This window comes from Rhinatrema bivittatum, unplaced genomic scaffold, assembly GCF_901001135.1.
Source record: "Rhinatrema bivittatum unplaced genomic scaffold, aRhiBiv1.1, whole genome shotgun sequence".
Lineage (NCBI taxonomy): Eukaryota > Metazoa > Chordata > Amphibia > Gymnophiona > Rhinatrematidae > Rhinatrema > Rhinatrema bivittatum.
Genome location: NW_021820378.1, coordinates 1 through 106,129, shown reverse-complemented (window position 1 = coordinate 106,129; position 106,129 = coordinate 1). Strand labels below are relative to the sequence as shown.

General features: G+C 45.9%; 2 protein-coding genes across 2 annotated transcripts; both read right to left on the bottom strand.

Moving 5' to 3' along the window:
* Positions 1-21,138: 21,138 nt before the first annotated feature.
* Positions 21,139-41,205, bottom strand: LOC115081581 (zinc finger protein 665-like). Its single transcript, XM_029586006.1, is given in 3 exon segments — positions 21,139-22,070; positions 22,073-24,984; positions 41,151-41,205. Coding segments are annotated over 3 exon segments (3,000 nt in total). The 5' UTR covers positions 41,185-41,205; the 3' UTR covers positions 21,139-22,016.
* Positions 41,206-58,541: 17,336 nt separating this feature from the next.
* Positions 58,542-69,437, bottom strand: LOC115081585 (oocyte zinc finger protein XlCOF6-like). Its single transcript, XM_029586008.1, has 2 exons — positions 68,969-69,437; positions 58,542-61,550 (listed from the first exon to the last, which is right to left on the bottom strand). The coding sequence occupies exons 1-2, from the start codon at positions 69,000-69,002 to the stop codon at positions 58,969-58,971; spliced, it is 2,616 nt and encodes an 871-aa protein (XP_029441868.1). The 5' UTR covers positions 69,003-69,437; the 3' UTR covers positions 58,542-58,968.
* Positions 69,438-106,129: the final 36,692 nt, after the last annotated feature.

The window sequence follows — 106,129 nt, the reverse complement described above, 5'->3', positions numbered from 1 at the left end:
ATCATATTGTTGTATTCGTGGTGTTGCCTTTTCGTAGGTAGTATGGTAACTGTTTGAGTCCTGGCAGTTAGTGCTGTTTTGGTATGGGAGGTCTACTATATTGTAATTCCATTTGTTTATTTATTTATTTACTTATTTATACACAGACTTTTATTCTGCTCCTTCCACTTGAAAAGTGTTCAGTGCGGATTACAACATTTATAACAAATTATTTAAAAATATATTAAAAACAATTTAACATACATCTTCATGTTAACATAAAAAACACATTGCCATCACTCAAAAGCTTCACTAAACAAGATTGATTTTAGCTGTCTACGAAAGTCCTTAACATTGGTTGGAGAGCTACGTTGATCAGCAAGAGAATTCCACATTTTAAAAGATCCTCACCCTCGTTAGATGCAAATGGACCACATTGGTAGATGGTACTTTTAACAATGCTTTATTTGCGGACCACAAAGTGCAACTAGATATGCACCATTCCAACTTTTCCTGTAAAATACATTTACAATCTGACATTGTGAGTTTATGCACCAAAGTGATCAATTTAAATTCAGATTCTCTGCTTCACTGGCAACCAGTGCAGCTCTCTTTAATGTAGGCTGAATGCGATCACCGCATCAAGACACGTGCGGCAGCTCGCTGAGTCAGCTGCAACACATGCAACAACTTGCTAGGCAAACTGACATACAAAGAGTTGCAATAGTCCAATTGGCCCAAGACTAAGGCGACAATGTGTGATGGTAAATGGAATTTACTCTGAAGACAGAGCGGTGTTAAGTGGAGTGCTGCAAGGATCGGTGTCAGGACCAGTCCTGTTCAATATCTTTGTGAGCGACATAGCGGACGAGATAGAAGGTAAAGCTTGTCTGTTTGCGGATGACACTAAGATCTGCAACAGAGTGGACACGCCGGAAGGAGTAGAGAGAATGAAACGGGATTTAAGGAAGCTGGAAGAGTGGTCGAAGATATGGCAGCTGAGATTCAATGCCAAGAAGTGCAGAGTCATGCACATGGGGTGTGGAAATCCGAAAGAACTGTATTCAATGGGAGGTGAAGGGCTGATGTGCACGGGGCAGGAGAGAGACCTTGGGGTGATAGTGTCTAACAATCTGAAGTCGGCAAAACAATGTGACAAGGCGATAGCTAAAGCCAGAAGAATGCTGGGCTGCATAGAGAGAGGAATCTCGAGTAAGAAAATGGAAGTGATTATCCCTTGTACAGGTCCTTGGTGAGGCCTCACCTGGAGTACTATGTTCAGTTCTGGAGTCCGTATCTATGAAGGGACAGAGACAAGATGGAGGCAGTCCAGACAAGGGCGACCAAAAATGTAGACGGTCTTCATCGAATGACTTATGAGGAGAGACTGAAGAATCTAAATATGTACACCCTGGAGGAAAGGAGGAGCAGGGGTGATATGGTACAGACCTTCAGATACTTGAAAGGTTTTAATGATCCAAAGATAACGACAAACCTTTTCCATCGGAAAAAATCAGCAGAACCAGGGGTCACAATTTAAAACTCCAGGGAGGAAGATTCAGAGCCAATATCAGGAAGTATTTCTTCATGGAGAGGGTGGTGGATGCCTGGAATGCCCTTCTGGAGGAAGTGGTGAAGATCAGAACTGTGAAGGACTTCAAAGGGGCGTGGGATAAACACTGTGGATCCATAAAGTCTAGAGGATTTGTATGAAGAGTGGGTGGAGCACAGGAATAACGGCTACTACCAGAGATAATATCCTTATTCAATAAACATATACAGTTAATGCGACTCCAACATTGCTCTAAGCTTCAACGACAAGAGGTAATGTGGGAAAAAAAAGGATTTCCATTCACAAAAAAGCAGGGAGTAGCTTGCTTGTTACAGCGGATACTACTCCAAAACAAATAAGCCTGATACTTCACTTTCAATGCAAATCCAGCATAGCTCTCTGCTTCAATGGCAAGGGAGAAAGACTGATACTTCATGCACATCCAGCACAGCTCTCTGCTTCAATGGAAGGGGAGTAAGTCTGATACTTCTCTTTCAATGCATATTATCTCTGCTTCAATGGCAAGAGAGAAAGTCTGATACTTCACTTTTAATGCATATCCAGCATAGCTTTCTGCTTCAATGGCAGGGGGGAATGGAGAAAAGTGGATCTATATGCAGACAACAACCAACAAGGACTGAATTACATAGTCAGGGTAAACAAGCATGGGTGTAGCTTGCTTATTGTGGCGGTTACTACCCCTAATTAAGCTAGATATTTCACTTAGTTGCAGTTCTATCACTGCTCTCTACATTAATGGAGGGGGGAAGGGAAATAGAACCAAAAGGTTACTAAGGGCCAAGAGTAACAGATAAGTATGAGAAAAAAAAAAAGGGTGCGAAAGCTTGCTGGGCAGACTGGATGCTCCGTTGGTCTTCTTCTGCCGTCATTTCTATGTTTCTAGAGCAGCCCTAAACATATCCCTTGGTGATACCTTTTTTAAGATTGAGCCACCCGTTGAAATTGTGAATGAAGGGTAAGCTCAGAATCCAAAAGGACACCCCAATTCCTTACCTCAGTTAATATGGGCATTACAATATTCTCAATTATAATAGAGGGTGCTGCTGACATTAAAGCCGATGGACCCACCCATGGCAATTTAGTTTTATCCAGAGTTATCACTAATCCATTATTTTGCTAACCAGTACTTTATTCTCATAATACTTTCTTGGAAAAAAACACACAGGGAACCTTGCATCCCTAATGTATGGTATATAAAACTGCACACAATCTGCATAAATAAAATATAACACCTAGCTCTTTAAGCAAGTTCCCCTATTAAAAAGAGTAGAGGTCAAGGCAGAGCCTTGTAGTACTCCCGAATCAACATCACACCAGCTTGAGCTAAGCTCCCCAATTTGTACACTAAACTTTCTCCCATATAAATATGAGCTAAACCATGGTAGCACACTGCCAGAGAGCCCATAATCCTCTAATCTCGGCAACAAGATAGAATGATTCACAGTGTCAAAGGCAGCTGACACATCAAGTTGTGCCAGTATGCCCACCCTTCCTTGGTCTAGCTAACAACAATTCAGTGTTATGCCCACCTGTGGAAACTAAGTTGATATTCATCAAGAAGATTTTGATCCTCCACGTCATCGGCTAACTGCATCAATACGCCCTTTTCAATAATTTTTGCCAAAGCTAGCAAAACTGGGCGAAAATTTGAGAGCTCTTTAATGGCTTTACCCTTATCCTTTATTATTGGCCTGTCTATTACCATTTTTATTTATTTATTTGTTTGTTTTTTATATACCGACAATCAACTTAAGTCATCACATCGGTTTACATATAACAAATTAAAAAAGAAAAGTTACAGTGTGATAAATAGTAGAGAGTAGATAGATAAAAATAGAGGGAGAATTAATTAAAGAGGAGGGGAAATAAAATATGATTTGCAAACATTAAATAGAGTGGTGATGATGATGATCCTTCTTATTATGTTGGGTATGCTTTCTCAAAGAGCCATGTTTTTAATTTTTGTGATGATGGCTCAATTCTTAGTTCAGTGGGGAGGGTGTTCCATAAAAGAGGCCCAGTCAATGAGAAAGCGCGTTCTCTTGTTGAGTTGAGGCGGGTTCATTTTGGGGTGGGGTGATAGATGCAAGGAGTCCAGCATTAGTGGAGCGCAGATTTCTCTTTGGGACTTTGAAATGAAGTATCGTATCCATACATTTTGTCTCGTTGTTGTACAAGGCCTTATGAATAGGAGATAAAGTTTTATACTGAATTCTATATGTAATTGGGAGCCAATGCAGTTCTTCGAGAACTGGGGTGATATGATCCAATCTTTTGCTGTTGCTCAGTGATCTTGCCGCAGCATTTTGGAGGAAGTTGAAGATGTTTGATTGTGGAAGCGGGTAAGCTAATGAGAATTGCATTGCAATAATCTAGTTTGGAGAATAAGAGGGGTTGTAAGGCTGTACGATAATCTTGATGGTGAAGGAGAGGTTTGATCCTTGAAGTTTATAGAATCCCTCTTTTATTATGTTGTTAATGTGTTTCTTAAAGTTTAGTTCAGAGTCTAAATTAATTCCTAGGTCTCTTACATTGAGTATGATTTTTTTGTCAGTTATGTAATTGTTAAGCTGGAGGTCAAATACAGGTGAGGATTTGTTGCATATATAGAGAATTTCTATTTATTGTGGTTTAGAGTGAGAGCCATTTGTACTAATAAGTGTTGGATTGCAGTGGAGGTGAGTGTTCCAAAGGTTTAGTGTACTGGTTAATGGCTCAGGCATAACACCTTCAGCCAACGATTGATTCACAATGGATCCAATAGGTTCATAAGCAGACTCCCGCAAAGATTTCACAATAATGGAAAAGAATCAAGCCTAGAGGAGAGAGAGACTTCAAATCAGAAATTATAGACCTAATCTCTTTCAAAGATAATGGTCTAAACTCACTCCCAACCCTCTTACAATTTGTATGGAGGGGTCAACGACAACAACTGACACCAAACCAGAGACTTGACTTTGGGCATCTCTGACTTTGGTTTGAAAATAATGTGCCGATGTATTACAATCAGGGAAATCCAAATTTATCAAAGGGGCGTAAAAAATGAGCTATGAAACTTGACAACGGTTCCAGTAAAGAACCTCAAATAATTGGTTGCCAGAGTGGTTTGCCAAACTTTTATGTATTTTAGGTAATGTATATATAACTGGACAAATGGGAAATATGACCCTCAAACAAGACAACTACTTTGAAGTAATAAAACCTTTGGAAAAACCTTGAGAGTATGTCTCATCAATACATGATTTTAGCTCAGGTATTGAATGTTCTGTCAGTGACTTATTAAAGTGCGCATCGGTTAATTGTCTCTGTATTTCCATGACATATGCAACATGATCCCCGCCTTTATCAGCAGGTTTAATGATGATATCTGGGTCAGATTTCAAGGACTGCAAAGCATTTTTTTTCACCACATGTGAAATTACAAAAGTGATTCCTATGCTGTGCCAATGCAACTTCATCCATATCTTTTCTAACCATTTAAAAAAAAAAAAATAGAGATCAATGGATCCTGGGTGGGATCAAATGGACAGCACCAGAAACTATCAAATGATTGTCATCAGATTGAATATGACCCAAAAAAAATCAACTTGAACCACAGAATTCTCCGGAAGCGTTTTAAGGCTAGCTCCACTTGGAGCCGATCAAAAACAGTAGGAGCAAAGAAGAGGCCTTTGTTTAGCACAGACATTGAACAGATGACAAACCCTTACTGGTTAGATTGGTTACATTGGATTCAAAAGCTGCTGTGATTGGGTAAATGGCCACGGCATCTCTAGAAAGGATGGCTCCGGATGATTACCTCGCGTTCTGCCTGTACCGCTCCTCTATGTAGCACATCCTTGTTGTATTTTGGATTGTCCCGAGTGGGCTGCTACATCTAAAAAATCATTTGATCTGATGGTCAAGAAGATGTCATCACCCGGTGAGTTGACTCTGTAGAATCAATTTCAATTTTAATTTGCTCAGTCAAAGATTTGCCTTTCTCAATGATTAATACCATAAGATCTAGGGGAGCATTTGTTTAATGTTGTGTAGAGAAGACAAACAGGGAGGATCCAGTAGGTTTGTGATATTCCTGGAGAAGACAAACAGAGAGGATCCAGTAGGTTTGTGAAATTCCTGGTCCCATGAAGCGGATTCAGACGTTCACAACCAGGGTAGACACTCACTTAAGCTGCTCTTCCAAACAAACCCCTAAAAACCACGATGCCCAATCTTTCAATTAAATGGTCACAAAACAGAGCAAGAGGAAGCAACTTTGGAACTGGTATCATAAAGGTGTGTATCACAAAATTCAGCAGGCCGGATTATTCTAGGCCTGAAAAAGAATTCATATATCCCCTGTCCTTATGGAGCTTCATTGGCTTGCAATATCGCGACGTGTCTGACATAAAGTTTCTTTGCTCATCCACAAATTGCTTCATAAATACTTTCCACCTTGGGCCAACTCAATGCTGCCATGTACATAACCTCCTCAAGTTCTGAAGGCCTCTCACAGGGGTCTATTAGATTTCCTTCCTTGGATGAAACCTATGAGAGAACCTTTTCAGTCACTGGGCCAACACTGTGGAACTCTTTACCTGTTTCTCTGAGGCTCATAATTTGCACCAAGTAATTTAAGAAGATGCTTGGGACGGTTTTTTTTAAGCTTGCTTTTTTTTTTTTCTCCAAATCTTTCTAGTAGACTATGGGAAAGGATACAACCAACAGCGTACACAAAGTAAATATATACTAGGCCAATCAAACAAGTTAAACAATTGTACTAATGAATAAAACTACAATGAAGGAATATCAAATTTTTCTCCATGAAATTTTACCAAATGTATTTCTTCCCACATTAACGAAGAACCCTCCCGCTATACCCAACACCTCTCGACTCACTCATGCACCCAATCATCTGGCATTCAACCCTGCTAACATTAAGATGTTTTCTTTTCTTGATCATCAGGGCCTTGCTTTATGGAAGTCTAGCCCACTTTTGTAAAGTGGTCGGCAGGTCGCAAAAACATTTCCAAGCTGCTATATAGCCTTCAGGGACCTTTCTAGTCAACAGGCATACATCAAACGTCTCCATTTGCATGAGTGTATTCCCCCCATATAGTAAATGAAGTCACGTGGTCACTGATCCAGTCTTTCACTATACATTTACGTACTAATAACAAGGCTAATGCAATGAACAAACTATTACCTTTGAACAGATCATATCCCAGCTCCCCCAAAACGTTAATATCCTCTAATAATAAAAGGGCAGAGTTATTTTTGTGCATTTAACCAACCATGATATAACATCATGCCAAAATGTGTAATTGGTATGACATGTAAGAAAAGAATGTACATAAGTGCCTTTTTCAATGTTACATGTATGTTTATTTATTTATTTATTATTTAGCATTTTTATATACCAAAAATTCTAATTCGGTTTTCATTTTAACATTAACAGGCATGTAAGAATGTGGTTACATAGAACAAGGAAAATTAACTAGGATCAGCAAACGAGAGGTATTACCATAAACAAAATAGTATGATATTTATGTGTAACAAGCTCAAAAATAGCTAAACAAGTATGTTGTGTCTGTCTCCACCAAACTCATCTTAAACAAGCGTACTCTATCTACTCGATAGCGATGCAGTATTTTAGACTGCATTTTTTGTAGTGCACTGCTACAGGCAGCTTAAATGTAGCTTAGAACAGATCCCCTGTTTGGGCGGATGTATAAGATGCTTCTATTTCTCTGGTCTAAATGCTCCGCCACATCGTCTTAAGGCGTTGTAGCTCATAATTCCTCTACAAAACCCATACCACCGAGATATGGAGGTTTTCCCCCTTGCTATTTGCCAGCGTATATTGAGAAGGATCTCAATTGCTCATGTTTAATGCAAATGCCCTTCTTAGTACTTGCTTTGCATCAAGGAGTGCCACCTCCTGGAGTTCATAAGGGGTAATCAGTATGGGCAACATATATATGTGCGCATGGAAATCCTTCTTAATCAGACCTCTGGCACCCAATATGATTGGGACTATTTCTGTATCTTTCTGCCACATTTTCTTGGTCTCTGATTGCATCTCTTGATACTTAAGGATCTTTGCTTTTTCGATAGGATCCACCCGAGTAGCCTCTGAGTACTGAGATCTCTATCAGTAATGCCATTCTTGTGTTTCTCTCCTTCACCACAATATCTGGCTCTCTAGCATTGATATTCCTATCGGTTGGAGTGGGAATGTCCCAGGTGATCACAACTTCTTCATTCTCTTCCATTCTGTTAGGTCCCTGCTCCCATTGCTTTTTTTGGTACATCAATGTTATAATGTTTACACATGTTCCAATGAATAAGCTATGCCACACTGCTGTGCCTTTCTCTATATACAGGTCTTGTGACATTAGCCCATTATATCCAGTGATGAGATGTGTAACCATTTTCAGTTCTGTCTTACATGTTGCGGTCTCGGTCGCAAGACTTGCGATCGAGACTTTGCCGTTGTCTCTGGGGTGCCGACGTCGGGCTATGGGGCTCGGATCTGCTCCTCCTGCCCCGCTGCAGCAACGAGGAGACCCGCTGCTGGTCGGGCCTGCTTGGGCTGCCTCGTGGCGGCGTCTCCGTGAGAGAGACGCTGCCGAGTCTTGAGGCTTGGCCCCTCCCCTTTTGGACGCGTGTGTGCATGGGGAAGGGTGTTTTGAACAGCCTTTTTATTTGAATGTGGGCCATCCTTGAGAGTGATGTCAGACGCCGGTAATGTTTTAACCTGGCGTCTGACTGAGTCTTGTTGCTTGGCAACAAGGTTTCTGCCAGTACAGGCTGCAGCTTTTTGACTCTGCTTGTCAGGATCTTCAGTTAGATTTTTTTCCTTGTTCTTGCTCCATTCCAGTTTGGATTTTTTACTTCAGTTTCAGCTCAGGGTCTTCAGCTTGTTTTTTTGGGTACTGATGCTGGCCTATTTTGTTTCTTCACACTTGCTGCTTGTCTCGACCAAGGTTAGTCACATTCTTCAATCTTCCTCTCTTTGATCTCCTAAGTCCCAGCGGTCCGGGATCCCACGGGCCCCTCCCGGGGGGTCCTCGGACTTCCAGGATGAAGACGTCTCTTCAGTTCCCTTGATCACCTAAGTCCCAGCGGTCCGGGACCTCAAGGGCTCCTCCCGGGGGGTCCTCAGACTTCCAGGGTGAAGTCTTCAGTTCTACGTTCAACTTGGCACCGCCTCCCAGCCTACATCTCTTCAGCGGAGTGTACTTCTTCTCACACCATTTCACTCCGTTAGGCCGGCCCAAGGGTCCACCGCTACACTCGCAACATTACAAAATCTGTTTTTGTCTACCCTCAGCTCTAGGATATTCATCCAGAAAACACACTAGTTGTTATAAATCACCTCAGGGGCATGAAGCAACTTTATTGATTTTATATCCAATTTTTCAAGATATCTATGGGTCCAGTTTAGTAGTGCAGGGATTGCAAGTTGGTTATTAACTTGTATTTTATTCCATGCAGATAAAGCACTTTTCAATACCAATTTCAACTTTCCATTTCTCTCTCTCAGAAGCAGTTTCTCCAAATGGGTTTGTTTTGTGCATACTTTGACGGAAATGAACCTCACTCATAAGCCATTGCATACTGGGGTTGATCTCAATCTCTCAAATTTACTGCTAATGTCCTTCTTAGTACTTACATTGTACCAAAGAGAGCCTCCTTCTGGTGTTCATAATGTGTAATCTTAACAGGCAACATATCAAGATGCGCTTGGAAATTCTTCTTAATCAGACCAGTGGCACCCACTATGAATGGAGCTATTTTGGTATCTTTCTGCCACATTTTCTTGGTCACTGATTGCATCTCTGGGTATTTAAGGATCTTTGTTATCTCCATACAATCCACAGATTAATCACTGAGTAGTGGCACATTTATCAACAATGCCATTCTTGTGTTCTTTACCAAAACAGTTGGTTTTGGTGCATAGATCTTCCTGTTGGTAGAAATAGGAATGTCCCAGGTGATCACAATTTTGTCGTTCTCTTCTATCCTATTAGGATTGTGCTCCCAGTGTTGGTCTGGTACATCGATGCTAGAATGTTTACTCAGCTTCCAATGAATAAACCAGGCTACCTTGTTGTGCCTCTCTGTATACAGGCCTTCGGACATCAATCAAAACATCACATCCTGCAACAAGATGTGTAACCTTGTCCGCAATTACCAGTCTCTCATCCATAGGTCTGAATTCACCTCTCCTTAACATTGCTGTGTCAAATATTAATCCACGTGGGGTAGCTCTCTCTACTTCCCACTGTACTTGTGCTTCTGCCAATTATCCTTCCTTGTTTGCTGGTCTGATTCTTTAAGGAGTTATTTTTCTCTTGTTTTGCTAATTCTGTAGCTTCTTTACCTTCATGCACCGACAGATTTGTGGTTATTCCCTCTGTTCGTCAGAACGATTGACCTAGTCAAGGTCTGAGACTGAATATGCTTGATCACATTCATACTTCTGCACCTTTGAGGCCATTGTTTATTTACTTTATAAATGTTTATAGTCTGCTTTTCAGTACTTCAAATCTGCAACCTCCAAAAAGTCAAGGAAACCCCTTGATATGTGGTTTGTGTGCGGTTGCTATCAATGGATAGCCACTCATTTTAGCTGGCCCATTAGGATAGTTCCAGAGTTTTATTCTTTAGTTTTCTTAACAAACAACTTAATTTTTTAATTTTTGCAAATCTTCTTTAAAACTGCGTGCTTCTGTTCTCCCGATGCGCGGTAACGACCCACCATTCTCTTATTAGTGTCTTTTATAAGAATTACACTTATCTTTTAGTTGCTAAATTGCTGCCGCTATTATGGGTCCGACTCTGCTTGCCCGACATTGGCCATGTTTCCGGCAGCAATCTGCCTGCTTCAGGGGCCACGGGAAAAATCTGTTATCTCCGTGCCTCGGATTCTCCGTCAGAAAGCACTTGAATACTTCTAGAATATTTAAAAAGCTGTTAAGTCCAATCCTCATCATATATGGCAATCGATATCCCCACTACCCAAGTTTTAAAGGTCTTACTATATTCGCGTATCAAATCCTCAACGTGCGCGGCACCTTCATGTTTGAATCCGGCGTCTCTCTCTCTAGTCCTCCTCCATTTATATAGCTCTTCTAAACCACTTGCTGGAAACCAATCACATTGTCTCCCTGCTAGCACCCTAGGGTGCCCTGCAATCATGCTGAATAGTGACTCACCAATTGTTTTCTTCTCTTCCTTTTTATTTTTCCTTCTTTTTTATTTGATGTATACTGCATATGAACCTCTCTGCGTATATGTTTTTTTCTGTGCTCTAAAGTGTTTCCAGACTTAAATGAATGTATTCGATATATGTAAATGTACTTTTTTTATTTTAAGGCTCGATCATTCCAATCAGGGAAAATTTTCTTTTCGTCGGACCTGATGGGGACCTACTAGATGGGGACCTGATGGGGACCTACTAGAAACCATCGACAATCACAGCCTTGTACACTAGCATTCCTCAAGAGGAAGCATTAGCCATGATTACAGAAGTTCTAACAACGGAGCAAATACAACAAAGAATACCGAATGCATTCATTATTGAATTGGCCGGACTAGCATTAAAACAGAACTATTTCATGTTTTTTGGGGCAGTATTGCCAGCAAATTAAAGGAACAGCCATGGGAGCCACCATGGCTCCCGACCTTCCCAATTTATATGTAGCAGCATTTGGAGAGAAATGGATTCAGAACAATCAATTCAGCATACATATAAGCTTATGGAAAAGATTTATAGATGATATCGTTATGATTTGGCAAGGAGAAGAGGATCAACTAATGCAATTCATACAATGGCTGAATACATGCAATCCCCATCTACAATTCACAAGTCAATATCATAAGCAAAGTGTATCATTTTTGGATATTCAGATCAAGGCAGATTTGGGAGTGTTCAGTTTTTCAATGTATCGTAAACCTACGGTTAGAAAACATGTTATTGCATTATTCGTCATATCATCCTGATCATTTAAGAGATAATTTTACCGTGGGCCAATTCCTTCGGTTACGGAGCCTGTGTTCCACAGTTCAGGAATACACGTACAAGCAGAGGCTATGAAAAATAGGTTTCTTCTCCAAAGGGGGTACCCCAGTTTCTGTTATAAAAAGGGCTTACAAGAGAGCAAACAGAGATTTGCTTTTACAGTCAAAACCAGCACAGACCAACCAAGATTGCGTGTGTATTACCGTTTAAACCACAGACACAAAACATAAAAAAGAGCATCCTGAAACATTGGCCTCTGCTCCAGATGCACTCAGTGTTTCAAAGAAAAACCAATGTTTGCGTTGACTAGGGGCCAAGAGCATAAAAGATCTCGTGATGCATTCTAATCTGCAATGGGAAGAAGAACATACAGAGACATACGCAGTGGGGTCAAAGCCCATGTACACATGTAATGTATGCATCCATATGTATGCAGTTCACATTAGAGATCCCAAGCCGTAGGACCATTTCATTTTAAAAGACCACTTCACATGCGAATCCACCAATGTGGGTGTATGCCCTGTGGTGTCCCGTGCAATATGGTGTACATAGGAAAGACAACACGTAAATAAAAATAAGGATCCAGGGGCATTTGAGTCGCTTACGAAACCACACGGAAGGAGCAGCGCTAGTGGATCATTGGCAGGAGGTGGGACATCAAATACAGGAATTTACGGTAGCAGCGATATTCCAGGTGAAGAAACATCCCAGGGGAGGGTGATTTTGAACCTCAAGTTAATGCAGATGGAACAACGATTTATCTATACATGGGACAACAGGTGCCCTGAAGGGTTTGAATCGAGAGATAAATTGGTCTATTTTCGGTTGATAGAAGGTACATGTAATTTTGCACTGGAAAGATATATTTTTCCAACTTGGAACCTTAGGACAAGGGACCATATCAGCTTTTACATATAACAATGGCACATATATAAGTAAGAAGACAAGAGTGAAAATCGGGTGTGTCATGCAGACATAGGGGATTTAGAAAACATTGGGAAAATAGAAAATCCATAGGTATTAATAGAAAATTGAAGGTGGAATCAATGAAAGGATAGGTGACACTACTTGAAATAAGTAATATCGGCCTCCTTGAGGTATCAAGAAATGGAGCCCAACATGTATAGAATAAGGGTTTGTTCCTGTTGTTCCCATAATTCGTTAATTAAAAATGAATGTAGGTAACATCTATATTTAAGGCAAAATAAAAATACAAAAAGATCGGGGTGAAATGAAGGCATCTGATGGAGAACAGGGTGTGGATAAAATACAAGATCGTATAGTGCAGGCACACCGCGGTGCCAAAACACCAGCACGGGGTTCACTATCTAATGGAGGAACTAACTTATTAATTAATGTATGAAATCTGTTTTAGTAGGTCAACAGCTGTAGCATAAAGGTAGAAAGCAAAAAGAAATGCAGACAAGCCATAAATGAATCATGGAGATATTTTATTGAAATCAGATCGAGTGACATATTAATTGGCAAAAAGCAGAAGTAGGTCAGTTCACTATTACGGTCCGTTTAACAAGGGAGAGAGATGGCATCTTGCAAAAGCAGGTTTCTAGTAGGTCCCCATCAGGTCCGACGGAAAGAACATTTTCCCCCGATTGGAACGATTGAGCCTTAAAAATAAATAAAGTACATTTCACATATATCGAATACATTCATTTAAGTCTGGAAACACTTTAGGAGCACAGAAAAAAACATACACGCAGAGAGGTTCATATGCAGTGTACATCAAATAAAAAAGAAGGAAAATAAAAAGGAAGAAACAATTGGTGACGTCACTATTCAGCATGATTGCAGGGCACCCTAGGGTGCTAGCAGCTAGGACCCAAGGGAGACAATGTGATTGGTCCAGCAAGTGGTTTAGAAGAGCTATATAAATGGAGGAATAGAGAGAGACGCCGATTCAAACATGAAGGCGCCGCGCACGTTGAGGATTTGATACGCGAATATAGTAAGACCTTTAAACTTGGGTAGTGGGATATTGATTGCCATATATGATGAGGATTGGACTTAACAGCTTTTTTAAATATTCTAGAAGTATTCAAGTGCTTTCTGACGGAGGATCCGCGGCACGGAGATAACAGATTTTTCCCGTGGCCCCTGAAGCAGGCAGATTGCTGCCGAAACATGGCCAATGTCGAGCAAGCAGAGTCGGACCATAAATAGCGGCAGCAATTTAGCAACTAAAAGATAAGTGAATTCTTATAAAAGACACTAATAAGAGAATGGTGGGTCGTACCGCACATCGGGAGAACAGAAGCACGCAGTTTTAAAGAAGATTCGCAGAAATTGAAAAAGCAAAAAGCAAAAGAAAAAGAACATTGTTTGTTAAGAAAACTAAAGAATAAAAACACGGGAGCTATCCTAATGGGCCAGCTAAAATGAGTGGCTGATCCATTGATAGCAACCGCACACAAACCACATATCAAGGGGTTTCCTTGACTTTTTGGAGGTTGCAGAATTGTTGCACTAAGGAAACGAGGTTGGTTGTTGAATAGTGGATACTCTTTCAATACTTCAAAGCAAATTACATTCAGGTACCGTGGGTATTTCCCTATCTCCAGCAGGCTTACAATCTATGTTTGTACCTGAGGCAACGGAGGGTGAAGTGACTTGTCCAAGGTCACAAGGAGCAACAAAAGAACTTGAACCTTGGTCTCCTGCATTCATAGCCTGTGGCTCTAACCACTAGGCTACTCCTACACTCTGTTAAGTGATCCTGAAGGCCTAAGACCCATATTTCCTTCAGCTCTAGGGATGTACAATCTCAGTATGCACTGGCTCTTATAAATAGTAAGAACCGCCTTCAGCTCTAGGGATGTGCAATCTCAGCACGCACTGGTTCTTATAAATAGTAAGAACCGCCTTCAAGCTCTTGGGATGTGCAATCTCAGCACACACTGGTTCCTATAAATAGTAAGAACCACCTTCAGCTCTAGAGATGTGCAATCTCAGCATGCACAGGTTCTTATAAATCACCTAATAGGTATGGAGGAGCTTTCTTGTTTTTACATCCAATTCTTCAAGATACTCATAAGGCCAGTCTTCTGTTCCAGAGCTGTATGATAATGCAGGGATTGCAAGCTGCTTAATAACGTACATCTTATTTTGTACTTTCAGGCACTTGTCAATATCATCTTCACCCTCCTATAGAATTCTTTACTGATCTTTTCTCGCAATACTTTATGCTGTATTTTTCCACCTTCCTCTAGTTATAGATATTTATATGTGGTCTCCTGCTCCAGTTCTCCTATATTGCAATCTGCAGTCAGGGAGATGTTTTCAGTTTTACTTAATTTTCCGGAGAAACTCTTCACCACATGGAATTGTTCTGCTAAATTAGCATCTCAAGAACTGTAGAGTTTAAATCGTAGACAAATAGTAAATGGGAAACCTTCTGTAGGGGATTGGTTGCTCTAGGATTAAATCAAATTCCATAACCCAAGGAGTTAATGAGAGCACTCAGTGGGGTTTAATGCCAGACAATACAAAAGCAGTAACTGGGAATCTGCCTGGAATATTCCTCTCTGCATCTTAATATTGGAAAGGACAGGTTGTCCATCCTCATAATTCAGGTGAAGTGTAGTCTGCCACATTTTCATGATGAACTTGATGTACTCATTGAGTACCAGATTCACTTTGCACATTTTCAAGTGTGTGGGACGCTATCAAAGGCCGCCTTATAGTCAATCCATGCTATACTGAGTTTTCAGTTATGGCTTTATTCAGCATCAGCTGGTCTCTGCTTTCATAGGCTCCTCTCTTATTACTTTTCTGTTCTGTTGCCAAGATGTTATTAGAATCAATGTGGTGATATATTCTATCTGCATCGAGTGCAGTGAACAGTTTATATATTGTGGGCAAGCAGGTTATTGGTGGATAGTTTTGGGGGGCATTGTTTGGCTCTTCCATTATTGTGGAGTTAATTCCGGTTTTCTGATCGATTGGTTTTTGCAGAAAGCCAGATCTTGCTGGAGAGATGTGAAATATATGAGCCAGAAGTTGGGCTCTCCATGGAATGAACGTAAGAACATGCCATACTGGGTCAGACCAAGGATCCATCAAGCCCAGCATCCTGTTTCCAACAGTGGCCAATCCAGGATACAAGGACCTGGCAAGTACCCAAAAACTAAGAAGATCCCATGCTACTGATACAATTAATAGCAGTGGCCATTTACTAAGTCAAATTGATTAATAGCAGGTAATGGACTTCTCCTCCAAGAACTTATCCAATCCTTTTTTAAACACAGCTACACTAACTGCACTAATCACATCTTCTGGCAACAAATTCCAGAGCTTAATTGTGCGTTGAGTGAAAAAGAACTTTCTCCGATTAGTTTTAAATGTGCCACATGCTAACTTCAAGGAATGCCCCCTAGTCTATCTATTATTTGAAAGAGTAAATAACAGAGTCACATCTACTCGTTCAAGACCTCTATCATATCCGCCCTCAGCCATCTCTTCTCCAAGCTGAAAAGTCCTAACCTCTTCAGCCTTTCCTTGTAGGGGAGCTGTTCCATCCCCTTTATCATTTTGGTAGCCCTTCTCTATACCTTCTCCATTGCAACTATATCATTTTTGAGATGCGGCGACCAGAATTGTACACAGTATTCAAGGTGTGGTCTCACCATGGAGCGATACAGATGCATTATAACATTTTCCGTTTTATTCACCATTCCCTTTCTAATAATTCCCAACATTCTGTTTGCTTTTTTGACTGGAAAATTGGGCATCCAAATGGCAGATGAAATTTAATGAGGATAAGTGCAAGGTGATGCATATAGGCTCAGTGTGCTGCACACTGAGCCGACGATTTCAATGTGTTATCCACTATGACACCTAGATCTCTTTTTTGGGTGATAGCTCCTAATGTGGAAACCTAACAGTGTAACTATAGCATGGGTTATTTTTCCCTATATGCATCACCTTGCACTTATCCACATTAAATTTCATCTGCCATTTGGATGCCCAATTTTCCAGTTTCACAAGGTCTTCCTACAATTTATCACAATCCGCTTGTGATTTAACTACTCTGGATAATTTTGTATCATCTGTAAATTTGATTACCTCATTCATCGTATTCCTTTCCAGATCATTTATAAATATATTGAAAAGAACGTGTTACGCCCGTCGGTCACAGACGGCTGCGACCGCAATTGCTCACCTCCTTCTTCCCATCCTCGACTCCTGCCTACCACTCCCAGGCCTCCCGGGGTGGGCTGACCGCCATCTCGCTGTTGGAATCCCTTAGGCGCGCGCGCATGGGTCAGTCTTAAGCACTTCATGGTGGGAACCTCGGGGGCGTCCCCTCTGGATGACGTCATTCCTCCAGGTCATTTAAGCCGGCTGGCCCTGCCTACTGACGACTTGGCAACGAGATCTCTCTTTGTCAAATCCATCTCGCTCACAGAGGTCCCTTCGAACCAGCTCCTGCTTTCTTGGTGTGAGATGTTCCGGGTACCTGCTCCTCGGAGGCCCTCTCCTCATCTCTGGCTATCCGCTCCTCGGAGGACCTAATGCTCAGGACTTCTGCCTACCCCGTTCCCCGGGGTTTCCCTGGAACCATCACTACTCTTGCCGTGAATACCCCGCTCTGTGGACTACTTCCTATTCTACCATCTCTATTGAGGACCCTCTCTGGTCTACCCCACTCTGCGGACCATTACCATCTCTACGGAGGACCTCCTCGGTGTACCCCACTCTGCGGACCACTACCGTCTCTACTAAAGACCCTCTTTGGTGTACCCCACTCTGTGGACCATTTCCATCTCTACTGAAGACCTCTTCGGTGTACCCTGCTCCACGGACCTCTACCATCACTCCTAAAGACCTCATTGGTGTACCCCGCTCTGCGGACCATTACCAACTATATTGAGGTATTCTCCCTGGGCTTCCCCCAGTCCACAGATCCGTGACTCCTCTGGATCTGTGCCACTTTACTCTGGCACCCCCCGCTCCGTGGGTAGTGCTGCTCTACCTCTTTAATAAAGACTCTAGACTTTCTCTGTGTCTGACGTCAGCTGAGACCTCGTCTCCTGACAGTGAGGCTCACAGGGCTTCTCCCTGTGGGCGGTACCATCTTTCACCTTGGCCCAGGGCCCACATACTAACTAATCCTAACAGAACGGGTCCCAGTAGAGATCCCTGAAGCACTCCACTGTTTACCCTTTTACACTGAGAAAATTGTCCATTTAATCCTACTCTCTGTTCCTGTCTTTTAGCCAGTTTGTAATCCTCGAAAGGACATCGCCACCTATCCCATGAGCTTTTACTTTTCCTAGAAGCTTCTCATTAGGAACTTTTTCAAATACCTTCTGAAAATCCAAATACACTACATCTACCGGTTCACTTTATCCACGTTTATTTACCCCTTCAAAAAAATGAAGCAGATTTGTTAGGCAAGACTTGCCTTGGGTAAAGCCATGCTGACTTTGTTCATTAAACCATGTCTTTCTATATGTTCTGTGATTTTGATATTTAGAACACTTTCCACTATTTTTTCCTGGCACTGAAGTCAGGCTCACTGGTCTGTAGTTTCCTGGATCGCCCCTGGAAGCCTTTTTAAATATTGGGGTTACATTAGCCACCCTCCAGTCTTCAGGTACAATGGATGATTTTAATGATAGGTTACAAATTTGTATTAACAGATCTGAAATTTCATTTTTTAGTTCCTTCAGAACCCTGGGGTGTTTACCATCTGGTCCAGGTGATTTACTACTCTTCACTTTGTCAATCAGGCCTACCATATCTTCTAGATTCCCTGTGATTTGGTTCAGTCCATCTGAATCATTACCCATGAAAACTTTCTCCGGAACGGGTATCTCTCCAACATCCTCTTCAGTAAACACTGAAGCAAAGAAATTGTTTAATCTTTACACAATGGCCTTATCTTCTCTAAGTGCCCCTTTAACTCCCAATAATCTAAATCTAATGGTCCAACTGACTCCCTCGCAGACTTTCTGTTTCGGATATATTTAAAAATGTTTTTACTGTGAGTTTTTGCCTCTATGGCCAACTTCTTTTCAAATTCTCTCTTAGTCTGTCTTATCAATGTCTTACATTTAACTTGCCAATGCTTATGTTTTATCCTATTTTCTTCTGTTGGATCCTTCTTCCAATCTTTGATTAAAGACCTTTTGGCTAAAATAGCCTCTCTTACCTCATCTTTTAACCATGCCGGTGATCATTTTACCTTCTTTCCACCTTTCTTAATGTGTGGAATACATCTGGACTGTGCTTCTAGGATGGTATTTTTTAACAATGGCCATGCCTCTTGCACACTTTTTACCTTTGTAGCTGCTCCTTTCAGTTTTTTTCTAACTATTTCTCTCAATTTATCAAAGTTTCCCTTTTGAAAGTTTAGCACAAGAGACATGGATTTGCTTACTGTCCCCCTTCCAGTCATTAATTCAAATTTGATCATATTATGATCATTATTGCCAAGCGGCCCCCACCACCGTTACCTCTCTCACCAAATCCTGTGCTCCACTGAGAATTAGATCTAAAATTGCTCCCTCTCGTTGGTTCCTGAACCAATTGCTCCATAAAAATGTCATTTATTCCATCCAGGAACTTTATATCTCTAGCATGTACTGATGATACATTTACCCAGTCAATATTGGGGTAATTGAAGTCTCACTAGAAAGACGTCATGTAACTATGATTTTTCTTAGTCAATGTGCTATTATTTATAGAGCCATCATAACACCTGCGGGCATACCAGCATATTTTAGCTTAAGGTCTTGCCACTTCAGGTCGTATTTAATCATTGGCCCAAGTCCTTTATTCTTTTTTGCATATTTTTTAGTAGTAATTTTGAAATTTTTTTATAAAATTCTGTATCGGGGTAATACCTTCCTTGGTGTGGCTCAAACTTTCAAAGAAACGTGATTATTTACAGAATTTTATAAAAACATTTTAAAAAAATTTCAAAAATACTACTAAAAAATATGCAAAAAAGAATAAAGGACTTGGGCCAATGATTAAATACGACCTGAAGTGGCAAGACCTTAAGCTAAAATATGCTGGTATGCCCGCAGGTGTTATGATGGCTCTATAAATAATAGCACATTGACTAAGAAAAATCATAGTTACATGACGTCTTTCTAGTGAGAATTGTGCTCGTTGTGTCCTAATACATAACTGTTTACATTGTGTGGTAATTGAAGTCTCCCATTATTACCGCACTACCAATTTGGTTAGCTTCCCTAATTTCTCTTAGCATTTCACTGTCTGTCTCACCATCTTGGCCAGATGGATGGTAGTATACTCCTATCACTATTCTCTTCCCCAACACACAAGGGATTTCTACCCATAAAGATTTGATTGTCCTTTGGTAGCTCATTTGTAAGCTATGGCATGGTGGGGATGACGTCAATCTCTCAGATTTAGTGCTAATGCCCTTCTTAGTACTTGCATTGTACCAAAGAGATCCACCTTCTAGAATTCTGACAAAAACATTTATCTCATTCAGAACATTGAAATGGTTTCTCATCCATGTAAATTCTATCATGCGTTGTAAAATCAAGTTTCAAATAAAACAGTTATCACATTGAAAACATTGAAATTATTTCTCACCAGTATTAGATTTTTCCTGTTGTATTAATTGGGAATTCTAACTGAAACATTTATCACATTCAGAACATTAAAATAATTTTCCTTTCCTGTGAGTCATTTTATGCAATCGCAAATGGATTTTCTGATTAAAATATTTATCACATTCAGAACATTTAAATGACTTTTGATCAGTGTGAATTCTTTCATGATTGATAATAGTAGATTTCAAATGGAAACTATCACATTCAGAATTTTAAAATCAATTTTCTTTCCTGTGGATCATTTCAGGCAATAGCAGATTTACTTGCTGACAGAATAATCACATTGAGAACATTTAAATGGTTTCTCTTTCAAATTGGTCATTTTATGCAATCAGAAGTGGATTTTCTGAGTGAAACATTTATCACATTCAGAACATTTAAAGGGATTTTCATCAGTTTGAATTCTTTCATCTTGTACTAAATGGAAATTTCTACTGAAACATTTATCATATCGAAAATATTTAAATGAATTTGCTCCAGTGTGGATTCTTTGCTGTATTGTTAGTGTAGCTTTTCACTTAAAACTGCTATCATATTCAGAACATTAAAATGGTTTCTTCCTAGTGTGGATAGTTTTATGTATTCCTAGAATATATTTAATCTTTAAGCTTTAATAACATTCAGAACATTTATGCTTTTTCTTTTTTTTTACCAGAGTGAAGAAGTTCAATGCAATATCAGTGTGGGGAAAATGGGCACTCATGACTGAGCGCTTGCTTTCCCAACACCCGCCAATTGATCTCTCTGGGGAACCCAATTTAATATTTAAATCAGTTGCCACAGTAAAAAGGAGGTGCTAGAAATTGTATGCCCCCTAGCGCCTCCTCAGCAGCAGATGCCCAGGAGAGGTCAGCTGTAAGCCAATTAGGAAAACAGATGCTCAATTTTATAAGCATCCTTTTTCCTAACCTGTGCACAGCCACAAGTTAGGAAAATGGACGCTCATTAATTGAGTGTTCCTTTTCCTAACCTGACTGCTGGCAATTTTTATTTAAAAAAAATTTTAAAACCTTTTTCTCCTTTTTGTCCCTCTGACATAATTTTGCCATGATTAAGTCAGAGGAAGTTCAAAAAAAGTATTTATTTTCTGCTTTTCTGTGCCCTTTTTGGGCTACTCAGAAATTAACACTTGCTCCGGGCAGGCATTCATTTCTGAAGGTAAAAATGTGTGCGATGGGTGCGTTTTTTTTAAATTGGGGAGAATTGCTAATAGTCTCATCAACAAGCATTTGCATGTGATGAGCGCTATTAGGTTCGTAGTGGATTGGATGTAAGTTTTGGATGCACTAATCCCCTTATAGCAATAGGGGTTGTGGACGCACATCCAAAATGGTTATCCAACCATGGGTTAACCAGTGTGCTTGGGGAAGCGCACTGCATTTCATCAGTCTGCTTGTAATAGTGGATTTCTGATTGAAATATTTATCACAATGAAAACATTTAAATGATTTATCACCAGTATGAAGTCTGTCATGCCTTGTAAGAACAGATTTCAGATTGAAACATTTCTTACAATGAGAACATTTAAATTATTTCTCACAGTGCAGTTTCTCCAGATGGGTTTATTTTGGACATATCTTCACAGGAATGAACTACATTCATAAGCTATGGCATGATGGGGATGATTTCAATCTCTCAAATTTACTGCTAATGTACATCTTAGTACTTGCATTGTACCAAAGAAACCCTCCTTTTCAAGTTCATAAAATGTAACTTAAACAGTCAACGCATCAATATGCATTTGAAAATTCTTTTTCAGACCAGTGGCACCCAATATGCTTGGGACTATTTCAGTAACTTTCTGCCACATTTTCGGCACCAGTGTGAATTCCTACATGTTGCATTAACTGGAAATTCTGAACAAAACATTTATCACATTCAGAACATTTAAAAGGTTTTTTCCCCAGAGTGAATTTTTTCATGCCTTGTAAGAATAGATTTCTGATTGAAGCATTTATCACAATGAGAACATTTAAATGGTTTCTCACCAGTATGAATTCTTACATGTTGTATGAAATGGAAATTATGAGCAAAACTTTTAAAACATTCAGAACATTGAAATGGTTTCTCACCCTTGTGGATTCTTTCATGCTGTAATAAAAGGTAATTATGCCTGTAACTTTTATCACATTTAGAACATGTAAATGGCTTCACTCTGGTGTGAATTATTTTGTGATGTATTAAAGAGGAAGTTCGACTGAAACATTTATCACATTCAGAACATTTAAATGGTTTCTCACCAGTGTGTTTTCTTTCATGTATTCCTAGAAAATATTTATACTTGAAGCTTTTATCACATTCAGAACATTTAAATGGTTTATCGCCCATGTGGATTTGTTCATGTTTTTTAAGATAAGATTTCAGATTGAAACATTTTTCACAATGAGAACATTGAAATGGTTTCTCATCAGAGTGAATTCTTAAATGTTGTATTAACTGGAAATTCCGACCGAAATATTTATCACATTCAGAACATTGAAATGGCTTCTCTCCCTTGTAGGTTCTTTCATGCCGTGTAAGAACAGATTTCTGCTTGAAACATTTGTCACAATGAGAACATTTAAATGGTTTCTCACCAGTGTGAATTCTTTCATGCATTGTAAGAACAGATTTTTGGTTGAAACATTTATCACAATGAGAGCATTTAAATGGTTTCTCACCAGTGTGAACTCTTTCATGTCTTGTAAACACATATTTCTGACTGAAACATTTATTACAATGTGGACACTTAAATTTTTTCTCAGTAGTGTGAATTCTCTTGTGTTCCCTAAGATCAGAATTCTGATGGAAGCATTTGTCACAGACAGAACATTTAAAATGTTTTTCTTTCCTATGGACCATTTTGTGGTATAGTAGAGCTCTTTTCTGATGAAACATTTTATCACATTCAGAACATTTAAATCGTTTCTCTCCCATGTGGATTTGTTCATGTCTTTTAAGATAAGATTTCAGATTAAAACATTTTTTACAATGAGAACATTGAAATGGTTTAGCAACAGAGTGAATTCTTAAATGCCGTTTTAATTGGAAATTCTGTCTGAAACATTTATCACATTCAGAACACTGAAATGGTTTTTCCCCCTTATGGATTCTTTCATGCCTTGTAAGATCAGATTTCTGATTGAAACATTTATCGCAATGAGAGCATTTAAATGGTTTCTCACCGGTGTGAGTTCTTTCATGCATTGTAAGAACAGATTTTTGATTGAAACATTTATCACAATGAGAGCATTTAAATGGTTTCTCACCAGTGTGAATTCTTTCATGCATTGTAAGAACAGATTTTTGATTGAAACATTTATCACAATGAGAGCATTTAAATGGTTTCTCACCAGTGTGAATTCTTACATGTCTTGTAAACACATATTTCTGATTGAAACATTTATCACAATGTGAGCATTTAAATTGTTTCTCAATAGTATGAATTATTTTGTGCTCCCTAAGATCAGAATTCTGATTGAAACATTTATCACAGATAGAACATTTAAATGGCTTTTCTTTCCTGTGGATCATTTTGTGGAATAGTAGTTCTCTTTTCTGATGGAAATTTTTATCACATTCTGAACATTTAAATAGCTTCTCTCCCATGTGGATTTGTTCATGTCTTTTAAGATAGGATTTCAGATTGAAACATTTTTTACAATGAGAACATTGAAATGGTTTCTCACCAGAGTGAATTCTTAAATGTTGTCTTAACCGGAAATTCTGACCAAAACTTTTATCACATTCAGAACAGTGAAATGGCTTCTCTCCCTTGTGGATTCTTTCATGCCTTGTAAGAACAGATTTCTGATTGAAACATTTGTCACACTGAGAGCATTTAAATGGTTTCTCACCGGTGTGAATTCTTTCATGCATTGTAAGAACAGACTTTTGATTGAAACATTTATCACAATGAGAGCATTTAAATGGTTTTTCACCAGTGTGAATCTGTTCATGCCTTGTAAGCACATATTTCTGATTAAAACATTTATCACAATGAGAACATTTAAATCGCTTCTCAGTAGTGTGAATTCTTTTGTGTTCCCTAAGATCGGATTTGTGTTGGAAACATTTATCACAGACAGAACATTTAAATGGTTTCTCTTTCCCATGGATCATTTTATCCAATCGCACATGGCTTTTCTTATTTAAATATTTATCATCTTGGTGGATTATCTGGTGAGATATTAACATATCCTTCCTTATAAAGCTTTCACCACATTTAGTACATGAAAATGGTCTCTCAACAGTGTGTATTTTTTGGTTTTGTCTTAGAACATCTTTGCATATTATATTTGTGCTACGTTCAGTGCATGAAAATGCTCTCTCGCTCGTGTGTTTTCCTAAGTGGATATTTAGATTGTTTCTTTGACCAAAACTTTCCCCACCTTTACTACATGGAAATGGTGTTTTTAGTGGGTGGGATTTCTGGTGGAATATTAAATGTGATTTCTTAACAAAGCTTTTTCCACAGGCATCACACAGAAAGGATTTCTTCCCTTTCCCTTCTCTCTGTTGAACATCAGAAGTCATTTGAGCACTGTTATTGTTTTGGAAGGAACTCTCGGCTCTCAGCTGTCTCTGCTGCTCAGGGCTGTCTCTGAGCTCCCTGTCATTTCTCTCACACTGAGCGACTCCATCCAGTGAGTCTCCTGCAGGGTCTCTCGGCTTCTTCTCTGATTCCTGCTGACTATTCCTTGAGTTCCTCCTCTCCGTCCCCTGGGAACGATTCTCACCGACATTTTCTGATTCTCTTGGGATCAGTCCTACTTCCATAGGATATTCTTCACGATTCCCCTCCTTTATATTCTGGGTGATATCATCGCTTGCTGGTGATAAACGAAGGCATTAATCAAGCATTAGTGACCACACAAATGTTTCTCGGATTCGTATCCTATAATCACTGCTCTGGAGTTGTCACACAGTGGTACAGTTGCACATTTCTGAGCAATCACTGGTAACCATAGACAGCTACCAGTGATATGCAGCCTGCACCAAAAGCTCTGTGAGATGAGACTTGATGACCTAAATATATTCACTCGGGGGGAACAATGCAATAACATGGGGGCTAGAACTGTGAGCTGAAACTCAATGCACAGTTTCTTAAGGCTCGTGTTAATATGTATTTTACATAGAAACATAGAAACATAGAAACATAGAAATGACGGCAGAAGAAGACCAACCGGTCCATCCAGTCTGCCCAGCAAGCTTCACACATTTGTTCTCATACTTAACTGTTTCTCTTGGCTCTTAGTAACCTTATGTTCTAATTCCCTTTTCACCCCCACCATTAATGTAGAGAGCAGTGCTGGAGCTGCTTCCAAGTGAAATATTAAGTTTGATTAGTTGGGTAAGCGGCAGCATAGCTCTCTGCCATGAAGCAGAGGGCAATGCTGGAAATGTGTGAAGTATCAGTTTTTCTTTTCCCCTGTCATTGAAGCAAGGAGTCATGCCGGACATGCACCGAAAGTGAAGAATGCCTTGAAAGTCACATTAACTATCATCAAATATTGAAAAGCCTAATAATTGGTAATACCTATAAGCCCATGAACCCATCCCTGTTTTTTTTTCTTTTTTTCTTTTCTTTTTTTAATTGGGAGATGGATGCCCTTCATCCTTCTACTCTGTGAAGGTGGACACCTACCACCGGCCACTGGCATCCCGCTCCGTTAATGCCTCTGTGGCTACTGCCGCTCCATGCAGTGTTTTACTACCTGCTCTTTATATGCGTCCTCTAGAACTGATGGATCCCATCCCTGGGTTTTTTTATTATTTATTTAATTGGGAGATGACAGCCCTCCATCCTTCCGCTCCGTGAAGGTGGACACCTACCACTAGCCACTGGCATCCCGCTCCGTGAATGCCTCTGTGGCTACTGCCGCTCTGTGCAGTATTTTACTACCTGCTCTTTATATGGACACCTACCACTGGCCACTGGCATCCCGCTCCGTGAATGCCTCTGTGGCTACTGCCGCTCCGTGCAGTATTTTACTACCTGCTCTTTATATGTGTCCTCTAGACCTGATGGATCCCATCCCTGTTTTGTTTTTTGTTTTTGTTTTTTATTTAATTGGGAGATGACAGCCCTACATCCTTCCGCTCCATGAAGGTGGACACCTACCACTGGCCACTGGCATCCCGCTCCGTGAATGCCTCTGTGGCTACTGCCGCTCCGTGCAGTATTTTACTACCTGCTCTTTATATGCGTCCTCTGGACCTGATGGATCCACAATATTTATCCCATGCCCCTTTGAAGTGCTTCACAGTTTTGGACTTCACCACTTCCTCCGGAAGGGCATTCCAGGCATCCACCACTCTCTCCGTGAAGAAATTCTTCCTGACATTGGTTCTTAGTCTTCCTCCTTGGAGCCTCAGCTCGTGACCTCTGGTTCTGCTGATTTTTTTCTGTTGGAAAAGGTTTTGTCATTGTCTTTGGATCGTTAAAGTTTTTCAAGTATCTGAAAGTTTGAATCATATCACCCCTGCTCCTCCTTTCCTCCAGGGTGTACATATTTAGATTCTTCAATCTCTCCTCGTATGTCAACCGATGAAGACCCTCCACCTTCCTGGTCGCCCTTCTCTGTACCGCCTCCAACTTGTCCTTGTCTCTTTGTAGATACGGTCTCCAGAACTGAACACAGTACTCCAGGTGAGGCCTCACCAAGGACCTGTACAAGGGGATTATCACTTCCCTTTTCTTACTCGATATTCCTCTCTCTATGCATCCCAGCATTCTTCTGGCTTTTGCAATTGCCTTGTCGCATTGTTTCGCCGACTTCATATCATTAGACACTATCACCCCAAGGTCTCTCTCCTGCTCCGTGCACATCAGCCTTTCCCCCCCCATCGAATACAGTTCATTCGGATTTCCACTCCCCAAATGCATGACTTTGCACTTCTTGGCATTGAATTTCAGCTGCCATATCTTCGACCACTCTTCCAGCTTCCTTAAATCCCGTCTCATTCTCTCCACTCCTTCCGGCGTGTCCACTCTGTTGCAGATCTTAGTGTCGTCCGCAAAAAGACAAACCTTACCTTCTATCCCGTCCGCAATGTCGCTCACAAAGATATTGAACAGGACCGGTCCCAACACCGATCCTTGCGGTACACCACTTAAAACCGCTCTCTCTTCAGAGAAAGTTCCATTTACCATCACGCATTGTCTTCTGTCCGTCAACCAGTTTGCAATCCAGGTCACCACTTCGGCACTCACTCCCAAGCTTTTTGTTTTATTCACCAGTCTCCTGTGCGGAACCGTATCAAAAGCTTTGCTGAAATCCAAGTAGATGACATCTAGCGCTCTTCCTTGATCCAATTCCTTGGTTACCCAGTCGAAAAAGTCAATCAGATTTGTCTGACAGGATCTTCCCCTGGTGAATCCATGCTGCCTCTGGTCCATCAATTCTCCGGACTGTAGATATTTCACTATTCTCTCTTTCAACAGTGACTCCATTACTTTTCCCACCACCGAAGTGAGGCTAACCGGTCTGTAGTTACCAGCCTCTTCTCTGTTCCCACTCTTGTGAAGCGGGACCACCACCGCTCTTCTCCAATCACTCGGCACCACTCCCGTTTCTAGGGATCTATTGAACAGGTCACACAGCGGACCCGCCAGCACATCTCTGAGCTCCCTCAGAATCCTTGGATGAATCCCATCAGGCCCCATGGCTTTGTCCACTTTCAGATTCTTTAGCTCTTCCCATACATTTTCTACTGTAAAATGATTTTCATCTATTCCACTACCCTCCAGCTTCTTGTGTAGAAATGGTCCTTCTCCAGGGTCTTCTTTAGTGAATACAGAGCTGAAGTATTCATTTAATATTTCTGCCATTTCTTCGTCTCTCTCCACACATTGATCATTTCCACCTTTCAATTTCACTATACCACTATGGACTTTTCTCTTTTCGCTGATGTATCTGAAAAATGTTTTGTCACCATTTTTTATCTCCTTGGCAATCCTCTCTTCCGCTTGACTTTTTGCCAACTTGATTAATTTCTTCGTCTCCCTCAGTTGAATCAAATATTCTTCTTTGTGCTCCTCCCTTTGGGATCTTTTATATTTTTTGAATGCTGTTCTTTTAGCTTTAATTTTGTCAGCCACCTCGTTTGAGAACCAGATAGGTTTCATTTTCCTTTTGCTTTTCTTTACATTTCTAACATAAAGAGTAGTTGCCTTGGTGATTGCTCCTTTTAGATTGATCCACTGCTGATCCACATCTCTCTCATTCTCCCATCCATTTAGTTCTTCCTCTAGGTACTTCCCCATTTCCTCAAAGTCTGTGTTTTTGAATTGTAAAACTCGGGTCTTTGTGGTTCTTTTCCCTATTCTTTTAGTGATATTAAACCATATTGTTTGATGATCACTGGTGCTGAGGTGGGTGCCCACCTCGACATCAGAGACATTATCTGCATTAGTGAGCACTAAGTCGAGTATATTTCCTTCTCTCGTGGGTTCTAATACCATTTGTTTGAACAAAGCTACTTGCATGGCATCCACTATTGCTCTACTATTTTTAGATTCTGCAGATGGGATTTTCCAGTCTACATCTGGCATATTAAAGTCACCCACGATCACCACTTCTCCCTTCTTACCTATCTTATGGATGTCTTCAACCAGGTCTCTGTCCAGCTCTTCCTTTTGGTTCGGGGGCCTGTAAACCACTCCAATATAAATTGATGCTCCATCATCTGTTTTTAGGTCTACCCATAGTGCTTCTTCCTTGCCCCAACTTCCTTGTAGCTCAGATGCTTGGATATTGTTTCTGACATAAAGAGCCACACCTCCCCCTTTTCTATCCACTCTGTCCTTCCTTAACAAGTTATAGCCTGGTATTGCCGTATCCCAATCATGAGATTCTGTGAACCATGTCTCTGTGATAGCAACAATGTCCACTTCTGCCTCTATCATTAGGGCCTGCAGATCTGGTATTTTATTTCCCAAACTATGAGCATTTGTGGTCATAGCTTTCCAGGTACTCTCTTTAAGATTATTGCTTTTCCTGTACTCCTTATGAGACTTTAGTTGAGATTTGTTATTCACTTCACTCTTTCCTTTTGCAGTTGTGCCACTGATGCCAGAGTTATCCATCTCAATTTGCTTTTTCTTTTGGTTATGTATCTTGAAATTCTGCATGCATTGGTTTTCTCTCTTTTCTGGTAACACTTCAATGTTTTTCTCTAGGACTTCAGTTTTTAATATAGGGAAGGCTTTTTGTTCTTGTTGCATTTGATACTGTGTGTGTCTCCTAGTAACTGGTCCAATTCTACCAGAGCCCACTGTAATCCTGGTTTTTAATGATTTACTTAATGACCTGCTTGAGTGGGGGGGTATACTTGTTGGCTGCAAATCTGTCACGAATGGGTGACTATGGGACACATGTGTAATCCTACCTGAGCCTACTGTATTTCTTTTTCTTGACTCCTGGTTATTCTTTGGTATTGGGGAATTATTTTCTGAGTAATGCAATGTGGGTGTATTTTTTGTAATTAAAGCTAATTGAGCTTTAACCTCAGTCAGCTCCTTTTTCATAGAAGAGAGTTGTGCACAGATTGGGCAAGTTCTACGTTTCCAGATGTTTTCCCTCAGAATAAAGGCTCCACAACAGTTGCAAAGGATAGTTCTCATATTGGTAAAGTTTTGGGTTGGTGATTCTTAGATGGTAACAATTTACTAATTTATCTTGTTGCTAATGCTAATTTAGTCAGTCTATATTAGAATCTAAGGCCAGGGGTGGGAGGGAAACAAACAGTTGAACCTGGGACAAGCTGAGTAGAGCAGGACACTTTCTGGAACTTTATTCGTCCTTAAGCTATTAAAGATCCCTCAGCACTTCTGTGCCAATATTAAGCAGATTATTAAAGAACAGCTATACAAAATAGAAATGCAGTTATACTGGATCTTAAAAAACAGACAGTTTGCAAGGAACCAATTATAATTATTATATAATAACAGACCTAGAGAAAGGTATAAACTGAGCAGTTCTACTTCACAGAGAACTCAGATATTAATGGAGCACAGAGCAATGATCAGAAGGAAAAGTGAAAGTAAACCAGCAGGGTTTTGGGGTTTTTTTTTTGTTTTTGTGGTTTGTTTTTTTCCCCCAGAAAGACCACCACCAAAATTAAGAGTAAGAGCACTTGAAAGAAGGGAGATTGAGAGACTTTTTCCCCAGAAAGAGCACCACAGAAATTAAGAGTAAGAGCACTTGAAAGAAGGGAAATTGAGAGACTTTCCTATTACACAGCGCTCAGAGGCTAGTAAATCAAATCACCAGTAGAGGAATATTAAGAAACACTGATATCTATTATGCACAGATTCTCTACTATATATTAATTCAAATTTTAAGACAGCCTTATCTGCACCGGGAACAGAAGATTCCTCTTTTGGTCTTCCACTAAGCAGTCTGCAATGCTCTAGCCAGGTCACTAATTAGCTTCTCTGCCACACCCAGTCTGGTTTTAACCGGACACCTTTAGGAACCTTCCAGTTCTTAGATATTAAAGATCCCTCAGCACTTCTGTGCCAATATTAAGCAGATTATTAAAGAACAGCTATACAAAATAGAAATGCAGTTATACTGGATCTTAAAAAACAGACAGTTTGCAAGGAACCAATTATAATTATTATATAATAACAGACCTAGAGAAAGGTATAAACTGAGCAGTTCTACTTCACAGAGAACTCAGATATTAATGGAGCACAGAGCAATGATCAGAAGGAAAAGTGAAAGTAAACCAGCAGGGTTTTGGGGGTTTTTTTTTGTTTTTGTGGTTTGTTTTTTTCCCCCAGAAAGACCACCACCAAAATTAAGAGTAAGAGCACTTGAAAGAAGGGAGATTGAGAGACTTTTTCCCCAGAAAGAGCACCACAGAAATTAAGAGTAAGAGCACTTGAAAGAAGGGAAATTGAGAGACTTTCCTATTACACAGCGCTCAGAGGCTAGTAAATCAAATCACCAGTAGAGGAATATTAAGAAACACTGATATCTATTATGCACAGATTCTCTACTATATATTAATTCAAATTTTAAGACAGCCTTATCTGCACCGGGAACAGAAGATTCCTCTTTTGGTCTTCCACTAAGAAGTCTGCAATGCTCTAGCCAGGTCACTAATTAGCTTCTCTGCCACACCCAGTCTGGTTTTAACCGGACACCTTTAGGAACCTTCCAGTTCTTAGATATTAAAGATCCCTCAGCACTTCTGTGCCACTACAGTAAGCTAATGATATGGTATTTTATTTATTTATTTAAAAACTTTTCTATACCGTCGCTAAGTTATGTACCATCGCAACAGTTTACAAATAGGCACATAGACTAAAGGTAAGTAAATGTAGAATATCGTACATTCTAACAGGTGCCAATAAAGTTCGGTTACAACTCAAAAGTAAAAAAATGAGTGCTGACTGGAAACTGTACACACAAATCAGATTTAAAAGGTGTCATTAGCACAGAATGAACGTCCAATTCAAACTTGGGGAAACAGGGGTCTTTCAGCTGTTATTTATTTAGCATTTCTTATATTCCACAGAGTACAATGCATACTCTTAAAACACATAGAACAGAACAGAAAGTGCACAATACAATACAAATAAAAACTCTTAGATAAAACTTGAGCCCACCTATTCAGTGCAGGGCTATCTAACTAAAAGCTTCATGGAGACAGAATGCCTTCATCTGCTTGCCGAAGGCCTTCACATCTGTCTCAGCACGCACTTCTGCCGGCAAACTATTCCGCAAGAGAAAAGGCTCTGCCCCATGTAGTTTTTATCTATGATAAGGTCTGCAGGGGGAATTGCCAAAAGACTGGCCTTAGATGATCTAAAAACACAACTGAAGGAATATTTTGTCAATAAGGCCTCTAGCGACCCTGCATAATCACGATGTAATAATTTGACAAGAATCGCAGTCATTTTAAAAAGCGCTCATTATGTTTCATACTAGAGAGGATCCTCACTGCGGCACTCTGTAACAGCTGTACAGCTCTGACGGAAGTATTAAGAAGACCGAAATACAATCCATTGCAATAATCTATTTATCCAAAAATGACCGATTGCAGTACAGACCTTAATAATTCCTTAATGAGCAAATATCTCAGGTGCGTTAATGCCTTGATCCAAGCGAGGAATGGGTACAGTGTGAAAGGTGTCTGTCAATTGACTCCCTCCGAAAAGATGTGGCAGAACTCAAAGCTGAGGAGGCGAGACTGAGAAGCAACTGAGAGAATGAGGTTACATCAGTAATCGGCTTGTCATCTGCATTATCTAAGATGGAGAGAGCTCGTGCAGAGTGGAAGGTGAAACTGCTCCGCGAGGGCTAGCTGGACCCAGACTACTACAGCTACCGGACCCTACACCATGGCTCCGATTTCTCTTGCACTGAGGAATCGGAAGAGGATGAGGAGATGTCATCTCGGGACGGGGAAGGAACCAATACATGCAAACCCCCAAAGCTGCAGGCACAGCAACCACCTCACCTAGGAGGCAGAGGGTAGTGGGGACTCACTTCTGAGGGGCCCAGAGGCATCCATCGAGGATGGGCGCTGTCTGCCAGGTGCCAAAATCCAAGAGAGAGATTGCCAAAAATCCTCCAGCCTACCGACCACTACCCGATGCTGCTCATCCATGTCGACCGCGTAGATGGCGTCGACGAGAGCATTTTGGCTTCCTGGATCATGACGTTTCAAGGTTTGCTGAGCAGAGATGGAAGCCACTGGTTATAAAAACGGTGCAGCCTCTTTCAACACTGAATAGCACATCTGCCGAGGAGGGCTTTAAACTAGAATAGGCGGGGGATGGGTGAACAAAACCCCAGGGTAAGTAAAACTTGACATACTCGCATGGAAATGGGAAAAGTGGGCAATATCAGGAAAGCCATGTACACGACTGCTCACCGTATGAGGAATAAAATCCCGGCTCTAGAGGCGGTTATGGAAGAAGCTGATTGAGATGTAAAAGCTGTCACGGAGACCTGGTATGCGGAAAGCCGTGACTGAGATATAGTTATACTGGGCTACAGTCTGCTCGGGAAGGGGGAGAGGCCTGGCATTATTATATAAAGAACAATATTAAGGCAACAGAATTGCTGGGCTTACGAGGTAAGGGGAAGGCATTGTGGGATAATCTGTGAAGAAGGACTGGAACGTCTGTTTATACACTGGTGTAATACAGACTGAGGAGATTTCATGGAGGAGACGCACAGGAGTGCTGCTGTGAAAGGGGAGGCGCCACTGCCAGGGGATTTCAATCTGCCGGATGGGGATTGGCACATCCCGGCTGCGGTGTCTTCCGGAAGGAGGGAGATCCTGAATTATCTGGCAAGGAGAACTGTTCTGCCAGCCGGTGACAGAGCCCACAAGGGCCAGGGCAATGCCGGACCTGGTGCTTCCCAACGGGGACAGTATTTCTGAGCATCGTAGTGGGAACCAGCGGCCATCGTATGGCGGGGTTCAATATTAGGACGCAAGAGATGAAGGGTTCATTCTGAGGCGAGGGTCCTAGACATCAGGACAACGAACTTTCTCAACATGGGTGGGGGGTGGACCTCAAGGAGTCGTCAGCTGGACGGGAAAATCGAGGGGAAGTGGGCAAAAACCAAAAGGAGATCTCGTAAGGGCAAGGGGCAACGAATCTTTTTGTTAGGGAAGAGGAAAAGGTGAGGGAGAAAAGGTTAAGCCTTCATAAACTACGAGAGACCACAGAAAGAGGGAAACCCCGGAAAAATTAAGAGAAGCTGGGAAAGTAATCAGGAGCACAAAACTTCAAATGGAAGATAAAATAGCACATTCGGTAAAACGGGGGGGACAAGACTTTGTTTTAGATCTGTTAGTGACAGAAGGAAGTGCAAACGTGGCACTGTGAGACTCAGAGGTGACGAGGAGGAATACGTGGAGGCCGATGAGGGAAAAGCAAAGCTACTTAACACACATTTCTATTCAGTGTTCACTGTGGAAGGGCCTGGAGCAGGACCACATAAAGCAAACACAAATAAGATTGGAAGTGAGATAAACCTCAATTGATTTTCAGAACCGTGAGTTCGTCAGGAGCTAACTAAACTTCAAGTAGATAAGGCGATGGGGCCGGATGGGATACATCTGAGGGTACTAAAGGGAACTTACAGGCCGATACAGTACAGTGCGCTCCGGCTGAGCGCACTGTTAACTTGCGTTTGGACACGCGTTTTTGACGCGCTAGCTTAACCCCTTATTCAGTAAGGGGTAATAGCGCGTCGAAAACGCGAGTCCAACCCCGCCCCCCCCCCCGAAACTAATAGCGCCCGCAACGTGCAAATGGATGTTGATGGCCCTATTAGTTATTCCCGCGCGATACAGAAAGCAAAATGTGCAGCCAAGCCGCACATTTTACTTTCAGAAATTAGCGCCTACCCAAAGGTCGGCGCTAATTTCTCCGGGCACCGGGAAAGTGCACAGAAAAGCAGTAAAAACTACTTTTCTGTGCACCCTCCGACTTAATATCCTGGCGATATTAAATCGGAGGACCCGAAAAAGTAAAAAAATTTTAAAAAAATTTTTAAATGGGCTCGCAGCTGATGGGTTGAAAACAGGACGCTCAATTTTGCCGGCGTCCGGTTTCCGAGCCCATGGCTATCAGCGGGTTTGAGAACCGACGCCGGCACAATTGAGCGTTGGCTGTCAAACTCGCTGACAGCCGCCGCTCCTGTCAAAAAAGAGGCACTAGGGATGCGCTAGAGTCCCTAGCGCCTCTTTTTACCGCCGGCCCTAATTTGAATAATTTCTTTTTCTGAATCACGTGCACAGGAGAGTGGCCTGTGCGCGCGCCGGGAGAGCGGGCGCTCTCCCGCGATTTTTACTGTATCGGCCCGTTAGAGATGTCCTGGCAGCAACCCTGGCTGACCTTTTCCATGCTTCCTTAGAGTCTGGAGTAGCTCTAGAGGACTCGAAAAGGGCAGATGTGGTTCCTGTTTATAAAAGTGAACGTAAGGAGGAGGCTGGGAACTACAGGCCGGTGAGTCCGACCTCTGTGGTGAGCAAAGTAATGGAATCTCTGCTAAAACAGGGGAGAGAGCAGTTTCGGGAATCCAATGGACGGCAAGATGCGAGGCAGCAGGGATTTACCAGAGGTAGAGGCTCTGTCAGACGAGTCTGATCGGTTTCTTTGATTGGGCGACCAGAGGGTTGGATCAGGGGAGAGCGCTGGGCATCGTGCGCTTGGGATTTCGGCGGGGCCTTTGGCCCGGTTCCGCGCAGGAGACGTATATAAAGTGAGTGCCCTTGGCGTGGACCCCAGCGTGAGTGACTGGGTCAGAAACGGGCTGAGTGGGAGGCGAGAAAGGGGAGTGGTAAATGGAGATTTCTCGGAGGAGGGGGGGGGGGGGCGGGTGCCTCGGGGATCGGTTCTTGTACCAGTACTTTTCGACTTTTTTTGTGAGCCACATAAGCGAAGGATTATTGGGGATGTTTGTCTTCTTGCTTATGACACTAAAACCTGTAGCAGAGTGGAGAGCCGGGAAGGTGTGGAAACGGTGGGAAGGGATCTAGCGAAGCGCAAGGAATAGTTTAAGGTCTGGCAGCTATGATTTAATGCTAATAAATGCAGAGTAATATATTTAGGGTGCAAAACCTCAGGGGGAGAGGTGAAATCCTTCTAAGCACACAGGAAGAGCGGGATCTGGGGCTGATGGTATCTGATGATCTTAAGACAGCCAAACAGGTGGGTAAAGTGACGGTAAAAGCCAGAAAGCTGCTCGAATGCACGGGGAGAGGAAGGGTCAGCAGAGAAAGGGAGGTGATATTGCCCTGGTGAGACCTCACTTGGATTCCTGTGTACAATTCTGGAGACCGCACCTTCAAAGGATATAAACAGGATGGAGTCGGCCCAGAGGGAGGCGGCTACAATGGTCAGTGGTCTTCCTTCTCAAGTATATAGGGATAGACTTAAAGATCTAAACATGAATACCCTAGAGCAGGGGTGGGCAATTCCAGTCCTCGAGGGCCACAAACCTGTCGAGGTTTTAGGATATCCTAATGAATATGCATGACATAGATTTGCATACAACTGAGGCAGAGTGCATGCAAATCTCTCTCATGCATATTCATTAGGGATATCCTGAAAACCAGACTGGTTTGTGGCCCTTGAGGACCGGAATTGCCCACCCCTGCCCTAGAGGAAAGGCGAGACAGGGGAGATACGAGAGAGGCATTTAAATACCTGCAAGGTTTCCATACACAGGAGGTGAGCCTCGTTCAAAGGAGAGGAGGCTCCAGAACAAGGGCTCATGGGATGAGGGTGAAAGGGGGCAGACTCAGGAGTAAACTTAGGAAATATTTCTTTACAGAGAGGGTGGTGGATGCCTGGAGCAGCCTCCCTGTGGAAGTGATGGAGGGAAAAACATGATCTTAATTCAAGAAATCATGGAATAAGCACACGGGATCTCTGAGGGAGTGATGGGAATTGAAAAGCTAAGTTATATGGGTGGGTGGGAAGACTAGAGAGTCCTGTCGGTCCTATTCTGCCATCATGTTTCTTAAAACCCATAATTCAGAGTTACTACTGGAACCTGAGGCTGAGCCTTTCCTATCCAACATATATTTGTGCAGAAGCCCATGATTTACTGCACATAAACCCCAGTTACAGCTCCTGGTGCAGGAAGGCCATCTTCTGCCCTGCCCATAGCCTGACCCTAGCACCAGAAACTTTACCCCACCTCTGACCAGGAGTCACATTTCCAGCAATAAGAGAACCAGAGTTAAGCCCGCGCCCCTCTCTGCACTGGTGGGGGTATGGGAACACGTGTCTAGAAGGAAAGGCTTCATGCATCTAGCTGGTCCACCTTAAGAGACCCTGGAGGAAGGACGGGTCCCTTCAGAGAGAGAGAGAGAGAAAGGCCAGGACTCCGAAGCAGTTAAGGAGAGAAGCCTGGGATGTGAGAAGGAACGCGAGGTGAACCTGAGCCCCTCTTGCTGTAGTGGAATTGATTCAACCTCGTGGGCAGAGCCCTAAGGTCTGAGCTGACTGTGGGCGATCGAGTCTTTGCCCAAGCCAGACTATGACAAGGCCCAGAAGGCTGTGATTACGGATAACGCCGAAGAGTCGGACAAGGCCGGAGACAAGCTGAAGCTGAGGACTTGACCGTGGCTGGAGCCGAAGATGGGGACGCGGGGCAGCGCTGAGGCGGAAGACAGACCTGGAGCGAGGCCGGAGACCGGAGCAGAACAAAGGCTCGACTGACGGGCGACCTCTGCCGAGACAGCGCTGGGTTACACAGCTGGAGTTCAAATACCCGGGGGGTGACTGAAAAGCAAGGATTCCCGCCACGGGCTCCTTATAGCCCGGCACGCACACCACAGGCGAACACACCCCTAAGAGAGCAGGGGCCGCTGCCATCGCCTCTCTGGTGCGGCCTGGAGGCCGTTGTCGCTGGACCCTCTTCGTGGTCAGGAGGCCACCGCTGAAGCTTCTCCCTGAGTGGCCTGGAGGCCGCCACCAGCAACTTTCCTTCCCGCGGCCCAGGAAGCCGCCACCGACATCCTCTTCCTGCGGCCACCTTTTCCACTGGTGGTGGTATGAATTGATTCCACTGTGATCGGAGTCCCCCCCGTTGGAGGTGTCTCTGCCTCATATGTAGACGGGTTAGAGGAACCGCATGGATGGCTGCAGCCAAGTGGACCTAAGAGGACGAGCACTTCTCGGCAGAGCCTCTCGAGGGGCACCGTCTCTCTCACGATTACGCTGGAGAGTTGCCTCCCCTCCACCTGACACACAGCAAGGACTGCTCTGCCTGCTTCGGAGTCCCTCCCGCAGTCGGGAGCAGAGGGCCAGACCGCTCCACGGAAGAAACACTGCCCGCCCTCTCCCCCCGGCCCCAGCAGTCAGCGGGTGCAGCCCGTGGAGTAGAGACAGACACTCTCTGCCCTAGCGGTAAGCAGGAGTGCGGCACACTGGCAGCAGCGACCTCCCACCCCAGCAGTCGAGAGGAGCGCGGCTCGCCAGGCGGAAAGAAACAGCATCAGACTTCCCCTCCCCGGCAGTCAGAAAGAGGGCGGCTGCGGAGCCAAAAGCAGCAGCACGGACCTGAGGCCTCCCGATCCCCCTCATCATAAGCAGGAGCAGCAGAGCCCGGAGTCTCGAAGCAAACAGGAAGAGTCTGGGGGCTGTCCAGGCTGAAGGAGGAGACTGCTGCCACCCCAGCTCTTCCAGAGAGGAAATAAGTGAAAGAGCATGAGAGACGGGGGGGGGGTGTGTGTATGCATGAGTGTGTACATGACTGAGCGTATGTGTGTGTGTGTGTGTGTATGCGTGTGTGCGTTTGTGTGTGCATGATTGTGTGTGTGCGTTTGTGTATGATTGTGTGTATACGTGTGCATGACTGTGTGTGTGTATGCGTGTGTATGATTGTGTGTGTGCATATGATTGTGAATGATTGTGTGTATGCGTGTGCATGCGTGTGTGTGTGCGTGCGTGTAATGATTGTGTGTGCATGTAATGATTGTGTGTGCGTTTGTGTGTGTATGATTGTGTGTGTGCATGCGTGTGTGTATGATTGTGTGTGTATGCGTGTGTGCATGATTGTGCGTATGACTGCGTATGTATATGAGTGTGCATTTGTGTATGCGTGTGCATGCGTGTGCATATGATTGTGTGTGTGTGTTTGTGTGTGCATGATTGTGTGTGTATGCGTGTGCATGATTGTGCGTGTGTGTGTGCATGCGACTGTGTGTGTGTGCATGCGTATGTATATGAGTGTGCATTTGTGTATATGATTGTGGGTGGTTGATAAAACAAGGAGGTAGGCGATCTAAAAAAGCCGTGGGGGCAACACAATCGATAGATGCCAAGTAATGTCCATTCAGAATCGTTATTTGGAGACTTGTTAATCCAATAAAAAAGCCCAACTCAGGCCGGGTTTCGCCCCCACACTGGGGCTGCCTCGGGGCAGTCTGAAATTTCTCTTATGTATGTGTTGTCTGGTAGCATTGAAGTTTTCAGAAAGTCTGGGGTGATATAACAGCAGCGTACCCGGTCTTCCTTTATACTTGAAAGGAGGTTTGATGCAAACAGAATTTTTTGAACGCTCCTTAGAAGGAGACCGGCGCGCTGCTTGCAAGCAACCCCGATTCCTACGCCCTCGGCCTAGAGTGACTGTAGTTTTGGCGCGCCTTGCAGCATTCAAAAAATTCTGTTTGTGTATGCGTGTGCATGACTGTGCGTGTGTGTGTGTATGTGTGCGCATATGACTGTGTGTATGAGCATGCATATGTATATGAGCGTGCGTTTGTGTATGTGTGTGCATGTGTAAATGACTGAGTGTGTGTGTGTGTGCATGCATGTGTATATGGTTAGGTGTGTGCGTGTGTGTGTGTGTGTGCATATGACTGTGTGTGTGAGCATGCGTATGTATATGAGCATGCGTTTGTGTATATGTGTGCATGTGTAAATGACTGAGTGTGTGTGTGCATATGACTGTGTATGTGCATATGACTGTGTGTGTGAGCATGCGTATGTATATGAGTGTGCGTTTGTGTATGTGTGTGCATGTGTAAATGACTGAGTGTGCATGTGCATATGACTGTGTGTGTGAGCATGCGTATGTATATGAGTGTGCGTTTGTGTATGTGTAAATGACTGAGTGTGTGTGTGTGTGTGCATGCATGTGTATATGGTTAGGAGTGTGTCTATGTGCATGTATGATTCAGCATTTGAGATAGAGTAGAAAGTTTGTGTTCAACAACCCCCACCCCCTTATAAATCCACAACAATTTCAGGGCATCTGGAAATCAAAAGTCCCAGGTATGGAGAATGGGGGATTTTTTTTTTTTTAATTCTCATTAGTTTGAATGTATTGTGTGTTATTTGAATTATCTGATGATTGGGAATATTTTATTGCTTCTGTAATATTTTTAGATGAGTTTCTAATTATTATTGGATGTTTTATTTGTCAGCTGTGTTGAAATATTTAGTCTTTGTATTGGTATAGTTACCTATGAAGACTGATGGATGGCTTATATTTCCCTGGCACTGCATACAGAGTTCAGTTTCTGTTTACACTTTTGGTCTCCTCATTCTGAATTCGGCGCAGGTCTGATTGCATTATTTACGTAGGACCACGGCGAGGCATTCTGCTAGCATGTAGCGTCTGAGGAGGGATCTATCGCGGCCTGACTTGTTCTGTTTTCCTAATAGGACCAAAGCAATTAGAAAAATACAGTGTCCAGCCAGCAAGGGTGGGAAAAGCTTTTTTATGCTCAGTTTCAGGAATGGAAGATGCCAACTTTGGGAATGTGTGGCTCACGATATTTTATTTTGCACAATGCAGGAGGAAATTCATTTCTCTGGTGTTACACCAGATGCAAGCTCTGGTTTCTCGGGGTTTCCAGTTCAGTTTTTGAATTAAGGCTTATGGTGGCCATGCCCCGCCCCCTGGCACGCCCCTTTTGTGTATGGAGCCTGCAGCTAGAAAGATTGTGGAGGTTGATATCCCAGGCATACACTTAGGAGCTTCTGAGGCAGAGGTGGCAGTGTTTGCAGAGGACCTTTCAGTCTGCTTCTCTCACCCCAGGCAAGCTCTGGGGACCTTCTTACACTCGCTAAGCGTTTTTTTGCTTCTTTTTCAGGTCTATGCATTGACCTAGAAAAAACCTTTGGCGTTGGACATCTCTGGGTCACCTCAGGCCTCCTGGGATGGTGATTTTTCACTGAAATGGGCAGGAGATCGTTTTACTTATTTGGGATCTGTTATTCCAAGAGATTTTATTGGTCCGACCATTTTATCTCATGATGTTTGCTGTCAGTGAACTACACATATGTAAATCAGGCTCCTTATCTCAGCAGAAACAGGGGATACATTTCAGACTGACTGGCAGGGGCTCCTCTCAAGTAAAAAGACCCAAACCACCAATCTCTCAGGCACTGGGCCAGACCCAGAACAATGCAGGAGCTGCAGTCTGGAGAAAAGTCACAAATGACCCTCAGTACATCAGCCCCTGGTTCTGCTAAAAATGCAGATAATGCAATCCTTACCGAGGGAGCTCAGGATCTCATAATTCTCCTTCATCACCTCCCTGTAAAGCTCCTTCTGCCCTTCATCTAAATACCCCCACTCGTCCTGGGAGAAAGAGACAGCGATGTCCTCAAATGTCACCGGCACCTGAAACACAAACCAGAAACACTCAGGGACACGTGGAGGGGCTCAGCGTGCATTAGATCTCAGCTGGATTTATTCTCCTAACGTTTTATCATGGAACAGAGGATGCCAGCTCCTCGGGAGCTGCCAGACTTTTATTTATGTGATTTACATTCCACCTTTCAGCACTTCAAAGCAGATCACATTCAGGCGTTTCCCTCTCCCCAGAGGCTCAGAATCTAAGGGGGTCGTTTACTAATCTGCAGAATTTTCCCAGAGAGAGAAAAACACCGTGAGCCATGGAAAATACCACGGGGACTTCCAAACCCGCAGTGCTGGGTACAGAATCTTTACAAACTGTAATATTTTCCGTGAGAAAAAAATACCCCAGGGAAAATCCAAAAATATCACAGGATGGCATCCCCTTTACCCAGGGCTGCCACCTTCTTAAAGGGCCAGGATGGTTCTAAACACCTCCCCACCATGTAAAAGACCCCCACCCATCCCTCACCCCCTCTAGAGGCAGCCAACAAGTTATAAAGGTCGAAAAAGAGTTATTAATCACAATGCAATGCCCCAACCCCTACCCAAATTCTCAATTTCCAAGAAAGACCCCCCTGGATCCAAAAACCTGGACTCCCACCCCAGAAGCAGCCAGCAATCCCTCCTTCCCCAAGTCCTGACCCACCCTAGCCCACATCCCCCACGCATAACTGATATTCTAGTGGGGCCCAGAACACCCCCTCACCCTGGAAATGAGCAAGGGATGGGGCCGGACTAGATACCACTCCGTTTACGGAAGAGAATGTGTTGGAAGTACTAACGAAACTGGAAATGAGCAAGGCGTGGGGCCGGACTAGATACCACTCCGTTTACGGAAGAACGTGTGTTGGAAGTACTAACGAAACTGGAAATGAGCAAGGGATGGGGTCGGACTAGATACCACTCTGTTTATGGAAGAGTGTGTGTTGGAAGTACTATGAAAATGGAAATGAGCAAGGCATGGGGCCGGACTAGATACCACTCTGTTTATGGAAGAGTGTGTGTTGGAAGTACTATGAAAATGGAAATGAGCAAGGGATGGGGCCGGACTAGATACCACTCTGTTTATGGAAGAGTGTGTGTTGGAAGTACTATGAAAATAGAAATGAGCAAGGGATGGGGTCGGACTAGATACCACTCTGTTTATGGAAGAGTGTGTGTTGGAAGTACTATGAAAATAGAAATGAGCAAGGGATGGGGTCGGAAGAGCGTGTGTTGGAAGTACTATGAAACTGGAAATGAGCAAGGCATGGGGCCGGACTAGATACCACTCCGTTTATGGAACAGCGTGTGTTGGAAGTACTAACGAAACTGGAAATAAGCAAGGGATGGGGCCGGACTAGATACCACTCCGTTTATGGAACAGCGTGTGTTGGAAGTACTAACGAAACTGGAAATAAGCAAGGCATGGGGCCGGACTAGATACCACTCCGTTTATGGAATAGCGTGTGTTGGAAGCACTAACGAAACTGGAAATGAGCAAGGCATGGGGTCGGACTAGATACCACTCCGTTTATGGAAGAGCGTGTGTTGGAAGTACTAACGAAACTGGAAATGAGCAAGGCATGGGGCCGGACGAGAATTGTCCCAGGGTAGAGAAGGAACTCAGGGAGGTGCTGGCGGGTCTGCTGAATCACCTCCTCCATAGGTCATTGGTAGGGGGGGGGGGGGGCGATACACAACCCAGCACCTCCCATCCTATGGGAGGAAACGTGTTGTTTACAACGTCTTTTCCTACCCTGGAAAATCATGAAGAGAAAACTGAACTTTTTATCCCAAGCTTTTTCAATTTAAAGTGTTATTGGATAATTTATATGAGACCAATCATTATACTATAACTGGGATATTGTTTGCAGCACTCATTTCCTATCTATATGTTCTTTGTTTTTCAAAAGAGTAAACAACCGATTATCATTTACTCGTTCCACACCACTCATTATTTTATAGACCACTATCCTATCTCCCCTCAGCCATCTCTTATCCAGGCTGAAGAATCCTATCCTCTTTAGGCTTTCCTCTTAGGGGAATCGTTCCATCCCCTTTATCAAGATAAGGTTGCACCATGGAGCGATAGAGGCATTATGATATTCTGTTTTATTCTCCATTCCTTTCCTAATAATCCCTAGCATTCTGTTTGCTTTCTTGGCTGCTGCTGCTGCACACTGAGCAGAAGAGTTTTGTAGTGATAAAAGATTTTGTGACCCTCTGAAGAAGACGGTGTTGTCGCTGAAACATAGACCTGCGTTGGGCGTATTAAAGTAGATGGATTAATGCTTTTGATGAGAAAGAGCCTGAATGAAAGATGGCGTGATGAGATAAGTTATTGTCTGTAGGAAAACCAGTTTTGTGCAGTGTGTGATTCTGGTGAGGGGAACACTTTAATGGAAGTAGTTTTGAGATTCGTTTTTTGGTTTAAGTGATAAGGTTTGAGAGGTACATAATTAAAAAGTAGAGTGTTTTCGGGTGAGCGGGTATATGATATGAATTTAAAGTGCTTGATTTGAAAATGCCTGAAGCCCATTGCGTGGCAAAAGACATCCGATAAATACTTGCACTCTCTTTTATTTCTTTGATACCCTGCTCATCGATTGAATTTGGTTAAACAAATTTTTGAATTATTTTATTAAAAACTGTATTCATCTCATATTATGTACATTTTTGTTGTAATGTGTATCTCTCTTACATCTTCCTCAGTGAAGACCGAAGTAAACAATTCATTTACTCTCTGTTAGAAGCCAGCTGCCTTCCCAGAATCCCCGGCTTCGGATGCTAACTGCTTGGCAGGAAACTGCCAGTGGGTACCCTGACACGTATGCGACTAAGTCCCGGCGGAGGAAGACATAGGCGTACATGCGCATCGGCACGCACAATTCTGCACACGTTGGAGGGAGAGCTGGGCGTTCGCCCTGATGATGATGTCACTCCTTCCAGACTATTTAGCCTGCCTGATGCTGAGCTCTTTGCCTTAACAGAGCATGTTGTGAATTACAAGTTCTTTAAGCTAAATGGTTTAAGCTAAAATTAGAAATGTGTTATTAAAAAGCTTGCTACCTGCCTTCGTTCTAAACTGGTTGCTGGGTTCTCCTTCCATGTTACCTGTCTTAACCCCCAAATAGGGTTGGATCTTACTTGCCTTCTGTTTGCTGGTCCCTGGACCTTCTGTTGGACTCTGCTGCTGTGTTCTTCAGTTTGGCTTGGTTCTACTCTTCAGTTCTGCTCCAGTTCAGGGATGCATTGTGCAAGCCATCAGCCTTGTTATAAGTCATCAGTCTTGTCTCAAGCCATCAGCCTTGCCCTTGCTAGTTCTCTGCTGGTTCTCTGCCCTTGCTAGTTCTCTGCTAGTTCTCCTCCAGCTATACGTCCTGCCTTTGTACAGACTTGTGGACTCTGTCTGATCCGTGTCAGGACGCGTTCACCTGCCATTGGTGTGGACCCTGGGCCTTGCCTAGAGGTGGTGCCGTGGCACAGGAACTCATGCATTCGCTGTTCCTGTTCATCAGTCTGAAAGGGCTTCAGAGTGGCTGGAGGGCTAACTCCAGGAATCAGCAAAGCGCTGCCCAACCCTGACAGTCTCTCTATGGCATTGTCATCGCTAAGTGCCCCTTCTACCCCTTGAGCTTCTAAAAGTCCAACTGACTCCCTCACAGACTTTCTAATTCAAATGTACCCGAAAAAGTTTCTATTATGATGTTTCCTTCCATGGCAAGCTTCTATTCAAATTCTCTCTTTGCCTTCCTTATCAATGCTTTGCTTCTAACTTGCCAGTGCTTATGCTGTTTCCTGTTTTCTTCATTCGGATCCCTTTTCCATTTCTTGAAAGATGTACTTTTAGCTATTATAGCTTCTCTCACCTCATCTTTTATCCATGCCGTAGTCGTTTAGCCTTCTATCTACCTTTTCTAATGCGTGGAATACATCTGGTCTGGGCTTCCAAGATAGTAGTTTTAAACAACGTCCATGCCTGATGTAAATTCTTAACCTTTGCAGCTGCTCCTTTCAGTTTTTCCTAACCATTTTCCTCATTTTATGTTACGATTCCTGCCCGCAGAGCTACTCTCCGCGAGCAGGCCTCTCACTCTGACGCCGCCGGGAGCCGTCTTGCGGTAGTCACAGGCCTCTCCACCCACCTGTTTCCTTGACAAGGCAGGGCGCCGCTGACTCCGTCCACCGCGTCTAGGCCGACGCCCACGCCGGGACAGATGCGGCAGGGCCGCCGCGACCCCCGGCCTGGAGGCCGTGCTTGTCGGCTTCCCCCTGTGGCCTAGAGCCGCCGCTGGCCTGCCTTCGCAGCAGGGAGTCGCGACATCATCCCGGGGTCCTCGTTGGATGGCTGGAGGCCGCCCCGAAGCCTGCCTGCTCCTCTCAGCTGCGCGCGTGAGCTTGCCGCTGTCCGTGGTCCTGTGTTACCTCCCTGCTTCTCTTAGGCGCCGGCGTGGACCTCTTCACTGTATTTAAAGGGCCAGCAACAGGAAGTGCTTGATGACATCTTCCTGCTTTAGCCCTATAAAAGGGATTCCTCTTCAGTCACTCCTGGCCTTCGGACCGAGTCTCACAGTCGTCTGTGTTCCTTCGTCGATCCAGGTCCTCCATGGTCTCCTTGATATGATGGCTTCATGTTGTCTTGTTCCTGATCCTGATGTTGGTGTCTTCAGATGTCTCCGTGTTCCTGACGTCCTTCGTCCATGCTTCCAGATGTCCTCAGTTTCCTGATGTCCTTTGTCCATGCCTCCAGGTGTCTTCAGGTTCCTGATGACCTTCGTCCGTGTCTTCTGATATCTCCGTATCCCTGATGTCCGATGTCCTTCCTGATGCCTTTGTCTAGCCTCTGCCTCCATGCCTTGGTTCCCTGATGTCACTTTCCTGGCGTGTCGTTGTCGTGGTCCGTGACCAGCCCCATGTGTGGGCTGTGTAGGGCGCCTCACGGTACAAGGCCATCTTCATCTCCACAGTGCAACCTTCAGGAAGACTTTGCTTCAGTCCGTTGTTTTTAATCCTTGAGAATCAAATCCTGCTTCAGTCTTGTTCTGGTCTTTGGAGCCTATTGCAAACCTGCATCCGTCCATGTCAAGTTTCTGTTTGAACCTGCTCTGAGCCCGGCGTGGTCCACGACCAGTCCCGCGGGTGGACTGTGTAGGGTGCACTGCATCGCAGTCTCGACCCAGCACTTGATCCTCGCTTCAGCCTTCGTCCACAGTGTCCTCGCTTCAGTCCTCGTCTATAGTGTCCTCGCTTCAGTCCTCATTTAAGTCTTCTGTGCTCTAAGGACTCCGTCTGCCCTCGTCCTCTGTCCTGCTTGCCTCCTCTTGCCGTACCCAGCGGCAGGTCCAAAAGGGCTTGGAACGGTCAGAGGATTTTTCATCTATCAACATTGCGTTGTTGGTCATCCTGGGGCGCGCAGGTCCGGTAGAGGGTCAGACGGAGTATCCTTGTCCTTGCTTCAGCCTTGTCCTGCTCTTGCTACCCGTGCTCACCTCCTGTGGTGTGTCTTGGGGCTCTTCCCTGGGTCAATCCGTGGCCCAAGGGCTCACATCACCTGCTTTAGAGATGACCATACTCCGTGCCCGTAACAGAATCCGAAGGCTCCCGCACCTCGGAGCATAACAGGATCCGAAGGCCTCGTGCCCTCGGGTTGTAACAGCTGCCAGAGGACGCGCTCGTAACATTTTATCATAGTCACCTTTTTGAAAGTTAAATGCTGTCATAGTAGATTTCTTTTTTGCGCTTCCTCCAATTATTAAGTCAAATTTGATAATGTTATGATCACTATTGCCAAGTGGCTCCAACACTGTTACCTCTCACACCAAAGCCTGTGTTCCCCTAAGGACCAGGTCTAAAATAGATTCTCCTCTTGTTGGTTCTGGTACCAGCCGCTCCATGAAGCAGTCATTTAATTCAATTCATCTAGGAACTTTACTTCTCTACAATGTCTTGATGTAACATTCACCCAGTCAATACTGGGGTAATTGAAATCTCCCATTATTACTGTGCTGCTGATTTTGTTAGCTTCCCTAATTTCTTTTACCATTTCATTGTCTGTTAGTTCATTCTGGCCATGTTCTGTCCCCAGCAGTGGGTACATGTTTGTGTTTGTATTTGTATATACATTGCAGTTTAACTGTGCCTAGTGCAATTCTTCCTTCCGAGGACTCTTAATATTGACACACTTTTTGTAACCGATTATATATGTCTGTGAGCCCTGCCTTTAAGAGGAGCCTTGCCCTTAAGAGAAGCTCCCTCCCTCCTTTACTTTCTCTCACTATCAGAAAAGCTTGAATGCCTCTCAATCTAACTTGAGTCTTCCTAAGTGCCCTATTGGCTCAAGGGACTGCCCTTTATGCTCCCCCTGTGTTACATGGGTCCTAGGCTCGCTGCCATTGGACCTTAGCCCCTGTCCCCAGCTTGTGGAGGCATTTTCTGTAACAGCTCTCTAGAAGAGTTTCAGTCTTGACCATGTGGACTTCAAAGCCCACATGTGCACTTTGTAAAGCTCTGTGAAACAATTGGCTTTTTTACATTCTTCTTATCGCTTTATTCTAAAGATTAAATCAGCCTCAGAACCCTCTCACCCTGCAACCCAGAAACTCCGTTCTCCCCTCTCCTACTTATCTCCAGCCACAAAGATCTTTGCCTGGGGCTACACGTTTGAGATACAACAATTGTAAGTAGAATCTACTTGTACAATAAATAATTTCAAACTTAAAGGATCTTTGTCTTGAGGACTGATTGGGAAGAAAAGTTAGCTGTCTGGATGAGAAAACACGTATGTTTTTATTGAGCCAGAACACGGGTGCCAGAACACGGGTGCCAGAACACGGGTGGCAGCAAGCCGGGATCAGCGCTAGGCCGCTTACGCCAGAGACGCGGAGGAGCTCGCGATCAGCCAGCCAAAGAAAACTACAGGATTTCAAAACCAGAGCCCCTTTTTCTTTTTGTATTTTCAAAATGCAAATAAGATTGTTAAATCAAATCCAATAAGATTCTCATAAACTGCTAATTAGGCATACGCAAGCCCAACGTCAGCTGATGTTTCGGAAATGAGACCCTGCTTCGGGGGTGGGAGGTGCTTATCTTTACATAGCGGTGCTCAGGGTAGATCAGACGGATCTTCCGAGATTACGGGATTTAGTTCCCAAAACATCAGCTGACGTCTGTGACCTTGGCTTTTGTCTGTGGGGAGCAGGACCGCCTGGAGCTGAAAAAATGCACACGGCGATCTCTCGCATCCCCCTGACAGCGAGGTGGTGGCAGCTGTGGAGAAACTGAAGCCAGAGCTGGGGTTGAGGACAGGAAACTTTGCTCCTGCTGTTTACGATGGGCCATGCCCAGAATGGTTCATAAGGCATTGAGGTCCGCCGTCTGGGTCGGCAAACTGTAACGCTGTCAGGCAGGCTGGAGTCTTGGCGCAGCCCTAGCGAGGCAAGGCCCACTGGGCCCACACCGATAGCCGGCGGCTGAGCCTTGTGGAGGGACCAGCTGGAGCTTCGCCCATAGCAGCAGTCTCCGCCGCAGGTCGAGCCCTTGGGTTCTGGTGGCCAGCGGGTCTTAGGTGGGTCCCTAGGGGGATCCAATGAGCGAGAGTCCGAAGCCAGGCGAAGGTCAGAACAGGCAGCGAATGGTGGATATGAGAAGAGCCAGAGATCGGGGCAGGGCAGCCGACAAAAACGAGGTCAGGTCCAGCCAGCAAATGAGAATAGACAAGGTCCAGAGCCGAGGTCAGAATCCAGAAAGTCAATCCAAGGGAAGACGAGACGAGACAGAACGAAGTCAATGACAGAGCTGGGCATAACAAGGATGATGGGGGCCGGGCAAGGCAAGGCATGTTCGAAGAAACAAGGCCGGAGGCAGGAATAAGGCTGGAACGCAGGAAGACAGGAACACCAGGGCAGGACAGAAACCACAGGAACAAGGCAACACGTTCCTGCCGCGGGCCCCTTAGGAGGGTCAATGTCAGGCGGGCGCGCGCGTGCCTAAGGAGCAGCCTGGGATGAAGGGCTCGGCAGCCCACCGCCGCATGTTCCAGCCGCTCTCAGCTGCCGGCGGTGTCAGGGGGGGCAGTGAGGTGGCTCGCGGGGAGCCGCAAAGTGTCACAGACTGGCCTAATCGTGCTTACTCTCTCCAGAGGGGAAGATAAGGGCCCCTGCAGGAGAGTGCCTGTGACTCTGAGATGTTTCTGGCCCAAACAGATTACTCAGAGCCGTTCACGCAATAAAACATAGCCAATCATAAAATCCCATAAAGTCTCCTTAACCCAACAGACCAAAACAGAAGACAGTCATTATTATGCAACGGCAGTTATGGGTAACAGCCGCCCCCGAATAAGTCCGTTTTTGGCATTCTCTTGAAAGTCTTAGCGCAAGTAATGAGGTGCAGCTCCTGTGGAAGAGAAGTGCACAGTGCCGGGGCTATCGAGAAAGCCCATCCACGAGTCTCAGCCAGCCGGGCATTGTCTTCATGGAGGATCTCCTAAGTGGCTGGAATGGCGCCTTTCTAACACCCTCAGGAACAAGGTGGGAACACCAGTCATACCAGTGGCCAAATGCGGCTTGCTCCTTCAAGGAAGCGGGTTGAATCTGGGTGAGATAGTAAGGGAGCCCCTCTAATTGACCCTATGTAGCATGCTATGGCAGCTTTTTGAACCCTTAATCAGTTCATTGCTAAGCCCTCATGTAACCTCTCCTGGAGGAACAGTAGGATATAGAGGATACATGGGCTTTCCATGGTTATCCATCTCTCTTCTTACACCATACCTCAAATATTCTCCCAAGTCTGGTGTAAGCCAACGAGATAGCCCTCTTTCTAGACGTCAGTTTGATGTCTCCTGACCTGAGTAACCTCTTCTGCTGAGTCTCTTCCTCTCAAGAGCCATGCTGTAACGCAAACCTGCGCTGGGGCCTACATGGGCACCAGTCCCTGGCACGGTAGAGCCTTGATCTGAGGGAACCTGAGTGGTTCTTCAATCTTGAGTGCTACCAAGTCCACAACCCAGGGTCATCTCATCCAATTTGTTTGTCGAGTTTTATATATCGTCATTCGGTTTCGCCATTATAATGGTTTCGCCATCATTTGGTTTCGCCATCGTAACAGTTACTAGAATGATCGGTCCTGGATGATCTGCTATCCTTCTCAACACCTTTCCCACCATTGGCCAAGGTGGGAATACAGACAACAGTGCCTTTCTGAGCCCAATTTGTGCCAGGGCATCTATTCCTCCTGGATCCCCATTCTCTTCTTCAGCTGAAGAACAACTTTGCTTTGATATTTCTGTGGTCACCTCTAGATCCCATTGGGGGTCCCATCATTTGACTATTAGTTGTTTGAAGGCTTCCTTGGCCAGCTCTCACTCTCCTGGGTCTAATATCTGGTGGCTTAAGAATTCTGTTGGTTGTAGAGTGTCCTGCTATATGCTCAGCTGATATCGCCTACAAATGCACCTTTGCTCGCCTTATGAGACGTTCTGCTTCCTTAACCACATGTAGGCTGCTTGTTCCCCTTTGCATGTTGACATGCTGCACGCGACCGAGTGGTCTCACTCTCTGCAAGCTGAAAGATCTGCCTGGTCTAGACTGCTTATACTCATGTTGTTGAGATTTACCAGAATTTCCTCTGGCGCCCATCCTGCCTCTGTCTTCCGGCAACCTTTGTGACTTCAGTTCTCCCAGATCTTTCACTATCTTCGCAAGAGTCTACCCTTGGATGAGAGAATTCTTAATCTGGCATTGGAGGCCTCGTCAGCCACACAAATCCTCAGCCATAGCGGGCATCTAGCCAGTATCACCATTGCCACTTGTTTGGCTGATGACCTGATGAGATCGTATAACGTATCTGCTACAAAGGTCACTGCAGATTCCTGATTGCGATGCCTCTGGCTCCGCACCCCAAGGGGACCGTTGCATTGGAACGCGGTGGGCCCTCCTGTATTACCTCCCATGCTCCATACCTGCTATCCAGGGGAGATGATGGAAAGAGCACCGTTAGCTCGGTGAAAACCGCAAACCGCAGGCTGCCTCATGCAGAAGAGGGAAATACAGGGATGTAAAGCCCTGACTGCCCTGAGAGGGGAAAGGGGAGAACAGTCACTTTTATTGACTCTCATTCCTGAAGGCAGACCCCCTGCTTGGCCAAGGCATCTATTTGGGAAAAGTAGCCTGCCAAAGAAAACGCTGCCTTGGGAGCCACTCTCCTCCACCTTCCTGCTGTGCCAGATGTTGTCTGCTGGAGGCAGAGAACTACTGATGCCTTCCCTGCTGCACCAGGCTACATAGGGAGGAGCATCAGGACAAAATAACTTGCCCTCGTCCTCCATTTGTTGGTAGAAGGGATGAATCCCACAGGTCTCGACTAGTCTGGTAGGACAATGAGGAAAGGACTTTGGGCTTTCCTACCCTTTATCAGAGATCTAGATCCTTTCAACTGCAAGGTTATACCGTCTCCTCACTCCCTTTCCTTTATTGAGCTGTGATGACGCATGCAGGCAGCCTAAGACGAAGATGACTCTGTACGATTTAAACCCAAAGTAACCGCGCTGTTTCCTCACTGACCTGGCAAAGCTCATCACCGATGTATTAATTAATCTAATAAAGAGGAATCGCCTACAATTTGTTTATTGACCCTTAATTCCATGGATTAATTTCCCCAAATCTGAAACGAATGCGCCTGATTCAGTTCAGATTTCTCATTCATTGCAAACGAATGCACATTCTTACTAAATCTCCTCCTAAGTGTGTAACTCAGGCAATGATAGGCGAAGAGATTTGCCCAAGGTCACAGGAAGCATCAGTGGGATCTGAACCCTGGCTTTCCTGGCTTGCAGTCTGTGATCAAACCACTAGGCAAGTCTGAGGAATTAGGAAAAAATAAATAAACACATGACACTCCGAATACTGCATGGAAAATGAATAGACTGCAAGATAATTCGTTAGCACAGCTTAGTAAATCACCACCCCCTTAAGATCACACCTGAGGTAATGGAGGGCAATGTGACTTGCTCAAGGTTCACTGGGAGAAGCAGGATCTCATCCCTGGCTTTTCTGGTTCCTAGTCTACAGTTCCAACCATGGCACTACCCTTCCACATCCAAAAACCAAAGAGGAAGCGATTCTGCAGACCAGTGAGCAGGATAAGGGTCCACTGAATACACACAGATAAAGTTATCTGGGGAAAAGTTTAATCACAGCCCCCGGAACATCTCATTCACTGCCAATTCTGATCCAGGCAAAATGTGTTCATGCAAAGAGTGATCTGGATACAATGTAGGTGGAGAGCAGGGGGAAATATTCAAATCTCTAATTGTATTCATAATATTTACCAAAGCAAAACCTTTCAATCCAGATTTCTCAGTGTACAAAGAGCAGGATGAAGGAGAAACTAAAGAAATTTTGCAAGAGAGTCAAAATGCCAGAGGAGCTACTGCAATGTGAAGAGAGGAGAAGAAGGAAGGAAGGAAGGAAGGAGAGCCTGAGGGGCAGCAGGGAAAGGATTTAATGTGTGGGGTGGGGGATGGGAGCAGTCCCAGGCTGCATCCCCTGCCCCCCTCCTACCTGCTGAGCAGAAAGCCCTGCAGCCATTCTCCTGCCCCTTCTCCAGAGCAGGATTTCCAGCCCCGGCTCCCTCCCTGCACGGTCCCTGGGGTGGGGGATGGGATCAGTCCCAGGCTGCATCCCCTGCCCCCTCCTACCTGCTGAGCAGAAAGCCCTGCAGCCATTCTCCTGCCCCTTCTCCAGAGCAGGATTTCCAGCCCTGGCTCCCTCCCTGCACGGTCCCTGGGGTGGGGGCAGCTTTGGGCTTTGCTGGGTGCCCACGATCAGCTTCTCTCTTAACGGCCACAAAGGGAAACAAAATGGAGGGAGGAAGATAGGGGTAGAAAAACAGAGCAGGAGAAGTGTAAGTAAGGGAGAGGGAAGCGGGAGAGAGGGATCCTGTGATTGAGCCTCCTCTGACTGCTGCCCTCTCCCGCCCCCGCCCAGCACTGACAGCAGGAGCTGAGGCTGCACACGAGGCTGCAGGATTCAGGATCAGCTGGGACTGCGCTCTCAGGAATATTGGGACTGGCAGACTGGGAGCTCAGATTCATACATTATCTGATTTATAGGTAGAAAATACATCAGCTCACAGTGCACTCTGGTAGCTGTGATCCTTCCTAGGAGGGATTACTGTATGTGACTGTTACAGGGCGCTCTGGGAGCTGTGATCCTTCCTAGGAGGGGTTACTGTATGTGACTGTTACAGGGCACTCTGGGAGCTGTGATCCTTCCTAGGAGGGGTTACTGTATGTGACTGTTACAGGGCACTCTGGGAGCTGTGATCCTTCCTAGGAGGGATTACTGTATTACGACTGTTACAGGGCACTCTGGGAGCTGTGATCCTTCCTAGGAGGGGTTACTGTATGTGACTGTTACAGGGCGCTCTGGGAGCTGTGATCCTTCCTAGGAGGGGTTACTGTATGTGACTGTTACAGGGCGCTCTGGGAGCTGTGATCCTTCCTAGGAGGGGTTACTGTATGTGACTGTTACAGTGCACTCTGGGAGCTGTGATCCTTCCTAGGAGGGATTACTGTAGGTGACTGTTACAGGGCACTCTGGGAGCTGTGATCCTTCCTAGGAGGGGTTATTGTATGTGACTGTTACAGGGCGCTCTGGGAGCTGTGATCCTTCCTAGGAGGGGTTACTGTATGTGACTGTTACAGGGCGCTCTGGGAGCTGTGATCCTTCCTAGGAGGGGTTACTGTATGTGACTGTTACAGGGCGCTCTGGGAGCTGTGATCCTTCCTAGGAGGGATTACTGTAGGTGACTGTTACAGGGCACTCTGGGAGCTGTGATCCTTCCTAGGAGGGATTACTGTATTACGACTGTTACAGGGCGCTCTGGGAGCTGTGATCCTTCCTAGGAGGGGTTACTGTATGTGACTGTTACAGGGCGCTCTGGGAGCTGTGATCCTTCCTAGGAGGGGTTACTGTATGTGACTGTTACAGTGCACTCTGGGAGCTGTGATCCTTCCTAGGAGGGGTTACTGTATGTGACTGTTACAGGGCGCTCTGGGAGCTGTGATCCTTTCTAGGAGGGGTTACTGTATGTGACTGTTACAGGGCGCTCTGGAAGCTGTGATCCTTCCTAGGAAGGGTTACTGTATGTGACTGTTACAGGGCGCTCTGGGAGCTGTAATCCTTCCTAGGAGGTGTTACTGTATGTGACTGTTACAGGGCGCTCTGGGAGCTGTGATCCTTCCTAGGAGGGATTACTGTATGTGACTGATACAGGGCGCTCTGGGAGCTGTGATCCTTCCTAGGAGGGGTTACTGTATGTGACTGTCACAGGGCACTCTGGGAGCTGTGATCCTTCCTAGGAGGGATTACTGTGTGTGACTGTTACAGGGCGTTCTGGGAGCTGTGATCCTTCCTAGGAGGGATTACTGTATGTGACTGTTACAGGGCGTTCTGGGAGCTGTGATCCTTCCTAGGAGGGGTTACTGTGTGTGACTGTTACAGGGCACTCTGGGAGCTGTGATCCTTCCTAGGAGGGGTTACTGTATGTGACTGTTGCAGGGCACTCTGGGAGCTGTGATCCTTCCTAGGAGGGATTACTGTATGTGACTGTTACAGGGCGCTCTGGGAGCTGTGATCCTTCCTAGGAGGGGTTACTGTATGTGACTGTTACAGGGCGCTCTGGGAGCTGTGATCCTTCCTAGGAGGGGTTACTGTATGTGACTGTTACAGGGCGCTCTGGGAGCTGTAGTCCTTCCTAGGAGGGATTACTGTATGTGACTGTTACAGGGCATTCTGGGAGCTGTGATCCTTCCTAGGAGGGGTTACTGTATGTGACTGTTACAGGGCGCTCTGGGAGCTGTGATCCTTCCTAGGAGAGATTACTGTATGTAACTGATACAGGGCGCTCTGGGAGCTGTGATCCTTCCTAGGAGGGATTACTGTATGTGACTGTCACAGGGCACTCTGGGAGCTGTGATCCTTCCTAGGAGGGATTACTGTATGTGACTGTTACAGTGCACTCTGGGAGCTGTGATCCTTCCTAGGAGGGATTACTGTATGTAACTGTCACAGGGCACTCTGGGAGCTGTGATCCTTCCTAGGAGGGATTACTGTATGTAACTGTCACAGGGCACTCTGAGAGGTGTGATCCTTCCTAGGAGGGATTACTGTATGTGACTGTTACAGGGCACTCTGAGAGGTGTGATCCTTCCTAGGAGGGATTACTGTATGTAACTGTCACAGGGCACTCTGGGAGCTGTGATCCTTCCTAGGAGGGATTACTGTATGTAACTGTCACAGGGCACTCTGAGAGGTGTGATCCTTCCTAGGAGGGATTACTGTATGTGACTGTTACAGGGCACTCTGAGAGGTGTGGTCCTTCCTAGGAGGGATTACTGTATGTGACTGTTACAGAGCACTCTGGGAGCTGTGATCCTTCCTAGGAGGGATTACTGTATGTGACTGTTACAGGGCACTCTGGGAGCTGTGATCCTTCCTAGGAGGGGTTACTGTATGTGACTGTTACAGTGCACTCTGGGAGCTGTGATCCTTCCTAGGAGGGATTACTGTATGTGACTGTTACAGGGCACTCTGGGAGCTGTGATCCTTCCTAGGAGGGATTACTGTATGTAACTGTCACAGGGCACTCTGAGAGGTGTGATCCTTCCTAGGAGGGATTACTGTATGTAACTGTCACAGGGCACTCTGGGAGCTGTGATCCTTCCTAGGAGGGATTACTGTATGTAACTGTCACAGGGCACTCTGAGAGGTGTGATCCTTCCTAGGAGGGATTACTGTATGTGACTGTTACAGGGCACTCTGAGAGGTGTGATCCTTCCTAGGAGGGATTACTGTATGTAACTGTCACAGGGCACTCTGAGAGGTGTGATCCTTCCTAGGAGGGATTACTGTATGTGACTGTTTCTCCAAGACAGAAAAAGCTCAGAGACCTGGGTGACCTGTGCCCAATTATTTTCCTCAACCCCTTTTCCACTTTCAGGTCCTAACTTCCCCTCCCCTAATCCTTTCCTACTTTCTCTGCTGATGCCCCATCCTCGCCTGCCCCCACCACTTGACAGCACCAGCTCAGTCCGGACTCTTCCTCTTTACCCTCTCCCCTTTATTTTTTCTTATTTCCTTTAACACACATGCAGGAGCCACAGACAGGAGGTGTCATAAGCATGCCAAAATTAAGTCCTCACAAGACAATTCCCTTCCCCATATGTCGACCAGAAGCTCCACCCATACCTTGGAGCCACTCTTAAAACCATAATATCCCAGAAAGGCCCAGTAAGATGGAAGTGCAGGGACTCCAAGAAGGAGAATAAAGCTGCCAGCAAGGAGAAAGCAGTCACCCACTGAGCGGAAATCAAAACCTGGAACAAAGGGGGAGCCAAGAAGCTTTCCGAAAGCCTCAGACTCCACCACCCTCATCATGAGATACAAGGAGCACATCCCACTGAGGCTGAGAGCCCAGGGGAAGGGACCTCTGAGCATTTCAAACATCCACCAGAGGTCTCAATACCTCAGAGGGTTCACAAAAAACAACTTAACTACCCCATTGCTGCAGACAGAGAGGAAGGGGGGGGGTGGGAAGTTTCCCACAAGTCCCAAGAATAGATCACCGTGACTATTATAGCAGTCGCCAACCCCTCGGGAGAGACCCCCTCAAGACGATGTCATGCCCTCGACTCGGAACTCAACATGAAAAAACACATCAATCTATCAATCAAAGAGGGCTATTACAAACTCCAAGTCCTCAAAAAACTCAAACCACTACTATTCCACTATGATTACCGCATAGTACTACAATCTCTCATACTCTCCTAGCTGGACTACTGTAACTCCCTCCTCCTCAGACTACCTGCTTCTACCACAAAATCTCTCCAGCTGCTGCAAAACGCAGCAGCCAGATCTCTTACAAACACCAATCGCTCATCACACATCGCCCTCATTCTAAAAGAACTCCACTGGCTCCCCATAACGCACAGGTCACAATACAAAATCCTCACCCTCCTGCACAAAAACCATCAACAACGGAAAAATCAAATGGTCTAAAGACCCTCCCCAACCCCACGATTGCCAGAGAAACCTGCGGTCCCAAAACACAGGTGTGCTTGCCATCCCCCACACAAAACTAGCGCACCTTCCCTCCACCAGACAACGCACCTTCTCAGTAGCTGGCCCCACTCTCTGGAACAAGTTACCCTCCCAACTCAGACTCAGACCCTCCCATACTCTCTGCCCCCTTGCCCTCCCCCCTCCAATGTCTCCATGTATCATTATTAAGACACCTTAATCTCAAGTTACAACTGGTTACATGCTATATTGTATATATTGTATCTGTTAAGAGGCACCCTAGCCCAGTTCTAAAATTGAATTTTCAATATCCAATCCTTAATGTTATATATGTTTAATGTTTACCGATTAAGGTTTAATGTTACAATGTATAAATAGTAAGACACCCCTGTCATACTATTCCAACTGTTATAATGTGAACAAATGTGATGTACTCCAACAAATGTTGGTATATAAAAGCAAATAAATAAATAAAAATAAATAATGTTTGGGTACTTACCAGGTACATGTGACTTGGATTGGCCACTGTTGGAAACAGGATGCTGGGCTTGATGGACCCTTGGTCTGACCCAGTATGGCAAATTTTATGTTATGTTCATATGTTCTTCTTTCCCTTTGTGTAATGGTGGAACTTCAGTCATTCCCTCCATTTCCTGGAATAATTGTCCTAGCTTAAGGACTCAGAAGGAGGCTTATTTGCTTTCATACTGCTCTTTATAAGGAAGCTTTTATTACAATCTCTTCATGAAAACAGTTTCTCTCCTGAGTGGATTTTCTGGTGAGATATTAACCTATCTTACATAATGAAACTTTTTTTCACATTCAGAACAGGAAAATTGTCTTTCACCAGTGTATATTTGCTGGTGACACTTCAGCTTTGCCTTCTGAAGGAAACTTTTTCCACACTCAGAGCTGTAACATTTATTGATTTAAAATAATTTATTACCTGCCCCTCCAAAGTACAGGGAAGGGTACAATAAAACATTCATAATAGTGGAGAAGTCACAACAAACAAAACAATATAATAACATAGCAACATAACATAGTAATGATGGCAGAAAAAGACCAAACAGTCCAACCAGTCTGCCCATCAAGCTTCCTATGGTAGTAACTGCTGCTTCATGCAGGTTAGCACCATGTTTCTGTTACGGTTAGTAACTGTTGCTCTGGGCAGATGACCCCCATGTTTCTGTTAAGAGTAGTAACTGTCGCTCTGTGCAGGTTACCTCCATGTTTCTGTTAAGGATAGTAACTGCCGATCTGTGCATGTTATCCCCATGTTTCTGTTAAGGGTAATAACTGCCTCTCCATTCAGTTTACCCACATGTGTCTGTTAGGGGTAACAACTGCTGGTCTGTGCAGGTTACTCCCATGTTTCTGTTAAGGAGAGTAACTGCCACTCCATGTTAAGGGTAGTAATATTAAAAATTAAAACCAAGCAACTGTCAAACCCACAACAAAATTACTGCTAGCAACATTTTTACAGAGTGAGCAGCTTTTTTCATAATTCATATAATGCTGCTGCTTGAATGTGCTTTGCTTTTAGACTTGGCCATAGAAGCAGTCCTGCACTTTTTCTCTAATGTCTGCATATCAGTACCCCGGACCATAAAAGTCAGGGCCCAGCATTGGTTATTGTCTGAATCCAATTCCCCTTTTGTCTCCCCTTTCTCCTGCTTTTGGTGCCTGTGTGGATTTTCTCATGTCGTGAGAGATTTGTCTTCCCAATAAAACGTTTTCCACATTTAGCACAGGAGAACTTTCGCTCACCTGTGTGGATTCTCTGGTGAGATATTAATGTATACTTACTAATGAAACGTTTCTCACATTCAGAACATGAGAATGGTCTCTCACCAGTGTGTGTCTTTTGATGTCCTCTAAGCGTTGCCTTCTGCAGAAAGCTTTTCCCACACTCAGTACATGTAAATTGTTTGTTGCCTGTGTGGATTATCTCATGTCGTGAGAGATTGGTTTTCCTATTGAAACTTTTTCCACATTTAGTACATGAGAATGGTCTCTCTCCTGTGTGGATTTTCTCGTGATCAGAGAGGTATGTCTTCCTAATAAAACATTTTCCACATTTACTACATGAGAATGGTCTCTCCCCTGTGTGGATTTTCTGATGCAAGGTTAGTATATAATTAGTAATGAAGCCTTTCCCACACTCAGTACATATAAATGGCCTCTCTCCTGTGTGGATTTTCTGATGTAAGTTTAGTATATATTTAGTAATGAAGCCTTTCCCACACTCAGTACATATAAATGGCCTCTCTCCTGTATGGATTTTCAGGTGTTGTGAAAGGCATGTCTTCCTAATAAAACATTTTCCACATTTAGTACATGAGAATGGTCTCTCTCGTGTGTGGATTTTCTGGTGAGATATTAATATATTCTTCTGATTAAAGCTTTTACCACATTTAGAACATGAGAATGGTTTCTCTCCTGTGTGGATTCTCTGGTGCAAGGTTAGTAGATTCTTAGTAATGAAGCTTTTCCCACACTCAGTACATGAAAATGGTTTCTCTCCTGTGTGTATTTTCTGGTGTTGTGAGAGGTATGTCTTCATAGTGAAACTTTTACTGCATTCAGTGCATGAGAAATTTTTCTCTCCTGTATGGATTTTCTGATGTCGTGAGAGGTTTGTCTTTCTACTGAAACATTTTCCACATTCAGAACATGTAAATGGTCTCTCTCCTGTGTGGATTTTCTGGTGCAAAATTAGTATATGCTTAGTAATGCAGCTTTTCCCACACTCAGCACATGTAAATGCTCTCTTTGCTGTGTGGATTTTCTGGTGCCAGATTAGTATATTCTTACTAATAAAGCTTTTCCTACACTCAGTACATGAGAATGATCTCTCTCCTGTGTGGATTTTCTGGTGTCGTGAGAGGTTTGTCTTCGTAGTAAAACATTTACTGCATTCAGTGCATGAGAAATTTTTCTCTCCTGTGTGCATTTTCTGATGTTGCGAGAGGCTTGCCTTTCTACTGAAACATTTTCCACATTCAGTACATGAGAATGGTATCATTCTTGTGTGGATTTTCTGGTGTTGTGAGAGGTCTGTCTTCATAGTGAAACTTTTACTGCATTCAGTGCATGAGAAACATTTCTCTTCTGTGTGCAATTTCTGATGTTGTGAGAGATTTGTCTTTCTACTGAAACTTTTCCCACAATCAGTACATGTAAATGGTCTCTCTCCCATGTGGATTTTCTTGTGAGATATTAGCAAATCCTTCCGAATAAAGCTTTTACCACATTTAGAACATAAGAATGGTCTCCCTCTTATGTGCATTTTCTGGTGCATGATTAGTATATACTTACTAATGAAGCTTTTCCCACACTCAGTACATGAAAATGGTCTCTCTCCTCTGTGGACTTTCTGGTGTTGTGAGAGATCGATCTTGGTATTGAAACTTTTACCACATTCAGTGCATGAGAAATTTTTCTCTCTGGTGTGGATTTTCTGATGTTGTGATAGGTCTGTCTTTCTACTGAAACATTTTCCACATTTGGAACATGAGAATGGTTTCTTCTCTATGCAGATTTTCTGATGTGATATTAACAAATACTTACTAAAAAAGCTTTTTGTACATTGAGAACATGAGAATGGCCTCTCACTCGTATGTATTATTTTATGTTGTCTTAGAGCATCCTTGTACACAAAGCTTTTGCTGCATTCCGTGCATGGAAAGGGTTTCTCTCTTCTATGTGTTCTTAGGGGGATATTTAGATTGTTCCCCTGACTGATATTTTTCTCATATTTATTGCATAGAAATGGTGGTTTGATTATGTGGGATTTCTGGTGCAATATTAAATGTGATTTCTTACCAAAGCTTTTCCCACAGGAGTCACACAAAAAGGATTTCTTCCCTTTCCCCTCCCTCTGGTTGAGGTCTGCAGTCATTTGATCATTGTTATTACTCTGGAAGGATTTCTCTGCTCTCAGGTGTCTCTTATGCACAGGGATGACTGTGCTCTCCCTCTCACACTCAGTGACTCCATCCGGTGAATCTCCTGCAGTGTCTCTCAACTTCTTCTCTGATTCCTGCAGACTATTCCTTGTGTTTTTCCTGTCCGCCCCCTGAGAAATATTCTCAAAGTCATTTCCTGAGTGTCTTGGGATCAGTCCTACTTCCACAGGATATTCTTTTCCATTCTTCCCCTCCTCCTTTATATTCTGTGTGATCACATCACTTGCTGGTGAAAAAAGAAAACAATCAGGTATTAGTGACCATGCAAATATTTCTGATTCCATAATCACTGCTCTACAATTGTCACAAAATCTAAAAGTGAGAAGATGGAGAGAATGAGAGATAGAGAGGTCATGAATGTAAACAAACTTGTTGGAAACAAAGTGTATATTCTTTATAGAAAACGATAGAGGGAGAAAACGGGGATATTTATTTATTTATTTATAATTTTTATATACCGACATTCTTACATTAAAATGCAAATCATACCGGTTTACATAAAACAGAAAAAGCAGGAAAAATATTTCCATAGTCAAATACAGAGAACATTTATAATAAAATTGTTAACAAAGGCATAAGGTAGGAACTTGAAAAAAGGTTACTTAACAGAAAACGTAAAAGAAAAAATAGTAAATGAAGCACAAAGAGTTGATATGATATGATAAGCTTGGAGAGGAAGCGAGTTGATGTTTATGTTTGTCACTACTTGATTAATCGCAATTAATTACATTGGTAAAACAAAGCAATGTACAAATAAAATCTGAACCAAAATGATAAAGGGGATGGAACTGCTCCCCTATGAGGAAAGGCTAAAGAGGTTAGGGGCTGTTCAATTTGGAGAAGAGACAGCTGAGGGGGGATATGATAGAGGTCTACAAAATCATGAAAGGACTTGAACAGTTAAATCTAAATTGGTTATTTACTCTCTCAGACAATAAAAGAACGAGGGGGCACTCCATGAAGTTAAGATGTAGCTCATTTAAAACAAATCAGAGAAAATTATTTTTCACTCAACACATAATTAAGCTCTGAAATTCATTGCCAGAGGATGTGGTTATGGCAGTTAGTGTAACTGAGTTTAAAAAAGGTTTGGATAAGTTCCTGGAGAAGTCCATAAACTGCTATTAATCAATAAGGAATAGTAGCTTGGGATCTATTTAATATTTGGGTACCTGCCAGGTACTTGTGACTTGAATTGGAAACAGGATGCTGGGCTTGATGGACCCTTGGTCTGACCCAGTATGGCATGTCTTAAGTGGTTAGGGCAGTTAGTGTAGCTGGGTTTAAAAAAGGTTTAGATAGTTCCTGGAGGAACTGCTATTAATCAATAGGGAATAGCCACTGCTTGTTGCTAGCTCAGTAGCATGGGATCTATTTAATGTTTGGGCACTTGTGACTTGGATTGGCCACTGGAGACAGGATACTGGGCTTGATGGACCCTTGGTCTAATCCAGTATGGCATATCTTATGTTCTTATGAACAAGGCTAACAAGTAAAAACAAGAAAAAATATAACATAAAACATATCAAAATAAAACTAGTTTAAAATATAAAAATCACAATGCAATAAAACAATTTAAATGAATAAAATAAAACACCAAGATCAATATAAATAAAATACAATATAAAATGGATAAAACAATGAGACTCAAAACGGTAGAGCAGAATATAAAAATAAAGAACAAGCAAAGCAAAGAAATTAAAATCAAGTAGCACTCAGGTAAGGGAAGGCTACTACAAACAGGTGAGCTTGAGTGCCTTCCTAAATTTCAAGAACTCTTTCTCAAGACGAATATTGAATGGCAAAGAGTTCCAAAAGCAAGGGGATATTTAGGAAAAACAGATTGCTCTTAAACTCTCAAAACAAATGCTTCTAATAGAGGGCAGCACTAAAAGCTCTTGCTTTAATGACCGCAATGGACGAGAAGGTAGACAGGGGAAAATGACAGAAGCAAGGTAAGACAGTGTGCCCCAACACAAAGCTTTGAAGGTAAGGATTCCTATTTTGAATTGAATATGAAGGGACACTAGGAGCGAGTGAAGATCAACCAAAAGGCGAGTGCCCAGATAAGATGAAAGTTACCATAAAGGGCCAGGGATGAAACTGATACTCCCAGCTGAGAGGAAAAGTAGAAGAGAGGATAGAAGAGAAGTTGAGATGTGATGACATTGACAAGAATGAAATGCTCTCAGGGTGAGAGATGATAACAATGAAGAGAAGGAAAAAGTTGAAAAGCAGTGGACAGGGCAGAAGACAGAATTGTTGGCGAGATTGAGAATATAGAGAAAGGGGAATAAGTTTGGTGAGGATTTGCATCAGAAAACGTTAATGTCATGGAGCCTCAAGGACCAAAGAGAAGAGAAAAATTATTTTCTGGAATTCACAATATGTAGCTAGCCAGGTGGTCTCTGTGTCCTCAGGAGTCCATAAGTGAGACAGCCAGAAGTATGCAGACAAGCTGCAATCTCCCCAGTGTATTTGTGCATGGCTAAATATGTCACAGGGGTAATGACTGCTATGGAGGAATATCAGGCCTCTTGTATCCTGCTGTTCATATTCTGTTCTGTAACTGGGCTTGTGGGATCTGTAGTCCTGGTTCTATTCCTGTAGGCTCAGTCTGGGACCAGAGGGAGTGCTGAAAGCAGAACCTTCATCTGCAGGTGGTAAGTTGGACTTGCTGGGAAAGGCACTTAAATATTGAGAAAAAAAATTGTTGGAGGATTAAATTATTACTGGCTGTTTAAATTATGTGCAAGTTTTAATGTTAGTATTTGTTTGCCATAGAATTGTCTGTGTAGGTAGAAAATAAGACTTTGTTTAATTCTGTGAGCTGGTAAAAGTATTTGTTTGCCTTTGTAAGAATTGTGAGTTTGCAAAAGTCACTTATTTGATATGAAGTAAAAGTACACATTTCTGGGTAGCTGGTTTGATTCCCACCCTCCCACAAGAAAAATATTACTTTCAGTTCGTTCATTAATTTCATTGGGACCCAAATTTGTTTCATTAGTTTCAAAACAAAAAAATATGCGTTTCATTTGTTCATTCGTTTCTCATTAAAATCAATAGGTGATGCACTGCAATCCTTTTTGGGCTCCAGAAAAGTGGTTTTCTTATCAATTCTCATGAAACTTGGAGGAAGAAATTATCAGAAGGTGAAAAGAACTGCAAAGTATTTAGACTGTGGCAAAGTGGCACCAAAAGTGGCATAAATAGCCTAAGGCTCTGCAGAGGGGCAAAGGGGGTACCATCACTGGCAGGAGTTCTCCAAGGCACCGTGAGAGCAGCAACGAAGCAGCAAGAGGAGGAAGGAAGCCCCAAGGTGCCAAAAGGGGACCCCAGTAATAGTGACATGAACTTTTGATGGCATAACGAGAGGCAGAGTGGCACCAAAAGTGGCATCAGCACCCTAAAGCACCATGAAGGGGAATGAAGCAGAAAAAGTGGGAGGAAAAATCCCAAGGCACTGCTAAAGGGACCAAAAGTCAGAAAGAATGGCATCAAGATTTCAAAAGAACAACAGAGGTGCACAGCAGCCCCAAGTCTGGCAAGAACACCTCAAGCTGCAAGAGCTGGAGTATAACAGGAAGGATCAGTGACAGGAAGAACCCCAGGGTGTAACATCTGGGCATGGCAGCAAGGCCGAATGGCACAAAGTCCCCGAAGGTGTAGCATGAGGGGCATAGCAGTAAGGCAGAGTGGCATGGGAGATGCCCGTCACTCTGTTCAAGCACATTTACTAATTGTCATATTCAGTACCTGAAAATGAATGGGATAAGTATCGTTTTCTAGAAATAAGCTTTGATTACATTCTCTGCTGGAACTTGATCTAGCTGCTGAGTGGAATAGTGATTGTCTTGTGAATCGAGCACGTTATCACAAGCAGGACATCTAAATGATTTCTCAAATAATTGTAGTGTGGTTTTCCTGGAAAGTGGTGCGGGTTCCCCATTCAGAAACCATTTGCCATATTCTGTAGTTGTCTGTTCTATATGCTGATTGTCTGGTTTTGTATAAATTAAATCTGTCTGACAAACTCTAACCACACTCAGAATATGTCTTCTATGTTTTCTGTTCTGTTTGTATTTCTTCCTATTGACTGAGGGTTTTTGTGGATAAACCACCCTAGTATCATCAACAAACAAGCAGGGTATGAGAAGAGAACCAGGCTGGGACTGGAAGGAAAGACGAAAATGAAAGACTAAAATAGATGTCTTCGGAAGAGAAACTTGTATTATTTGACCATCTCATTCTGATCTGGGGACACAGCACCCCAGTATAACCAAGAAAGAAGATAACTAGAGTGGGCCTCAAAAGAGTGTAGCAACAAGTTTGGTATGAACCCTCCAAGGCTATATGAGAAGGGCAAAATGGCACCATGTGTGGTATAAATAGCTACAGTACAATGAAGATGGAAGAAAGAACCAGAAGAGGCAGAAAATCCCTCTAGGGACTGATAGAGGGTGAAAGCAACTGATAGAGTGGCAGGAAGAAACTAAAGCATCATAAGAGGTGGAAAGAGCACCCCAAGGCTCCAAAATGAGGGGCAAAGGGCAACAAATAAAGTGACAAGCATGCAGAGAGAAGGCAGAGGAACTCCTTAGAGGATGCCTGATGTTATCTCTGAAGGATGTATTTGGCTCAGATTAGGTTTTCACTGCAGGCTAAGATGCTACTGACTAGAGGCATGAAATACTCTTTAGCCAGCAACTGTGCAAAATTATATGATTCAGGAATGTAGGACATAATTCTCCTTCTGAATCAGTATTTGGTAATACTGGCTCCATTACCTCAGAAGTAAAAAGGAACACAATCCTGGTATTTCTGAGTGCTGCACCTCTGTAGCCCAGACTTTGACTTTTGCTGTGGTACAATCCATCAAAGGTTGAATATCCCAGAAGACCAATAATGGCAAGATCCATAAGGGTACGAGGTCCAAAGAAAATGTGCAAGAGACCATGAAACCATTAAAGTGGGGAAGTCACGTGATGCAGTGAGCATGGGAAGATACTTTACACAGTAAGATATTAAATCTCTTCCCTCACACAATCACCAGGGTTAGATGGCTTGGATAATACTTTTAACAAGTCCTTAAGGAAGATGGTTTCGAATTCACTAAAAGCCCTTTTAGAAGCTATAAGCGATAAGGGGTGTATGCCAGTATCCTTAAAGAAAGCAGCTATTGTTGTTATCCCGAAGATGGGAAAGGATTCCTTTATCTCCTGCCTCATATTGGCCTTTATCATTGTTAAATCTGGACATTAAAATCTTTGCGACAATTCTGACCATCAGGTTCAAATTTATTCTTCCAAAATTAATTAGTAGGGATCAGGTGGGACGCGCTTATGGGCGAAGATCTTCAGTTAATATTCATAAGGTCTGTGCAACTTTGTCTCAGTGTCACACCGGAGTTATCTGTGACCCATTGCTTGTGAGTTGTGATGCCGAAAAGGCTTTCAATAGAGTGGCATGGTTTAATTTTTGTGTGACTTCGCCTTTGATTCTGTATTTGTCCATGCCGCAGCCTGATACCTGATCCCTTTGGCGTGGCCTTATTTATTTGAAAGCTGACGTGCTTTTGGATTTTCTGGTAGAATTTTTGAATTTATACAGCCCTTGTTAGCTAATCCATGTGCCAGGATAAGTATAAATGGCACTTTCAGAGATCAGTTCAATTTATATAGAGGCACAAGACAAGGTTGTCCTCTTTCCCCTTTATTTATTCTGTTGAGCCTTTTATATGCAAACAAAAATTCTCCTTTACTAACAGGAATCCAAGTGAACAAGGAATCTATTACATCCCTGTTGCAGATTATATTCTTTTATTGCTTTCCAATGCTACAGTCCCCTTACCTGTTGCTCTTACGTTATTCTCACAGTACGAGGACATATCTAGCTTTAAACTAAACTTAGACAAAACTGAAGTGTTAGACATAATGGGTCATCTTAAAGGTAATTGATGGAGTTTTCTGATTAGATGGGGCCCTGATCAAGTTAGAGATCTCTCCATAGAGAGCCCATATATGTTGGTATGGTCTTAATTACAGTCCGGTAGTTAAAAAAAATTCCAAGTTAGGCTTGAGAGCTCCCACTTTCTGCCAAGGTAGAATTGCTTTGGTTAAAATGATGCTGGACCCTCAATTATTGTATTTAATTCAAATGTTGCCCATGCCACTTTAATCAAACTAATATTTTTAATTAAGTCACCTGTTTGGGAGGCTTTTTTTTGGAAAGGGATAAAGGCCAGAATTTCTTAGAAGACATTATCTGCCCCTAAGGATAAGGGTGGTATGGGAGTTCCAAATTTTCATTGTATTCCTTAGCAGTCTCAGTGAGGGTATTGGGCGATTGGTTGTTGAATCAGAACAACTTTACCGATTTGAAAATAGATTGCAGAATCGGACCAGTGGTGGTAATCTTCTGTTATTGACTTGGACTGGCTCTGGACCCTTCTCCTTCTTTGCTCCTGGACCGGCTCTCAACCTCTCTCTGGACTTTGACCCTTGGACCGGCTTTGGACTATCTTTTGATGTATACTCCTAGACTGATCATGACCTGCTGGAGGCGCCAGCCGTCTGGAACCCACGACCTGCAGGAGGCGCCTGCATCCAGACCATCTTCACTCTTCAGGGAGTCTCCTAAGTCCCAGCGGCCATATCCCTACGGGCTCCTCCTGGGGCGGGGATCACGAGCCTCCAGGGTGAAGTCTTCATCTAAACATCTTCAACAGGCCTTGCCATCTGATGGTAGAGACCGAAGAGGGTTGATTTCCTTTTTCGGTAGCGCTGACTCTACCTCGGAACAGAGGTCCACTTTCTGAATCATAACATATACTATCTAAATGGATTCAGCATGATTCCCCAATGATGGACTTTTGGCATGCTGAAATGCTAATTGTCCTAAACATTGATCATCGCACATGGATTCTCTCCCCGCAGCGGAAGAAAGTGGCCTTCTCAAAAATCTGGGGTCCATTCAATGAACACCTCCCAAAAGCATTACAAGGCAAGTACGGGGAAGCTGTTTGATAATCTTCTTGACATGCCTGTTGTGAGCAGCAGGAAGTGGACATCCTTGGGTACTGGTTTTTAAATTGATGGCGACTGTTAACTCTCTAGCATTCGTTAAATCACCTCTTCAGTGTTATGTTGGATAGAGGGATAGGGGATGGTTGGGGGGGGCAATATGATAACTACGATACATGGGTGTAAACATGGTCAACTGTTCATGGTTGTTGAAAATGTAATAAAGATAAATATATATATATATATAGTTCAACTATTGGAGACCTGTCGACTACTTGTGATCTGAAATGGCCACTGTTGAAGACAGGATGCTGGGTTCGATGGACCTTGGTCTGACCCTGCATGACACTTCTTATATTCGTAACTTTATGGAAGCTCAGTAGCAAGTGCCCTCAGGTGAGATATCAAAATATATGTAAGTCTGTTTTGTGGCTCCTTATCTCAGCAGAAACATGGGATCAATAACTGAATGACTGGTCAAGTGAAAAGACCCAAACAACCAATCTCAGGTACCGGCCCAGACTCAGAGGAATGCAGGAGTGGAGTAAGGAGAAAAAGGACTAATAATTTTCAGTAAATCAGTTTCTGGGTCTGTTAAAAATGCAGATAATGCAATCTTTACCTAGGGAGATCAGGATTTCATAATTCTCCTTCATCACCTCCCTGTAAAGCTCCTTCTGCCCTTCATCTAAATACCCCCACTCCTCCTGGGAGAAATAGACAGCGATGTCCTCAAACGTCACCAGCACCTGAAACACAAACCAGAAACACTCAGAGACACGTGGAGGGGCTCAGCGTGCATTAGATCTCAGCTGGATTTATTCTCCTCACATTATTGAATAGAGGATGAAAACTTTCCTCTCCTCCAGGCACTGTCACACTTTTTCTCCTTTGGGTATTTGCCTAGAGTCAGTTTCCTCCATGAACCCTAGAGCCTGCAAATCAAACTGCAAAGAGATTTTCTAATACCAGAAACACAGAATATCAAATGTCACTGCCTGAATAAATCATTATATAATAAAATGGAAGCTTAATTTGTGGGGAAATAGTCTGGAATAGAGTTTCTCCACTATTTCTTTTCAGATGCAAGAGGCAGAACAGCAGGGTCATTCTGCTCCAGTGCCTTCCCTCTAGGCATCCTGCAGGGAAAAAGGGAGGAGAAAGAGCCGCTTTGCTCCCTAATCCAGCCCCTCCCCTTCCAGGAATCCTGCAGGGAAGAAGGGAGGAGACAGAGCAGAGAAAGAGCCGCCCTGCTCCCTAATCCAGCCCCTCCCAGGAATCTTGCAGGGAAGAAGGGAGGAGACAGAGCAGAGAAAGAGCCGCTCTGCTCCCTAATCCAGCCCCTCCCCTTCCAGGAATCCTGCAGGGAAGAAGGGAGGAGACAGAGCAGAGAAAGAGCCACTCTGCCCCCTAATCCTGCCCCTCCCCTTCCAGGAATCCTGCAGGGAAGAAGGGAGGAGACAGAGCAGAGAAAGAGCCGCTCTGCTCCCTAATCCAGCCCCTCCCCTTCCAGGAATCCTGCAGGGAAGAAGGGAAGAGACAGAGCAGAGAAAGAGCCGCTCTGCTTCCTAATCCAGCCCCCTCCCCTTCCAGGAATCCTGCAGGGAAGAAGGGAGGAGACAGAGCAGAGAAAGAGCCGCTCTGCTCCCTAATCCAGCCCCTCCCCTTCCAGGAATCCTGCAGGGAAGAAGGGAGGAGACAGAGCAGAGAAAGAGCCGCTCTGCTCCCTAATCCAGCCCCTCCCCTTCCAGGAATCCTGCAGGGAAGAAGGGAGGAGACAGAGCAGAGAAAGAGCCGCTCTGCTCCCTATATCCAATAAACGTGTTGTGGAAAATTTATAGAAGTGGTGTTTTTTTCTGCATGCCTTCTGATCAGCTGTTGCAGGAAATAAAGGGGGATGTAGAAGCTGGACTGTGGGAGCTGAAGTCTAGATGGCTCATGATGTTCTGTAGAATCCTCTGCTGGGGCTGCTGAGAGAAGTATTCAGATGAGCCTTCAAGTCCTCTGTTGTTTGAAAGAGTGCAGGGGCTGTGAAAGCTGAAACCTAGATGGTTTATAGCGTTCCTGAATTACTCTGCTGGGAAAAGCAAACAGATGAACTTTCTGGTCTTCTGCAAGTAAAGAAAGTCTGGGGGACTGTGAAAGCCGAAATCTAGAAGGCTTGTAGTGTCCTTTGATATTCTCTGCTGGGAAAAGCATGCAAATGAGCCTCCCAGTTCTTTGTTGCTGGTAACAGTGCAGGAGATTTGGAAGTTGAAGAATAGACAGCTCCGTATTCTTTAGAGTACTCTGCTGGGGCAAGCATACGAATGAGCCTTAAGATTCATGGTACTAGAAAGAGGATGGGGGCTGTGAATTACTTAGATGGCTCACAGTGTCCTTTGCTAGGAAAAAAAACATGCAAATGAGACTTCAAATTTTCTGCAGGTATAAAAAGCCTGGGGGATAAGAAAGCTGAAGCACAAACAGCCTGTGGTACCCTCCAGAATCCTCTGCTGTGAAAAATATACAAATAAGTTTTCAGATCCTCTTGTGTTCAAAATAGGTTACAAAAGCTAGAATCTACATGGTTTGGAGAGTCCTCTGATGGGGCTGCTCAGAAAGATATGTAAAAAAAAGCTTTACAAATCTCTGTTAGAAATAGTTTGGGTGCTGTGGAAGCTGAAGCCTAGAATGCTCGTGGAGAAAGTCTGCAGATCAGCCTTCTAGTCCTCTGCTACAGACAGACTTACAGACCCCCACTTCCTCCTAAGTGCACCTGGATATAGTGCTGTGTCTGTAGTAGAGGACTGGAAGGCTCATCCACATACTTCTGCCAGCAGCCCCAGCATGCAGTACAGAGGACACCATGAGCTATCTACATTTCAGGTTTCACAGTCCACATACTGTTTCCAGCCACAAAGAACTGGAAATCTCCTTTGCATACTTTTCCCAGCAGCCCCAGCAGAAGACTTCAGGGAGTGCCATGAGCCATCAAGGTTTCAGTTTTCACAATCCTCGCGCTCTATTTTAACACCAGAGGATTTGAAATCTCATTTGCATACTTTTCTCAGCACAGAACTCCAAAGGACACCGCGAGCCATCCTGGTTTCAGGTTTTACAGCCCCTGCACTCTCTTTCTTGCACCAGAGAACCTGAAGGCTCGTTTGCGTATTTTTCTTAGCAGCCCCAGCAGAGGACTCCGGAGAACACAGCAAGATGTCCAAGCTTTAGCTTTCATAGCTCTCTCACCATTTCTAACTGCAGAGAACTAGAAGGCTCGTTTCATATTTTTCCCAAACAGCCCTAGTAGAGGATACTGCGAGTTTTCTAGGTTTGAGCTTTCATAGCCCCCTCACTCTATCTAGCAGCAAAAGACCTGAAGGTTTACTGGTAAATTTGTAACACTACCCCCAGCAGAGGACTCTAGCGGAAACCGTGAGCCTTCTAGACCTCAGCTCCCACAATCCGGCCTCTCCAATTCTAGGTGCTCCGTCTCCACCTGCTGGCAGGCGAGCATAAACCTACTGGTCCTGAGTCCATCTGTCTAGACGAAGGAAAACAAAATTATCAGGTAAGGTATTTCTGCAGTAGATTCCCACAGTTAAAATTGTGTTTATATGTTCCGAGCCCTTCTATATCGTTACTAGGGATTTTTATCTCGTCATCAACTCCTTTTTTTGCTTTGGACACTGAAACAATTTCCTGGTTTGTTTGTGTTTTTTTTTTTTTACTTCTCCAATAATATTTTTGCTGTCTCTTCTTTCATGCGTTTCATTAAACTGATATAATTGCACTGTTTATCTGTCCTTGTATCTGGCTGGTTAGCTGTGTAGCCTTCTTTTAATAGGGATTTGCTGGCAGCTAAATTCTTTTCGCTGGTTTGCATTAAATTTGCGCTGCTGTTCAGCGAGGTGAGGGCTTTTTGATATAATAATATGTTCCTTTAGTGGAGGAGGGTCGAGAAGGCCATGTTTATGCTTTTATTTCTCTATTTGCAGATCAGGCCCCCCCCCCCCCTCGACACAGTTAATAAAACTCGATCTGTGTCGGGGGACCGTGAACACCACCATGTGAAATGTGCTTTCCCTAAAGCCAGTGAAGTGTACATTTTGAGCAGCTTATAAAGGCTGTGCAATGGAACTATTTCCCAAATAACGGGATAACATGGGCGATTTGCTCCTCCACCTACTTCGCTAGGCCCTCCTTTTCTCCCACAAGGGCCCGCGCCCCTCCTGGTCTCTGGGGCCCTGCTGTCAGCACTCGCAGAGCTCTTCTTCCTGTGACTGTTCTGCACCTTCCTGAGCTCCTGGAGAGGGACGCGGCCCCAGCAGACCTCGCCAGGAAGATCTTTCACCTGCCTGCATCCCCAGCAGGCCTGGGAGCCTGATCAGGTGGATTTAAGGCATTGCTAAGTGACCCAAACCAGTACCCTCTGCCCAGTTCCTTCTGGGCCTTTTAGAAAATTGTATTCAGACAATTGCACCCACTTCCTAAGGTCACTCATTCCCAATGATTTTCCTGAATAAATGAAAACCTTTACTTTTTACTGTGGTCTGAAGAGATGGCAATGTCCCATAATCCCTAACACAGTAAGATTGCAAGCTCTCTGTCTCATGGTTAGGCATTGCTTATCACAGAAAAAACCAACACTTTTTCCTTGATTCCATGCACTTATGTTTTCCACAATTGTTTTCCCAGTGTTGCTGCTGGTTCAGAGAGGGGAAAATGTAAAGGTTTATCTTTAACATATACCTAGTGAGATATATATACTTTATTTTTATTTCATATCTATCATCCTCAGACTGGGGGAATCCATGGGCACCGATTCCTCTGAGTCCCTGCAGAGATGCAGCAAGAAAGACGCAAGGAGATTTCCTTGTTTCCCTAGAAATTAGCAAAAACGAAAATAGTGCACAAAAGTCCATCTACTGTATAATATTTCATGACTGCAGCTTAGTAAATCACCCCTGAGGTAATGCAGGGAAAGTGACTTGCTCAAGGTCACGGGGAGCAGACGGGGAGAAACAGGAGTTGGCCCCTGGCTCTCTGGTTCATAATCTCCAGTTCTAACCACTGCACTCCACCTCCCCACTCAAAAACCAAACAGCTAGAGATTCTGCAGGCCGTGAGCAAGAACGTTACCCAGGTATCTAGAGGGACAAGGTAATACTAACAATCACATTACCCAGGTATCTAGAGCAGCGGTTCTCAACCTGTGGGTCGCGACCCCGGCGGGGGTCGAACGACCAAAACACAGGGGTCGCCTAAAGCAGGGGTCCCCAACCACCGGTCCGCGGACCAGTATCGGGCCGTTGGGGGGGTTTTTTGCGGTCCGTGGCGCCGCGGCTGCTGCGGGGCGAAGCTGGAGACCTGCCTCCTCCAACCCCAAAAGGGAAGAGACATGGCCCAAAAAGCTAGCACGTCGCAGTGACGTATGTTGCTGGAGCCGCGCAGGCAGGAAGGAGGTGTATCAGCCACTGCAGGTGCTCCTCCTACTTCCTTCCTGCCCGCCCTGCCCCGGAAGACAAATGTTGCCGGAGCCGCATGGGCAGGAAGGAGGAGGCGCGTCAGCCGCGTGGGTAGAAGAGGCGCTTCAGCCGCGTGCAGAAGAGGAGCAGCGGGGCTGGGAAGACTAGGGCCGCTGCAGAGCCCATCCTGTGGCAACCCGTAAAGAAGAGGCCCAGAGGTGAGAGAGAGGTGTGTGCGAGTATGAGATGAGTTGAGAGATTGTGTGTGAGAGTGAGTTGAGAGACTGTGTGTGTTTGCAGAGACAGCATGTGAGAGCCTCTGTGTGTGTGAAAGAGACAGCATGTAAGAGTGAGAGCCTGTGCTTGAGCAAGGCAGCATGTGGGGGTGTGAGAGAGCCTGTGTGTGAGACTCAGACAGCCTGTGCCAGAGACTCAGACAGCCTGTGCCAGTGAGAGACTGTGTGTATGAATGATTGCATGAGAGAAAGAGCATGTGACAGTGAGAGCCTGTGTGTGTATGTGTGTGTGAGAGAGAAATGCATGTGAGAATGAGAACCTGTGTGTTTGAGGGAAGAAGACAGGTGGAGAGAAAAGAAATAGAAAAAAAGGCAATATAAAAGGAAATGGCAAAAAAATAAGAAAGGGAAGCAGATGTAAAAAAAAATAAATTACTTTTTACTGATTGGTACATGTAATCTTTGGGAATGTGCAAGAGTAGCACTTTCTCTATGCGGATCTCACAATGTACGAGATCAACTTGGAGGAAGTGGAAACCCACGGGGCCTGCACAGAGGAGGCAGCAGAATGGGCTTCAGTGCCAATAGCAGCAATCAGTGCCTCCCCAATACAGCAGTGGCAGTAATTAGATTAATTGTTTGACTCAGCTGGAGGTGACAAAGTATGAAGTGGGATGTGAAATCAGCTTGATCTGGTGGAGAATTAGGATTGCTGTTACACATGAACTGTATTTGGCAAACATTAAGGGAGCCAGGATAATCAATTGAAGCCTGCAGCTGAGGACTGATTCATTATGACTCATGTAGAAATTAGTGCATTTTCCAGATTAGTCTGCATAACACAATTCTCAACATTCAGCATTATTTCTGCTGCATAGAGTTTTATCTGAGAGGCTCTGAGGTTGTGAGGGAGCCAGTAAGAGTGAGAGCATGAGTGTGTATGAGAAAATCCAGGGGAGTAAGAGTGTGTGTGTGTGGAGGGGGAGAGAGTGTCTTAGAGCCTGAGAGTGTATCAGTGTCTGTGAGAGTGAGAGGTTATGGTGGGTATAAGAGCATGAATGTGTAAGTATGTGACAGTGTATGTGTGAGAGAGAGAGGATAACCTCCTAATCCTCGACAATATCAGGGTGACTGGAAATCAAGAGCTCCCACGTATGGACAGCAGGGGCTTTTTAAAATCCTTATTAGTTTTAATTATTGTGTGTTATTTGATATATGTGCTGTTTTGAAATATTTTATTGGTGTTTGGGAAATTATAAAAATGTATATGATTTTAATTAATAGAAATTCTTTTATCAGTAATTTTAAAAAATATTCTTTTATTAGTATGGTTTTACTATTATAACTGATGCTTTATGTTTCTTAATTTTATTGTTTATGAGGAATGGTGGTTCTGTTTATAAATGTCATAATAAATAAGTATGCACTAAAATCCAACCCCATCCATAACCCCGCCCCCATATGACCAAAGCCCCACCCTCGCCCCGCCCTTGCGGGGCGAGGGGTCACCGCAACATGAGGAACTGTATTGCGGGGTCACGGCATTAGAAAGGTTGAGAACCACTGATCTAGAGGGACAAGGTAATACTAACAAACCATCACGTCACCCGGGTATCTAGAGGAACAAGGCAATACTAACAAACCATCACGTCACCCGGGTATCTAGAGGGACATGGTAATACTAACAAACCATCACGTCACCCGGGTATCTAGAGGGACATGGTAATACTAACAAACCATCACGTCACCCGGGTATCTGGAGGGACATGGTAATACTAACAAACCATCACGTCACCCGGGTATCTGGAGGGACATGGTAATACTAACAAACCATCACGTCACCCGGGTATCTGGAGGGACATGGTAATACTAACAAACCATCACGTCACCCGGGTATCTGGAGGGACATGGTAATACTAACAAACCATCACGTCACCCGGGTATCTGGAGGGACATGGTAATACTAACAAACCATCACGTCACCCGGGTATCTGGAGGGACATGGTAATACTAACAAACCATCACGTCACCCGGGTATCTAGAGGGACATGGTAATACTAACAAACCATCACGTCGCCCGGGTATCTAGAGGGACATGGTAATACTAACAAACCATCACGTCGCCCGGGTATCTAGAGGGACATGGTAATACTAACAAACCATCACGTCGCCCGGGTATCTAGAGGGACATGGTAATACTAACAAACCATCACGTCGCCCGGGTATCTGGAGGGACATGGTAATACTAACAAACCATCACGTCGCCCGGGTATCTGGAGGGACATGGTAATACTAACAAACCATCACGTCACCCGGGTATCTGGAGGGACATGGTAATACTAACAAACCATCACGTCACCCGGGTATCTGGAGGGACATGGTAATACTAACAAACCATCACGTCACCCGGGTATCTAGAGGGACATGGTAATACTAACAAACCATCACGTCACCCGGGTATCTAGAGGGACATGGTAATACTAACAAACCATCACGTTACCCGGGTATCTAGAGGGACATGGTAATACTAACAAACCATCACGTTACCCGGGTATCTAGAGGGACATGGTAATACTAACAAACCATCACGTTACCCGGGTATCTAGAGGGACATGGTAATACTAACAAACCATCACGTTACCCGGGTATGTAGAGGGACAAGGTAATACTAACCATCTCGTCTCCCGGATATGTAGAGGGACAAGGTAATACAAACAATCACGTCACCCGGGTATCTAGAGGGACAAGGTAATACAAACAATCACGTCACCCGGGTATGTAGAGGGACAAGGTAATACAAACAATCACGTCACCGGGGTATGTAGAGGGACAAGGTAATACAAACAATCACGTCACCCGGGTATCTAGAGGGACAAGGTAATACAAACAATCACGTCACCCGGGTATCTAGAGGGACAAGGTAATACTAACAATCACGTCACCCGGGTATCTAGAGGGACAAGGTAATACTAACAATCACGTCACCTGGGTATCTAGAGGAACAAGATAATACTAACAAACCATCACGTTACCCGAGTATCTAGAGGGAAAAGGTATTACAAACTGTCGTGTGCAAAACCACCACTAATACTTAAATAGTACAAATAATAAAGGGGGAAGATAATGCAAGTAATAAATCTGACATTATGTTAATGATTTAGGCAGAGCTAGATGTTGTGTATTTACAGCTCACAACCGTGGGATGATTTTTACACTTTCGGGTGGTTTAACACATTGGAATTTCGTTGGGATTGGCCACTGTAGATTAATGCTGAGTTTTTGTCTCTAACACAAGATGATGGGATAAAGGACCCCATTGAGGTGTGGTGAGTGATTCCTTTCTAGTTATCAGCACTTTAGGAGGAACTTACCTGGCTAAGTCATGCACTGAACACAGACAGACAAAGTTTCCCAGGTAACTATAGGATAGGGCTCTTTCTAGTCAGATAACATTTCTTCATCACCCCTGAATGCCTCCATCACTGCCTCTTTTTATCCAATTAATTTTGTCCATGTAATGAGCAACCCATACAAAACGGAGTCAGACAGCAGGGGGAACTAGTCCAATCTCCACTAGTCCAATGTTACCCTAGCAAATCCTTTAAAACAAGACGTTGCAGTGTACAAAGAGGTGAGAAAAAGGAGAACTGAATACATTTTGCAGCAGAAACTGAAAATGCCAGAGGAGCCACTGCAGTGTGAGGAGAGGAGAAGCAGGAAGAAGAGCCTGAGGGGTTGCAGGGAATAAAGAACCCAAGGAATGGATTCAGCACATGAGGGGGGAGGGGGAGCAGTCCCAGGCTGCATCCCCTGCCCCCTCCTACCTGCTGAGCAGAAAGCCCTGCAGCCATTCTCCTGCCCATTCTCCAGAGCAGGATTTGCAGCCCTGGCTCCCTCCCTGCACGGTCCCTGGGGTGGGGGATGGGATCAGTCCCAGGCTGCATCCCCTGCCCCCCTCCTACCTGCTGAGCAGAAAGCCCTGCAGCCATTCTCCTGCCCCTTCTCCAGAGCAGGATTTCCAGCCCCGGCTCCCTCCCTGCACGGTCCCTGGGGTGGGGGATGGGATCAGTCCCAGGCTGCATCCCCTGCCCCCTCCTACCTGCTGAGCAGAAAGCCCTGCAGCCATTCTCCTGCCCCCTCTCCAGGGCAGGATTTCCAGCCCTGGCTCCCTCCCTGCACGGTCCCTGGGGTGGGGGATGGGATCAGTCCCAGGCTGCATCCCCTGCCCCCCTCCTACCTGCTGAGCAGAAAGCCCTGCAGCCATTCTCCTGCCCCTTCTCCAGAGCAGGATTTCCAGCCCCGGCTCCCTCCCTGCACGGTCCCTGGGGTGGGGGATGGGATCAGTCCCAGGCTGCATCCCCTGCCCCCCTCCTACCTGCTGAGCAGAAAGCCCTGCAGCCATTCTCCTGCCCCTTCTCCAGAGCAGGATTTCCAGCCCCGGCTCCCTCCCTGCACGGTCCCTGGGGATGGTTGGGAGAAGCTTTAGCTCTGTTGTTCCGGTCTCAGCACCACCTTCTGTCCAGGGAGCACCGCCCCCTTCCAGCAGGAAGTGACATCACCAAGGAAGAGGAAGTGGGAACTGCAGCCGCTGCACAAGGAGCTGTTAGAAAACGAAATTTTACAGTAGAAAAAGATCCTATGACCCATCTAGTTGGGATGGACGCTGGAAAATGTAGTCCTGCCCTGTCTATCCTCGGAGCTTTTTGGGAATTGTGGGAAATGTAGTCCTAGGGCGTGGTTTGTTGCAATTGGCTGATTAATAAAGCCAAGTCCAGTTCCGTTCATAAAAAACAAAATGGGTAACTCTGCAGCCTCTGAGAGAGACTGGGGAGCAGGGGGAGGGTAGAAGGGTAGCCGGGGAGCCTGCACCTGGACTGGAATAGATGCACACAGCGCAGAGCCCCGGGGCAGTAAACCCGTGCTAAGAGCAGGAGGGCAGTGGGCTGCAGGACTCCTCCTGTAGAAGCATTTTCCTTTCAGATGGAGTCATGAGCTCCTAAAATCAGGGGAGCCAGAAGATTATTTCAGGAGCGCAATCTCCGAAGAAAGCAACAACTGGGAATTCCAAGGAGAGGAACTGGGGCAGTTAGGTTCTGTTTGTAAATGGATTATTTACATGTACTTAATGAATACTTGCTTTAATGTGGTCTTCATGATTTATGAAGAAATAACTTTCAAGAGTAAGCTGCGTGAATGCACTTATATCTTTGGTTCTCCCTTTCTCTGGCTTTTCCCGAAATGTTATTAAGCATTTACCCAAGTGAAAATGAAAACGATCCAGAGCCCGAGCTGAACACTTGAGTACCTGCTACGCAGATACTACAGGAGGGCTGGGAGTGCTCCAGGTTTAAAACACAAAAGTATCATACTGATAAGTGCATAAATAATTGTATTTTTTATATTTGATCTGTGTATCGTTTTTTTAATAATTGCTTGCCTCTCGTTATTTCTGCAGTGCTCTGGGTTTGCCAGCTTTGGATCTGGAGTGGCTTCAGTAGTCTTAATTCCAGCAGCTCCAGGCTGACTCCAGACCCACCCCTGCTGCGCTCCAGAGCAGCTCCAGACTGCTGCACCAGCTCCGGCTGCGTTTACCAGGCCGCAGCTCTGGAGCTACCTGTATAACTCTCTTCATTTCCCTTTTCCTGATCACTTGCCTCAGCCATGATGTCAAACAGAGAGGAGTCCTGGATCCACCCACCAAAGCAGTGTCTACTCTAGACCAGACAAACGTTTTGCCACCAGTGCTTTTCCCCCACACATCCTGTCACCCTCTCAATGCCCACACAAGCTTAGGCATTCAAACCTTCTGTGATTATATAATCAACTCTACAACCAAAACAAGAAATGCAAAAGATTACATTAATAAGCATGTTCTTTCCCAAAGAGTTGAGATGAAGTCCGAGTGATTGTTTTACTCTCATGAAATGAATTACCTACTGCATTTTGTTGCTTTCAGTAAAGTTGATCGGTATTTTAAATTAGCAGAGTGGAGCAGCCTCAAAACCTCAGCTCCAAGTCCGAGAGCCCTGCTCTATTGAGGTTTCAGTTCCGCTGCACCTCTGAAGCATAGCTTAAAAAAAAAAACCCCAAAAACTAATCAGCCCTACTCCAGCTCGAGGTCTTGGAAATGGCTCCAAGCTCCAGAGCCAAAGTCCGAGCCATTCCTACATTACAGGCAGCATGTGGAGAGAAACCAGAGAGGGTCCCGCAACACATACATCAGTCTGCAGTGGTGACTCCAGGACATGGGACTCAAAACACCTGAGGATAGAGTGAGGATGCACAAGTCGCAGACACTTGACATAGGGGGTGGAAGTAAAGAGAGTACTCGTGTCATAAGAACATAAGAAACTACCCAACACTAGAACTGAACAGGCCCAGGCCGGGGCCCAGCATCAGGACTGAACAGGACTAGGTTTGGACCAGGCCCCAGTACTTGGCCTAGGCCTAGGCCTCTGTGGCAGGTCTGGGCCTAGGCCTCAGCGCTGGGGCCTGGCCTAGGCTATAGGGCTGGGGTGTGGCCTGGGCCTAGAACTGTTTGGTCTTGTTTCTGGGCCTGACCTAGGTAGTGTTTTGGCCAGGAAAGCCCAGCCAGGGCCTGTTTTTTAAAAAATGCCAGAAATGTGAACATACCCATTTTTGGGCCTTTTTATAGGAGACTGTTTTCAGTTCATTTCAGTCGGAACAAACTGAAAATTGCCTCATTCATTGCATTTTCAGTATTTGTAATGAATGCACAGCCCTATTGGCCTTCCTGCCTCCTTTTCTAATGTGTGGCATACATCTTGTCTGGGCTTCCAAGATGGCATTTTTAAACAATGTCCACAAGTGATGTAAACTCTTAACCTTTGCAGCTGCATCTTTTAGATTTTTTTTTTCTGTTTTCCTCATTTTATCATAGTCTTCCTTTTAAAAGTTAAATGCTAGTGAAATAGTTTTCCTTAATGTCTTCTCTTCGGTTACTAAGTCAAATTGATTGCATTATCATCGCTGTTGCCAAGCTTCCCCATTACCGTAAAATCTTAACTCTTACTCTTGTCTTGGACCAGCTGCTCCATGAAGCAGTCATTTATTTCATCTACAAACCCCCCCTAGCATGTCCTGATGTGATATTTACCAGTTGATATTGAGGTAATTGAAATCTGTCATTATTACTGCTCTGCCAAATTTATCAGCACCTCTAATTTCCTTTAGTATTTCATCATCTGTTCATTCTGGCTAGGCAGAGGATAATAAACCCCCCGCTGCTATACTCTTTCCCCATCGCATATAGAATTTCCATCCCCTACAGATTTCACATTTAGTCTCCTTCAGGATCTGTATCCTGTTTGACTCTTATGGCATCCTTAATATAGAGCACTAAACCACCACAAATTTGATCCGTACCCTGTGATTTAATTTGTACCCTGGTGTTGCGCTGTCCCATTGGTTATTCTCCTCCTACCACGACTCGGAGGTGCCAATTATATCTACCTCTTCATTCAGTGCTGTACACTGTATCTCTCCCATCTTATTTTATAGACTTCTGGCATTTGTCTACAGACATTTCAAAAGGTCTGATTCTTGTTTGTATTTTTAACCTTCCCAGCAGGGTTAACTTGGAATCTTTTAATTGACTCAATCTGCTCTTCACTTAAAGACACTGGGGCTGCTCTGCCTTTATTGGAACCTCTCTCTATCAGGACGCTGTAACTCTCCTGTTTCGTTAGTATCCTTCAACGGTGCCTCCCTCTGAACCATGCGCTGTGGAGCAATCGTTGGCTTTCCCCCCCATGTTCCGTTTAAAAGCCGTTCCACCTTAGTTTTCAACGTTAGTGACAGCAGCGCGGTTCCACTCTGCTCCAGGTGGCGCCCGTCCTTTTGGAATAGGTCATCCATTCTCCAAAATGTTGCCCACTTCCTAAAACCCTCTTCCCCGCACCATCGTCTCCTGCCCGCACGGAGGCTCCGCGGCTCTGCCTGCTTCTGGCGGGGTCCCGCACAAAGAATGGGGGAGATTTCCGAGAATGCTGGAAGATATCTCTTTAAGAACTAAAGCCCCCTGGACGGTGCTTCCTGTCTTGACACCACCCCCCCTCCCCCCGACCCCCAGTTCTGTAACTTCTTTTCTGCTGAGAAAATCTGCTTCTTGGGCCTTACTGTTACCTTTCAGGAATGTAAATCTCTATTCTGTCGCCCATCTCTCCTCTAAGACAGCGGTGCTCAACCAGGGTCCTCGTGAAAATCTTTCTCAGCACAGTGCGGGCAGTGCATGCAAAAAAACCCAAACAAACAAACCTAAACAGCGTGTTATGGAGGCAGTGCATGCACATTTTCTCTCATGCACATTCATTGTGGATATCCTGAAAACCCGGCTGGCGGGCCCCTCCCCAGGACAGGGTTGGGGACCCCCTGCCCTAGCGGAAGGGCTACCTTGTCTCTCCTCACATGGGCCGGCCGCTCTCTGCTGGCCTCAAGATGAACTCCTCTAACCAGGACCTTCCCCCTTTAAAGGATAGGAATGGCGCTCTTAACCTTTCAGCATTAAACACAAGTCCACCGCAGGCACACTCCCTTGAGCCTGGGCCGCAAATGTGTTAAACAGCACAGGTCCCTGTGGTACACCGCTGATAACCTTTCTCAGTTTGGGAAAGTGGAGCAGGTACTCCTCTCGTGTTCCCTTTCTTCCAACCTCTCCTTGACACATTCTCCTTAAAGCTTGTGAGAGCGCGCCTCTAGTTTTCCCCTGTAAGCCTGTGCAAGACGCCTGGTCCATCTTGAAAGCCCTAATGCCAGGATGCTCCGTGGGCGAGACCCTGCAGGGCAGGAGGAGCTCAGCGAGAAAAGGCCGGGAGTCAAGAGTGTTTTACTGCTCCAGCCCGGAGGATTTTGCTCCGGCAGTCCTCACGTATGGTGTCATGCGTGGGAAGGAATGAGAAAAATGTGTGTGTGTGTGTGTGCGTAGACTGCCGGAAGTTGGAAGGCAAGCCAGAGCACAGAGAAGAGAGAAGTTTGTTTGGAAGGGAGAAAAGTTAGTTTGCTGTGGCGCCTACCAGAAGCAGCTGAAGACGAATGTGTGTGGCTTGCAGAGCACACTGCAGCCGAGCAGGGCTGCTAGGACTTGCAGAGCACGGAGAGAGGAAAAAAACAAAAAACAAGAAGAGTGAAACTGCTTTTAAAGCAGAGAGCAGCGGTGAGGGCCTGGAAAGAAGCAGGTTTAGGTTTTCTCTGGACTAAAGAGACAAGTTCTGTCAAAGTGAGGGACTTACAGTAGTAAGAGCCGGTGAGGCAGGTTCCTCTTTTACTTTTTTTCCTTTGTGGAAAAAAAAAGTGAAGCAGAGAAAGAGAGAGAGAAAAAAAAAAAGGCCAGAGTTGTGCATGGGGCTGAAACAGGACGTGATCCCTCCGCATGGACTGAAGGGGATTGCTGAGGGTGCACAGGGCCCGGCCCTAACAAACTTTAGGTTCTGAAGAGAGAGAGAGAGAAAGCAGCACCGCAACGCAGTTAGTCTGGAAGTGTGGCGGAAGGGAGCCTGCAAGCACTGATGCGGATCGTCCCAAGTCGGGCACGAGCAGCCGCAGGAGGCACAAAGGATCTTGGAGGAGAGCCTCAGACAGAGCCAGCTGTCCTGGGCTAAGGTGAGAGGAAGGCACCTCCTGGGCAAAAGAGGAGTTTGCACTGCCTGTGAGTAGAGCGAAGCCCCCGGCAGTCACCCTAAAGGAGCCACTGCTATTCTGACTTGGGAGGTGGACCCTTGGTCCGGCGAGGGATGAAGTCCTCTCGTCGGTAGGCGAGGCCAATCACGAAGGTCGCTGGAGGTAACTGAAGAAGATCTGGATGCAGGCGCCTCCTGCAGGTCGTTTAGTCCAGATAGATGGCGCCTCCAGCAGGTCGAGAGAACAGAAGCTGGCGCCTCCAGCAGGTCGTGGAAACCGAAGAGGTAACAGAAGTCAGTCCAGAGATCAAGAGCCAACACACTCCGCAGCCAGTCCAAGGATCAAGAGCCGGAATACCCCTCAGCCAGTCCTGGGATTGAGAGCCAGAAGAATCCGCAGCCAGTCCAGGGGTCGAGAATCAGAGAGAGTCCGCAGCCAATCCAGGAGTCAGGAGCCAAACAGGAACGACAGCCAGTCCAGGGATCCAAACGGAGAAGCAAACCAGGAACCAAAAGCAAAACACCACCAGAGCCACGAAGCCAAGGCAAGGTCTGGAGGCACCAACGTCGGAGCCTGAGCCTGCCGCGCGGGTGAGTGACCCCCCCCGGTTGCGGACTGCCGCGGCTGGCGGTCATAACAACTGCAGAGAGCCCAGAGGGGATCACAGCAGCTGAAGGAGGCACCTGGCTGGGGTGGGACTCCGCGTCAGGGAGCCCGGGACGAGGCAACCCAGCTCATGTCAAAAGCAGATCCTGAGCGGCAAGAGCCCACAGGGAAGAAGTTAGCTGAGCAAGGGTGCCAAGGGCTTAGATCCTGCAAGAGCTGTGTTGGAAGGAACCAGCTTAGGGTGGAGCCGTGCCGGGAAGCAGAAACCCAAAGTGCCGAGAAGGGGGGAGGCCCAGGCTGGCCTGTGGGATGTGCAGCGCAGATACGGCAGGGAAACCAGATGGAGCCGCTGCTGTCAAGATCCCAGGGGGAAGTACCATCGTAACCCTAGAGGGAAGGCACGGCGAAGACCCCGGAGGGAAATACCACAGAATCCCCCCAGAGGGAGGCGCAGCGAAGACTCCAGCGGGAGACGCGGTAGAGATCACAGAGGAGGAAATCGCTGAGACCCCAGAGGGAGACACCGCAGAGAACCCGGAGGAGGAGACCACAGGTAACCCAGGGGGTGGCCCCGTGAAGACCCCAGCAACTGGGGGATATGGAGGAGCCAAGGAGTGGCTCTAGAAAGGAGAATCCGGATGCCAGGAAGCGGGCGCAGCTGGTAACAGAGGTACCAGCGCTTGACGTCCTCCAGCTAGTCCAAAAAGCTCCGTCGTGGAATTTGAACCCGGAGCCAGCAGAGGACTCAGTAAAAAGACTGGGGGTGCACACTGTGCGAACAGCTCACTGGGTGGTGGTGGCGGCAGTGCTGTCTAGGGGGTAACCCTAGTAGGAGGGGCTGGGCATGACCCTAGAACCCCGGGCTCAGGCCTGGTTGGTGAGAGGCCAGAGAAGGGGAACTGGCGATACGAAGCACTCCCCTGGTTGGAATCCGGGGCGACCGAGGACGCTTGGCCCGATGGGTCCAAGCTGAGGGGAGGGGTATGGGAGAGAGCGCCCCTAGTTTTCTCCTATCAATCTGTGCAAGACCAGGCTAGATGTCAGGACCGTCTTCAGTCCCCTAATGCTCCGTGGGCGAGACCCTGCGGGGCAGGAGGAGCTCAGCGGGCGTGACCTGCCAGAGGGCAGGAAGAGTGGGGAAGCCCAGCTGGGATAGGGAGCCCCCGTCCCTCCAGGGGTCAGGAGCTCCTGAGCCGCTCTGGGAAGTCTGTGAAGGCAGGCAGCATTGCGAGGTTTATTGTGCTGTGTGGAGTTAAGGAAGCGAAATTGCAAGGGGAAAGGCCGGAGTCAGAGTGTTTTACTGCTTCTGCATCAAGAGCATCAAGCTCGCTGGCCTATAAGGAAAAAGCCCAGGATAGCGCAGAATCTCGGGATCCAGGGCCTCAGGACCGCGGGGGGGGGGGGGGGGGGGGGGGGGGATGAGGATCGATCGGGTAAAGGCTCTCGGTCCTAACCATGAAGAGGACATTGCAGGTCCACCTTAAAAGCCAGAAAGAGAGAAAGAGAGAGAGAGAGCTCTGTGGGCCGGGACCCTGCAGAGCAGGAACAAGGGAATGAGCCCGGCTGAGGACAAGGCGGGAGAAGGCAGCTCCTGACACATCCCCTGTCTTAGAGTGAACGCCGTGTGCGTGAGTGAGTGAGTGTGTGTGTGTGTGTGTGTGTGCGCGCGTGTGTGTGTGTGTGTGCGTGCGTGAGTGAGTGAGTGTGTGTGTGCGTGCGTGAGTGTGCGCGTGTGTGTGTGTGCGCGTGAGTGAGTGTGTGTGCGTGAGTGAATGTGTGTGTGTGTGTGTGTATGCGCGCTCGTGTGTGTGTGTGTGTGTGTGTGTGCGTGAGTGAGTGTGTGTGCGTGAGTGAGTGTGTGTGTGCGTGCGTGAGTGTGTGTGCGTGCGCGTGCGTGCGTGCGTGTGTGTGTGTGTGCGCGCGCGTGTGTGTGTGTGCGCGTGAGTGTGTGTGCGTGAGTGAATGTGTGTGTGTGCGCGCGCGCGCGTGTGTGTGTGCGTGAGTTTGTGTGTGTGTGTGTGCGCGCGCGCGTGTGTGAGTGTGTGTGTGTGTGCGTGCGTGAGTGTGTGTGTGTGCGCGCGCGTGTGTGTGTGAGTGTGTGTGTGTGATTGTGTGTGTGTGTGTGTGCGTGAGTGTGTGTGTGTGTGTGTTTTCACTGTTGGCGTTAAGCAGATTATTTACCTCTCCTGAAAGCTGCTCTGGATATTAATAAAGCTGGACTCTTTTAAGAAAGCAGGCTATCCCACAAGGGCACAGTCAGTCCATGGGAATGGCGGTTCCAACCCTAAACAGGAGTGGTACAATTGCACTGCAATTCCAAGAAGGCTGAGGTGACCTGCATAGAGGGATCACAGTCAAAATCCAAATATCCGTGATCCCGAAGAGACCATAACATCAATAACACCACTAACCCACTAACCCTGCACCTCCAGTTCTGTAACGTACACTCTGCATCCACTGAAATCCCCACTTCAGTGGACCGGGGCGTCTCTCATTACAACTCATCGTCCAAAAAATATATATATATTCATGTTCTGGAGATGTCACCCAAGTAACAACCACATAAACACCTTCCACTGCCAGATAACGTGTGAAGTAAGAAAAAAAGACTCTATAGTGCACCAACTCTCAGGCATCCAACAAGCAGGCCTACCTGGGAAAGCCCTACAACACCGACACACCTCCCACCGGGGTAGAAAAGGACAAAACCAGACTGCTGCAGACACTTCCACCAAGAGCACGCGTTATCACCTCGGTCCCTCAAGCAGAACATCGCAGACTTAAACCTTACCCAATCCCAAAACCAGGGCTCACAATTCAGAGAGAGAGACGAGCATGCGGAGAAAACCGGAACTGGGAGTCCTAAACAGCCGGGACCCTGCATGCAGCGCAGCATCGGAGAACCAGGGGGGAGAAAGGGAGACGAAACGCACAGTCCACTCCCTAAAAACTGAAAAGAAAATGGTTTCCCTCCTAGCTTTGTCGCCTGGGCGTTTTAGTTTTGTGACTGGTTTGGTCCTGGTCTCTCTTTTTTTTGGTCTTCCCCACGGGTCTTTTCCAGGGTCTTCTATTTTCCATATTTTTTTTTCTCCCCCTATCTTCTTCTCTACCTCGGTCACGTTGATCCTCCCCTTCATCTGTTCTCCTCCATTCCTCTCTTCTCTCCTTTTCGATCCACTCATAAGCTTACATTTCACACCCTTATCCCCTCTCTAGCCCTCCAGCCCTCACTTTCCCTCTTTTCACAACCGACCATTTCCCCCCTACTCGCTCAACCACCAGCCCTCCCGTTCCATCTCCACTCCCCCCGGCCTCTTATTCCCCCCCCCCCCCCCCCCTCTGTCTCTCACCCATTCCCCAGCCCCCGTTTCCAGCAGCCTCTGCACTCAGCCCCGGACCTCGTTCCCTCACCATCCTCGGTTCCTTCCCTGTCGCTCGTTCTCTCCCCGGCTTCAGGGGTGTTCTGTGCCTTTCCCCCCCTTCCCCCTTTTCCACTGCCTCCCCAGCCCTGTGCTCATCACCTTCATGGACCCATCCTTCTCCTCTTAAATCTCTACACAGCACCCCCCCCCCCCCAATCCCTTTCCACTGCCCCTCGCCCCGTCTTCAGTCCTCTTGGTCATTCACACCACCTCTCCACCCCTCTCCCACCTCCGTCTCACAGCCTCCACTCATACTCTCCCCCAGGCCACCCAAAACATCCCCACTCGTCCCTACCAAACCGCCGGGTCCCCATTGTCCACCCCGAGCCCCCTCCTCGTCTACGACCTCCGCTCCCCGATACCCAAGACCCTCCTCTCCAGTACAATTCATGAGCACCTGTTCTTCCCGTTTGCCACCTCAGGCCCCCGGTGCTCCCCTGCTGTACCCCCCCACCCCATGTCCCGTTATTCCCTCGCTCTCTCACCATCATCCCCCCCCCGCATCGTCCACTCTCTTCCCTCTGCCCTGACCGATCTGGCACCTCTAGGGAGCTTGGGCTGCGTCTTCCCGCCTGGGCGGACCCCTCCCTCCCGCAGCCCCTATGGTTGAAGCACCCAATCTGTACTACCTACGGGGGGTCCCCACGTGGGTCAGGCCTCAGAGGGGAGGCCTCTAAAAGCTGCTGCTCAAAGGTGAAGTGTTCTCACCCGGCGGGGTCACGGGAGGGAGGAGGCACCGGCAGCCTAAGCTCGGGGGCATAGCCATCTCTGTAACGGATTTTGGGCAGGACTGGAACAGATGTGGAGGGCAGCGGTGGGGAAACGTGCTGAGAAATCAGATCGAGTGCACGGGGGGGGGGGGGGGGGGGAAGGGAGAGCAGGTGTCGGCTCGCACGAGAGAACATTTTAAAGGCGCATTTACCCGACGGCAGCTGGGCAGCTCGGGTTGGCCGTTTTGGTTTTGCGTTTGACACCATCTAGCATGAAGCCGCCTGGATGCCGAGTCAGTCCGTTTCTGTGCACGGAAATAAAGGTTAACAGCATGTACTCCGTGCAGGTTACCCCCCGTGCCTTCTGTTAAGGGCATTAACTGCCGCTCCGTGCAGGTTACCCCCATGCCTTCTGTTAAGGGTAGTAATTGCCGCTCCGTGCAGGTTACCCCCATGTTTCTGTTAAGGGTAGTAACTGCCGCTCCGTGCAGGTTACCCCCATGCCTTCTGTTAAGGGTAGTAACTGCCACTCCATGCAGGTTACCCCCATGCCTTCTGTTAAGGGTAGTAACTGCTGCTCCATGCAGGTTACCCCATGCCTTCTGTTAAGGGTAGTAACTGCCGCTCCGTGCAGGTTACCCCCATGCCTTCTGTTAAGGGTAGTAACTGCTGCTCCATGCAGGTTACCCCCATGCTTTCTGTTAAGGTTAGTAACTGCTGCTCCGTGCAGGTTACCCCCATGCCTTCTGTTAAGGGTAGTAACTGCTGCTCCATGCAGGTTACCCCCATGCTTTCTGTTAAGGGTAGTAACTGCTGCTCCGTGCAGGTTACCCCCATGCCTTCTGTTAAGGGTAGTAACTGCCGCTCCGTGCAGGTTACCCCCATGCCTTCTGTTAAGGGTAGTAACTGCTGCTCCATGCAGGTTACCCCCATGATTCTGTTAAGGGTAGTAACTGCTGCTCCATGCAGGTTACCCCCATGATTCTGTTAAGGGTAGTAACTGCCGCTCCGTGCAGGTTACCCCAATGCATTCTGTTAAGGGTAGTAACTGCCCAGCATAGCTCTCTGCTTCAACGGCAGGGGAGAAAAAAAGAAAACTGATACTTCACGCATATCCAGCATAGCTCCCTGCTTCAACGGCAGGGGAGAAGAAAAACAACCAATAAGGGCTGTATAACATAGTCTGGGTAAAACAAACAAGCATGGGTGTAGCTTGCTTATTGGCAGGGGAGAAGCTTGCTTATTGGCAGGGGAGAAGAAAAACAACCGATAAGGGCTGTACAACATAGTCTGGGTAAAACAAATAAGCATGGGTGCAGCTTGCTTATTGCGGCGGCTACTACCCCTAACTAATCAAGCTAGATATTTCACTTGGATGCAGCTCCATCACCGCTCTCTACATTAAAGGTGGGGGTGGAAGGGAAATAGAACCAAGAGCTAAGAGAAACAGATAAGTATGAGAGAAAAAATGTGTGAAGCTTGCTGGGCAGACTGGATGGGCCATTTGGTCTTCTTCTGCCGTCATTTCTATGTTTCTATGTTACCCCCATGCCTTCTGTTAAGGGCAGTAACTGCCGCTCCCTGCAGGTTACCCCATGCAGAAATGTTACACCACCCCTTTCTTCAATCCCTGCACCCTTTTGAGACAAACACTGTGGATCCCTAAAGGCTTGAGGTTGGAAGATGAAGAATGGAGGAGGTGTAACATTTCTGCTTGGGGGTACAGCGTGTTTGTGAGGCAAGGCAGGTGAATGTATCCAGGCGTGGGGTCAGGCAAGATTAGGGGTCCACCCATGACTGGGAGATGCTGAAGATGAGAAGCAGGGCTGAAGCTGAAGACAAGGACAGGCCAGAGGCTGGAACAAGACTCGGAGCAGGACTCTGAAGACTTGCAACCAGATTCTGGTCTGAAGGCAGAAGACATCGGACTCAGACGCGACGGACGAAGACACTGGACGTTAGAACAGGCTGAAGAAACAGAAACAGGGAGGCCAATATTTAGTAGGCCCTGTAGTGGACACATTACTATCCTTAACAGAAAGCATGGGGGTAACCTGCACGGAGCAGCAGTTACAAACCTTAACAGAAGGCATGGGGGTAACCTGCACGGAGCAGCAGTTACAAACCTTAACAGAAAGCATGGGGGTAACCTGCACGGAGCAGCAGTTACAAACCTTAACAGAAAGCATGGGGGTAACCTGCATGGAGCGGCAGTTACTGCCCTTAACAGAAAACATGGGGGTAACCTGCACAGAGCAGCAGTTACTACCCTTAACAGAAAGCATGGGGGTAACCTGCATGGAGTGGCAGTTACTATCCTTAACAGAAAGCATGGGGGTAACCTGTATGGAGCGGCAGTTACTATCCTTAACAGACAGCTTGGGGGTAACCTGCATGGAGCAGCAGTTACTACCCTTAACAGAAAGCATGGGGGTAACCTGCATGGAGCGACGGTTATTATCCTTAAAAGACAGCATGGGAGACTGCATGGAGGGGCAGTTACTATCCTTAATATAAGGCATGGGGGTACCCTGCACGGTAGGGTAGTTACTACCCTTAACATAAGGTCTGGAGGTAACCTGCATGAAGGGGTAGTTACTATCCTTTACATATGGCATGGGGATAACCTGCACGGAGAGTAGTTACTATCCTTTACATAAGGCATGGGTGTATCCTGCACTAGGGATGTGCATTTGATTTTGCCGAATTAGGAAATTCGTACTATATTTCCAAATTTATCATGGATTGGCAGAAATGAAAAACAAATGCATTTTCCCCGAATTTTCAGGAAAAATCGTTTTTCGTATTAGTGCACACTAAAGGGAGTTACTGCACGCTATATAGCTCGTAGTGCGCAGTAACACCGATTAGTGCTCGCTGTTTCGTGCCGTAACAGTCTGATGCAGACCGTACTGTGCACTAATAGGGGTAGATTTTAAAAATTTGCGCGATCGCGTACTTTTGTTCGCGCACCAGGCGCGAACAAAAGTACGCTGGATTTTATAAGATACGCGCGTAGCCGCGCGTATCTTTTAAAATCCGGGGTTGGCGCACGCAAGGGGGTGCACATTTGTGCCACCTGCGCGCACCGAGCCCAGCGCGCGCTGCCTGTTCCCTCCGAGGCTCCAAGGCCGCTCCGATTTCGGAGCGGCCTTGGAGGGAACTTTCCTTCGCCCTCCCCCCACCTTCCCCTCCCTTCCCCTACCTAACCCACCCCCCCGGCCCTATCTAAATCCCCCCTTACCTTTGTTGGCAGATTTACGCCTGCTAAAAGCAGATGTAAATCTGCGTGCGCCAGCGGGCTGCTGGCGCGCCATCACCCGACCTGGGGGCTGCTCCAGAGGCCTCGACCACGCCCCCGGGCTGGCGCCACGCCCCCGAAACGCCCCCGAAACGCCACATCACGCCTCCGAAACGCCGCGTCATTTCAGGAATGCCCCCGACACGCCCCCTCCCCGCCCCTTTTACGAAGCCCCGGGACTTGCGCGCGCCGGCGGCCTATGCAAAATAGGCGCGCCGGCGCAGGGCATTTAAAATCCGCCCCATAGTGATTAGTGTGCAGTCTGCTCGGGAACTATACTGCGCGCTAACTTTGTGGTAGTGCCCCCTAAGACTGCGATAGAGCGCAATAACCACTGTTAGTGCGCACTAAGAGAAAATGATACTAATTTGACACTTTTTGGTCAATTTAGGAATGAATATGTATTTCTATTGGCTGTCTTCTTGTTATTTATTCATGTTACCAAGGTTCCCACTGAGGTGGTGTTTTTTTATATGGGGGATGGGAAATGGGAATGGGTGGTAGCTTGACAAAAAGTAATCTCATCAGTCATGTGACTAGAACTTGTTTGTTTATTATTTTTCTTACCAGACAATGGCACATGAAATGCTAGTGCATGTTTTGAATTTGCCAATCCCTGTGCATTTTAGAAAGGGGGTCCTGGAATTATATATGCATTATGCACACACTTCTAATTTTCCAATCCTGCTTCCTTTTATATGAGATGTATATGGTAATTGGTAAGTGTATTTTTTAATTGGCCAATACATTTATTTTCCCTCCTACTTTTACTCACTAGCTAAGCTATATAATAAGGGGTTCTCTGCTTGTGAGTTGTTTTTGTTTGGTGGTTTGAGGAGAAACATCAGCTCTTTATTCAATATACTAGATCAATTATATCATATATGTACTGCGCACTACTGCGATCGCTGGTAGTGCGCACTATCTCGTCGGTAGTGCGCGTTAAGGCCCATTAGTGCGCACTGCGGAAAAATGTTTCTTAAAGGTTTAAAAGTAACAATTGAGAAAGTGTCCGTTGGCTAGAGGTATGCTCTGCATCCCCATTGGCTGTCTCCACCTTGGAGACAGCCAATGGGAAAGTAGAACCATAAGTGTAACTGTTTTCGGTTAGTGCGCACTAACAGCGAGTTAGCGCTCACTAACCCGCGCATGCTCAGTGGGGTCCCCCGCAGCCATTTTGCTACTTCACCATGCAGTAAGCAACAGAGGAGCCAGACACAGACGTGACAGCACGCACTTAAGACTGGAGCATTGTGCATTGATATGCTCTCTAAATTACCACTGTAAGTATAATAATTATAATTAAGTACAGGTATTATTTATTTATTTATTTATTTATTTAACACTTTTCTATACCGACCTTCATGGTTGAAGACCATATCAGATCGGTTTACATCGAATTGGGGAAATGAACCAGAGAGTGTAACCAAAAACAATAGATTGAACAGGAAGAACAAAGTTACATTCAACAAGGAGAGTAAACTTGGAAGCATAGACTGCTGGAAAGAAAGGCTTAATAACATAGTAAATAAATAGTATAAACAAATGTTGAGTCAGGTTATAAGTTGTTGGTTTTTTTTAGTTTTTCTATATATTAATGTTTTGAAGCTCAGGTTGCAAGTTTCTTTATTAAATGTTTTGTTTCACTAAAGTAGCATAAATAAATATGAATAAATATTAATTGAAGACAAGTACTTTATTTAATTTTGTGTAAAGTTTCTTTAGTGAAAAAAAAAAAGTTTAACACAGGAACTGCAAACTTGGGCACAGTTTTCTCACCAATTTTCTCTGCATGGCCCATCTGAGCTTCTAAACAGACAGCTGTCCTTCAGAGATGGGGGACTGCCTGGCCCTTCATCCCCCTCCCCTCCCCCATATACCAGCCAGTGAATGGTGTGGGTGTGGGGGGGGGGAGAGGGATGTGAAGGGTGAGACAGCCCCCTGCATTCGAGCTTCTGAACAGACAGCTGTCCTTCAGAGACCGGAGAGCTGCCTGGCCCTTCACTCCTCCTCCCCCCCCCCCCCCCATATACCAGTGATTGAATGGTGTGGGTGTGGGGGGAGGGATGTGAAGGGTGAGACAGCCCCCTGCATTCAGGTCTGAGCTTCTGAACAGACAGCTGTCCTTCAGAGATGGGAGAGCTGCCTGGCCCTTCACTCCTCCTCCCCCCCCCCCCCCCAATATACCAGTGATTGAATGGTGTGGGTGTGGGGGGAGGGATGTGAAGGGTGAGACAGCCCCCTGCATTCAGGTCTGAGCTTCTGAACAGACAGCTGTCCTTCAGAGATGGAGAGCTGCCTGGCCCTTCACTCCCCCTCCCCTCCTCCATATATCAGCCAGTGAATGGTGTGGGTGTGGGAGGGAGGGACTTGATGAGTGAGACAGCCCCCTGCATTCGAGCTTCTGAACACAGCTGTCCTAAAGCACATACTTTTTTTTTTCATCTTCTTTTTTATTTTTTCATTGTAGATGGAACGTGACAGGGAGTCCGATTCCCCCCTCCCCCACCGTCTTCCTCCAAGGTGGCAGCTGACAGGTCCAGGAAGCCCCGCTTCAGTCAGCCTGATGTGGACCTCCTGGCCCGGCCCATCCTCCTGTATGAGGGGAGCCTTTACAACCGCTCAGGCTGCAGACCTAACCTGTAAAGGGAGTCTGCAGCCTGGGCCTCTCTCCAGGAGGAGTTCTGCCGGTGAGCCTCTTACCCTCGTGGGATCGAAGATCTCAAAAAGAAAAGTGAGAGATAATAATGTGCATATTATTAATTATTATTTATATTTGAAAATTGAATAGAGTACGAGTAGTAGCATAGAGTGAGTTATATAAAGTTATAAGTACAGTAATAATTTAAAATAAATATATTTTAGAAGAACAGAAATAGTAGTAGTGTACCACCCTTACCCTATACTAGTATACTATACTACTTAGTAACTAGACTACAAAAGAAAGAAAGTTATCTGGGGTATTAATATTTATATTAATCGTTTTGAAATTGTGGTATTTGGATTTTGAATGCCACATTGAAAGATAACTAAGTATAAAATAGTATTTTTTTATTACTAACTTTTCTATGTTGCATAAGAAAAAACTAGTAGGTGAAGGCAAAACTTGGGCATGTTGTAATTATTAATCAATGTTATTCTTTTTCCTTTATACCTCTAATTCTCAGGTCGCCATTTGAGACTTCACGAGGGTAGGTGGCTCGGGGAGATCTGCAGAACCCTGTCCCGTCCCTTGCCTGGTAGGTTGTTTACAGAATACTACACAAGTACACAAATATTATTCAATTAATTGTAATGGAATTTGTGTTTAATAATGTTTGTTTATTATAACAGTGAATGAATGCTTGTGTCTGATCTCATTCCTGTTTTTAAAATTTTAACTGTTATTTTAGATCACAGGAGTGAAGAGGCTCGAATGGTGGTTTCATGAGCCAACCGAGAACCAGGTTAAGGTCCCAAAAAGGGGCCGGAGGACGTAATGGTGGCTTGATATGGAGCAAGCCCTTCAAAAAGCGTGTTACGAGGGGTTGTACTGATATAGGGACATTCCTGATACATTTATGGAAGGCGGCACCCGCACTGACATGCATTCTGATGGAAGATGTCTTTAGACCTGACTGATAGATGCCAGAGATAGTCCAAAAACTCGGGATTGGACAGGAAAAGGGGTCAAGGGACTGACAAGTGCACCATGATGTGAACCTTTTCCATTTATAAGAGTAAGATTTTCTCGTGGAAGGCTTCCTTGAAGCAATCAAGACATGGGGACTGGATCTGAAAGGTTAAGTGACTGAAGGATTAACCTTTCAACATCCATGCCGTCAGGGACAAGGCCTGAAGATTGGGATGGCGTAGGCACCCGTTGTTTTGCGTGATCAGAAGCGGGTCCTTTCCCAAGGGAATGTGCCTGCAGATGGAGAGATCCTGGAGTATGGGAAACCACACGTGGCTTGGCCAGTGAGGTGCTATCAGGATCATGGTTCCCTTGTCCTGACGTAACTTCACGAGAGTCTTTGAGAGAAGAGGAAGTGGAGGGAATGCATAAAACAGACCGGTTGCCCATGAGAGGGAGAATGCGTCTCTGGGCTGAGAGTGTTCGCTGCGAATGAGGGAGCAGTAATTGTGCACTTTGTGGTTCTGAGAGGACGCAAAGAGGTCAGTCTGAGGATATCCCCATTGTTGGAAGATGGAGTTCGCTACTGAGGGGTTGAGAGACCACTCGTGTGGTTGAAAGACACGACTCAGCTTGTCTGCCAGCACATTGTCCACTCCCGGTAAGTAGGTGGCCCTGAGGTACATCGAATGGGAGAGAGCTTCCGCCCAAATCTGCGCAGCTTCCTGACACAGAAGGAAGGAGCCTGTACCTCCCTGCTTGTTGATGTATCACATGGCCACCTGGTTGTCCGTCTGAATTAGGATGACCTGATTTGACAGGTGATCCTGAAAAGCCCTGGGAGCGTATCTTATTGCTCGAAGCTCTAAGAAATTTATTTGATGTTTGGCTTCCTCTGGAGACCAAGAGCCTTGTGTCTGCAGATCGGCTACGTGGGCTCCCCACCCGAGGTTGGAAGCGTCAGTGGTGAGAATGACTTGAGGATTCAAAACCTGAGGCAGGGAGTCGGAGAAGTCCTGTATCTGCTTAAAGATGACCCTGTTATATTGGGTCATATAAAGCTGACAGGCAGCAATTCGGGAGATGAGCATGGCCCCTTGGAAAACTCGTCGACCAATGTTATCTAGAAACTTTTGTTCCTTACAAGGAGGGGTAGACGAGTGGGGTTTTGTCCTTTTTGCCCTCTTTTGTGTAGACTCTACCACAACCGAGTGGTGATCAAACTGTGATTTTTGAAAGCCTGGGGCTGACTGAACTAAATAAGTAGTGTCAGCCTTTCTGTGTACTGGAGCAATTGATCCAGGATTTTCCCAGTTCTTTTTGAGGAGATCGAGAAGGACCTGATGAATGGGAATAGAGGTAATCACCTTGGGGGCATCCAGGAACTGGGGCAACTCCAACATCTGGTGCCTATGATCCTGTTCCTTTTGTAATTGAAAAGGAACCAATTCAGCCATTTCCTTCACAAAATTTATAAATGAGAGGTCCTCTGGAGGAGAACGCTTTCTACTCTCAGTGGGTGAAGGTGGTGAAGGTAAGTCATCGGTGTCTGATGAGGTATCATCACCCCAAGTATCATAAGGATCAGCAGACTTCCTTCTAGGAATAGAGGGGGTTGGATACCTGAGGGTCCTGGTCTAGGCTCCAAAGGAATCGTAGGAATTACCGGAGGCACCGACAATGACATTGAAGGCACCGGTGCAGGCATCGAGGGCATTGATGGATGACTCGGTGGCACCGAAGGACGTATTGGCACCGACGGATGAATTGGTGGCAAGGGACGTATCGGCATCAATGGCTGAGGCAAAACTCCCGATCGAGGGATGCAGAACGGTGTTTCTCATACCAATGACGCTGTCAGCGGGGAGGCATCGGAGCCATCAGAGACCCGGGATCCATCAGTGGAAAGGCGGCCATCAGCGCCTACATCCTGGATAGCAGCGGTGCCAGCGGTGCCGGAATCGGGTCGATGATGGATTCCACAGTCGGTGCCGGTGTCAGTGCCGGAGGAACCTGAAGACGTTGCATCGCCTTGTCAATGGCCTCCTGAACCAGCCGGTCCAGTTCTTCTCGGAGACCTGGAGCAAGCAGCCCCAGCTCTGGAACAGAAGAGGGAAGCAGAGGCATAGCCGGAGTCGCGGCTCCCGATCCCCGATCGGGTGAGGGTTGCCTCGAAGAACCGGTCACAGGAATGGTCAGTGCCTTTCCTGGATGGGGCTTCTTCGATAGCAGCTTGGACGATGGCAAGGTCAATGATTTCACTCCCTCGATGATCCGAGTCTTACGGTGTCGATGGCGATGTTTCTCCCTGCGATCCCCTCGATCCTGAGGGGGAGTAGAGGGTGTCGATGGCCATGAAGTCGTCGATGCCGGTCGGTCATCAGTCATTGGTCGATGCTGGCACGAAGGCGACGGTGCCGGTTCCGAGGATGTCGATGCAATGGACGGAGTCGGGGTTTGAGCACAGAAGAGGAGTTCCATCTTCTCCATTCTGGCCTTGCGACCTTTTGGTGTCATTAGGGCACATTTGGTGCAAGTCAGGACATCATGCTCACGGCCTAGACACATTACATAGACTTTATGGGGTCTGTGATAGACATGGTGCAAGTACAGTCCAGGCACTGACGGAACCCCGACGCCATGGCCATTGAAAAAAATTGAGCCGCGGTACGGTCGACAGCCAGTAGGCCTCGAGGGGCCAAACTTGACGGTAATTGACGGAAAAACAGGTAAAAACTTACCGGAGTACCGTGGTCGGAGAAAAGTTAGAGGAGGGGACCCCTGTTCGGCAGTTTAACTTTTAATAATTCCATGAGGAAAATTCCTGTCAGGAATCTCTTCAGAGCTCCTTTACCGCGAGGCTACTGCTGCGCGGGAAAAAAGAAGACTGAAGGGGGACCCCTGCTGGCTGCAGGATTAGTGCCTACTGGGCATGCCCAGCATGGCACTAATCCTGCAGCCAGCAGGGGTCCCCCTTCAGTCTTCTTTTTTCCCGCGCAGCAGTATGGCACTGAAAACTTCCCGCGCAGCAGTATGGCACCGCGCAGCAGTATGGCACTGAAAACTTCCCGCGCAGCAGTATGGCACCGCGCAGCAGTATGGCACTGGAAACTTTGACAGAAGTTTTCCGTGATTGGGTTCCATCCTGATGATGTCACCCATATGTGAGGACTACCATCCTGCTTGTCCTGTGAGAAAATAAAAAAGAAGATGAAATAAAAGTATGTGCTTTAGGAAAGCTGTCTGTTCAGAAGCTCACACCTTAATGCAGGGAGGGAGCTGTCTCACCCTTCACCATCCTCCCCCCTCACCCACACACCATTCACTGGCTTGGACATGGGGGAGGTGAGGCATGAGGGATGAGGGATCAAGCAGTTCCCGTGTCTCTGAAGGACAGCTGTTTGTTCAGAAGCCAGTCTCACACTAATGCAGGGAGGGAGCTGTCTCACCCTTCACCATCCTCCCCCCCCCCCCCCACACACACACCCACCATTCACTGGCTGGGACATGGGGGAAGGGCCAGGCAGTCCCCCTCCCCCCATCTCTGAAGGACAGTTGTCTGTTCAGAAGCTCAAATGCAAAGGGCTGTCTCACCCATCAAGTCCTTCCCCCCACACCCACACACTATTCACTGGCTGGTATATGGGGGAGGGGAGGGGGGTGAAGGGCCAGGCAGTCCCCCATCTCTGAAGGACAGCTGTCTATTCAAAAGCTCGAATGCAGAGGACTGTCTCACTCATCACGTCCCTCCCCCACACCCCCACATACCATTCAGTGAGGAAGGGGTGAAGGGCCAGGTAGGTATATGGGAGGGGGGGAGGGGAGGGGAATGATGGGCCATGCAGAGAAAACTGGTGAGAAAACTTTGGCCAGTTTCCAGTTTCTGTGTAAACAATTTTTTTTTCACTAGAGTAGCATAAAATAAAATGAAGTACTTTGTGTATTAAACTTTTTTTCCCTCTAATGTAACTTTACATAAAATGAAATAAAGTACTTGTCTTCATTTAATATTTATGCTACTTTAGTGAAACAAAACATTTAATGCAGAAACTTGCAACCTGAGCTTCAAAACATGAATATACTATAGAAAAACTAAAAAAAAAAGCTTATAATACTAGTACTTACAGTGGTTAAAGCTATGCATGCAGAATGCACTGTCCTCCTTCAAGCTCTCAACTAGTGCGTGCTGCCTGCTTGCAGCACGCACTAGTTGAGAGCTTGAAGGAGGACAGTGCATTCTGCACTCTCTGCTCTCTCTGCTCTCTCTGCTGTAAAAGTTACTGCGCGGTGAAGTAGCAAAATGGCTGCGGGGAACGCCACTGAGCATGCGTGGGATAGTGCGCACTAGCTCACCGTTAGTGCGCACTAACCCACCGTTAGTGCGCACTAACCGAGAGCAGTTACAGTTATGGTTCTACTTTCCCATTGGCTGTCTCCAAGGTGGAGACAGCCAGTGGGGATGCAGAACCATACCTCTAGCTAATGAACACTTTCTGAATTGTTACTTTTAAACCTTTAAGTAACAATTTTCAGTAGTGCGCACTAACGGGCCTTACTGTGCACTACCGACATCGCAATAGTGCGCAGTGTCGCGAGGGAGTGCGCACTAACTCGTCGGTAGTGTGCAGTAAGGCCTGTAGTGCGCACTAACATGCTTTGTGAAAAATTGCCGAAAAATTGCTGAAAAAATATGAAATTTCCCGCGAAACCAGAAATGATTAGGGCATCCGATTCACATCTCTACCCTGCACGGAGCGGAGGTTACGACCCTTAACAGAAGGCATGGGGGTAACCTGCATGGAGCGGCAGTTGCTACCATGAGCAACTTCTGGGCAGACTGGCTTGACCTTTTGGTCTTTTTCTTCCATCCTTACTGTTACTATGTAAAAACAAGAAACATATAAGGTGACACCATTTTATTGGATTAATGTTCAATAAATGTTATTTTTTTTTTATTATTTGTTAGCCTTTATATTTACTGTGTTACCATGTTCTCAGAAGTAATCGGTGGGGGAGGGGGGAGGTGGCAGGTGGCAGGTGCAAGCTTCCCAGCAGGGGCTGCAAGCCAGCTTGCCAAGATTTCCAGTTCAGGACTGAAGAAGAAAGAGCTACCCCCTGCAGGACTGAAGGCAGGGGGGGCTGGCAAACACCCTTTGCTGGAGCGGAGTAGGCAGGGGCAACCTGGCAGAGCAGCTGGGACCAACGGCCCTTTTCTGCCTGCATCCATTTCGGTTATCAAGCCAGGAAAATATTAAGAAGGCAGGAAGCAAAACTGCTGCAAGCAGGCAGCATGCTGGGGCTGGTATTTGCCAGAGCCTGCGGGGAAAATGCTGAAGCACACTGCAGCACAAGGCTGAGTTAGGGAAAAGGCAGAGGGCGGGGGAGTCACCTGGGAAGAGCAGAGCCTAGCAAACCTCACAAGCGCACACACACACACACACGCAGAGGTACAGAGCCCTTCCCCTCACACACACACACACACACACACACACACAGAGGTACCGAGCCCTTCCTCTCTCACACACACACACACACACGCAGAGGTACCGAGCCCTTCCTCTCACACACACACACACACACGCAGAGGTACCGAGCCCTTCCTCTCTCACACACACACGCACACACACGCAGAGGTACCGAGCCCTTCCTCTCTCACACACACACACACACACACACACACACACGCAGAGGTACCGAGCCCTTCCTCTCTCACACACACACACAGAGGTACCGAGCCCTTTCTCACACACACAGACACACACACACACGCGCACACGCACAGGTACCGAGCCCTTCCACACACACACGCACACGCACATGCAGAGGTACCGAGCCCTTCCTCTCTCACACACACGCGCGCGCGCACACGCACACGCAGAGGTACCGAGCCCTTCCTCTCTCACACACACACGCGCGCGCGCACACGCACATGCAGAGGTACCGAGCCCTTCCTCTCTCACACACACACACGCACACGCAGAGGTACCGAGCCCTTCCTCTCTCACACACCCCCCCCCCGCCCCCCCGCACTGGGTCACGTGCTGCAAGCCTTCTCCCCCCCCCCTCTGCTAGCCCCACCTGCAGGAGGAGAGAGGCTCCACGTTTCATGGCTTCTGCCGCCTGCTGCTGTGGGGAGGGGGGGGAAAGGGGGGGAGTGGTGATTTGCAGGCTCCCACCCAGGGTTGAGCTCAGGTTACAGCTGGCTCAGGAGATGAGACCATGCAGCCTGAAGGAGGCCCAGGGACTGTGCAGCCAGGCAGTGGCACCTCAAACTCCATGGAGCCCTGCCCACGTTTGTGTGCTCTTAATGAATCCTTGCATGGTGTAGGAAATTATATTGCATGGTATCATGATAAAAGACAACAGTTAAAGATCAAAATAGCCCATCCAGTCTGCCCAGTAAAACCTTTAGGGATGCAGCTGTGGCTCCATGCAGGTTACCGTCCCGCCTTCTGTTTAGGGCTGTACCTGCTGCTCTGTGCCAGCAACCCTTGTAGGTGAAATGCTGGAGGTGATTCCAGCAAAATGCAGAGAGTGCAGGGGCTGGAAATACCACAGGAGATGCCCATAAAAGGGAAAAAGGTGCAGAAGGTGAAAAATACCAAGGGATTCCACAGAAATGCAGAGGGCACATGGTATGAAAACACTAAGGAAGGTTCCTGCAAATGAGGAGAGCAATGGGGCTGAGAATAGCAGGGGAGACTCCTGCAACATGCAGACAGCTCACGGGCAGAAAATACCAGGGGAGATTCCTGGAGCATGCAGATTTACATGTCATAATGCCTCTGTATCTCTCCATGGTGAGACCGCACCTTGAATACTGTGTACAATTCTGGTCACCGCATCTCAAAAAAGATATAATTGTGATGGAGAAGGTAAAGAGAAGGGCAACCAAAATAATAAGGGGAATGGAAAAACTCCCCTATGAGGAAAGACTAAAGAGGTTAGGACTTTTCAGCTTGGAGAAGAGACGGCTGAGGGGGGATATGATAGAGGTGTTTAAAATCATGAGAGGTCTAGAACCGGTAGATGTGAATCGGTTATTTACTCTTTCGGATAGTAGAAAGACTAGGGGGCACTCCATGAAGTTAGCATGGGGCACATTTAAAACTAATCGGAGAAAGTTCTTTTTTACTCAACGCACAATTAAACTCTGGAATTTGTTGCCAGACGATGTGGTTAGTGCAGTTAGTGTAGCTGTGTTTAAAAAAGGAGTGGATAAGTTCTTGGCGGAGAAGTCCATTACCTGCTATTAAGTTGACTTAGAGAATAGCCACTGCCATTAGCAATGGTAACATGGAATAGACTCAGTTTTGGGTACTTGCCAGATTCTTATGGCCTGGATTGGCCACTGTTGGAAACAGGATGCTGGGCTCGATGGACCCTTGGTCTGACCCAGTATGGCATTTTCTTATGTTCTTATGTCACATTTATTAATATTTCTTAATTGCTTAATGCTGCAATAGGTCTCAGTGATAAACAATAAGTAACATACATAGAATACAGTAATAAAAGATTAATAAAAACAAATCTACATTAAAATACAAAAAAACCCACTAAATAGATAAAAACTAAAAAAAATAAACAGGAGTCTCCCATAAAATACCAGGGAAGATTCCTACAATATGCAGAGTGCAGAGGTTGGAAACACAGGGGATACTTCTGCAACATGCAGAGAGTGCAGGGGCTGAAAATACCAGGGAAGACCCTTGCAACATGCAGAAAGCTCATGGACTGAAAAAAACAGGGGACACTCCTGCAACATACAGAGAGCGCAGGGCCTGGAAACCTGGTATGTTGCAAGGAGAGACCCTTGCAACATGCAGAGAGCTCATGGACTGAAAATACAGGGGAGACTCCTGCAACATGCAGAAAGCACAGGAGCTGAAAATACCAGGGGAGATTCCTGCAACATACAGAGGTTTCCTGCATATAGAGAGAGCAGGGGCTAGAAACCCCAGGGGAAACTCCTGCAACATGCAGAGAGCACAGGGGCTGAAAAAACCAAGGGAGTCTCCTGCAACATGAAGAGAGGTCAAGGGCTGAAAATACCAGGGAGACTCCTGCAACATACAGAGAATGCAGGGGTTTGGAAACATAGGGGATACTTCTGCAACATGTAGAGGAGCTCACGGGCTGAAAAAAAACAGGGGACACTCCTGCAACATACAGAGAGCACAGGGGCTGAAAATACCAGGGAGACTACTGCAACATGCAGAAAGCGCAGGAGCTGAAAATACCAGGGAAGACTCCTGCAAGATGCAGAGAGCTCTTGGGCTGAATAAACCAGGGGAGACTCCTGCAAAATGCAAAGAGCACAGGGGCTGGAAACTCCAGGAGAGACACTTGCAACATGTAGAGAGCTCACAGGCTTAAAATACCAGGGGGAGACTCCTGCAAGATGCAGAGAGCTCTTGGGCTGAATATACCAGGGGGGAATCCTGCAAAATGTAAAGAGCGCAGGGGCTGGAAACACCAGGAGAGACACTTGCAACATGTAGAGAGCGCAGCGGCTTAAAATACCAGGGGAGATTCCTGCAACGTGAAGAGAGCGCAGGGGCTGAAAATTCCAGAGGAGATTCCTGCAACATGCAGAGGTTTCCTGTGTACAGAGAGAGCAGGGGTTAGAAAACACCAGGGGAAACCTTCTGCAGCATGCAGAGAGCGCAGGGGCTGAAAATAGCAGGGGAGACTCCTGCAACATGAAGAGGAGCGCAGGGGCTGAAAATAGCAGGGGAGACTCCTGTAACATGCAGAGAGCGCAGGGGCTGAAAACACCAGGGAAACCCCTGTAACATGCAGAGAGCGCAGGGGCTGAAAATAGCAGGGGAGACTCCTGCAACATGCAGAGAGCGCAGGGGCTGAAAATAGCAGGGGAGACTCCTGTAACATGCAGAGAGCGCAGGGGCTGAAAATAGCAGGGGAGACTCCTGTAACATGCAGAGAGCACAGGGGCTGAAAATAGCAGGGGAGACTCCTGTAACATGAAGAGAGCGCAGGGGCTGAAAATAGCAGGGGAGACTCCTGTAACATGCAGAGAGCGCAGGGGCTGAAAACACCAGGGAAACCCCTGTAACATGCAGAGAGCGCAGGGGCTGAAAATAGCAGGGGAGACTCCTGCAACATGCAGAGAGCGCAGGGGCTGAAAATAGCAGGGGAGACTCCTGTAACATGCAGAGAGCGCAGGGGCTGAAAATAGCAGGGGAGACTCCTGTAACATGCAGAGAGCGCAGGGGCTGAAAACACCAGGGAAACCCCTGTAAACATGCAGAGAGCGCAGGGGCTGAAAATAGCAGGGGAGACTCCTGCAACATGCAGAGAGCGCAGGGGCTGAAAATAGCAGGGGAGACTCCTGTAACATGCAGAGAGCGCAGGGGGCTAGTGAAAATAGCAGGGGAGACTCCTGTAACATGCAGAGAGCGCAGGGGCTGAAAATAGCAGGGGAGACTCCTGCAACATGCAGAGAGCGCAGGGGCTGAAAATAGCAGGGGAGACTCCTGCAACATGAAGAGAGCGCAGGGGCTGAAATAGCAGGGGAGACTCCTGCAACATGAAGAGAGCGCAGGGGCTGAAAACACCAGGGAAGCTCCTGTAACATGCAGAGAGTGCAGGGGCTGAAAACACCAGGGAAACTCCTGTAACATGCAGAGAGCGCAGGGGCTGAAAATAGCAGGGGGAGACTCCTGCAACATGCAGAGAGCGCAGGGGCTGAAAACACCAGGGAAACTCCTGTAACATGCAGAGAGCGCAGGGGCTGAAAATAGCAGGGGAGACTCCTGCAACATGCAGAGAGCGCAGGGGCTCAAAGCAGCAGGGAGACTCCTGCAACATGCAGAGAGCGCAGGGGCTGAAAATAGCAGGGGACACTCCTGTAACATGCAGAGAGCGCAGGGGCTGAAAATAGCAGGGGAGACTCCTGCAACATGCAGAGAGCGCAGGGGCTCAAAGCACCAGGGAAACTCCTGTAACATGCAGAGAGCGCAGGGGCTGAAAACACCAGGGAAACTCCTGTAACATGCAGAGAGCGCAGGGGCTGAAAATAGCAGGGGAGACTCCTGCAACATGCAGAGAGCGCAGGGGCTGAAAACACCAGGGAAACTCCTGTAACATGCAGAGAGCGCAGGGGCTGAAAATAGCAGGGGAGACTCCTGTAACATGCAGAGAGTGCAGGGGCTGAAAACACCAGGGGAAACTCCTGTAAACATGCAGAGAGCGCAGGGGCTGAAAATAGCAGGGGAGACTCCTGTAACATGCAGAGAGCGCAGGGGCTGAAAATAGCAGGGGAGACTCCTGTAACATGCAGAGAGCGCAGGGGCTGAAATAGCAGGGGAGACCCCTGTAACATGCAGAGAGCGCAGGGGCTGAAAGCACCAGGGAAAGTCCTGTAACATGCAGAGAGCGCAGGGGCTGAAAACACCAGGGGAAACTCCTGTAACATGCAGAGAGCGCAGGTGCTGAAAATAGCAGGGGAGACTCCTGTAACATGCAGAGAGCGCAGGGGCTGAAAATAGCAGGGGAGACTCCTGTAACATGCAGAGAGCGCAGGGGCTGAAAGCACCAGGGAAAGTCCTGTAACATGCAGAGAGCGCAGGGGCTCAAAGCAGCAGGGGAGACTCCTGCAACATGCAGAGAGCGCTGGGGCTGAAAATAGCAGGGGAGACTCCTGTAACATGCAGCGAGTGGAGGGGCTGAAAACACCAGGGAAACTCCTGTAACATGCAGAGAGCGCAGGGGCTGAAAATAGCAGGGGAGACTCCTGCAACATGCAGAGAGCGCAGGGGCTGAAAACACCAGGGAAGTCCTGTAACA

Bases quoted from the DNA above. Each gene is read 5' to 3' on its own strand.
- LOC115081585 (XM_029586008.1), bottom strand. From the start codon at position 69,002: ATGAAGGAGAATTATGAAATCCTGATCTCCCTAG. The intron at 61,551-68,968 runs GTAAAGATTGCA...TTTTTTCACCAG, and splicing joins TGAAATCCTGATCTCCCTAG to CAAGTGATGTGATCACACAG.